Source organism: Trematomus bernacchii, unplaced genomic scaffold (assembly GCF_902827165.1).
Source record: "Trematomus bernacchii unplaced genomic scaffold, fTreBer1.1, whole genome shotgun sequence".
Taxonomy (NCBI): domain Eukaryota; kingdom Metazoa; phylum Chordata; class Actinopteri; order Perciformes; family Nototheniidae; genus Trematomus; species Trematomus bernacchii.
The window spans coordinates 9,074,477-9,218,655 of record NW_022988050.1 but is presented as its reverse complement, the minus strand read 5'-3'; the positions used below and the strand labels follow the sequence as shown (position 1 = coordinate 9,218,655).

General features: G+C 40.7%; 4 protein-coding genes and 2 long non-coding RNA genes across 6 annotated transcripts in view; 5 read left to right on the top strand and 1 right to left on the bottom strand.

Annotated features, from left to right (window-relative positions):
• Positions 1-1,153, top strand: part of oat (ornithine aminotransferase) — a 9,667-nt gene extending 8,514 nt beyond the window's left edge. Inside the window, exon 10 of the mRNA XM_034119279.1 lies at positions 294-1,153. Within this exon, the coding sequence (XP_033975170.1) occupies positions 294-454 (161 nt within the window). The 3' untranslated portion in view covers positions 455-1,153. The remainder of the gene's footprint in view (positions 1-293) is intronic.
• Positions 1,154-39,384: 38,231 nt separating this feature from the next.
• Positions 39,385-41,579, top strand: LOC117473898. The gene is made up of 5 exons (XR_004555066.1): positions 39,385-39,796; positions 40,457-40,526; positions 40,619-40,727; positions 40,915-41,003; positions 41,439-41,579. It is a non-coding gene; the product is annotated as an uncharacterized LOC117473898 (long non-coding RNA).
• Positions 41,575-42,452, top strand: LOC117473899. Its single transcript, XR_004555067.1, has 2 exons — positions 41,575-41,632; positions 42,233-42,452. It is a non-coding gene; the product is annotated as an uncharacterized LOC117473899 (long non-coding RNA).
• Positions 42,453-47,947: 5,495 nt separating this feature from the next.
• On the top strand, positions 47,948-79,568 carry LOC117473958 (carbohydrate sulfotransferase 15-like). The gene is made up of 8 exons (XM_034119929.1): positions 47,948-48,131; positions 65,223-65,825; positions 67,471-67,810; positions 71,182-71,325; positions 74,631-74,787; positions 75,803-75,959; positions 78,246-78,393; positions 79,074-79,568. Exons 2-8 carry the CDS (start codon positions 65,394-65,396, stop codon positions 79,271-79,273), a joined length of 1,578 nt encoding a protein of 525 aa, XP_033975820.1. The 5' UTR covers positions 47,948-48,131; positions 65,223-65,393; the 3' UTR covers positions 79,274-79,568.
• Positions 79,569-99,265: 19,697 nt separating this feature from the next.
• Positions 99,266-122,149, top strand: cpxm2 (carboxypeptidase X (M14 family), member 2). The gene is made up of 14 exons (XM_034119969.1): positions 99,266-99,941; positions 102,283-102,384; positions 106,453-106,562; positions 108,181-108,320; positions 111,535-111,619; positions 112,923-113,073; positions 114,037-114,125; positions 116,129-116,252; positions 116,449-116,645; positions 117,365-117,544; positions 118,352-118,649; positions 118,945-119,084; positions 119,551-119,650; positions 121,402-122,149. Exons 1-14 carry the CDS (start codon positions 99,665-99,667, stop codon positions 121,659-121,661), a joined length of 2,253 nt encoding a protein of 750 aa, XP_033975860.1. The 5' UTR covers positions 99,266-99,664; the 3' UTR covers positions 121,662-122,149.
• A 7,964-nt stretch (positions 122,150-130,113) lies between these two features.
• On the bottom strand, positions 130,114-134,513 carry LOC117474053 (G-protein coupled receptor 26-like). Its single transcript, XM_034120060.1, has 3 exons — positions 133,772-134,513; positions 133,078-133,191; positions 130,114-130,342 (listed from the first exon to the last, which is right to left on the bottom strand). The coding sequence occupies exons 1-3, from the start codon at positions 134,437-134,439 to the stop codon at positions 130,114-130,116; spliced, it is 1,011 nt and encodes a 336-aa protein (XP_033975951.1). The 5' UTR covers positions 134,440-134,513.
• Between the last annotated feature and the right edge of the window lie 9,666 nt (positions 134,514-144,179).

The following is a 144,179-nucleotide window of genomic DNA, read 5'->3' as shown; positions in this document are numbered from 1 at the left end:
AAAGGAAGGCTTGTTTGATTTGAATTAGTGACTTGGATAACATTTCCTTGGAGTCTGGACTATACTGGGGCTATTTGCTATCCATCTTTAGGTTGGACTGTTTTAAAAATACAAATTTGAAAGTGAGATTCCCAACATATTTAAAAGTGAATTTTACTTTGGGGTAGATTTCTCCTTATTTACGGCACCTTCACACTTGCCATTCCTACAATGTCCTTTGTAAGACAATTGAAGTGTAAACAATGATTTGCAGCTCGCTTTATCTGATTTCCATATTTGAACACTTCCCACAGACTATAACGCCTGGGAGGTGTGCTTACGCCTTCGTGACAACGGACTGCTGGCCAAGCCCACACACGGTGACATCATCCGCCTGGCACCCCCCCTCGTCATTAAAGAGGACGAGATGCACGAATGTATCGACATCATCCAGAGAACCATCTTGTCCTTCTGAACCACAACCGTCATTTCCACAATGCACAGGCCACCTTCATGACGATAATCCTGTCAAATTGTTGCTTAACATTCAGTAGTTTCTTTTCATTTCAAATGTAGGGGGTCCTTTAAAGTATATTACTGTAGAAATACAGTAGAATGAGACTGTGTAGAGTGCTTCTATGAGGCTACATTTTTATACAGAAAAACTGCTGTCAAGAAAAGGTTCTGTAAGGCTGTCTTAGGTAAGATGGCAACACCAAAACCTTTTCATTTGAAAAAAAGAATCGTTGCCAGTGCAGTAGAAAGCTGGGAAGATTTATTGGAATTTTGAGATGTACACTTTTCTTTATTTCGGTTAAGTCTGACTGTTGTGCAGGACTTGAAAGAAGTTGTGAAAGAAGTTGCATATTGGGCCAGCTATACTCTCAACACCAGGGTTTCCGCACATTTAAATTCTTGAAATGCATGGAATATTTCCAGATTCCGAATCTTTAAAAGATAGGTCAGAATTATAGTGCAATTACAGTAAGTTTTATTCTTGGAAAATCTTTCATGACGTTTTAATCCACAATCCCATGTATCTGTACGTTGTTAACAATTAACCTTTGGATGAATGTTTAATCTGTTACAAAACAATGTAAATGTTTGTCTGGCAAATTGCCTCAAGTTTTTTTTGCATAATCCACTGAGCCTCAAATAAATTATTGCAGTTATATTCCCTGTCCTGCTTTTTGTGTAAAATAATTCAGAGGCCTGTTTCAGGAAGAACGTTCAGAGTTTCCAGTTAGCTAAAAATCAGCACATTGACTCAGAAAAGGGATCGAGATCAAAGCTGAAGCAGCTCTTTTCACACCCAACTGTACACATATTTGAAGGGATTTTAAAGTCATTTAACCACAATAACGGGTTGACATTATTCACCCAACACAGCAAAGCATACAGATCATTTCAAATGTCAAGGTAAAAACAGGCATATTGTGAAATGACTCTAGAAGTAACACTAGATGGTGCTGTGCCTTTACTGAATGAAAATAAGTTCTCAAATGAAGTGAACACCCTTATATGGCAGGTGTTGAACACAAAGCTTAAAATAACAGGAAATGCACAGATAGTCAAGACTTACTCACAAGTCCCAGAATAACACGGTTGAACCCTAAAAGCCACAACCTGGATGTTCAGTCCTTCAGCCTGTCACCCAATCCTTCAGACCAGCGCTACACGAGGACCTCCACTGACAGAGATTTGACATATTTGACACTTTTTGTTCCTTGAAGATGAGCTGGATGTTGCGGCAACAACCTCTGGCCGGCTCCAGAGACAGTTGAAGGCTCTCCCCCCCCCCCCCCCCCCCCCGAGTGCTGACCTTCAGGCAGCATAAATCCTGCTGCTCACACCACATCACTTATCATTTCACAACAACAATAATATAAACAGCAGCAGTAGTGGAATTACTAATGCAATACGGATCTGACGGGTGTTATCTGAGGAAGATTTAATCTCCAATATATATATATATGCTGGTGCGAATACAATGACCTTTATGTAGGTTGAATGGAGAGCGGCAGATAAACAACTTTGTACTTGCTTTCCGTTCTCTGTTTATTCAGAACCAGGTGGGTTGGCAGATACGCGACAGACGGCCCATATTTCATTTTTAAACAGATGTACATACATGGAAACATATTGCATGCTGTTGTGGAGCAATGAAATCCACTCTAATTAGCTTAATGCTTTGCCCTTTTAATGGCGTACTTCTTAGCAAACTCCTCTTGAAAGGCTTTCCATTGAGTGCAAATATTTTTAATTTGATTTATCCGGGGAAGGGTGGAATGTTTACACTTACTTGCTTTTTCTCCGGTCTTTTAAACCACATCTCATGGTCTTTTCTCATCTGTTATCATGTCACTGAAGTTTTTGGAACAAACTACTGCTGATAATCGTTTGAAGCGATTGATGGCTCATTAAACAGCAATCTGCACTCAATTTTCCCCTTTAAGAACTGTACTGAAGTTTTAAGAAACATATCATCAGAGGTGGGAAGTAGTGGAGTACAAATACTTCGTTACTGTACTTAAGTACATTTTTCTTACTCCACTACTTATTTTTCTGACGACTTTTTACTTTTACTTCTTACATTTTGAACACAAATACCTGTACTTTCTACTTCTTACATTTTCAAAACAGGCTGGTTACTTTAGATTTAATGTGTGTTTGGTGGCGTGATCATTATTATTTAGAGTCATTGCGTGCCTATTGATTTGAACACGATCCGTGTATCCATCATTTCCTGGTCTTCTCTAAAGAAGATGGACCAATGAAAACTTTGTCATGTTGCCGTTGTTCAGCATCGAAACATTCATTAGTTAACAATGACATTATTGTTCTAATAATATAAAGGGAGGTCAGTTACTCTTTAAAACAGATGGTAGTTATGGGTACTTTTTACTTAAGTACTTTTACTTGAGTAAAGAAGTTTAGTCAGTACTTCTACTTTTACCAGAGTATTTTTAAACACGAGTATCTGTACTTCTACTTGAGTAAAGGATGTGTGTACTTTTTCCATCTCTGCATATCATTAAGAATAAATATAATTTCCACCACCGGTTACAAGCTTTACTCATCTCTAACTTCCAGGCCAGCGACTAAAGATCAGAGTGTTGTTTCATCAGCTGCACTGTCAAAACAGCCCTTGTCTTTCAGGGCGAGAGTGCACCCAGCCTAGCATCCAGGACAGGTTATTATTTCATACGAAGTGCAGCTGAGAGACGAGTGTGGCCCAGAGCTTGCTTGTGAAATATGAGTGGAATCCAGCCTGGCAGGCGATGTGAGGGTTATCACCGGGTGACACCCAGCCATGCTCTTGGGCCCCTGTGCACGCTTTGATCCTGCACTCCGCTTAGACCTGCATCCCACTCAGCCCCGATAGGAAGGCATGGCGTATTCCACAAATGAGCTCCAGTTTTGGCAGAGGAGTGACAGGCCACAGGCTCTGAGAGGATCTTGGAACACCGAGGTCCAGCCTTTGACAGCCTCAGCCAAAACCTGAAGATGCTCCTTTTTAAGCCGCTTGATTTTTTGCCACACACACTCGGTGCCAACAGTCCGCCCGGTCCATTCAAGCGTGTGGTGCAAGGCTGGCTTCAAACACTGATGTGTGTTCCACCACAATACTCCAGACCAAGAAGGTCAAGAGGGGCTCATCCAGAGTGGATGGCTGCTCTCAATTCAGCTCTTTGTTCCTAGCCTCTTTTTTTCCCTGTCTCTCCGACCGACTTTCCTATAATTTGTTATCTCTCCCTGTGTGCCTTCTCTCCTTCTGCCCCTTTGTCTCTCTCTCAGCCAGCCCATTTGTATTCGTACCTTACATAATGGAGAAATCAGATGGTGGTACTTAGCAAGGATATAATCAAAGTATGGCAACTGAAATGCAATTCAGGTAAAGTTGCCGTTAAGAAGAGGATACAAAATGATACAACTCTGTACCTATTATAAATGAGGAGAATAAGGTGCCAGGTTGAGAATTATGACTGATGCACTGCTGGAATAGTATATGCTATTTGTTTTTTTTCCTTTTCAACCACAGATAAATCACAGGAACACATTGGACTCGCCTGCCAGAGCTCATATTAATGGGTCTTTTGCATTGGGTTTATGACATCTGAGTGCACTGATAGAATACATGTGCATCTTAAAGGGCAAATGACACATCATTTAAGAGTAATGTGCACTGACCGTTTTTCTGTCCACACCAGAGGGGATATATATATATTGATTAGGAGCAAGGTCCTCTGAATGATGTTATCCTCGCTGCAGATCTGAAGCACATTGTGACTTCCAGAACAATCCTTTCAGTTGTCATACTCTCAGCTGATTTATTCCTTGGTTGTGGACACTTCTGCAGTCCTTATGAATCTTTAAGAAGGCCAATATGACAGGTTTTAGAAGTTCTTGGCTCAACATCTTGTTTTTGTTTTGATCTTTACATGATTAAAGACAGTTTTCACATCACAGGGGACAAATACCTCAAATAAGGCAAACAATATATGCATAATACATCCAGCAAATGTGCAAGAATTTATACATATTTTTGTCAAATACTATGTAGAACCACATAGAGGAAATCTATATTTTGTACACTACAAAACGTATGAAAGATTAATATAAATAAGTGAATTATATAAATCAGTACACAAATGATTTGTGTTGGATACTTATGGCACAAATAAGATATAATCGTACAGGTTATTAAACAAAATTCTAAATCCAATGCAACTTCACATGTCACAGAAGGTTTGTTAAATCAAGTTACATACCAATTTTCAGCGTTTTGCTTAGAATCTGTATTGCTACATCTGAAACTACATTGAAAAAAATGAGATCATTCAAGTTTTAGGTTAGCGAATGCACATATCATTGACACAAAAGCCAATAAGAAACTGAGTGCTATCAAGCTGTAGAGATTTAGCAGGAAACCGCATACATTACAGTGAAGAGCCTCTGATCAATTACATTTCTGCGTGCATCTCTGACCCCTGTGGAGCTGAATGCAAAATGCCTCACAGTAACCGTACTTAATTCAAGAGGAGAGTTATTCATCTACCTGTTGTTCATGTCTCTGGGCATCCTCTCTATACTTTCCATCAGAAAATAAACTTGATTAAAAATTCATTTAATTTCTTTATCCACAGCCTGGAACATTGCAGTCTGGGTTTTTGATTGGAAAGATGTAATTAGAGTCAATGGACTGCCACCGGATGAGCTTCTCTTCACCATAATGAATGGGGAAAGATCACAGCAGAGGTAAGAGACGACTGCAACCAAAACCCTGGGCGGTGACTCTGTTGCCTGAGTGTGATTTATTCAACAGATTTTTAAATTCATGTGAGCCAGCTCCATCTGCATTTCAGAAATGCCTGCAAGAAATCAAAGATAGTGGAGATGCCAGGAGAGATACCAGCAGTGAGTGAATGTCAGCGCCTCAAAGCCATCAGTTGTATCGTGATAGTATCAGAATCACACTTTTTAGTAGCCAGCATTTACTTTAACCACAGATTTAAAGCTGATCCAATTTGGTCCAGAGTGAAATATCTCAACTTTAATATGATAATAAGTATTGGTTGATTTGCCATGACATTTAGCACAGACAGTTCTGGTCTTTAGAGATTGAACCCTTCTTATTTGGTCATGCCTCATCTCATGTATCTAGTGTAACACTTCAAAATGTACTGCATGGATTGGCACAATATTTGGTAGAAACATTTATGTGCATCTCAACATTAGTTTAACTAACGTTGAATTTGGTTTGGTCTAATTTTCATCAACTGCCACTATTTAAAGGACTTACACATGCTGGATTAAGCGGGATATATTGCAGAAATGTAATATAATATTCAAAACTAGCTTTTCATTAGTGTATGACCACCTGAAAGTGAAAATTGTTGCATTTTTGTTAGCTTATAATGAGCCCTTCATATCTACATGGGAAGTGGGTTCTCTACCGCCATTTTTCTGCAGTAGCTCACAATGGACAAACCAAACTCTCGCTATAAAAAGGGCCTATCACTTTCTTTTATCTTACTTAAAGGTTACAATAGTTCTCCAAAATGCTTGCTATTTAGTTGGTTTTCTGCAGCCTCACTGCTAGATGCCACCTAATCCTACACGCTGGACAACAAAAACATCCACAACAGTCAACATCTGCCCAATTCATTAGTTTAGTGCTAGTGTAACAGAAAGGTATTTTGCTCACTTACTTACTTTAATAATATCATTGTGTGATTCTTACTTGCTAATGTTTATTTCTATTTACTGGCTTTCACGTTTTTGCTAATCTTGGGAAATGTCCTTATTAAGAAGATTTGTCCGGATCTTGTTCAATACACTTTATGTGCACCAACAATATGACTTTCAACTTCTGTTGAACTGAGAACATCCTGATACTGCCTCCCTAACTCCCTTAACTTCCAGAATGCTCCATTCATTATCAACAAGCTTGACCCCCCCCCCCCCCCCTTTCTCCTCTATCTGTGTTTAAACATGCAACCCAAACTCTACTCTACGTCTTTCACTCTGCAGACAGTATGCTCTCTGTATGAATGACTGAACCTTTCTTGCAAGAAATAAAATACGACAAAGACAGCTGAATGGTTTGATTCTTTATCCATATTTGATGAATACAAATGCCACAACACTAGCAAATACAGTACAAGCATTCTTAAGATGGTAAACATTATACTTAGTAAATATAAGGTTTAGTTTGAACATATAGATGCCTTTTTGTTGTAATGGATAGAGCAGAATAGCTGATTCCCCTCCTGAAAACAAGAGAAAGTTTCAACCTTTCTGAGTTTTATGAGGATTTTAAATATTTAGTGCACTGCAGATTCTGCAAAATGTCTGCCATTGAACTTTGGTGTTAAATGTGAGAGTACTGGAGGCTAGCTGGCGCCATGTGTCCACTTTCTTCTAAACAGAGGCTTTGCTTTTGGTGTGTTGCAAACAGTGACAGCACTATTTTTGAAGTACATAAAAAAAACGTTCTCTTTTGATCAGATGTTTGTTTGAGCACTGGGCATTTTTGTTAGTCTGTGTATCTAAATCTGAAGTGATTATTATTTTAGGTGAAGTATGATTCATCCAAATCTGTCTTTGTATCAGTCCCAGTTGGTGCAACCATTCTTAATGAAATGAATTTCCATTGATCTCAGCCAGTTACAAGTGTTTCAACTATTCCAGTAAGATGTACACGCTCACATGTGGCAACCGTGACATTGAGACCACATTAAAGGAGGACTTGTGGTTTTAAAATACGCCTATGGGTATTTGGATGATACGTAAGCCGCAGACAACACCAGTCACAGTTGCTTTGCATTTTTGCCGCCCTCTTGTCTCTACTGGTCAACCAAAGAGGCAGTTTGCTAACCCGGTGGTGGCCGTACACATACTGATGCTCCGTAAAGAATCGACTTTACGCTACAGACTGACCACAACCGCTGCAGACAAAGCTTCAGTGTTTACAGAGTTCATGTCTGAGGCTAGGGAAGAGGAGGAAGCAGCAGGAAGGAGGAGGAGGACAAGAGGGGGAGTGATTCTTGGTCTCAGCTTCCACTGCTGAAGGGAGAGAAAAAAATGACCAGAGGAAATGGGACCATAATGGTGCCCACAGGAATTCAAGGCTCAGACCTAAAAACATGGATCGGTCACTCTGCAAGTCCTAGGAGAGGAATCCGACAGAGTTAACAGCACAAAGGAGACACTTTATGACACCTGGGGGAAGGGGAGGAAGAGAAAATAAGTGGGTATATGTGAAGGATAAATTGCCCCTGTATTGTGCGTGTCCTTTCAACAATGGGATGGGATGTACTGGGCTGTGCGTAGCTCCCAGGTGGTGAATGCTAAGACAAATGTGTTTGTGTATCAGGAAGCAGAGGCAGAGGGACTCTTCCCGGGAAGACTGGCAGGCTAAAGTATCACGCGGAGTTTTGCGATGACAAGGAGACTACGAGATTGGGTTGGGCGAGCTGCCACAGAAGCTCTCAGTGTCATAAAGCATAAATCATGACACTAAGCATCGCTGTGGCACTCTCCGTCTGATGCAGCACTACTTCTCTGTGAAGTGGCGGAGCTGGGCAAACATGAAGTGTCACTTTTCAACTTCAGCCGTTTCTGTCAACGTCTTTCACGGTGGAAGCCATCAAAGACACATAAAAGAGTTGCGATAATGCTCGGTGCCAGTGTTCAATATGTTAATGATAGGTGCAACACACTGTAAAAAAGGCTGCCCTTGGCCCAAGGGCATGGAGGCACTGAGGTGAAATGAATCAGCAATGTTGTTCTTGTTCCTTGTCTGAGCTAATGAATTACTAATGAGGGATGTCAAATTTAATTTTTCACAGCAAATCATCTATCATAAGTGCAGAGTGTTCCCTGTCTGGTGTTTTGGTTAGAGACAGTAAATAAACTGAGGTGGATGCTCAATTATTTTCACAGCTTCAGGCCATTCAGTCATTTTCAGCCATGTGGGGTTTGTGACCAGTAACAAAAACCAGTAGAAAGGTAATATATAGGCCCACTGTAATGAACACCGCCTAACTTAAAGGGTCTCATTTTTGTTGAGACAAGTTGTTTGTGTTCAGATTGTGTGCCACGTATAGACTGACTGGTAATATACACTGGAAGTCTATCATCAGGTTTTATTTTTTTATAAATATGATACATCAAAACAAATGTAACATAGTTCACAAAGCAGTCTTGTTTAATTGAAATGTATTTTTTAGTAGCCCAGGCTGCATAATAACAGCAGTGGACTATTTTATTGTACTCCTGCGCCAGTTTAACACGGTATTACTGACTATTATGTATCCATTAAAATGAAGTATACAGTTATCATTTGGCAGAGTATATTTGTGTCTAGATTTCTATGTGTCGAATGTAAAATGAGCAGTGACAGTGAAGCTCTAATTAAAAGCTACATGTCATTTTCTCAAAAGCAATCCCTCCTGACACATGGTATGAAGGAAGGAAAATGATTACAAGAGGGATGGGCATGCGAATGACAGCCGAGTCTCCTCCTGAGTTTGTCAAGTCATGACAAAGTGTGTGACATTCCTTATACAGACGAGTGAATGTGTGGGGCTCCATTTGAAGGCTGCAACCACAGAGGAAGTTGCCAGTGATTGTTAGACTGCAGCACAGTCACATCATATTTATATTCACATTTATATTCACTGCTCCTTCCCCGTATTTAAATCAAATCCCTCACAGGGAGACACTGATGAATACAATCACTCGCAAAATTCTGTCGCTACGGCTTCCTTTGACTTTTAACTTTCAATTCTGACTCATGCACCTCCAGAATTCAAAGACGTTCTGCTGAGCTTTGATCCTTAAGTGTCCTGCGCAATCCTGCTGATCCTGCACGTTCAAAACCTCATGGTATGTTAGCGGCACACTAGCTTTCCACTGGGAACATTTAAAGTAGTCCCTCATACTTCCCCCACCACAGCTTCATGCCCGGGGGCTACCAGCACACCGGCTCTGACAGCCCACCGCTAAGACCGGTTGATGCTACAGGACTACAACACAATATCCGCCTGACTTTACAGAAGCCTGGTGAGGGATTACCTACAATGAAGTGTGTTGACTCTTCTAGGTTCGTAAAAATCCTCCCATTTTCATAAGAAATTACCATCTACGGTGGATTGTTTCGCAATATGCATTTGTTTGATCGAAAAAAGACAAATGGGAGGCAAACAAAGCTAAACGTGACTGAAAATGAAATATTTCTAATTTGAAAAGCATTTCAATGAGTTTGTACTTGCATTTCAAAGAGTGTATTTCTATACTTGGCCAATCACGATTTAAATATTTAAATACAAATGTTGTTGAAAAAATGTGACCTATGTTAAACCAAATTGAATCCACTTTTAATTTAGCAGTATAGGCATTTTTTTTTACCCAAACCATGACCAGGCTTTCTCTCTCAGACTCCCTTAATGTTTCTCCACTTGCACTAGTTAGAACATGTCTGGCTTGAAATCACTGACCTTTATGTAAACTGCAATTTAATAGGGTGATAAGGTCTACTTCGCTCTATTTTCAAAGTATACATCCATCTTCCTAAAGGTGTTGACACTGCAATAACCCTGGCTTTCAGCAGGCTCCTCACAATGCTTGCTTGCTTACCAGTAAAACACCAAACAAGCAAACCCTTGACATTTTCGCAGACCGCTTCATGAAATCCATAAATTGTTTGTATTTATGATTGGGCTGCCTGGCGCTCATAATTGGAGTTGTGAAAGGTTTGCAACACTTTGACCTGCTGACCAAAGTAAAAGACATACAGTAGGTTCAGTTATTCATGGGAAGAAGTCACGCCAACTTCGATTCATTCGGATTGGTTCTCTCCGCGTGCGCTGGAACTTGTGTAAGTCTCAATAAAAAATGTCAGTCCAAAAACATAAAACCTTGACAGTACAAGGACATTTCTGTTTGTTTTAGTAGTAATCTTGAGGCAGACATAGCCAGCCAATGAAAGCGTTGTTTGTTCAAACACCTAAAGCTCCATGAATCAATAGTTTCTATATTAACAATTGATTGAATGTCTACATCTAAATGACCTGATTTGTTTACTCTACGAGAACTTGTTGGAGGTTGTGTTCAGACTGAACACGAAGTGATTTTGAGAGGTTTCTTGACGCATTGTAAATAGAACAATGCAGGAGAATGCAACAGGCAAAAATGACAATGTTTTTCTGAAGAAGTGGTACTAGGAGAGGGGCCGTTTCTCAATCGCGAGGATATTGGCTTCCAAGCCAATATTTCAAGGATGCTACGTCATCGAGTGCCGCCGAAGGACTGTTCCAATCTCCAGCATACTTGGAATTCCACCGAGGCTGCGTCCTTAAAATCCCCACAATGCTTTGCGCATTGACCAATTTCCCCAAATCTGTGGCGGAAGATGTAAGGCGGGGCCTCTCATATGACGCACACCTGCACACTTGCTAGCCTGTTCCACTCTTTGTTTTCCGAATGCCAAGAAGTATTCTTGCCTTGCTTCTGAAGCAAGATGCTCGGCTCCAAGCCAGCATCCTCGCGATTGAGAAACGGTCAGGGTCTAAGAGAGGGTTTTGTTGGGAATAAAAAAAAATGTTTGAATAAATCTGAGGTTGAAGTCAGAGTGGTCCAAATCCCACCGAAATGTGTGGCCACAATTGCTAGAAATACATCGCCAGCAAACCCATTGTTTTCCCGTGGCACTGTCCCCCTTGTGTGCGCTCCTTTCTTCTGATGCATTTCCGTAGAATTTCTATATAAATAATAAATAAATGTTTTAGTTCAAGTGCTGCCGGTCAATATCATACTTCCAATGCAATCACTACTACTACTACTACCAACCACTACCTTCATGTTATGATGCTGGTAGATGTGCTAGGAACAGAGGGAAAATATGAAATGCAGATAAAAAGGGTGATATGAACAAGATTTAATTACAAAAACTATAAAATTCAAGGGCAATTGGACACGTTGCATTGTTTGATTGAAGTGGCCACACCCATAGCAACGGGTCTCGGTGTAATCTGTACCTATACCACATACTTACTTTACACACTGGGGCTACAGCTAATGCCTGCACAGTCAGCTTATTTGTTGTTTGTGGTGATCCATTTGGCAGTCCAGTGATCACATTGGCCTATATAAACCAAGGCTAAATGTCACAGGAAATCAACTCAAGCCAACTTTCAGATCACGCCAGAGAAATAGGCAATCAGACACCTCAAAGACAGAATGCTTCACTGTTGCATAATGGTCATCCACCTCGCTGCATTGTGGTCAGTCACCTCTCTGACACACAGTTCAGCGGTTTGTCTGGGCGGACAGGGAGGCTCTGTAATGTTTCATAATCAAGCCGACCCGTCCGAGCGTGGAGAGCAGCTGGACGGAGCTGATATTAGTATGCCCCTGGTGTGGCTTGGTGACAGAAGCTGGAGCTTTCTCCCTCTCCCCTTCTCTTTCCCTCTTATTGCACGGTGTCAGATGGAGAATTTTATGTGACAGAGCAGGGGGAATGAAATGAGCTGGCACTCTCCAGAAATGTTAGATTGGCTTTGTAGCTTCTACTGTTCTGCAATAACTGATGGTCAAAGCGCACATCAGTCTAAGCAGAGGAATACTCGCTCAGACCGCTTGTTTGCAGATGCAAATGTAATCTGATTTAGTGGGAAGACGCACACTAAATTGGACCACAGGTTGACTGTTAAAGATTGATGGATATATCACACACAACGCGTTTTGGATTTTAAATCTAGTACCAGTGACAGTTCTGGAAAAACAAGTAGGCTGCTGGTGTGGAGCCTTGCTGTAATCTGACAGAGCGTGATAACATCATGTTTGGCATTTAGATAGCTGTACCTGGAACAGCTCTCTCTCCTCTCCAGCCATGACAGATGCAGCAATTAGTGGTAGTGATGACTGCCAACTGCTGACATGGCTTTGTATCGCCCAGCCCATCTCCTCCCACTGTGCACCTGAATCATTAGCTTATCTCTGTACCTGGTGTCCAACAGGAAACATCCAATCACAGAGGCAGCCTGGGTCCAACAGGGAACAGCCAATCACAGAGGCAGCCTGGGCTCAGACAGGGGTTCTCAAGCAGTATCGATATTTTCTTTATTCAAGGCTAGTATTTTTCTTCTACTTGCACACAGCCATAAGAAAACCTTATACCCATTGGCTGTCCATTAAAACGCTAAAACAGGACTTTTCAAACAAAGATCAATACAAATGTTTTACTGCCATTCTATGTTCATTTACAATGTATTAAACTGCAGCTAACCAGAATAAGGTTTCATGGTACAGTATCAATGAACTGTCACCTTTTAGACCACAGAGAATAAAATACTTTCTGTTCATTGCCTCTTCATCAACGATTATTTTGTACATAACTCAAACTTCCACTATTACTTATTGTGGTTTTATTGGTTTGAGTTTACTATTACAGACTATACCTATTACTTAAATGTTTAAGCATCTCAGTTGCAAATGAAAAAGCACACGTTGATGGTTTTTGTGTGATTTAAAGGCTGCCACCCCGTTTTCTTCTAGAAAAGTCAAAGAACAAAGTAAAACCTAATGGAAAAAATCACACCCCTCTGCAAACAAATGTGTTGTTGTTCTAAATGGATTTTGGTTGAACTTGCAACAAATATTTTGAGCCAATGACATCCCAATTTTGCCATTTGTTACTTGCCTTTTTAAAATGACCTGTGGAAATACCATTTCTATTTGCGTACCAAATGTATAAGAACTTAAATACAACAGCTACATGGTGGAGAAATGTTAAATTACAATGCTTAAACACTTTAATGCCTAAAAACTCTGTGTTTCTTTTCTGACATGCTGCAATGCTAATTGGGATTTGGGGATGAATCCCATAAATCTGTTTTTTAAAGGCTCTTTTTTTTTGTTTGTGTAAAGAAACTTTTAAATTCACTTACACAACAAACACACAAGTACTATATTTAGAATCATCCTGCAGTAAAAAGTCCAAAAAAAGATCATAAAGAAATGTTCCTGAATGAACAAAGCCCATTTCACAACATGTCATAACAATTAAATTGCACTTTATTGCTGTGAATATCATGGTGAATACACAGGGAAACCAAACAGCCTCGATTTAAGAACAAACTTACTATTGTGTCTCACAAAGCTCACTTTCAGGGCGGCAGACTGAATCTGAACTCAATCCAAGAGCTGGGGAAAAAAAAACCACAGGACTAAAATGGCCCTACAGTCGAAAACCTATCCCCCCCCCCCGCTTCTCTTCTTGCCCATCCATTAATAGTGAATTCATTGGTTGCCAAGTCTGGGCCTAAACCCCAGATAGATAACAGGTAATGTTATCCGCCTTGACATTTCCCCAGCAAAATGTAATCTCTGGAATTTAAGTTACATTTCTTCAAACATTGAGACTTTTCACCAACCGTCCTGTTTTTCTCCTCTTTTGTATCGATTTTGTACAGAGACAAGAGTGGAAGAGGCGGGGATGGAGGAGGTAGACACACCATTATAGAAGCCTGGCTTTCTGAATCATGTTTTCACCGTGTTAGGCCGGGATTTCTCGTGGCAGAACGTAAATGGACTGCATTTGCAGTAGCTTTCCACCTCATCTCTACATTACATTTTTCAGTGTTGTTGTGTTATTGTGAGAGAGATGCTGAGTGATAGAAAAAAGACAGGGTCAGTTCCACTTCACTGTCTGCCATGATGAGCTGCAAAAATGGACAGCAATGACAAGAACCTGTCATTCACTCTTTTTTCAAAGACACACTCAACAAGAAAGAGGCAAATAACATCCTTCAAACCTGCCCTTGTAAATATTGAGATTTGTAACAAACAAAGCAAATGCTGCTATTTAGTTTTGTTCCAAGCTGTGAAGAAATACTGTTAAAGACCCTTTTCTGACCAAAAAGAGCACAGGAGAAGAAATACAGTGTCCACGAGTACAAAAGAAAGTGTCAAAGTCCTTGGAGGAAGAGAAAAAAGAGCGCTGCGGAGCCTGTGCGGGCAGTATTAGTGCTACATCCATCCCGGGTAAGGGGGGTGGAGCGTGGAGGACCCGGGCTCTTTGTTAGGATGTGAAAGATGGACAATGCCTCTACTGTGAGCTGGGAGCAGGAGCCGTGTCTCTGCTGGTTCCATAAGACTGCCAAAGCTGGTCACAATTATGCATTTCTTTTGTTATATAGACTTTCGTTTTTCTATACTCTTCCACCGTCTTTCTTCCTTACTCTGTCCAGCCATTCAGTCTCTCTGCCCTTTTTAAATCCTAATGATGATTTCACCAGCATATCAGAAAACGATCCTAAATTACCACCCTGTTAACCATCTGCAAACATCTAAATACCCCAATATTGTTTTTTAGGTTGAGTAAGACACTGTGCTTAAAGAGTTGGTGGTATGATCGTAAATGTAAAACTGGACTTGGATGCAAGCCAAACTTCTTTAAAATAAGAACTCTAGGCCGGACTGACCAAAGGGTTTGACTTGCAATTTGCTAACAAAGGACTTAAGACTTGACTTTGATGGAATTTGACGACCGTTTTTCAAATGGTTCGATACTTGACGTGGACTTATCTTGAATCCATGATAATTTACTTGAAATTCTCCCTTTTGACTTGAATCAATCTTCTCTTGAGACATGACGTCGGCATACCCCCAACAATAAAACAGTTGACCCAAGACTAAAAAATGGTCTTGAATTACTTAAGGTTGGACTGGGACATTATACGACATGAGACTTGGCTTGGATTAATCTTGAATGCAGAGGTCCTTGATTTTAACCATGAACTATTATCCTGTGCAGAATAATGAGATTTAGCCAGGCTTAGTCTGAAAACCGGATTTGGACTTTGCTGTAAAGAGTTTACATTTGACTTTGACTGGTCTTGATTGACTTGAAACTCAATTTATGAATAGTTTGGCTGGAGCTTGCCTTGATTGCTGACTTGTCTCAAGAAACTTGAACTTGTGTCCAATGAACTGGCACTTGAATAATTGTCATAGACTAGAGAATTAACTGGGGCTTGTCCTAAATAACTTGTGACTTGGTGTTGTCACATATTATTCAACACTTGATCTGGACCTGTCTTAAACTGTGAGGTTTGGCTTGGTCTTGTCTCCAAACTTAACTTGGACATGAATCATCAAAAATTTGATTTGAAATCTAAACATTTTAGAGATTTGACTTGTTACGCTCTAATTACCTAAGACATGACTGGCCATAACAGACCAGACATTAAAATTGTCTCGAAATAACAAGACCAGTCTTTTTGTGAGCTTTTCCTTGGCATTGTTTTTAACTTGACTTGGATTTGAGTGAATTGATGTATTGTGTAGCCTACATGTTCACGGTAGTCTGCATGTTGATTTATTTACTTCACACACAGCCACATCTCTCCGCTAACAGGAAGGGAAACTGAGAAAACATGTACAGTGTATAAAACGAGGTAGTGGTGCTTGTACTTTCAGATGCGCTTGATGTGCCAATAAATAAAGGATACATAATATGCTTCACATAAATGTTGACGCAGCCAGGTGTGGAATATGGGAGCTATTAAACGTAAAGAGGGTATTTTTTACTGCACAACGCCAGGACGACTGCTGAGGAGAGCGCGTGGCGGCTTCATTTTACTTTAAGAAACTTTTAGGAACGACCCTTGAGTCTCATAGTCAGTACACTATAAAATCTGAATAGCTCTCCAAAAGAGGTAGCTTGGGAAGAAGTATGAAAATAGATTTATGAAAAGAACGAGTGTATACGAGTGTGTGTGTGTGTGTGTTTGTATATGTATGAGAGAGAGTATAATGAGAGCAGTGAGATCAATGACTTGTCTTTCTCTCTTGCAATCTAAAAACTATGGTACATTAAATCAAGATAGGTGGAGGAAATGCCATTGTAATATGCAGCATATTGATTTAATTGTGCTGTACTTAGACTGAGTGGCTGTTTGTTTCAAATAAACTGGAAAAACAAAAACAAATCTGCCAAAGAGAGACAATTTCAACAGAAAATACAGTTGTTTTCTTTGTGAATCTGCTTTCTCATTGCTTACGTAGCACCATTTGGATTGAGCTGCAGGCAAATAGTTTGTTCTGATGAGAACATGGACAGAAGATTTATTATGAGCATGAACTGCAGCTAAATTCCTTCATTTCGGAGTCTGTCAAATATGCTAAGAGACTATTGACCAGTGACCCATACAGATGCGTCATGCAAGACATTTGCTCAAAGAGAGTTTGTGCAACTTGTTTTTTCCTAAAAGGAATCCGTGTTGCCTCCCAGACGCCTCAGGACATGAATATTGCATTTAGTACAACCCCAAACACTGACATTATTTATTGAGGCAATCATCATCAGCCATAAAGTGAACCCTGTCTGCCTGTGGGGAGCAGCTGACCTCCAACAGTCTTCTTTGTGTCTCAAACTGAAGCTCTTTGTGGGTTAATACAGCAGTCATTCAATCATCACATTAGTATGTATTCATACAGTTGTTACAGACACCACAGGAGGTGCATTTACATACATTCCTGCAGTGTTTAATGATCTGCAAGATGTACATTCTTTCCATCATCCCCAGCTACGTTGTTATGTCCTGTTTTTTTTTCAATTTTGCGCTGTTTGATGAAGATTTCTCCACTTCCCACACCCCCACGCTGTCTGTCCCTTCATTGTGTGGTTGATGAGGCTGTCAAAATGTCTGGCCAAGAGATGAGATGAGACAAGGGCGGTGACTCGCCTCAGTCAGGCTCACCTGCCGCCGCTGGCAAAGTCAGGATGAGTGTGTGTGTGTGTGTGTGTGTGTGTGTGTGTGTGTGTGTGTGTGTGTGTGTGTGTGTGTGTGTGTGTGTGTGTGTGTGTGTGTGTGTGTGTGTGTGTGTGTGTGTGTGTGTGTGTGTGTGTGTGTGTGTGTGTGTGTGTGAATCGTGTGTGTGTGTGAATCTGTATGATGGAAACCTCAGATACTTGCTTTTATCTAAACCCTCAAAATGACTGTGGAGAGCAATTACCTGGGCTTCAGCCATAGCCAAATGATTTGCTGTCAGTGGTACTTAAAATGCAGTCAGTGAGTGAGTATATGGACATTCAAACAATTTCTGGATTTTAAGTCAAACAATAAAATGAAGGTAAAATGTCAATTTGTCAGCTGTACTGTATATTTAAGGTGTTTATAGTCACATCAATATTGAGGGAAAACAGGGTAGTAAATCTAACCCATGTTTCAATTAGCTATCCAAAAATGTATTATTATATTTAAAGAGCAAGGAAGACAAGAATGAGGAAGAAAGAGGAAAACAGAGGAAGACAAAGTAGAACAAAAAAGACGAGAATAACGGCACAAACATTACAATATTTTTGGCCAATTTCAGCTACTGAAAATATGGTATCAGTGTACTACATATGCATGGCAACAAGAAATTGCAATACAGAAACAACAAACAATAATTTATAATCAGTACTGACGCAACACTGAACACTGGTAAGTTTGTTCTAAAATTGGTTTCTCTAACTTCTGATTCATAATATATAAGCAGCAGATCAACAACATACTTTTCATGACCAATTATAATGAAGTGTTTATCAATGAACAGCACTGAAAACAATTATAAATATAATATGACCTGAGTATTGGCATTATCTGTTAATACTCCACGCAGCATTTCAATATGAAATCAATTGAATTCCAATATCAGCCTTAGAAACCAAGAGTATCAAAAGTATCAAAAGAAGAATACAAGATCAGATCAGATCTGTGGGCCCAAGCTGAGGTCATTGATTTATTTCAAATCTAATATGCTGGAGTACAGAGACAAAACAAAGGAAAATGTGTTTCTGTCCAAAATTCTTACGGACCGCACTGTATGTGTAAAGTAGGTCAGGAGCAATGAAAAGAGGATCCGGGGAGGTTGGTACGAACGGTCATGAATAGAAGAGAGTTCAGCTCGGTATGAGTCATCATGGGTGGTGAGGTGGTTGGGAGACAGCCTTCCTGTGTCAATAATGAGGGAGGGTCTCTGAAGAGGGCAGCCATCAGCAGGCAAACTGAATTATCAGCACCACAAATTAAACGGAAAAATGTAAATACGCTCTCTCAGCTTTAGAGACGTAGGAGTGAATCTGAGGTAAAGACCAATTCCAGTTCATTTCCACGACTTGAAAGCGACAGACACAGACACAGACACAGACACACACACACACACACACACACACACACACACACACAGACACAGACACAGACACAGACACAGACACACACACACACACACACACACACACACACACACACACACACACACACACACACACACACACACACACACACACACACACACACACACACACACACACACACACACACACACACACACATCTGGCTGAAAGCACCTGCCTGACTCCAGGTCATTATGGTGCCACAGCAGCTTCCACTTTGAGTTGCCCGCCGGGGTCGAACGCCTTTCCCTAATGAGCATCTGCACCACTGTCAGCGCCACTGAACATGTTTGATGGCAAACATTGTAATGCACTATTCTGTTCAAGTCAGAAACAACAAACGGTGTGTAGAAGAAGAAGAAGAAGAAAAAGAAGGAGAAAAAAAGTCCGGGACACGCAATCAGGCCCTGCAAATCCAGAGCATGAATAAAACATAGGCGGAACAGGAACATTGTGAAGTCTCTCCATGGACTTTTTACTGTACACAGAGAAACTCCAGCAGCCAGTAGGTGATGATGCACAATGGAACACTTAATGAACATTTTGGCTCTGCAGGTTTCTGTTATTCATGCAGACCCGGGGCTACAGTTGCACATAAAGTTTGGAGACTTTACTCTAAATATACTGAGGTTTTCTGACTGCACTGTCTGAGCTTAGCCTCCTGCGGGTGTTCTTCAAAGGTCCTGAAAATCTTTTTTCTCAATCTGTTTCTTGGGATCCATGAAACCAATATTTTTTGCCAAGGTTAGAACAGTTTGGGGTTATTTCTCACGAGAGAGATTTGTAGGTTTGTATTGTTGTCGGTGCTTTTCTCAATGATTTGACACTATTGCGTGACAAACTACTACAAATAATACCTAAGGATATTGTTTTTCTCCAAATTTGTATCATTGCCTGGATATGTCATGTCATTAAATACTTAAGATGTTACGAAGGGGCTCGAAAGCTTTATTAGACTGGTCTGTACTCTCCAAAAAAAAGAGACTTATTTTCTTTCGCAATAAAATGCATGAATCGACTAACGAATAGGGATGCTCCGATCGATCGGCCGCCGATCGTTATCGGCCGATATTCACTCTTGGCCGATCGTTCGGTGCTCTCTATAAAGGCCGATCAGGAGAGCCGATCACATGATGTAAAATACATGACACTTTTCTCTGTGCGCGGCAAAACAAGCTCGCCAAAATGGCTTCACCGGTCTGGCAGTATTTTAAGTTGTCCGAAAAAGACAATAAAATAGCGGTATGCAACGTGTGTGAAGCAGAAATCCTGCAGCTCCGCCCGCTGTGACGGACCGGTGAGTGGAGCAAAACACACACTAATGGCGCTTTTCCACTGCAGGACCTAGCACGGCTTAGTACGGTATGGTTAGGCCTTGGTAGGCCAGGCTCACTTTATGCTGCGTTTTTACTAACCGGTATCAGTATGTTGTTACTTTGGCATCATTTTGAAACGTGTATTACAATTAAATCACGGTAAAATATGTTCATTTTGTAGTTGTAGCCCCCTTGCCAGCGATTCTCTCTGACCATTCAGCAGTCGAGAGTGTTTACGTCACTAGTTTAGCATATTCAGCCCGGTTGATGGCCCGGTAAGAACCTCGTTTTTGGAGGGCCAGAAAAAAGGTGAAAAAGTAGCCGGAACTACTTGCTAGTGGAAAAGCAAAAAAAAGCGGGCATGGTTTGGCCCGGCCCACTTAAACCGTGCTACGTGCTGCAATGGAAAAGCGCCATAAGAGTTAGACCTAACACACTTAGCTATTTTATCTACCTCTGGAACTAGCTAAACTAGTTATAAATATGTTTATTCTTCACTGTCGGGTCACTCATTACTGGATCAGTGAGCTGCATGAGACGATACTGACGGGCTGTCAGGGGAGGGAGAGAGGAAAAGAGAGCGCTTCTGCTCATTTCTCCCGTGTTATTATCCAAAGTTAATGTAAACTTGAATAATGTACTTAATTTGAATGTAATAATTATGTTGGTTGTTGTTTGTGGAAGCGCATCATGTATTGAAAAATGAATCTGAACTTTACGATCCGTTACGATTATAAACTGAGCCCCATTAACTGAGTTTTAAACATCACTTTAAATGGAAGATCCCCATAGCCCCCACCCTCCCGATCGGATCGGCGATCGGTATCGGCCAATACTGATTCCGGCGATCGGCCCCAAAATTCCCGATCGGAGCATCCCTTACAAAGAAAGAAAAGGAGAAGAAAAGTGTGAAAAAAATAAAGGAACTGCAGGGCGACTAAATATTCAAGCATCTTCACGAAAAGAGAACTGAATTAAAACAGTTTCTTCAGCCAATTTATTTCCTAAAAATGCTAATACTTCTCCAACTCTCTCTCTCGGCATGTCATTATGCTGCCCAGACTATATGGAATTTCAACCAAAATGCTAATGCAAAAAAAGCTAACTCAGAATTCTGTGTGCAACCATATGTGTTATTTAAAAGTCCTCTAGCATAACAAACCAGGACCCATGATGAAATATGAAAGTGTAACGGTATGGCTGCCCTCCTCTACCTCTGTGAAGGTGCCATTATTCTATCTGCAATTTTTCTTCCAGCCCCGTGAAATCTGGGAGAAGTTTGCTTTTCCACTCAGCTCGCCTGCACCTTGGTGACAGGCCTACCCAGAGTTTACATCCATGAGGGGCCCCAGGTTTTCATATTACAACATCAGAAATTCCTGCGGCCTTGTTGCACAGTGCTCCGACTGTTCATAGCTCCTGCCAAGCCCATAGTAACAGACGAGCCTATATTTAGCCGTGTTTACGGGCTGTTGGAAAACGCTTAAAATAGTTAGGAGGGAGACACGTCTATAATGCTGGCCCACAGGGGTCCATCAGGCTGCGGAATATCAAAACTGCACAAACACAGCTCTTGTTGGGCTACGACTGAATCTTGGCACTTCAACATGGGTAGGATTGTTTACCTAAGTGTGTGTGGCAATTGTAAAGAACCCTAAAAATTAAACATCATTTAATCATTTCTCCCTAAAGGTTGTCAAATAGGATTTTTTTTTCTGCTTTGCTAGTGGATACAGGAACTCTTTAGTCCCGAGCTATGGGCTCAACTTGAGCCAAAAACGCTGTGGATTTTTAATGCCCCCCACCCTCCCTCTTATCTAACAGGTTCAGATCTCTAACCTTCTCCATAGGGAGCCTGTAGTTTAGAAAAAAGTCTGGTATAGGGCCAACTCAGTACAGGAAACAATGACTGAAAAGTCCACAACATCAGAGATTTAACCCCTAGCCACCTTATTGTCGAAGGTTCACAAGCAGAGGAACATGAACACTACAGACCAGCCTGCACACACACAACAACATTTCAACCATCTTTCTACATTTGACATGAGACTGAACAGCACGTACAATCAAAGGCTCAAATAAAATGACAATAACATGAAAGACACATGGGCTGCACCTTTAACTATACGTTACTGGTGATTTTTTCACATTTGCAATCCCTTTCAGAAGTAACCCTCTTTTAAATCTTGGCATCCAAGCGAAACACAACATGCCATTGTCTCCATCACTATCCCGGGCGTTTCTAAGTATATGTTTATAGCCCGTTGTGAGGTTATCCATCTAATGAATCCTTACGTGTAATGTTGTGCAAACAAAAACCCTACGGAGAAGACGTTGGAACTTGAGCGAGAGATAAGAACCAGAGCACACCACAAAGGCAATTGCTGTTTTAAGCATAGAAGGAATCAGAATTGCTGGAAGCTGAGATAATGATGTGGCATCAGCAGATAAACTGGTGGTGTGATCCAATAACAGAAATTCCCAGTATCGTAAACATCGGAGCGTATCAACACTATATTTAGACTGAATTCCGTAGAGCCTGTTTGGATTATGCCGTCTCTTTGTATTATGGATACATATCACGGCCAGATTTTCCACTACTGGACAGAGAAATGTAATCAATCCATCCATGTGGTGGCAATTGTCTTGACAATCCACTCCAGTCCACTGATCCGCTCCTAAATAAAAAGTCTATCCAGCAGAGTAGATCAGAGTAGATCCAGCACCTGCTTCATACTCTCAGCATTAACCTTAAACCAGCTGCAGAACCCTCAACTGGTAAACGTTAAAATTCAGTCTGAAATTGTTTTTCCACCAACCATAAGGAGGAGGTAATTCAGATATTGGGAGCAGAGAGGGCGAATCGTTTTTGGGGGCTCAGAGTGGCATGGTGGTCCGGGCTCCGTGACCCCTGTGTGTGAGGGTGTGAGGGGACTTTTCAGACAGCGACTAATATCTAGCCAGCTGGAACAAGCTCCCAGAATGTTCTTGGCTTGTTCACTGTGCCGCTGACAGTGAAGCCAGCGCTCTGATTGCCTCCGCCCCCATCCTTCTTTTCTTACATCGCTTTGGACCTGAATATCTGCCCCTGTGAAGCGCCGAGATGCTGATTATGCTGAGCAACGCCTGCTGGGAGAGCACCAATTACCCTGATGTGCCTTTTCATGTTTGCACATTGTTGAGCCGCACATCGGCCGCGGTCCCAGGTGTACACACCGGCACAGGGAAAGAGAGCAGTGACAGCAGAGGTGACTTTCAGCAGGGATCATTGTCACAGGAAAGATCATGAACATGAATAAATATACCAGAGAATAACCCATGTAAAAAACAACTGTAACACTTTCATTGAGTTAAGGTGATAAAAAAAGGGAAAAGCAAAACCCTTTTTTTAAGGGGCTTTCTGCAAACGAATGATAATTAAGTGGATATCTTTTGTTTTATAGCTTGATTTTCAAATACATACAACTTGTTGTCATCACAATTTCCTACAAGATGACATCTTGTCATCCAACCGACATCAAGCTCGGTTGGATGCTACTGAATCGGAAGCTGTTGGTACCTGTGCATGTGGATAGTATGTCAATTGTAATCCCTGTAATGCTACTGTATGATGTCCTTTTGTTGTTCTGTTTATGTTTTTAATGTTTCATGTGGAACCTACTTGAGCAGGTCTCCCTTGAAAAAGAGATCAATGATCTCAATGGGATACAACCTGGATAAATAAAGGTTTGAAATGAAAATGAAATGAAATCTTCAAAATGCTTGTTCATCCCACAAACAGGCCACAATAAAAAGTGGTACTCCATAGATTTAAAATTGTACAATAGTAGCATTTGAAAATCATTGGATATCTTGACTTTAATTTATGCTAGTTTGGTTTAATCTGTAAAAACGCTGAATCCAATATATCCCATAATGCAACTCAATAGTAGCTTCCTTGCATCTTTTTTGGGACTGATCACTCATGTTGCTGGACATTTGCATATACGCACAAAAAATAACAATATACATAAAACTTCATAAGAACCATTGAAGGAGGATATAGTGATACATAATCAGGGCTTTTAACTTGATTTGCTCCCTCCATAACAATGTATTGCCTTTTTATTTACAACACAATTTCCACAGATTAAGAAGTACTACCAATGATGACTAAACTTTGATTAACCATCTAATCATTTTATTACTTTAATGTCGTCCATTAAGTCGTTGGGTTAAAATCTTTCCTCAATAGGAGTTTCTTCTTCTCACATTAGCATCAAACCTACATAGAAATTCCTGACTCATTCGCAAAGTGCTTATGGTTTGATGCAAATGACCTCAATAAATAGATGACCCTGTGTCAACTCTATACCAGCGCGCAGACTTTTCTAGATCCCTCATGCTTTTAATAACCTCACTGGTACCGAGCTGATGCAGCTTCTCACATTGCCCACAACAGAAAGAGGAAACATGCAAATGGAGGTTAAACTGCACCATTTAAATTCAGAGTTGGTAAGCTGTAATTTTTTGCAGCTGTATGCTAAGCTGCTGGATATCTCCATTCCATTTTGTGCATTAAATCGTTTAGTATTCATTTCAGAGAGAAAGCAGTAAAATGTAATGCTTTTATGCAGCTTTATATAATGAATACCTCATTACAAGTTGCTGTTAAATGCTGATGTGTACATTAGACTGAATGAGAAACTGTTTGTCACACATTTATCCGTGTAAATGTTTTTTAATACCATAAGCTTAAGCTGAGTCACAGTACGCATTTGTGCAGCTACTGGGGTAATCATATTTCCCTTAGAAACAACAAAAGCAGCACATTTACTGTATTTTAAAAGGATTTTCTAAAACAAGTCCAATAAAGTGATGTAATCCTGTTCATATCTGATACCATCTCTGTCGAGAAATCCTCTCAAAAAGTGATTTGCTATTGTTTCAACAAGTCACAATTTCAATCAAATAGGCAGGTGTTCAGTGGGGGGAGAAGATCCACAGTGCCCGGTTTACTTTGGGTTATAAAGACAATGATTTGCTTCTAGGCTTGCTTGAAAAGAAAAATCAATTTAATTTTTAAGGTAGCCGGAGGAGCCATAGCAGCCGTGGTGCTTCCCAGAGGGATCCAGCCCATAATGCCTCTATCTAACCTCCTGGGCTGAAAAACAATCATGTGTGAGGTGGAGGTCTCTCCGAGTGTCTGCCTCCAATAATAGAACGTGCCTGTGTCTGCTGTAGGCGTGTGAGGGGCGGCCATGTTGGAAGGGCTTTACAGGAGCACCTTTTGTCATCTTCAGTACAAAAATGAAATGCTCAAATGGAGCCCCGAGCTCAGGCGGAGTTACAGTCTGAGGCTATGAAAAGGATATGTCAGCTGTTAAAAACAATATTAAATTAGAAGATGTATGTAGAACAAAGACAGAAAATGACACGTTTTACAAGTTTTGAATGTTTTTAAGTGTTGATTCAAATACGCACAATGTTATTGCTTTCCAACTTTGCAGGCAAATGTTCTCAGTGGAGAAGCTCTAAAAACGAACCCACTTTACCTGTCTAGCTGTTGAAATAAGTTGAGCATTATTAGCCTGAGGAGGTGGAGGAGACCAAAACAGAGCTACAAGAAGATCTGCTTGGTATTTTAATGGGTGAGGCGTAACATTGCCACTATCTGGACTTGAACTGTGGACGTGGACGTTTTGTATATCATATAATCTCTATCAAGGTATGCTCCAAACATATTTCCATAAGCCTTTATCACAGTTTCTCTTTTTCAGTAAGGCAACATTTTCCCTACAGCCAAGCTAAACTGTATTGTTCAATACAAATAACATGTGTATTAAGACAGGTCAAATGGAAATGTTTGTTCTTCAGTCTTCTGCACCAGCAAAGCGTGCTGTCTAGGTATAAATGTAAACCTTTTTTCTTTGTTCTTGAGGCATGTATAAGAATGTAATGCAACATGTCTAACCAGGTTCCCAAAAAACAGTGCTGAGGGGCATCTTGTGTTCATTGAAGCTGAGAGCCAACATCTAAAGAATAAGAAATAAGGGCTTGGGCTATTGACCGAAACTCTCTGTGGCTTTAAATAAAAAACACAATGAGAACATTTCAGCGGCATCATTAATCAAAGAAATTGGTTTGATTAAGGATTTCAGGTGAGGAGTGCAACGTTGATAGATGATAGCTTTTTAAAGGTCCAAGATGAGCATTCCCAAGTGTGATATTTAGCTATAAATGGAACCCAAGGGATTAACCGCAATTAGGAATGCATCCTCATGAATATTCATGAGCAGAAGTTGCAAGTGTAACACAATCTGGCTCTTTATCAGCTCTATGCAGATACTTACCTGAGGCTTTATGAAAGCTTCTTTTGATCCTCTTTGGTATCTCTTTAGTCAATTTTCTCAAACTTTTACTTTGATAAAGATTCCTTTGGCTGATTATTTCATATGGATCAAGTGAAGACGAAGTCAAGTAAACAAACTTGAACATCCTTTAGATGCTTGCACACCTCACGAGCAATCCTTAGGGGACTTATTAAAGCATGCACTTCTTTCAAAGCATGTAGAAATGTAACAATTAAGATATATTGGCAAGGAGATAATGATATTTTCAAGAGATGCACCAATCACCTTTTTGTACTAATACCGATAGCCAATGGTTGGTGAGAAATATCGGCAAATGATTCTTTGTTGTTTGTTGTTTATTCAATTTCCTCTCTATAACCACATTTCTCAGGATTACATTTTAACACGTCATTAAAGTGTTGATGAAGTGTGAAATAAGCTTGATTGCATGATAATGTGAACTAATGTCATCTCTTTTTGCGTTAGCTGTTAGCAGTAATTGCTAACTAGAAAGCATTAATGCCATCTCCAGATTACATAATGTTGGCCAACAATGGTTGATGCCAGATCAATCATCGGCGTCCCTAAACTCTGCCACCATAACATTTTAAATCCTGTGTATGTGACAGCTGACAACTCCTCAGTACATATTTCTAAAACTATGCTGAAGTTTTCCATCCCCACCAGTGCTTGAGTCTTTTGATCCAACAATGTGTCTCCTCCTTTACTGCTTCATAGGCACATCCAACTATTTTGTTTTTCGAAATTTCAGAGGTGCACAGCTGCCGTTACAGCTGCAAAACACAACACTGACCTTTAAAAGCAGGAAACTCTGCTTGGATGTTCGGAGACATTCTGTACCCACTGCTAAAAAAAAAACTGGCGACCTAAGAGGGCATCAGAGCTGACCAGAAAGCCGTTTCCACTGCAGTGTGGCCTTCATACTTTCCACATTAAAAAAACTTTTGTTCAAATACACATCTTCTTATAGTATAAATCGCACTGCCAGGCAAGAAAGTCTCTCACAGGTTTCTATGTGGTCCTATACGCTTGAGATCATATTTCCATTAACACACCATAACGGGCCAATGCAGCACAGCTGAAAATGCTCATCGATCCCACACTCTGATGTTCTCCATCAAGGAATGAAAGCCATCAAACTGTGTGTAATGACTTGCCTCACCAACAGCTTATACATTTATAAAAAGAAAGCAACTTTCCTGAAAACCAATACCCTCTGTTTGAAGTGTCAAATCCAGGTGGTAAAAATAAAAGTTTCAGTCTTGTAAAGTACTTGCTGTTTTGTTCAAGGGTCCTCTCACTGCTGTTTCTTTTAAAATGCAGTTCTTTTATCAAAATGTAAAGCATTTTGAGCTGCATTTCCAGTGTGAAAGTTGCAGTTTACATTTTTAACATTTGACATGCTGTGATACAATCTTTTGGTTATTTAAACAGTTGCAAGTGATGTTATTTCAAGTAGCTTGCATTGTAATAATCACTGATCCTTGAAGAAGGTATTAGCCAACATTTCAGGAATGTCGGGAATAAAAATGATCCTATGACATATCCACTGTATTGGGTAAGAGTCACAAAGCTAAGAGAAGAAAAAGTCTGCAGAAGTTTTCTTTCTCTCAACTAGTTTGACATTTAATAAGTGCTCTGTGTCGACAAACAATCAGAGTAATAGTTATTTAATGCACAAATAACATGGAGTACCATTGCGCGTCATGCTAATATTACAATTATAATTAAATAAACCAATTAAAAACCTTTACCTTTTAGTCAGTTTGCTTGCATTTTGCCTTTGCAACCCGTTAAGAATGTATGCTTGGACAGCTTAACTAATTAAAGCATTATTTATTTTACATTTACCTTTTAAGGTTTCCCTGGATGCAGAATGGCACATGCTTGTACTATATCTCTGTTACTTCTTCTAAACAAAATGTAGGATATTACTCCTGCAGACTGTGTGATGTGACTGCGTATCTGCTTATCTTTTACAACTGCAGTTTTGGTTGCAGGTTAATTTACAGCGTCCCCTCTGTACTTGTAAACAAAAATGAATTACTCCCCAGCAGCAGCCATAAGCGTCAGGATAGAAATCTCAGACAGATAGACCGTTGAGCACACGGCGGAAATGAAATCGAAACCCATGTTAAGTTATAAACAGCAGAAAACAAAGAGGGTAGCGGCGCAGGACAAGTAACAGATATGGTTTTGGTTTATAGTGCAATTCATCAGATTTAATTCAAGTAATATCGGTAGAAGAATAATGACCCCGCTTCGAACCACCGAATTGCTGACAAACAGCTTTAATGTGCATGGAAAATGTGAGGCAGTTGTGGGGAGTTTAGGCCAGCTTTGTGGGACACAGAGCTGAGCCCACTTTGAACTTTATGCCCCAGTTTCTCACAGTCAGACACAGCAGGCATCATCCCACTGTTCCCCCATGAAAGCTGCTCGGACCGGCCATTATCCAGCAATAAAGCCTTTGGCTACACTGTATGGTGGCCAAAACCCCGGGGGATGAGATAAGACGTGAGGGAGGATTTGGCTCTTAAAGCTGTAAATCTTTTTTACATGCCCTCCTCCCAGCTCATGTTGGAGGCTGTTGCTGTCTGCGCTAATTGGTTGAAAGGACTCAAAGCTATGAAAAGAAAATGAGCGGCAAAATCCGTTTGGCCTCGCCTACAAGAGTTTGAAAAATGACAAAAGGATGAAACAAAGACGGATAAATAAAAGGGGAAGATCAATAACCGGGATGTAACAATATATGAGAAAACAAAGTTTTGGTATGCATTTCATCTCTGTAAACAGTTATGAAAGCAGAATCTGAAGGAAACATCACAACATTATCAGAAGTGTTTCAGGCTACACTGGAACCCCAACAAAATGGTCTCCCAGCGAGCGGGGAACGTTCTCACAACTTTGGCTAACGTTACCTATTGGTTCTAATAAGGTTTTAAAGAAACGTTTTAATCTGATGTTCAAAGAACCTTTTTAGGATGATTATTTTTTCAAATAATGTTCCTATAAGGTTAACTAAGACATAACGTTTTAACTGCAACATTCAGAGGATGTTTTGAGGATGTTATTAAGGCCTGAGATGACAGAAAGTTTTTTATAAAACGTTCCTTTAATGTGATATGTTAACAAAGGTGGAACGTTTTGCCTGCAACATTCTAAGGATGTGTTTTGGACGTTGTTGGGTAACACATTAAAGATGTTCTTTATAAAACGTTCCCTCAATGTTACATGATAACAAATGAAGAACATTCTGCAAGCAACATTCTGAAAATGTTTTCAGGATGTTATTGAGGCCTGAGATGACAGAAAGGGTTTTTATAAAACGTTCCCTCAATGTTACATGATAACAAATGAAGAACATTCTCCAAGAAACATTCTGAAAATGTTTTTAGGATGTTATTCTTTTTTTATAAAACGTTCCTGTTATGGCAAATATTAACAGTGTCATGGTCAACGTCAGATTTATTTCTAGAGCGCTTTAAAAAGCAAACTTGTTGCATTTGTTTGAAAAGGATGTTTTAAAAAAAATCTGATGTCACCATATTTTCCTTTTGAAAAAAACAAACAAGCACGTAATTCATGATAAGCTGTAAGCAGATATTGCATGTTTGCAGTGGCATGTGTGAGTTCCCAGCTAGAAATGTTTGTTACCATTCGTTGTTCTAGGAATGTTTTCAGCGGGACGTTTTATTTTGGTTCCCAGAATGTTCTTCTGAAAGGTAGGATAACGTTCTTTAAAAACATTCTGGAAATGTTTGGTGATAACGTTCTTAAGATGTTTTTGATAACCTTCTTAAGATGTTTTTGATAACCTTCTTAAGATGTTTTTGATAACATTGTTAGAACATTATGCCCTACTGTTCTCAAAACGTTTTCAGCGGGACGTTTTATTTTGGTTCCCAGAATGTTCTTCTGAAAGGTAGGATAACGTTCTCTAAAAACATTCTTAACATTTTTGGTGATAACTTTCTTAAGATATGAGCGCATTGAGACAATGAATAGGACGTATAAAAACGAATTTGCATGCCAATATTCACTCACATGCACTTATAATCACACTAAGGTATGTAGGCCCACAGTATTCATAATATCATATGTGTAAAATATCCGAAAATAATCACACTTTTTTCTGAATATAAAAGATGTGTCTCGTATGTAGGTTCTAACTGTTAGATAAGCTATCTGGCCGTGTGTGGTTTGTGAGGGCTGCGTATAAACAGTGTCCGCTGTTTATGCATATTGGATAAAAATCGTTATTGCACCCTTTAGATTTGAGACCGACAGACATATAGAGGAACGGACCAACTGTCACTGCCCGTCCCTTGTATGTGTTTGTTTCTACTGAGTGGCCGTTTCTCAATCGCGAGGATGCTGGCTTGGTAGCACAGCCGAGCCGAGCATCTTGCTTCAGAAGCAAGGCAAGAATACTTCCTGGCATTCGGAAAACAAAGAGTGGAACAGGCTAGCAAGTGTGCAGGTGTGCGTCATATGAGAGGCCCCGCCTTACATCTTCCGCCACAGATTTGGGGAAATTGGTCCATGCGCAAAGCATTGTGAGGATTTTAAGGACGCGAAGTCTACCCATGTGCAGCCTCGAAATTTCCCCCAAACCAAGGACGCGGCCTCGGTGGAATTCCAAGTATGCTGGAGATTGGAATAGTCCTTCGGCGGCACTCGATGACGTAGCATCCTTGAAATATTGGCTTGGAAGCCAATATCCTCGCGATTGAGAAACGGCCTGTGTCTCTTTCTCTGCCTGCTGGTCTGCTCGACACGGCTGGGAGCAATCTCCAATCAACCACACCTGCAACCTGCTCATCAGCCACACTATGAAAGCCTGCAGCCTGCACTCATTCCCTGCCGGATTGTTGCCATGAACGGTTTGTTGCGTGCCGCTCTAGCTTTTTACCAGCATATTCTTTGACAACTTTGCCTGCTTTTGCCTCACACCCTTGCCTTTGATGTCTCTCCCAGGAGGAATCCAAGGCCTTCCACACTCCCAAGACCAGCCAGGCCTCTCCACCCTTGAACAACTGTTTCCCACTGCTGCCATAACCAACCTCCACTCCCAGCTCCCCTTTTCTAATAAACAAATGTTACTTTCACCAGCTGATTCCGAGTCATCCTTTTACATGTGTTAATAGTCAAATTCCAATAGTTAAGTAAACTATCAAAATCATCCTAATGACCACAGTGGTCAGTCCACTTACCCAGGAATTTTGAGTTGAACAATTACATGAATATTATGTCTTTGTTCTAATAATGTAAATTGTTACCACAGAACATTTGCATAATGTTTTAAACATAAAGCATGTTATCCTTCTCTAAAATAATAACATTCTGGCAACATAAACAAATCTAACTTGCAGCTGAAAACATTTTAAGAACAGTAGGGCATAATGTTCTAACAATGTTATCAAAAACACTTTAAGAATGTTTTTAGAGAACATTATCCTACCTTTCAGAAGAACATTCTGGGAACCAAAATAAAAGCTTCTGCTGAAAACGTTTTAAGAATAGTAGGGCATAATGTTCTAACAATGTTATCAAAAACATTTTAAGAAGGTTATCACCAAACATTTTAAGAATGTTTTTAGAGAACGTTATCCTACCTTTCAGAAGAACATTCTGGGAACCAAAATAAAAGCTTCTGCTGAAAACGTTTTAAGAATAGTAGGGCATAATGTTCTAACAATGTTATCAAAAACATTTTAAGAAGGTTATCACCAAACATTTTAAGAATGTTTTTAGAGAACGTTATCCTACCTTTCAGAAGAACATTCTGGGAACCAAACAAAAACTTCCCGCTGAAAACGTTTTAAGAATAGGAGGGCATAATGTTCTAACAATGTTATCACTAAACATTCTCAGAATGTTTTTAGAACCAAACATTTCTAGCTGGGCTGTGCCTTCAAGAGCTAAATCGTCATCAGACTGATAGCGGATTGGTTGTGAGATTGCGATGCATTGTTGACCTGAAAGCTGGATCACAATAGTGAAGTAATGCCTTAACTGTTTGGGAGAATGCTTATTTGCTTTCTTTCAGAGATTGAGATTGATACCACCCTCATATCTGTGCTAAAAATGAAGCTAGAAACAGGAGTGGAGGTGTTAGCTTAGCATGGAGACTGGGAGCTAGCCCAACTCTCTGGCCTATCTGTGAAATGGATCCAGCAGTTAGCACAATATAAGGGAGTGTTGAGGAAACATTTACCAAGGCGTCGGCCTTTTACTCTAACCAGTTTATCCCTTTCTCCCGCCGTCACTGTTTCAGGCATGTGACCTTGGCTGCCACATCTCTCTTTGAGAATAGTTTTGTCTAGAACAAGATAAATACTTGGGATTGCATGAGAGAGCTTCCGAATTGAAGCTGTATCAATTATTCAGGCATAACTTACAATATATCTTCAGTGTCTGACATCAGTTCGAGCTCTACAGTGTTCCGAGTTCTTGCTACAGAAAGTTCCTTAATTCTGAAAAATGTAAAATGTTTTGACTCTCTGTTCACACTGCATACATAAATACATGTATGTAAATGTTAATTATGTTTTGTACATTAAGAATTACTTGTGTGTGTAAGAGATATTTTTTGTCAATTGTGTAAATACCAAAAATAAGTATAGGGATATCATGGAAAAACCTTGAATCAGAGCAGGAAGTGTGCGAGACCCTGTGTTTTGGAAACAGCAGCTTGGGGAGGAGTAATGACCTTGGACATGTGCCCATGTCTGTTCCAGTCAGCAGACTGTGCGCTGCTGCAACACCTGAATGAGTGTGAAACAGCAAGCCATCATAATAATGCTCAGCAGAGACGAGGTGTGTGTGTGTGTGTTCAGTATGGGAACATTTATCTGAGGGTTGCAGCCAGTTCTATATTAATATACATCTTATCTCTGCAATACACGCTCTGATTTGAAATTAGCCAAAACGTCAGAATCAAATGTGACAAGTCGTTTGTGATGATGAGAAGCCCAAGTAACCCCCTGCGGCAGTTTCTAATTCGAACTGGTTTTTAATTATCATCCCCGGGGGAGGCACATCTGTCAACGGTCATTGTCCCTGACGTGATTTTGCATTTCGACCCAAAAAAAGGGATCTAAATGGACATGATGTATTAATGTGCAACATATACTTGGCAATGTCTTTTTTCTGGTCCTGAAATGATGAGGACAATTAAGGTTTTCGCAAATAACAAGACAACCTTATTGATTAACCATTTAAAAGATTAACTGAGTAAAAAGTACTATAATGGATTTTTATCATGTAAGTATTTCCAAATATCCCTGAACTTTGATCAAATGTCATATTTTTTTAGATGTATTCTTAGGCTCTGGGCATTTGTGACATTAATTTTTCACTATTTCGTCCTAAATTGTTAATCAAATGGTAGCAAAATTACCTGGAACATTATTGACAAAAATCATTGGACCTACTCTTGTTAACTCATCTTCGGTAGACTCTTGCCTAACCAATTTTTTCCAGTTTACAGGTTCAAGTGAGCACAATACGTATTTTTGCCAATATTTTGTTATGAAAACTCTGTGTCCACTGCACATTTCTTTCCCCTTGTTTTTTTCTCAACACTTGCCTGGTCCCCCCCTCCCTCCTGCTTCATATATTCTCCCAGTTGTGAGTGAATGGGACTCAGTGTTATTGGAGGATGTGAAGTCACCCCCTTGGCAGAGAAACACAGGTTGGCACCTGGACGGGGCAGCTGTCTCTCGCTCTTTGACAGACAGATTGCAGCTTGGGAACCCGGACAAGCAGCCACACAGTCGGGCGGACAGCTACCTGGATACCCGCCATTCAATTAATCTCAACCACCATCAGCCTCACAGCCATTTTGCCTCAGCCTCTGCTCCGGTGCACATTCACTCACCTGTGTTCCCACTGCAGACCAGTGGAGTGGAGCCCAGTAACACAATACCCAACTTTTCCATTTCGACAAGCAAGGAGAAGCATAGACACTTCCAAATAGTTCCACAATTCAGCAGGAATTCTGAGTTAAACACAGAGCTGTGTGTCCTTCTAATTCAATAGATCAACATTTGACAGGCCTCATAACTTAAGTCCAGCTAAATGTATTTCTAATGTAATTTGATCACTTGATCTGTTGCACAGAGGTTGATTTTGGCCCTTGTATGATTATGAATGGCTGCATTTACTGTCTGTTTATAGTCTGAAGTTACAGTGCACGGCTCCATGAATGCATTACTGTCTGTCACCCTGCTGACCAAAGTCATTTCTCATTTGTCATGGCATATTTGATTCAAATACCAAATGTAAAGGTTATGTGTTCTTGGTTTCAGAGAGCTGCAATGATTCATCGATTAGTTGTCAACTGTCAAATAAATCGCCAACAATTTTGATAATTCATGTATTTGTTTGAGCAATTTCTTGGGAAAAAGTCAAAATGATTCCAGCTTTTTAAAATGTAAATATTTTACTTTTATTACTACTTTTAGTTGGAAAAAACCTTTAAAATGTCCACTCAATTTATGACATAAACACTCAATAAATTCATTAAATAGTAATAAAACTGAACACTACTTAAAAGCTAAAATGTTTTTTATCAGCTCATATATTGAAACTATCATTGGATATATATTTTATTTTGTAGTTAATTAACTTCTTTACTTTATTACACTATTAACACCTTAGGCAATTTAATGCCTTCAGGAACATGCGTTCAGTTGACTTATTATCTAGAGATTTAATGGCTCACTGTGCTCTAAGTCAACACAGACCTGTAGTGGAAGTTAACCCAGAACAATGGTAATTGCTCCATGGTTAAATGTGGAGGCCGAGCAGTCATCATGCTGCTGTAAAACCCACAATGCTTTGTGCAAATCTTCTGCGTTAAACCAATTATCTACGTTTGATCTGTGACCAGAAGACTGAGGAGGTCTTGTGCCTGTGAAATCCGCTTTAATCACACTTATTTGCATGGAAATGGATATTGATTGGCGGAAATAGCCACACAGTTAAGCCACTGCTTTGCTGCTGAAAACATTCCTCATTTACTCCTTATTCTGTTCTGTCAGGGAACACAACTATCGCAAGATGAAAACGCAACTTTGAAGCTAAAACTGTACCAGAAAAGTGTGCATGAATCCCACCAGCAGGAAAGGAGGATACAGTACAAAGGTGAGGATATCAAAACCGGATGCACCATCAATCGGTTTGATATGAAGCAGAGGAAATGTGAACCCCCGTGGAGCGCACCCTGAAACACAGAGCACAACATTTGAAGTGAGCTGAATGAAAAAATAACGTGCATCCACGCTCTGGCACACAGCAACGCAGTGCAGAATTCACAACTCGGCTTCACTTCAAAAGCATCGATGTGGTCTCCCTCACTTCAAATATAAACATCACCAAAAATATATTCCTCAAGCTGCATCTGTGGCGACTCGACCAACAGCACAGCCCGACAAACGAGCAAAGAAATACTTGCTGAAAATAATACAGAATTGACAGACAGGTTTTCATTACTCTGTAATAATTACTTCATTATAACCCTCTAAGAGTCCACAGTTTAGTTACATGACCGTGCCATATAAAAATCTCATTTAATCACCACAGAACGCAAACAGGAGCAAATAATACGCACTTCTGTTTACCTCCAGCTATCTTTCAGTTGGCGTTTGGGTCTCGTTGCAATTTGAATTCCTTTAGCGGCTCATTAAAACGTTCAGTCCCAAACCAATGAGGTTAGTTTCCTGGCGTTTGGCATGTTTAACATTTTCCTCAGGAAGACACTGGGATTTTCTTGTCCACTTAAATAGTGTTTTTCTCATTATATGGCTTATCTTAGCCTGGTTTAAAGGTTTAAGGAAATGTGAACATTTCCTGTGAAAACATGTTTCTCTAATATATTCTGGGAATAACCAAACATTGCCAATTACATTATCCTGTCAATGCCAACTATTGTAGGATATGACAATAACAGATATATATGAAAACATGTGACACTTACAGAAAATAAATGTATTTGTAACCAAGGTAACAGCTAAGCGGCAATGAAAATGCAGCTGGAGCCTCTTCAATAATATGTGTGAAGTAAGACATGATCATTAACAAGTTAAACATCCATTCAAACTCTCATACTGAGTACAGGCTGTACTATCTGTACATTGGGAACTCAAATGTTCCTTTTCCCGAAATGCTTTCAGCAAACACAATTACAGTCTTTAAAGAGAGTGATCTTCAAGGCTTAAACGCTGACAATTAGAGTGTGTCTATTCACTGAGGTTCTAAAGCTAGTAAAATGCATTAGTCTGTATAGATACATTATTGAGTGGGGGGCCTTGGGTTTCTGTGCAATGCTTTAACAAAGCCTCTTCACTTCTTCATTATAAAGCACAATAAAAGCTGAAGATGTATACAGTAGGGGTGAAGGTGTGTACGAGACATTGAAAGAGGATGCACTTACTTGCTCTTGCGATTAATATTGCAACTATGCGATTTATTATTTAGTGCAAAAAAAGTCATACAATCGTAATGTCCCTCACGGTTTCTTCTCGAATTCTTCAAATGTTTCAACCCCAAAGATATCTAATTTACAACTCACATTTGAGGTGGTATAACCAACACATAGTTAGCATTTGTGTTTGATAAAGTTCATATTCTAAGAATTCCAATTCCCTTGTTGACATTTAGCTGAGCAAATGATGAAAATTAGGTTTACATCTTGAATATAAACTAGTAATCAATTTGAACTGTTTGTTAATATTCTGTCATCTCGGGCTGTATCTAAGGATTATGTTTTACTTTCAATAAATCTGCCAATTATTTTCTTGATTAATGTTGCATAATGAAATCTTTCAAAGAAAGTGTTTCGCAATTTACGAGGCAATGCCTTTAATATTGTTGTTTTGTCCAACGTTTGGAAAAGCAGAATCCAAAGAAAAAAGTTGAAGAATTGCTAGAAAATGTTTAAAGAAATGACTGAAAATCTAATACATGAATCCACCAGTTGTCTTTGAACCTGTGTTTTTCTTTCAGCCTGCATGCATGCATTATTTGTAAATGTCCTGTTGTTACATTATATTGTGTTGCACCCTTAAGGAGATATACATGTATGTGAAACTGTCATATGTGTACTGCTATGGGAAAATGGGGGGTGACCCTGCCTAGCACACTGATGTATAGCATCCTGTCCAGGATCGTGCTCTATTGGCTTTCTCCAGAGACAGAACCTCTTCCAGAAAAAAAGCTTTTCCATAAGAAGCAGCTACAAACACAAGCAGGCCCTCATAAATCAAAAGTGTATTTCAAGGGGGAAAAAAACTCTCCAGTTTCCCCTCCGATGACTCTTTGAGCTCAGTTTACTCGACGTGTGACGCGGTTTATTCATTCTATTGAGTATTGCAACAGAAACTTTCAATTTTTCCATTCATCCACTGATGTGAAAAAGAGCAGAGAGGAATGACAAAGACGATGAAGTGTGGCAGCTTCGATCGAAAGTCCCTGTTTGTTGAAATGCTGAGGCAGCACTGTTCTCTGTGGAGCCAGGTGCTGATGTCTCCCTCTGACTGTTGAGTAACATATGTTCAAGAGATTACAGCAGATTAACACTTATAATAATGTTTCCCCTTTTGATCTGGGCTCAGGACACAGATCAGCTTCTGTCATCTGAAGAAGGAGAAACCTCTTGCAGTCAAAGAAAAACTGTCACTGATGGAGGTAAATTTAGCCTGCTCTATATCAAGCCATAGGGGGATTTAGCATTATTTATTTACATGATGTTAGTCCATATCAAACCACACTTGAAAAAATGATGAGTTGCTAACGTCATGCGTCTTCCACTCGAGCTGAAAATGTCATAAAGTGAAAACTTCTAAACCCTGGCTTTGTGGATTTTTGGATCAAATGAAACCAATAGGGTTGAGAAAATTAAATAACTCATGTTAAAACACTTAAAAAGCATCCTGTTAGTTATAGTATGTTTAACAAATTGCATGGAAAAACAAAACCTACATAATTCGTTTTGCTACATATATTTGAGAAGAAATATAATTGCTGTATGTTCATTAACACATGCTAAGCATATTCCTGTAGAACCTGATATATATTTGTACTGTGATAAAGTCATAGAGATAGGGTGGGGGTGCATGTTGTGCATGACTGAGTCTCACATTTGTTTAGGTTGAGCCAACAAAATAACTTTTGGTTAAATGAGTGCTCCATTGATTTTGCATTGCTCCCATATAACATTGTTAGACTCACATTGGACAGCTTCATTAAAACAATCGAAATTGATACAGAAAAAATAAGCAGAACAAGAGAGATTGTATTTTGTATGCCATGGCAGAAGTCTTCATAGTCAAGGCTATATTACAAACAATGCAACTTGAACGCCAACAGTTAGATTAGGGATTTGTGGGTGCTATGCCAGTTGATGTAACCTAGGTGAAAGATGAAAGGTAAAAAGTCCTGCGACAGTCCAGGGTTGCGGTCGAATAGTCCATTTAGCTTAGGAACCTTCCTAACGGAGTGAAATGACCCGGAAGTCCCTCAGTGGCAGCCATGATAAGTGCCGTTCGAATTCTCTAAATGAAAGGAAAGGAGGTTTCAAACTTCCTTTATAACCTCCTTTAGCTTAGGAACCACTGGACCTCCCTAACCGAAAGGAGAGGAGAAAATGCTGCCCCACAATGCCTTGCGGCCGCGGCATTTGCCGTCACACAACATTCGGCCGTTCACGGAAACAACCGATTATGAACGAGAAATTATATCATGAAAGTTACGGTGCTTATTAAGCATTTTAAAACGTATGTGGTAAGTTGCCAAAGTGCTTTGTTTTGAACGTTCATCAGTATTATAATCAAAAAGAGAAATATCCCTGCTGAAAAAACCAGCATAGACCAGCTTAAGATGGTTGCTGGTGTTAGCTGGTGTTAGCTGGTGTTAGCTGGTGTTAGCTGGTGTTAGCTGGTGTTAGCTGGTGTTAGCTGGTGTTAGCTGGTGTTAGCTGGTGTTAGCTGGTGTTAGGCTGGTGTTAGGCTGGTGTTAGGCTGGTTTAGTTGGTTTACCAGGCTGGACAAGCTGGCCAGGCTGTTCTTGCTGGTTCAAGACCAGCCTGGTCAGCTAAACCAGCATAGCCCAGCATGGATGTCATGCTGGTCTATGCTGGTTTTAGCTGGTCTATGCTGGTGAAGCTGGTGAAGCTGGTCTATCAGCAGTCTTGCTAGCAAAACTGAAATAGACACAGACAGACAGAGAGGGCGGGACACGGGGGAACGGCGACACGGCAGTGGTTGAAACAAAGCGGTATGTTTTGACTGGCACTAACGGTCGAGGAGTGAAGATCAGTTGAACGTTTCTGTGACTCCGCCCAGCGGCTGCTCTTCTGAGAGGCACCGCTCTGACAGCTCTGTCTACTGGGAAACGCGCTAAAAGTCCTTCTGGAGGTAAGCAACACTACACAATTTCACCAAGTCTGAGAGTAAAAGCTTTCTCGAAGGTTCGTTTTGCTTTCTTACAACGTTACGTTAATGTTAACTTAACCTTACGTTTGCTAGGAGGCTAGCTGTCTTAGCTAACAATAGTTAGCAGCTAACGTTTCCTGCAGTTTGTGTTTCCCCTGAAAAACGTGATGCAGCTATAAGTTGTAAGTTAACTTAACGTTATCTTACAAGTTGAGAGGGTTACGTTTTGTTTAAAATCGTCAATGTAATGCCATTAGAGGTGTTGTGTTGAACATGAAGTTAGCTAACTGTAGCTCTCCACCAAAGGTTAGCATGTTAAGCTGTACTTTCTGTGGCAGCTAGCTTAATACAAAGAGGGTTTTTGTGCTTCATTGTAAACTTTTCTTACAAATGTGTGTTAATCTACCTGAAATTGTGGGGACAGTTTTTTTCTACTCAATGATACAGACCATTGTTGAGGAGATGCAAAACATACATATACTTTGAGTAATGTTACTTTGCTGCTAAAAGATGAAACATTATCAGATAAGGACATCACCAAAGTGTGTGAGTCTGTCTGTTCTTTGCATGTCGTACACACTGCTCTGGTATGAATTAAAAATATAATTGTAAAATGTAAATCTCGCTCTTGTCATCGTTCAGGCTTTGCATTTGAACCCCTATGACTGGTTGCGGACTTGAAGGGAACGCCTTCCTGACATCCAGGAAAAAGGTGAGATTCTAATCTAATCTAATCTATTTCAATGCCAAAAGCAAGTTATTGTTTTTAACTTTTTTTTAATATGATTTTTTGGGGAATTTCAGTTTTATTGGATAGTAGAGATCTACTGGAAACAGTGGAGAGGGAGGAGATGATATGCAGCAAAAGGCGGAGCCGGATGGTTGCTGCTCCGTGTGGAACGTGTTCTATCAGGTAAAGCACTTTGGTACCCAGTTATTTATGGTATTGAGTTTGAATGTAGCCTTTGGAAGGTATTTTCCAACAGTGCATTGTAAAGACTGAAAAAACAGGCTCAGGTTAAAGCTTGACTTGATTTGGTCTTTTACTTAAGAGGATGTTTGTCCTCCTGTCTTCTCTTATTTCCTTATCTTTCTTTCAGGTGTAACATCTACCAATGGTTGTACATGACACCACCTCTTTGCTGTCCTACTAGTCAACCCTCCTGATCAGAGCCTTTCCTAAATAGTGGTAAGTTGTTTAACAGTTCAGTGTATGTTAATTTAGCAACTTAATGCTTTACTGCTGTTGAATAAACCCTATATATATACATCCATCAGCAATCAATAAAACAAATCATCCAACACAAAATAGAAGAAATCTGGACCTATTCTATTTCTTTTTATACCACAGCATCTATTGGGACTGCTCATTGATGTCATCAAGAGCCATTGAGTCTAGCTTTTGTAGTCGGCCTCTCAGAATGTTTATCATTTCTTTGTCTCTTAACATTCCTATAATCATTTGTTTTTTTATTGTTGATATTGTTTTGTTCTTTATTTTTGTTGTGAGAATCACTTTGCAATTGTGTAAGTGCTATATAAATAGTTATACTAATATAATTGTTGTTACCATCATTACTATTATTAAAAATGTCTTCTTTGTTTTCTTTATTCATCGCTGCAGAAAGGTTCAAAAAGTTCCCTGTACATGGAACCATGCCTGTCCTCTGTTCCACATCTCTTCAGTCCGTTCTGGACCCTATGACTCTGTTCCACATGTCTTCAGTCAGTTCTGGACCCTATGACTCTGTTCCACATGTCTTCAGTCCATTCTGGACCCCATGACTCGGACACTAGTTCTACCAAGGCTCATTAGAGGTAAGCAGTGGTAGGAGAGTGGAGTTATCTTTGTATTTAGGCTGCAAGTCGACAAGAATAGATTACAAATCGCTTAAAAAATTGTTCAGACAAGAGGCACCATGTGTTACGCAGGTGCACATCCACTGGAGGAAGATTCTGAAAGTAAAATATACACTTCTCACTAGAAATGTAATCATAAAGCATTATTATGGCCAAAGTATCCTACAATTCAGGATTTTCCCCTGAAAAAAGTGTTGGATTCAAGATTCAAAGCTTTTATTCTCATATGCTCAGCAGCTACAGTGTAGAAATGTCAATGCAATTCTTCTGACCTGAGCTCCTCCAACAATGCAACATATACAATAAAATACAAAAATACAAAATAAAAAGTAGTGCAAAAAGTTTATATACATGTAATATAATAGAATATGATATTTACAAGAACAGAATATTAAATAAAAAATTAAATACGGTGTATTGCGTGGACAATAGACCCAATCACAGTGAATGTTCAAAACTAAACTTGATACATTTTTTTTTTTCATCTCACAGTGCACATATTTAAGTAATCATAACACAAAGCTAAAATGTAATCTGTTTTTCCTTTCTCTTTTCAAGAGTGCTTCAGAGGATGGCTGAATTCACAAAACGTGGAGAAGACCGAGAAGGAGAAGTTGGCCGGTTACTACATTTCACAAAAAATACAGGACCTTGTGAAAAACGGAAAGAAACAGTTGAAGGAAATTGCTTAAAGATATGAAGTAATGGGTGTTTTGAAAATGTTTTCAAATGTGTGTTAATGTTCATTGTGTGTTATAAATTATTTTCCTGCTTCTAATCATTTGATGTATGAGTATTTATTTACAGACATTCTATACATTCTGGTACCTTTCTGGTAAGGTAGGTGCTCTGATCTGAAATGATAGATGTTCATTGAGCTACTGCAATTGGGTGAGAGTGTTTCATCATCATATATGACCAGCTTAACCATCAAGTAATCCCAGTTAAAGTTCTACTCAAGATCATACCAGTCGGACCAGCTAATGGTGACCAGCTAGACCACTGTGACCACCAGCTTTTACCAGCTATCCTGACCAGCTAATGGTGACCAGCTAGACCACTGTGACCACCAGCTTTTACCAGCTAAACCAGCTATCCCGACCAGCTAATGGTGACCAGCTACTAGACCACTGTGACCACCAGCTTTTACCAGCTAGACCAGCTATCCCGACCAGCTAATGGTGACCAGCTAGACCACTGTGACCAAACCAGCTATCCTGACCAGCTAGACCACTGTGACCACCAGCTTTTACCAGCTAAACCAGCTATCCCGACCAGCTAATGGTGACCAGCTAGACCACTGTGACCAAACCAGCTATCCTGACCAGCTAAAGTGTCCAAAACCCCTCTCAACCAGCAAACTAATCCAGCCTAATATTGACTGGTTGGTCAGGCTGGTTTACCAGCCTGACCAGCCAGACCAGCCTTGTTGGTCTAAGCTGGTTTTTTCAGCAGGGATGAACGTTAGTTTTTACTGAAATGATCAAATAAAGTCAACATTTCAGTCTTTACTGAGCTGTGTGGGGTTTGTTCAACTTTTAAAAGATGTTTGAATGGTGATATACACAGTGATAGATGTTAAGGACTAACGTTTATAATAAATACATTTGTATTGCTTTTAAGATCTTTTCATACAATCATACGTATTGGGATCATTTGTATTAATGTGGACCGGAGGGAGAGGGTGACGAGCATAAGTTTCACTTTCCTTTTTTATTTCAATTCCAACTTTGGTCATGAAGAATATGTTTCTCTGTTGTCCCCGTTCATAAAGCATAAAACAACAGCATCAGAGCACGGTGCAGAGTCTCTAGATGAGTTTACAGTAGTCCCTCGTTCTTATTAAACATCCATGTTGTAGTCCGCTGTATAGAAAACTGTAGTTTCCATAGTTTCCCCACAGCAGCAGGCGCACATTTATGACGTCCGCTGGCGCATCATAAACACGTTGGATAGTGAAAGTGCAGTCGGATTCTCTAAAGTACCGCAGTCTCTTCTCCTAAATCCTTTTGAATTCTCCTATCCACTATACCTTAACCCCGTGACGTTTCACTCAGAGGTCAAGGGATAAACGATAGGGTTAGAATTTAGGAGCTGATCTTTGGACTATTCGACCGCAACCCAAGCCTCCAGCAGCTTAACTTAGGGCTGGTTGAAGGCAAGCCTGAGCCAGCCCTAACTATAAGCTTTGTCAAAAAGGGAAAGAATTAGGTCTGCTCAGAAATGTGGCGAGAGTGTCTGCCTCCCAAACACAAACTGGGAGCAGTGAGTTTGGAGAAACAAACAGGAGTAACAGCACAGCAGCAAAATATTTATTAGCCACCTAAAACAAAAGCCCAGCGCATTGGCACTACATTTTCTCCACCAAAGTACTTCTGTATTCCTACACTTAGGCACTGTATTACACTGACGATCTTATGTTCAGAATCAGGATCAGAATCAGAATCAGATACAGGTTTATTACCAGGTTTACACTTTTGAGGAATTTGACTAGGTGTCGTGGTGCATACATAAAGGTAAAACAACAATTAAAACACAGATAGAGAACTAGAAACAATATAAAAAATAATAAAAAATATAGTAAAATATAAATATAAAAGTATTTACATTGCAATGGAATAGAATATGGAATACAAATAGAAATCGGCAATGTTGGGTTATGGAAATGAATTTTGAAATCAGACTGAAATCGATACAACACATATAATGTACACTTCATCGGATAACAGCAATGGCTCTGGCTAAGGTGGGCTGGCTTTTAAGCTGGACCAGCTTTTCTCATGTAGCCGCTCCTCTGAGTTCATATGTTAGCAGTTAACGAAGAATAAATAATTGTATCTATCTGAAATTGTGTTGCACCATCTTTTTTCGGCCCTTATATTGGTGCCGAATAGCTTTTCCAAATATGATTAGGGTCAGGCTGTAATCAGCGCTCAGCCTTGACATTCTCAACACGGAATGAAAGAGATGAGTAATACTCTGGCTGGAAAGAACCACATGGCAGCAGCTGCTCCTGGGAGTTAAACCAGACAGCAACAAACACACAGAGGACAACATGAAGACATCTCATCCCTTTTTCATGACCAAAACTATCGGAAACATACTGCATTCAATGGAATATGTGAATCATTCAAACATGAGGTCAGCGCTAACTCTTCCCTTAGAAATCCACACTGTGATTTTATCTGACATATTTTCCACCCCCTTCACTAACAAGCATGTGTAAAATAAATGGTTTCTAATCTCATTTGACTGTCCTGCTGAGTTCTTTGCAAAATTGTAAACACTTTCCATTATGGAGACACAACACACTCAAAGAGACAAGCTGCCAGTGTTGTGCAGTTCATTTCCCAACTAAGGAGCCATGGAGAGTCTCACTCTGCTAAGACACTGTGGGCTAGAGTTTCTTTCTCGTAATTTAAAATCAGGATGGATGCCTCATGCTTCCTCATCTCAATTCAGGTCGGATAGAAACTGAAATATCACAAATCCAGGCATAGCTGTTTCTCTCATGGGCACAAATGAGTTTATTACAGGGAATCAGACCGTCACTACAAAGTCTTGACTCAACTACAAAGTAAAAGCTTTTCAATTTGATCATTTGTGGCCTCTTTTTCAAAAGACATATGAAACCTGACAAAACCAAACTTCCTAGATTATTCTGTGGTTCTTTGATCAAATTTGGACGCTCGAAAACCCAGTAGATCGGTGGAAAACTGCCACACTATGAATTGGATTTGCTGGTCACCAAACTGTGCACTAAATTGCTAGTTACAATAATGCATAAGGGAATTAAATACGTCATGCTTACTGCCAAATGTTAGCACTTTGATCTGCCGATTTTGAGAAAGAAATATTAGAATGTGTGCAATGATTCAAGCAACTGAATGTCACGTCCAAACTGAATTAGCTGAGGTTATGGTGCTAATATTGTGTAATTATTTGTTGTGGAATCGGCTTGTAGGTGAAAAAAGGCCTCAGGAGCAAGCACACATTCACACTCACATATTTCAAATGTTGGTTGAGACAAAACACACAAGAACAGGGACTTTTTCTTGCATTTGTTTCCTTTCCAGTCATTTCCAACGGGCTTTAATAGGCTAGCCGTTGCTGAGAGGCATGTCTGACTGCAGCCGTGGGGGACAGTGCAGGAATTGTGACTCATAGAAGAGAAAATCATTGTGCTTCATCACCATCATCATAAGTGTGGTGTTTACCATCAGAAGCTTCAAAGATAAATACTTACAAACCAATTTAAGCTTGAGATCATCTTCCAGTGGGATATACAGCAGGCAGTCAAAAATAAAAACTCATTTTGAGAGGAGATGAAATTCTATTCTATAACCTCCCCTTGGGGAATTTGTTTATTGCAATAAAGGGAAGGGCATATCCTGGCAATAATAAATGTTGGAGGCTTTGAATGATATCACCTGAAGGCTTAATGGTAGCCATGATGTTTGTGATGATGATTCTTATGATGATGATGATGATTGACTCAGTGCCAGCAGTAACCGACCCGTGGCGGTGGTCCTGAAACATGATAGGTGAACAAATATTTCCCCAGCTGAGCGTGCTCTTAGGATCCACCTCGCGCAGAGAGAGTTTGCGGCCACATGTGTCATCGCCGTGGTCAAACGGCTGAATCTATCCGGATGCGTCATGATGAATCATCACCCCCCACATCTCTGGTCCAAATGCACCCATGTCCCTGTTGGACTCCATCATGCAAGAGCCTGCCAGCTGCAGATAAACACACACATTCTCATATGAATGTGAAATGATTGGCCTTTGTTTTTCCAGGTAATTGCACTGCTTTCTGTTATATTTCTTTGTCTCGGGGGCAGAAACCTTGTTATTTTTTTTTATTCGTTAAAATTGAGCTCTAGCAGTCATACTGTAGACCGTACTCACCACAGAGCTTAAGTAGAGCAAAGGAAACCTAACAAACATAAAGACATAATGTGGCCTCCTATAAATCTTTCTTTCTTAATGGTCTGAATAACCAACCAGTGAGCAGCAGCTGTCTTGGTGGCCGCGGCCCCCTCCCCCAACACACTCTATTAGGAGCCAGCACCACAACAATACATAGATGGTCCAAAAGAAACAATTAGGTTTATGGTGCTTTTGTATTTATTTAGTGACTACACAGATCTGTTGTCTGTTGATTGCAGATCTGAATGAGCTTAAAGGGCCAGTTCCCAATTATTAAAAAAGCCATATTTACCCTATTTCTGTATTATCCACGTCCATCCACCACCATTTCTGCCTCGACAAAATTATATCAATGTAAAATGTGTGGCAAATCCTTCAAAGAGATCAAAAACAACGTAAAACACACTATTATGTTTGCCTTTTCATTGGATTTATTGACAATAAGAAAATCATAGAGGTTAATAAAGTAAAATATAGAACTTTCATCAAAATCGAATCGTAACCCTTCTCTCAAGAAACAATGGTAACGCTGAATAAGCCACCGTAAAAACTGGGTATTAAAATGACCTTTTAATATATGTATATCATGTCATGCCTTTCTCTAGTTCTCTATGTTTTATTTGTGAGGTTATGTGAGTTGGTATCAATATAGTATACAATCTGGCTCCAAACATAAAGTGTGTATATGGAAAGGAAGTAGTAAAATCAATTATGATTTGATCAAGTAGCCTACTTTCAGCCAGGACTACATAATGATGGGACACTGTTTGTGGTTGTTTATGTTGATTTACTTATCTATTTTTAATTAGTGATATGACATGCAACAAAGCTCCATGGCAGGAATCCAACCGGGAATACTGCAGATACTACAACAAACCACCATAAGCCACTGGGAAGTCTTTCAAGTTTTTTTTCATGCAACCTTTAAATACTGAGAATGAGCACCGTTTGAGCTCATGCATAGGAAATGCCAATTAAATTAATAATATTGGGGTGAAATCTGAATGGGGAAAGAAAACCAGAACTTTGAGTAAGTAAAACAAATGTGCTTTTTGAAATTCAGGTGAAGTGACCCTTTAAATGTGTTATTTATGGTGTTTATTCCAATTCAATTCTAGTAGAGGTGTATTTCCTGCTTGTAAATACATTATAGTCTGATGTTGCTCTTTAGTAAGAGACCCCTGCTCCCTCCCCCTTTTGCTGCCCCTCACCTCCCCACCGTTAGAGAGACAGAGACAGAGAGAGGGAGACTGAGAGAGAGAGAGACAGATAGAGAGAGAGAGGCTGACTCCCACCGTCCATATCGGGAGCTTGAGAGAGAAGCAGAAGAGAAAGAGAGGCTGTCACAGCGCGCAGAGTCTACAACTTGTTCACATGTAACCGCCAGCGGAGGGGAAGAAAAATAATAATTACACGGATTTACAAAATGCCATTAATCCCGTGACCGGTGACCGGAATGGAAATATACGAGCCGGCAATGAGAAGTTGTTTGATCCGGGTGGTCGCGTAAAGAAGAAAACTAATGGTAGGGTTTTATTTATTTCACACAGTATCATTCCTCCACGATGTTTAGCCATGTGTGTTTTGCATCTCATCAATGCATCTGCAGTTCTTGTTATTGTCTCCATCAGTTCCGAGGAAGTCCGTGCCCTCGGTGTACAGACTGTGTGTGCAGAAATGGAAAAGTTTTTGGGGGATTTGACTGTGGGTGCCCTGTAAAGACTGAGACATCGCCAATATAACGGGCTCCTTTCAGCGGACAGGCGCCCGCTGGCCGTAGAGAATGAATGGGTCACTATGTATTCTAATCTGACTCGGGAGTGGACTCGGTTTAAAGTGGAAGAAGGAGCTGCTGCTTGAGTTAACAGCATGTCCAGAAAGATAATTAGGCAGATTTATCAATTACTATCGGAAACATCAAATCACAGTCACGAACTGTTGCAAAGGGAGTGCTTTTATTCTACAAAAAACACATATTTTCTCACATCTTCTATCAGGAATAGTGAGGCTTCCATTCATGAGATGCGTTGTTACCGGGAGAGCCAAAACAAAAGGATCTCCCGCTGACCAATGGGAGCAGGGGAAGCCTCAGGAGGGACGGAGTGGTCCTCTCTTCCCTTTGTCCTGTACCTGAGACACCCAGCAGACCACAGACTGCCCGCAGGCAAATGTGGGATGGCTTGGGAACGCTGGCCAGATGGATCACCGTGCGTAAAAGAGACAAATTGTTCCCCTTTAAAAAAAAAAACAGTTTCAGGTGCCTGAAGCAGATTAATCTTATAGTTCTCTTTCAGATCTGTGTTCAGGATCTGAGGAGCCATCCCCTGCTCATTAAGCTTCCCTCAGCTCACACCACAACACCCTTAATTGACATTTATAAATAGTTAACAGATCTCTGCCAGACTCATTTAAATGCATCTTAGGACATGCTGGGAACATCTATACAGCACGTGGTTATAATGTGGATTCATGAGGGCTGATGAGTTTGGGTTAATGGGTAAGACATGCCCTCGGGGTGCATCACATCACCTTACTTAACCTCTTCCTTCTTCCCCTCATTACTTCCAAGTTGAAGGAGTTAATGTGCAGAGTAACACAGAGCGTGTTAATTACTGTACTTGAGCCTTTTGCACGTAAAGCTGCTTGCCAGGACATAACGGTTGTATACAGAAAGTGTTCAGACTAAACTAAACTAAATCAAAGGCTAATGGGATGACAATTAGGTGACAAGAGGCAGTGATGCTGAGGGGGTAAATAGATTATTCCAATGAGAGAAATTTGATCAACTATTAAAGTGTCTGAGTCGTTTATTAAGGACATTTCTATTATTTGGGTCTGAAATTGTCACAATGTAAATCACTGTAAACTGAATATTTTAACTTTAAATTAGACACACAATCAGATCATTTCGAGGTTTGACATTTAATGGGCATTATTTGTTTACCTTTTTTTAACTTTTTACAGACTAAACTAATCATTTAATATGACATTACTTGCAGCCCTAAATAGCACTTCACTCTTTAAAGCACACATGTCATAATGATGCATACTAAACCTACTATGTGAACATGTGATACACAGTGTGTGTGTAACAGTTTGCTTACAAGTTGACAGAGTCTGAGTGGGAAGCTGCGATGTAGGCGTCGTAAATGTCGTGGGGGATTCTCTTTCTCGCTGCGATATATTATTACACCGTGAGTGGGATGGATGATTAGAATGATTTAAATGCCAGCACTGGGTGTACACTGGAGTGTGCGTGGCCTCCAGCAGGCACTCTGTTTTGTTTGAGCTCATTGCATCTCTCCCCCCGCAGATTTCCGTCTGTTTAGTGACTGAATTACTCCGTCCAAGATAAGTTGAGCTGCGTTATCTCCAGCTGATCGTTCTTGATTTAGATGCAGCGTTAACTTCCGTGTCTGTATCGGGGCTGATGAAGTATTCATTCAAAAGGAACTTAAAGTAAATAAACAATGAATCACGCTGCCATCAATGACAAATCTGCATGTGAAGCAGGGCTTTGTGTAACATGATAAAGAGCATGCAAGAAGAGACAGAATGAATATTTATGTCATAACTCTTCTATTAAATATGAAAAAGCAAGATGTTACAGCCTTTCAAACAGACTTTTAATACATGTCAAGGATGAATTTGGCATCTTTGGTTTTCATTAGAAATACCAGTGATTCTTCTTTCAGAAACAGACCAGCTGTACACTCTTAATTATGGCAACACAGACAAAGAGGGAATGCCTTTGTTATTGAAATCCTTATTGGATATTTCCCAAAGGGAAGTCAATTCAATTGAAAGGGCTGAGGGAATCTCACAGAATTCAATCAGAAAGCACTTCATCATGCGCACTGAGAAGAATGTGGCGGAAAACATGCACAGAGCTGTTGCCCTTTTCAGATGTACAGAGGTCATTAGACACTGACAGTGATAATGCATCCTGTTTGGACCAATCTAGAAGCGCAGACTGCATTAGTTTCAGTCCAGAAGATAAAACAAGTGATACTTCAAAGCTGTAATTTGTTTGTGTGTGTGTGTGTGTGGGGTGCTTCCAGGAATTGGCTGGCATTAGTTGACTGCCTCATGTTGTTACAGTATTGTGCCTTTGTGTAATTTGCTCAACATGCGCAGTGAATTTTTGTGCAGCGGAGCGGCTTTTATTAGCTGAGACATGTGGGGTCCAATTGACGACTTTCATGTGAATTGTTCTGCCATCATGCATTTAACGTCGCACAGATTTAACACGCTGGTGCTCTTGTTTGTTTGCACAGATTTCATTTTCAAAAAAGTGGAGCGCTCTCTTTAACACTACTAATAAATCGGAGAAAATATGCATATTTGGAAATAGATGCATATTTTGTCAAAGCCCCGGCTGTGTTATGATTCATAAAAAGACACTAGAACTCAGAACACTTTGCTGCCTGACATCCTGCCAACGTTCTCTTGCTCCAATTTGTCTTTTGTGAGGCTTTTGTGGGACATTTTGCACCAGACAGGGCAACCGGCCGTCCTAAAGCCTCACTGTCTCACGTCTGAACAGCCCTTCAGATGCCCTGCGCTCACACGTTTTCCCAGTGACTCACGCATTCTGGCCCTGCTCTTATAACTCAGACACCTTTTTTTCTCCCCTTCTGTCGGATACATGCAGCCTGAGAGCCTGAAACAGCACTCTGTGTTTCTCAAATGAAGCATTTGACCTCTCTTTTAGGGGTTATTACAGTCACTGCTGCGGGAAGGTTAGTGTCAAGTGTTCATCGGTGTGCAACACTAACACACAACAGGGTCAGCTGACTGCCCTTCAGACAGTATGCAATGGTCTTATGGATTGAAGCTTTTGCTTGACCAGAGTTGGCCTTTTCTCATTAAAAAAAGAACATAAATAACCAAATAAGACCATTTATTATTTTCAATAATGTGCTTAGTGGATCAGAAAGTAATTGTAAAATGTTTCTGATAACCAATGAACTTTTTCAACCAAAATGGCAAACCATTTATTGGATTGATTGTGATAAAAAATTGTTTAACTTTATGTATCATTATAAATTGAATAATTGGTCGAGCAAAACAATCATTCAAAGAGGTCACCTTGGGCTTTGGGAAATTGTGGACCATTTTTCATTATTTCTTGAAATTCAACAGACTAAATGATTAAATAAAAAATAAAACGAAAACTTCTCTTCAGCAACGTTGGTTCGTCCCCCAATTATAAGAGCTATAGCATTACATAGTTAACAAACTGAACACAGCACATCCTGAACATATAATGGATGCATACATATTTCTCATCAGTATGCAGATTGAGTTTTTGCATCAACATAAACAAACCACCGACTGTCAGATGCTGTTTTGTGTCTCTATTTAAAGTCCAGTCCTGCTGTTCAGCGGCTGATCAAAACATGTCAGCTTTTAAGATTCCGTCTCTGGCTCCACTCCTGTCACCAGTAACCCCTTTGTTGCATAAATGTTTCATAGACAGACTGCTGTGTTTGTGAGCTGGCAGCCAAATGACAGCGGGCTCCAGTTTTATTCTGAATGATCTGTACTGGGAGACAGTATCTGACTGAGCTCAAGTGCAGGAGTTGGACTTTGAAAAGAATGGTGCATGCAGGAGCCCAGTGATGGATGGATCCTCCAATGAAGTTATGTTATGTATTCCTGATGAGAGTAGTGGATCAGCGGCAGGATTTATGTGGCTGTAGAGCAACGACCACTCCAGAAGATGCCGTCTGATTGAAGCAGCGGTCCGAGGCTATTTGTCACCGTGATGGATGAGCTTCCGGTGATTAAGCCAACATGCTGACGGACATTAATCTGTGAACGTCTTGCGTGGAAGTTTTTTTTTCTCGGGTGTTATTGGCTCTAGTAAACACGGATGAAGCCTGGCAGGATCTTGCATGCTTACATCTTGTCATAGCCTGTAAGGGTTACACTTTTTAAGTGTAATTTTCACTGGTCTTACTGTCATTAACTACAGTACTTGAGACTTTTACAAGTCAGAATATATATATCCCTTTAAAAAATTTCCCACATTAACATGTAACCGCACACCCTTTATGGACACGTTGGTTTTTCAGATGCAAACTTGCTATATTTCCGCCCCCATAGTGATATATGACCTGTAATTTGTATTAAGATAATTGGATATAGTGTTGGAAGCAGATCTCCGTTCATTCCTATAAAAATTGCTCAGTGGCCCATGAAGCCAACATGGCCTGAAAGAAAAACCTTTGCCGATCTTCTGCATCCATGGGCCCCATATGTAAAAGTGTTATGTTGCTTTTCGTTAAAACCCTGCATACCGTCACGTACTGTAGCACTCGACTGTCTCTTGGCTATTAGCGCTACTCACAACTCTTAGGGTCCTGATGATTTGAATGAGGGCTATTCAAGTGGTTATACTGGCAATATATCAGCTGATGTTAACTCTGATTTACGGACATGTCTTTCCTAATGTAAATCAACAGTAAAAAACTATTTCTGGGCTAAAAAGCTTCACGTGTAGACAGAACTTTTACATTTTCCAAAAAAACATTTACTTCAACGCCTATGCACTTCCTGGGGACTCAGCTCTATGTAAGTCAGAGTTAAAAAGGAAGTGAGATCATTATCACTGTACAGTATATGAAGCTATACTAGCAACACATGAGGTGAGAACTCAACATGTTTTCAAAAAGCAGGAGGTTGTTCACATGCGTGTGACTTGTTATTGACATATCTGTAGGACACCTTTCTGCAGTTAGGCTTGGAGGTGCTGAGAAGGTATGTCTGACGTCCCAGAGTTGCTGTGTGCCGCTGCCAGGTTCTGGGGTCATTGCTTGTATTAATGACGCATGGGAAAATAAACTGGCTTTTATTTCCCTCACCATCTGTACCCGGGCCAGTTGTGCTGTATGGATGGAGTCTGGCGCCTGACAACTGCCCCCTTTTGTTGCTACTTTGATTTATGAGACAGTGTGGGGTGAGTGGATACAATTACTTATGCAGAGAAAACACACATTTTTACAATTATGTAAATATTCCTGCATTTTAAATACAAATAAGGTCTTCATTTTAATCATTAAAACTGATAAATAATGACGTAGAATATTAGTTAAGATTTATTCCTATGGACATTCCGTACATGTTTTAGAAAAATATCGGCATTTATTTTATTTTTTTAAGGAGCAGGCTGTGACTGGCTGTAAAGGTAAACACTGTGCTTGAGGTGAAGGGAAATTAAAGTACTTTCAAAACCTTGGCACCCAAGCACTGCAATTTGTGTCAAAGCGTATACTCCTCCTCAGAGTTATAACTCTAAATCCTAATGTGTCAGCCTTTGAAAACCCCTAGTTAAAGCAGATTTACACCTGGGTTGGATGTCCCCATATGCCCAAAAGGCTTTTTCTGCTAGACGGTCGGCCATAAAAAGTGAAATGTTCACATCACGTCTCCAACAGCGAACATCAGTTTCTTTCAACCATAATGTTTATTTGTCCTTAACCTTAACCAAGTAGTTTTAGAAGTGGCAGCTCAGAAAAGGCTCTTATAATTAGGTTACTGTCCTCCTGAGTTACATGCATACATCCAGAATACTGATTTGTTTCCTTATTTCCAGAGAGAAATTAAATTGAAAAACAATAATTCTGGTGTAACACACATTACTTCTAAAATCTATATGCACACTGCCACTACATCATGATGCTTTCAGGTACTGCCATGGAATCCCTTAGGTTAGCAAAAAGAGCAAGCATTAGTGTGTGTTCCTGTGTGTGTGTAGACAGTATCTGTCTTCCAGATGTCACTCTAATGGGCCTCCACACAGACCTGTGGGGATCTGAACAACAGTGCAGAGGAGAGATGTGCTAATTCTCCAATTACCTCCGGCTACTTCCTTTAAATGAGCAACCGTGAAACCTTACAATGCCACAGTCATTTCTCGCTAACACTTACTGTGTTTTTTTTAAAGACCTATAAACCACTTAGATTGTTCCTCATGATTACATCTCATCACTGAACTGCAGACAGGTTCAATTTCTACACAATCCTCCAAGTAATGTAAAAGAACGTATATGGTGATTGTAAGCACAGTTGCCTCCAGGGCTAATTCAACCACAGCAAGATGCAGCTCTTAACTATCTCAGACTGGTAAACAACAAAAAACTTGCATGTACTTGTCACCTAGCTGCATGTCAGTCTGAGTTCAAAGGTCAACATCGAGTTCCGTTTACCAGACAGCCTCAAAATGTCCAGCTGAGGCGTCAGACGCACCTGCGGGGCTGTTGGTATTTTTCAGGCTCTTTGGGAGCGAGGAGACACACTCCGACCTGGCCTCGGGTCACAAGGAATTTGTACAAATGTTATTTTCATCCCTGCAGCTATCACTTTGTGGGATTATCCCTGCCAAGTGAATTTGGAGCTGGAGTTTCATATCTGTGCAGGCAGCCACTGCCAGAATGAACCTTTGGCGACATCTTTACACTTTGCAAGATGGATGTGCTGTTGTAGTTAGAACGTTTCTCCCTCTCTCTCCATTTATCACAACGTGGCCAAGCAGGTAGATTAAAATGCTTCTTTTTTGCTGCAATTTACTTCCAGAGCATACTAAACAGCACAGATGTATTATTGTGATTTATGCTAAACCTCACAGTCAAATGACTGTGCAACTGATGCTTCCGCGAGAGAGAGGTGGAACATATTGGCAACCTTAAGAAATGAAAGACGCGGCGCAATTAATCCTCCGTATTAAAAAGGAGCGCTCTTTATGCTCACCCTTAATTTGGAGAATTAACCTGCCTGCCCGTCTGTTAAGCCTGGAGAATGTGTCCAAGCCTTCATTATTGTAGAGTCACATGTATAATGTAGCAGGGAGAAGATAAAGTTGAAAATCCGCAAGCCAAGTTAATATTATGGATCCACTGGGATGCCCTTGAGTAGCCTTCGTAAAACTGTTTCCATCAGGCCAACCCGAGGCAGCAGCAGAGCAGCAGTAAGCCAGCAGACTCCGTAATAGCCCACGTTTTGTTAATTCACACGTTTTTCTTGGCAGTCATAGGCTAACAGTCAATCCGCGCACACATCCCTATCTGGCAGGAGGCTCAGCGCAGTTAGAGATGAAACTGACTGTTAACTAGGTGTGAAACGCTACTGCACAGGATTACTATAAGTCTCCTGCAGAATTAAAAAAGAAACAGGAAGGTGCATGGCCTGAAAACATCACAGGCCTGTGGTGCTTTTCATCATCACATGTAGTCAAAGATAGAAATAGTCTTTAATAACTTGGCTGACTTTTTTTTTTAGTTACTGGGCGTCAACAGCTGATGCATCTGCAGAAAAAAGCATTCATTTTTCCACTTGTGCCGGGTAACTCTTGGAATCCTCACAAATGCAGGATTTTACGAAGACTGTGGTTGGAATTTTGGGAGAAACTCAAGTTTTCCTCCAGCTTTACTTATAAGTAAACACGTTTTTTTTAAGGAGTTTGAGAAAAAGTAGATGAGCAGCTCATCAAAAGGAAAGTTCTAGCCATCTTTCATTTAATAAATGAGCTCCTTTTAGTTGCCTTTCGTGGCCTCTGTGAGTTCAGTTTATATTAGTCCAGGGTACCATCACCATCATCATCTTCTAAATGCTAGGCAACTACTTAAATGATATGCGCGTACTGAGAACAATGAATAGATAGATAAAACATCCCAAGTGTCCCTTTCATTACGATTTATGAAAGGTGCATTAGTCAAGGATAAATGAAAGTCTTAACACTTCTAGACATTACGAATTCATTGCACAACCCAAGTGTTGTACCCATGCGTTATGACAAACTGAACACTGCATGGTTTTCAAGCTTTGTTAGTACTAAAACAGTTGTTTCTTATTAAAACTTTTGTTTACAACCTAAGGGCTTTCAGAAAAATCCAAATGGTTTCAAAAATGGAAACAGAATCGCAGGAACCTAAATATGCTCAACAAAATCATGTTTATCTTTTCCAGGATAGGTCCCACCAGTATTTGTATTCCTCAAACTCTTATGTTCACAACTTCTGTTAGGAACACACATTCTCAACACTTAAACCCAAGTCTCCAATTATTCAACTTTCTGGCTCTCATGATAGTCCCATTGAGTTTACAAAAATACCCTCTGCTTTTATATGTTCGCACAGATGTGCAATGAAGGCACATTTCAGCAGTGGTTTACCAACTTAAAGTGCAGTCTGATTCCAGAGCAGAGAATAGTGTTTACAGATGTGTCCTCATGTCAATTGTGTCAATGTGCAACAACAAGTGGATGGAAAAGTACCCTGTAACTGCAATATTGTTTTAATTGTAAATATAGCTTTTAAAGTCCCACCCGCAACATTTTTTCTTCCTTTAATACAAGTTGTTATGTTAAATGTCCTTTAAGCCGATTTGGATTGGAGCCATTAATGCTGCACTGTGGGTTCTGAGGCATTCCACAAGAAACAGTAAACATTCCCATTGGATTAATTACCAACTGCTTTTCCCCCCGGCTCAGTCTGCTTCTTGTCAAAAAGGAAGATTAACAGTAGATTGAACTTTAGTCCACATGTAGAGAGACTGCCAGTCGGGTCTCAGACAGAGGAAGTGAGCGGGAGCAGGTGTTGGTGGAGTGATAAACAAGTGAGAAGGTGGTCGTCTAACGGAACAAGTCAGGTTAGGTAAAGGGTCAAATGTTACCATCTAAAAGTGTGTTCTTGCTTATATTCATAAGTAAAATAACAGGTGTTAATGTGATCCCCAGATAGATACTTCCACATTTTAGTTGGACTGTCTGTGGGAAGCCAGGTTCTTTAAACACCACCTAGGAAAAAGGTTGTTGTGCTGAGTTGCTAGAATTAGTCAATTTAAATGTTTCATGCTGCATGCGCCACCCACATTTAAACAAGACTGAAGCTTAAGGGAATGAGGAACCCATTTCACAAATCTCCAAAACATTAAGGCCTCCTACGCAGTACTGAGTATCCATGAATCAAAGGGATTTCCTAACTTTTCGTTCACTTTGCTCACGTCTTACTTACTTGTCAATGAGTTGTCTCTGTCAGTAAGCATTCTGTGTCTCCTATGTCTATTATTTCAACATGCATCTCAAAATCTGTCATCAAGACAGCTTTATAGTTTAAGAACAATGTCACGGATCAAGAGGAAAAACATCTGACCATTGACACAGAAAGATAAAAGCAGAAACAAAAGATAAAGTGGAGAAACTGATTTTATAGTGACTAATAAAATCACTGTTAGAAAGATCGTATCCAAAAATACATTAGCAGGAAGAATACTAAAATACACACAAGGCTGTCTTCCGAATTATTGGAATTCATCAGGGTATACATTTTCTAAAGTTATATAATAAGTTACAGACACATCCGAGTTCATCCTGATACATTATTCATCGGGAGCTGCTGTGCGAACACATGTTTTGCATATGCCCCTCAAACTTGAAGCTCCTTCTCATTCAAAAGAGAAATCCTTGATTGTTATTGTGTTAGAGATGCAGCTCTTCAAATAAAATTACAATTTTTTATTCCAAATTTCATGTAAACTGCTCCCTTCCTAGATTAGACAAATGAACTCCCACCTTTCTTTTCATCTCTACATTATCATTTTCAGTCTGGATTTAGCCTCAGTGTAAGCGTTCTGCGTAGAGACCAGAGCACCCCATGCTCCTCATAACATATCCATTACCGCAATCAATAATTTAAATAGCAGCCATTGTTTTTTTTTTACGCTTTTTAATGACACCATCATAAGCACTTATCCACCTCAGAAGGAGCCCAGGCTGAAGGAGGCTGCCAGTGAAATTAAAATAATGAATAAAAGATAAGCTGGAAGAAAGTGCTGAACTGGGACTCTGAGTGAGATCCCAGCAGAGCAGCAGTTATGAATCCAGGGCAGAGGGCACATTGCTCGCCACTCTCAAAAAGTGTTGATAATTTGACCCGGCGGCTCCTCGGTCAGGTCACGGTCAGGTCCTCTGGTCTCCTGGGGGGGGGGGGGGGGGCTGCTGCCTGACTTCCTGCAAATTAGATTCTGATCTTTGGTCAACAGTATGTGTGATCTGGGGGAATGTGATGGCCGACTTCTCCCTGGGTAATATGATGAATGGAGCCACTCTGAGCCACGGTGAATACTGATCTTTTCCTTCATTGCCTGTGTTACATGGTTGTGATTTATATGATTAGATTGGGCTACATACCCCGGGGGACGCTAAAGAAGGAAGTGTCGTATTAGACAGGTCATAGGGCTCCTGCTCGCTCCATCATCAATGGGCTTAATGGTTCTGTAGAGATGTAGCTCCATGCATGCAATCATATTTCCAGATGCTCTCTTGTACTCCCGAGCCTTTGTAAGGAGTCATTTCATGCTTCAGCGGCTCGCTTTGGTTCCCGCTTCATTTACCGTCTCCACTGATGCCTTTTCCAATTTATTTCATTTATCTAAATAAATGCTCCATAGTTAAGGCTCATCATTTTCATTTGTGTCATGTATTTATTGCGACACTTTTCATTTTGAAGATTAAAATAGGATCCAAAAAAATTAATAGTATAAAGATTTGGGTAAAAAATGCAACACACTTGAGTTTAACCCTTTCTTTCCCTTCCCGGATGAGAAGCTCCCATTTTATGATTTCCCACAATTATGTTATGCCTCCGAGGCATTAAAGACTGTCCTTTTTCTACCCTTCTATTTTTGTAAACATGATATCTAAGGAACGCCCGGTGGGAATTTATTCACTCGATCACAATAAGATTAGCATTTGGTGGTCAAATGTCACTGTGACATCACAAAGCGTGTTTTTGGCCATAGTAGTAGGAAAACATGAAGGAGTCCCAAGATTTTGGACCGACAAACTGCAACTTCACTGGTTGGCAGATTATACAACGAGGCCGTAATTCTGTCTTTCTTTATTTAATCATTTTGAGAGACGTCCTCATCACAAGAAGACCACATTTACTGTAAACTGCAGTGAGCAATATATTTATGCAGCAGGAAACAACGTTTGTATGTGGGGTAACATCTAGTAAGTGTTATTATCTTAGGAGTGGCAAAGTGACAAACTCACTTCCAATTCAACATGTTACCCAACTTTACTTTGTCCAGATTGTCTAATTGTACCATAAACAGATTGCTCACAGAGAATAGGCTAAATATTTAAACGGGTTGTCGTTGTATCTAAAATCAGCAAGGATGTTAAGGATTTTTTGTCTTTATATTTGTTTAAAATCAATCTGCTCCACAAAAAATAATCATGACTTGTTGCTGGAATTAAGTGAATACAACGTGACACCTATCCACAGTTTAAGGTGAGATATCCTGTCCCTTTAAGATCCCCCTGGCAAATTAAAACTGCCTTGATACTGGAGGAGGCAGACCTCAGTGTCATCAGCAGCTATTTATCACCAGCCCACTTTAACCAATCACAAGGTTGCTTCAGTGTCACATGTCAGGCTCTGTCTCATAGTTGTACTACCCCTGCAGTGGCCTCACGCTGAACTTTAATTATTGTGAGTGGCCTGGTGGAAAAACATCTTTCCCCAGCTGACACAGCGATGACACCCTCTTTGTTCCTTCTTCCGACTGCTTCCATCACGCTCTTGCCCGACAGTGCTTCCTGTGTTTTTCGTGGACGTTAACCAAAACCCACTTCCCTTCTCTGAGAATTGTTAAGAGGTCATGGCAGTGAGGGGATTTGAAGACTGTTTCTCACAAGAGCCCACGCGTTAAATTAATGTTTACAGCCCTGCGGCCAGTATTGGCTTTAACAGTCATCTCATCATCTATTTGTGTAGAGAAAGCCATAACGGGAAACTGCCCGAGCCTGAAGGCATGTACTGATATTCTGCTTACATTCTGAAGTCATTAGAAGTTTACTCCTCAGTGTTCTTGCTTATTTGCTTAGGAGGATCTGTTACTGGTCCTAGATGGGAAATGGCTTTGCAGAAGAGCTTGTTCCAGAATGACCAACAGCTTTTTCCAGTATGACAGTGAATGGTTGAAATCTGTATATTAGAGTAGGTCGAGAGTCCTCCTGGGCAGCTGCACACGAGGACTCTGTGGACAGAATGTGCTATTCTATCCTCAAGGTCTCCCAAGTCTCTTCATCACGGGGTTTTCAATCGTCATTGTGTCCTCATGTTTCATATTCCTCCACACCTTGAATGTAGCAAAACAAAGCGCTTGCTGGCTTTATCTCTTTTCTCTAGCTCGGTGGTTGTGAAGGCAAGCTGGCAGCAGATTATTCTTGATGCTGTGCACATTCCTCTGGTAATAATCGGTTTTCTCCAGCCGTCACACAGTGTCTATAGGAAAATTCCACCTTTCTGTCTTTGTCTTTAGGGAGGAAGAAACACTGCAACACACCTGCACAATGAATTGCGGATAATCACCTGTTTACATTGCCTTCTCTTGTTTATCAGTCAGTACTCCATGACATAATCTGCTTGGCACACTGTTTGTAGTGTCTGTAATGCATACTGACAATGACATCTTGATTGGCTTCATAATCCTATCTCTGATTTAACTTGCGATAGTAAATTAGGTATCCGGAGATTAATTAGTCTTTGGGGATTTAAGCATTTTTCCCGTGGACTCCTCTTTGCAATACGGATCAGGTTCACTTTTACTTATCGACTCACTATGAAAACCTCATGTCGTTTTCTCACTGCGACCCAGTCTCCAACACAACCTCTAATCTTCCTGTTGCTCTGGCAGATAAGTCAAGTTTAAGCTGTCATGCTCTGTAAACAACACTGAATAATAAAATGAACTCTTCCACACAAGACGAACTTCCTCTTCGGGTGCTCTGAGGACTGACTCATACAACTGAGGAAAATTGTCTTTCAGAGTATCTTCAAGAGTTCCCTGCACCAAAGAGAAAACAAGCCGGAAACATCTCATTTCCACTGTAAATGGGTTAGTGATATATATACCCAATAGAAAAAACAACATCTTTTAATCTTCTCCAGGAGTTGAAAATAAAGACAATAACAAAGGGGCGTCTATGGGGATGTCTTGGATACTTGAACAATATTCTGTTATGTGGAGCACTGAGTTCTGCCTAGCCATAGAATTAGCTGGTACTTCGAATTAGACTAAAAAGGGCATGTCAGCAGACCATGCAATTAAATTATTCTATTTGAGATTCAAGAAATTGAGGAAGTAAGGCAGCGTGCTCTCGACTGAACAGGCAAACTCCTATTGATAGGTAAAATCATTAGCCTTTGCTGTGGTTTCAGGGATGAATACGTAAAGCGTTGAAAAGGGTTTTTGTCATTCTTTTTGTGTGAACAGTACGACCACAACTCATGGTCAGCATAGGACAAATTCAAAGATATTCCTACCCTGCAAATGAAACCTTGTCTGGTTTGTTTCCAGTCACCACTCTTCATAATCAATGAAAAAAAAGCAATTTTTCACTTGAGAACAAGCTGTAAAATAAGCCGTTTGAAATGTGATTTGCTACAACTTTTTTAGTGGTTGACAACAAAAGATTCCCAGTGGTGCTTTTATAATGTACAAAAAAAGATAATGCATCCATTTACACGGCATCTTTTCACACAAATAATCAATCATAACACATTGACAGTGATAAACACAAAGAAAGGAATTGTTCAGCAAAGAATAAAGAAGGTACACAAGGGAACAGCAATTAGTTGCCACTGTGTGAGATTGGTTGGTTTTTCTAGAGCAGAGACGGACAGCTATGAGCGGAGACGGCAGACTTTAAACAAGTCTGCCTGATTGCCTGTTTCACTGATCCGCCTCTGAATGACGGGGTAGACGGCGTGGACAGGGCTCCCTCTGATGAGTTATTAGGGCCGTAGCAATTCCATTTGTACCACACAGGGAGGGAACTATCAACACAGCATGCAGGCCATTACCACTGTTGCCAATGTCTTTAAAGTTAATTACAATCATTATGATTTTCAGTTATCTGTGTGGTTAATGGGTTTGATCTCTCCAGTCAGATGACTCTTACACTTGGAACTTTCTGACTCCCTAAGTGAGTGATATTTCCTTTCTTTGTAGCAGTTTGTAATAAAGCTTATCTTCTAAAAAGGTTTATAATTCTGCCCAACAGCTTTGTGCTGATAAAGATATTAATAGATGTTGTATAGTGTAGCTAAAATGCTTTTCACGCCAATGGCCCGATCTAAAAAGTATAACATTAGCAATTACATTTTTTGATGATTCAATATTAAAATATTAGTAACTGAATAACTATGTATATTGTTATTGGCCAATATTTTTTTGTTCAGCCTCAAGAACTAGTTACGATCGTTCAAAGGCACTTAATTTTGTTGGCGGTGCCAAGAAAAATGTGGTAAAATCCATCTTTTTAACTATTTTTTGCAGACAAAGTAAAGATGCAACCTTGTGTCTTCTTTGTCCATTGCCCTCCAGCCATTTGTATGCTCTAGTTAAGCCGTTTCATCATGTTTGATTGACAGGGGCAATGTATTTGCTTTATGAATAGAGGAGATCTGTCAAGCTGCCAGTCGCCCACTGCTACAGTTATCCGACTGATTTGATTTAGATGCCAGTTCCCTTGAGAGAGACATTCTCTCGTCAATGACACAGTCTTTTCTTCCTCTTTTTTGTCCCTACATGTCTCTAGTTTGAACCCTCAGGGCCGTTCTAACTTCCCTGTATTTCAAATAGCCTTGTGTTCGAGCTCCTCATTGTGTTCAGCCTTGATGAAGGACACAAACACTCAATAAGTGCTAATGGCACGAAGACTACAGATGAGCTCATCAATGGCAAACAGTGGGCTTGATACTAAAGTGAAATCCTGAAAATGTCATCCTACATTTAGCGCTTTAATTTAACAGTGTTGTGTCAATCTCTCTCTTAGGAAATCTGACCTGTTGCAATTACATTTCTTTTAAACGCAAACCTCTTAGTGTCTAGAAAGGTTTCATCCCTTTGGAAAATAGATATTGTAACCCAAAACCCTTTGCTTTCGACAAATATACATGTTTTTTAGCTAGTGCTACATATAATCCTGCTCACAGCAGATTAATATCTCAATGTAGTTTCATTTTCTTGCTTTGAACAATTTTTGTACAGCACTGACAACTTCTTGAGGGCTTGAAATCAGTCTTTTCAGAGTGAGGCTAGTTATTTCTCCACCTGTCTCCCAGAGAGACAGTTTCTGTACGGTGGCACTGAGGGCCCAGCTGGGGGTAAATGACATCGCTTGAGCAGGTATGCAGACAGGCGCTCTCCAGCCGTCCTCTTATCAGCCCTGCCGCAAGCTCAGTGAATACAGAGTCGTGCGAAGGGGGCTAGGCCATAGGAGGTGGTAGGGGGGCAGACAATATCAGCCGCCGTGAGGAGGAGCGATGACTCACTTCCATAGGGCCCTTATCTTATGATGTATGCAAGCAGGAAGCAGGTGTACCATACGTCAACCTCGAGTCTGTATCCATGCAGTTTCTAGGCTTCTGCCGTATATTCTCAAGCATCACACACATCCTTTGAAAATTGTCCTAGACCCTGGGCTCTGTTGGCTTTTTGTCATTATGCTGTAGTGCGTGTGCCGCCATCATGTTGGCTCAGCTCCAGACACAAAGAAAGCCTCAAGGATAAAACTACACGTTGCTGCAGCAGGAGCATTATCATTAAAGATCCCCAATTCCTTTGCCCTTTAGACATTGGCCCTCCTTGTATCTGGGAGCGACTCTTGATCCATGTGACTTCACACGGAGGAATACCATTTTCTGATAATATAATAATCCCCTTCTCCGGTCCAGCCCAGGTATCTCTCATGTCGGTGTCTCTCCCCAGGAGAGTCTGACACGTAGCCTGGTAGTTTCTGGGCTGAATGCGTCCCTCGTCCTTATCACTGCCTCCATATTGTGACTCTAATGCACAGGGAGGGGGGGAGGATGGACTGTGAAGATGGGAAGGGTGTTGCTGTGCAGTCTGATTAAAACAGGAAGTGTAAGTCAGTGAAATTCGTTTATCCATGCAAAATGTGATTGTTTCCATTAGTCACAATCAAAGTGATGTTAGATTTTCCAAACCATATTGACATTTGACTTGTTACTCACTTCCCAGTGGCATTTCATCTAGCCTAAGTCATCAATATTCAGAGCAGACAGATTTCTGCCACCATTTTTCTCTGCTGTCAATTTATTTTATTTTGTTCAGCCCGAGGTTATATTGCTCAAACTGCAGAAGCACAGAGGTTTAAAGGAAATTGCCTTCAGCTATATAATCGTTTGTCTGCTTTCACAAAGCAGCATTATGTTGTAATTGGGATTTTCTGAGACAGAGGGATGTTATGACATGTACTTGAGGTATGAAATGTACAGTACATTGAAACAAAAATGGAAAAAATTGCTAAATGTGCCTGGCCTTGGTTGCAAAAGAAATTGCAAAATTACCCAATGAAACAGATACACAAATGTCAGCATTTGAACAGGATGTGACTATGAGTCTATACTTTGTCACAGTATAAATGAACGTGACGCCACTTTTAGTTGTTGTGAATGTGAAACTGGGAACTTCACAGAAAAGCGTAGGCGGAAACGGAGGGTTATCTCAAATCATTTTGTGGGTTCAAAAGTTGCTTCATAGTTAGTCAATGCAGTTGACTGTGTTTTTTCTTTCATAGGCAGGCGTCAGTGGATGAGGTGGGCTGTTCTCCACAACCCATCATGGATATCAACCGTCAGCCATTCCCCCAGCTCAAAACCTCCTGTCCTGCTGGCTCCTGCTCCATAACTCCCCCCGGTGTGTGAGCTGTGACACCTGGGACTCGCAGGCTGTTGACAGCACGACGCAGATGGACTACAAATACAGCCTGCTGGGCTCCGCAGTGGACGAGTACCGCAAGAGGCCGCTGCTCCTGCAGGTGGACGACACGCCCATGAACCTGTTTGCGGTCCTGGAGGTGAAACGGGAGCTGCCGAGGCGTTGGAGCACCTTGAGCTGCTTCCGTAAGATCCGGCTTTACAGTTTCCTGTTCGGCCTGGCCATCATGTTCCTCATCATGGCTTCGTACATCCTGACGGGGGACAAGAAGGGTCTCCTCCTCACCCCTTCCCCCTACCACTTCAACAGCCTGGTCAGCCCGGGACCTTTTGCCTTCAACCTCTCCTCAGTCAAGGACTACGCACATATCAAACTGGTGGTGAAGTCCATCACGTCCAAGGTGGAGTTTCGCAGCAGTCGGCAGCCCCCAGAGCTCAAGGCACTGGTTAACAGCGAGCCACATGTGAGTATAACATATATCTGTCCTAAAGTAATCAATGGGATAATAAGGACACAAATTGTATCAATATCGATTTTTTTTTATCAGATTCAAATGTCGTAATGAATACCTCAGTGTTTTATAGTGTAAATGTTATCTCTATAATTTAATCATATTACAAAAACGGTCCAGAGTGATATTGATCTGTCTTTTAATTGACAATCACGGATGTGTCTTGAAGCGTAATTAATGCTAAGGGAAGAGGTGATTCAAATCAGTATTCCTACACCGTCTACACCGGGTTCAATACAGCTACACTGTTGCAATTCCCCACTGGTTGCAGTTTCTAATTGAATTTATTAAGAGATAAAACTGTTCTGAAACACTTCATGTCCCACCAGATAATTGCATATGTCTGTACACATTTTTTTCACAAGGGATTTAAAGCTTAAAGTCGTCCAACAGCCTTCCGACACATTTGCCCCGTGGCTTTCTCGCTGTGTCCGTCTCACCTCACAGCCTGGTTCAATTAATTGTTAATCCTAATGATAATGGCTAGGGCTATTTGCAACATAACTAATTTCTTATTGAACCAGCTAATGAATAGGAGAGTGTGGCCGCGGGGGAATCAATACAACATCTGTGGATGGATCCGGCATTTATTGTCCTTAGGGTGTCTCACAGGCAGAGAACAAGTCATAGTAACATTTTCCTTTGTTGCGTTTGATCACTTAAAAACACTTGAATTGAAAGTGTGATCAAGAAGAGACGGTAGGCTGCATTGTGCACAGCTTTTACTTTTTATTTTGTAAAAATGTGCTTGAATGTGCCCATTGGATTTTAAATCAAACAATAAAACTATTAAGTTGAAGTGTTCAGGGTGACCACATCCATACTTGGTAAAGAACTAAAAGCTCTTTTTAGCACAGGACAATGATTCAAGTTTCTTATGGCCACACAGTGGAATGTTCCTGACTGGCCAAGTCAGTGGTCTGACCTCAATTCAACTGATCATGTTTCAACTGCTGAGGACCAGACTAAGAGCAAAACAAGGAAAAAGTGAAGTTGGCGTCAGTACATGCCAGGCAGAGCATCATCAGTAAAGATAGCTGTCTGTTAGCATATTGCCTTTAAACAGCCGTTTGACTTTAAGTTAACTTTCAATCCCATGTTGTCTCCTGATGGAAGGTGTGTAAACTTGGCTACAACTTCCACATTGTTCTTAAGTGAACGATCTCAGATAAAATATGTGAACTTTCTCCAAAGTTCAGAGCCAACACAACAACAAAAAGGGACGGTTTCTAAATAATGTCTGACTGTAGGATGTGCACTGTGTCAAATTGTCCATACATATAAAGCTAATGTACTGTCCCTATAGAGAGTGTATACTCCTGCATAAACTTGTCATGAGAATGCGGTTGGATCCCACAAAGACAATGTTTGCTAACACCTACCAAAACAGTTGTACCAGAACGTTTTGTAAGTTGTTGAAACAAACCTCTTCCTTTAATGTGTCTGTAAAATGCCCAGAAGGTATTTATCCTTCGTTACGCAGCCTTAGCAATGTTTATTTCAAGGGTTTAAAGGCTTTGTTTGAACTTTTTTGGGAATCACTTAGGAAGTACAGTGAGTCAGAAGATTAACCAGGCTGCTTTATTTGCCTTTACAGATGTTCTCTGTTATCCCCCACAAATTCCTGCCTGGTGTCAAGAACCCCTGCTGGTATGAGGAATACACTGGGAATATCACCTCGGACCCATACAGGACAAACTTATATGCACACTATTCGAGGCGCTTTCGTACAGTTTTTCAGCACTTGAGGAACACTTTCCGAGATCACGTGTTTCATCACGATGGGAAACCCTACCGCATGCGGTGCCTTCCTTATTTCTATATCATCGGCCAACCAAAGTGTGGCACAACGGACCTGTACGACAGGCTGAGGCTGCACCCCGACGTCAAGTTCACCACCTTCAAGGAGCCACACTGGTGGACCCGCAAGAGGTTTGGTGAGTAGCAACAACTGTATTTTTGCTGTGGCTGTGAGGCCTGCAGGCCGGTGCACGATAATGAGAGCCTGAGAGCATTTGAAGCGTGAAATGGGAATTGTCTCTACAGTATTTTGGCAGAGCCATACATCGGTGACAAAGGAAGGAGTCTCAGCCATGAGCAAAATTAAATTGACAACCTACTATCATTGTATCGTTAAGATCCTGTGTTGTGATGAAATTCCTTAACTTTATTACACATTTAAATCGTTAATTTGGGGGGAAGGTTATTTGCAAATTGACTGACAACTTAACACTGTTTAGCCCAATATTTCTACATAAAATGTGCTAGAAATTGCAGCTGCAATTATCATAATAACGTCATAATGTGAAACCTATCTGGATGCGATACCTGCATGATCTGACAATAATTAAGTATCTCTAATGTACTCTCCCAAGTATCTCGCAACATAATTAACAATGAATATTCAAGATACATTTTGTGCTCGGCGTGAGAAAATCTTAAACTGTTTATTTTGTAACAGAGTTGTAAGCTCCACATGTACAGCTCTAATTGTGTATTTAATTTCTTTATTGCCTCCTACATTCAACATTTTTAATGCTAATCGTATTTCTGCTTACACCTACTGTGTGGTTTGTACACAATCACTATCATTTCACATCCTACAACTGCAACTTCCCCATCTTGATATGCGAGCTCATGCAGTGGCTGTGCTCATTAACCGCTCAACTAGGACGATACGCACAATAATCTAGACTAACTGCTTCCTCATCACTATCATCATCGTGTGCGTAGATTTGTCTCTGTGGTAGAAATGCCTACAAAAGAACACGACGAAAACACAGCATGTGAAGCCTCCTCGCACACTTTGAACCCACACGTGTGGGTGCACCGTTTCCTGCACTTGTTCCTCATGACACACTTTTCCACCATGAACGTCTTTCTAGTTCTTGCTTTATGGCTGCTCCATTTCTACACACTGTGGATTTTGTGCTTCTATTTAAAAGTTAAGTGTATTTTATTCAACAGCAATCATTTGATTTTATAGAGGGAGCTGTGGCATGTTTTACTAGCTCCTAGAGGCATAATTAATTCTATGCCGTTTGAGGAAATATTTGAGGAAATGCATTATCACATATTCAGTTTCAGTTTTTTCTAGACACATTCACAAACTACTGCCATAACCTTGTTTACGCAGTTTTTTCATGGAGTTTGAACAGGTGGTAATGTGTCATTTTCTCAAACAAAGAGATCAACCGTCAAACTGTGCGTCGTGAGGTACTGTAAAAGCTGCCTCGCTGTAGACATTTGGTAGTATGGCATCTTCTAAATGCGTTGATGCCATCGTGTGTTTGCTTCACCATGTGCGTCTGTGATGTTGAAAGAACCACCACACCACCACAGATGGGTTTAAAAGCCATGAGGGATCTGGAGTAGGACTATGCGGGTAAACTAAAAACCCTATTAAAACAAGTCCAACCCCCTTATTTAACTTGCAGATGCTTTGTTGAACTGCTCCTTTGGTTTGGTAGGGTGACTGTTTTTGCTTCCAAATGAAGGCAAATCCTTATTCTTAATAAATACTATGCTTTTTGTTTTCTTTTATAACTGCCATTAAGACCCATGAATAATGGAGGATCTTCAACAGCTCAAGAAGCAGGCGTCAGGAGTGTGAGTCAGTGTGTGTGTACGTGTGTGTGACACCCATGTGTGTCTACATTTGTGAAGAGCAGCAGTTAAACTGTAGTGCACAAAACTGTTCAAAGTCAGCTCTGATTACGGAATCAGTACTTTAGAAGTTAAAGGAAGCGCACGTACAGGATTTAGATTATCTCATGATTCCGCATTATCACATCAGTGCAGCATGAGAACTCCATTTTTGAATGCTACATTTTCACTGTGGAGGACTGCTCAGCAATGACTGATACATACATATTTGTTTGCCTGTAGCTATACGACTAAAAATTACTTAATGATTTTATTAATTTCACCTAAGGGGTTTTGGCATATTACTTGTGAGGGAACTACGTACAGTATTGGCCAAATTTCATCCAAATTCTTTCCGCAAATATCAAAAAGAGGCTTAAATGTTGCAGTCAAAATGGTGCTTTTGAAGTTTAGCCAGTTGCTGACTATGCCCTTAATCCCTCTGAGGCTCACACAACCTAAACGGGAGGATTGATCAGCGTGCATGCAAGACTTAATTTGATGTGTTGTGTTCAGTTTGAGTTGATAATTATTTGTAGCTTGTAAAGCGGCTGGATGTGGATGAGTTGTTTGCCTTAATTTGTCTGCCTTGTGTTTTTGTGGAGTTTGGGGCAGCAAATGCAGCTGTATCCTAAGGACATAGGTCCCACTCAGCTACCCCCCCCCCACCTCCCCCCTACTCCTCATCCCTTCATCTTTGCTGCCACTCTCCCTGTCCCTTGTAGTGTTTCACTTAAAGCTATGCACTGGTAATCAGCACTTTTCTCTTAAGGCATCATTTGAGAACATTCTGAATTCAAATGGTCTTGTTTTGTATTTATTTATTTCGTTCCCCTCAAGGCTCTGCTCGTTCGAGGCAGTGAAAAGGTGATTTGATGCGATGCGCGTCACATAACTTTCCGAGAGGAGAAGTTTGAATCTTAAGCAGATGTGCCAGGAGTACACAGTGCCCATCAAGAAACACAGGCTGTTTAGAAATCATGTGCCACTTCATTCACATCAAAAAGCTAAAAGGGATGAAAACAAAGTCCTGAGGCGACACGCACACAAGCACCATCACACGTCGTGTGTTTACAAGTGTAAACCCTTCTGAAATTATAATGACGCATGCTGCGTGTTTAGAGAGTTTACTAGAGTTTTCCAATCATGTTTTCTTGGTAACTAAAGAACTGTAAAACCAGCAAATCACACTTGAAAGACACAGAGGCCTGAGCATCCTTAATATTCTCATGTCTCATAGATACTCCAAAGTCCCTGTATCCCAACAATCTCTTAGTAAGTATACTGAAAACCCACAATGGCTCAGATGGGAAACATATTTACTAAACCTGCATGTGAAGCATTAAGATGACATTGGTCCTTAACTGGAAACAGGGAAAAATAAGCGGGGTCAGCATTTCCTTCTAAATTTGGATTGGATTTAAACTTGGAATGTATAAGGCCACACAGAAGCCTATTGACCTCCTTTAGTGTAATCATGGAAACACATGGAGAGAAGAGGGCAAGCCAAAACAAATAAAACCTAAATGGACACACAGAGATGACTCAGATTCTCAACCAAACAGAAATTCCTGATAACTTGCCAACCAATCTTAACATGCACTAAAAATGTAATTATACCCCACAAAGTGTATTTACCATGCCTGTCTTCTTCCTCCATCAGGTATCATCCGTCTGAGCGAGGGCTTTCATGACCGGTACCCAGTGGAGGACTATCTGGACTTGTTTGATCAGGCTGCAAACCAAATCCAGGGCAACCTCACAGCAAATGCCATTGGAAGCCCCAGCCAACCTAACATCATCATAGGTAAGACACATGACTTTACATTGGTCGGTCAATACTATGAGGTTCAATGTAGTAAAAGGTATTACAATAATTTGCAGTCAATTCCATTCAATCTGGATTGTTCCTTACCAATGGATTTTTTTTGAACTAATTCACTTGTTTTCTTTGAGCATCAAATGGATGAACATTTCTTTCCATATGGTAATTAGTGGCAAGTGCAGAGTATAAACACAATCATAAATGCAACTGAAAACAAGGCCCATGTGCAAAGCTCAAACCCACATGATGTGTATTCTGGAAAATATTTTGTTGATGTTTTATTTGGATTGAACATTAGTGGTAAAGTGCCAGAGTCACTGGTGACAAAAAGGGTTGAGTCACTATCTGTGGCGTCTTTATAGAGACTTAACATACACAAGCTATCCACTTTATTAAGTACTGCCCTTGATATAAATGGGATGGAAAGTATCAACGTTTTAATCCAACTTTCAAACGCTGACACTCCAGAGATTTATTATAAAAGGTACTCCAATGTCCTGGGCCCAGAGTAAGAATCTGAATCAGGGCACATTTTAATGGATTGATGCACTAAAATAAAGCCAATCTAATTTGTGATGTCTTCTCATTTACATAAACATTATCATAAACATTCACTCAAGTCATATAAAAATAGTAACTTGAAAAGTATGGTGTGTCAGATTTAGTAGGCCACTTCGGCTGATAGCTAATATTGGGCCAAAAACATTGACGGTACACCAGTTTTCAAGTGTTTATGTGGGACCCTGAATAAAGGCAAACCAAATTTTACAAACTAACCACTGACTTTTGTTCAACTCTTATCTGACCCCACACCCGCTTCTTCTTTTTTTCTAGAACTCAAAACATATTTGAAAAAAACAGCAACTGTAACCTAGACACTCAGTATCAAAATCAGCTTTTTACAATAAGCAAGAGAGGCAATGCATCATGTGAGACTAGCAACCTTTGAGTGGCAAACTATTCTAGGAAGTTGCTCTAATGTCTCTTCCATTAAAGCACCTCTGCTCTATTTCAGAATGATTATCTAAAGAATAACACATTTAAGTAAAGGAACCAGTAACAAGTGAAAACAGTCTACCATCTTTCTAATCAGATCTCCAGGCAGTTTCAGTTCCATAAACATTTCCTGTTCAGTGTAATCTGTGCCTTCCTGTCAGAGTGTCACATCATGTCAGGACGGCCTAAGCTGCCCTCCCTGTTCTGCATCATATTAGCTACTCAGGTATCAGCGCGTTGACCTGTGTGAGGAAGTTGGACTGACATAACTCTGTGCCCTCGTCCGGCTGCAGCCCATAGCGTTTGGCTCGGGGAAAGCTGGCACTTGCCTGGAACATCAAATGTAATCTCCCCTGCAATATCACAAAGCTGCTGTTAAAGCAGCAGGTAGCGGGGCGGAGGCCCAGAGCTGCTCCGTAGCAGCCACTTTCACTCCGGCGAGTGATGGTGATTTTTTTAAGAGAGCTGGTGACTCAGCCATAGAGAGAGGCTCTAACAGCTTAATGATACTGGACTTCCTTCTGCTTCACTTAGCTACTTCATTGAAGTGCTGTATAAAAAAGGAATCATTGTTTTTTGTGTGTCAGGGCAGCAATAATATCCGTGGAGGGGTGCAGAAGTCTTACAATCTACCATCCTCTATCTGCATATCCTGCTCCCAGCGCCATCCATCTGCCTCTGTCTTTTCCCATCATGCAAACACAACCTGAAATAACTGCTCAGCTGTAAAGAAAAACTGATTCAAGTTTGTAACAATAGCCTTTTCAGACCAGCCTGAGTTGCTGCATTGAGCGCAGCTTAGCATGCCGCCCTGCTTTGTTTCCCTCTTTAAATAAATAATCTATTTAAAAAGGGGGGGGGGGGGGGGGGGAGTGTGCCAGAGCCACGCTCAGTATTCAGATCATGCTCTGGGACAGCCCAGCAAGGTGCAGGCCTGTGGCCAGGATCTTCGGACTCTCTTCAACAGGAGGCCGACACCAGAGGCATGCTGGTCAGGATCCTCTCCCTGTGGAGCCAAATAAGCCCTGTTAATGGACACCGAGACCTTTAAATATACTTGATCACAGCTTGCATCAGTTCAAGCATAACAGCATTAGCAGCGATCCTGTTTCACTCTAACCGTCATCATAGAAAATAGGCCCTGGCTATCATCCCTTCCTCTGAGGAAGCGAGGCAGATAAGGCCTGTGTTGAGTTCCCTCCAAATACATCACAGCTTCACTCCCCAGATAAGAGGATAATGAAGGAACAGACAGCCTAATGAATCCTGGATATCATTTCTTAGCTCAGCCTGATAAAATTCCTGCTCTCAAAATGTTTGAGAAACGACGTCCTCTGACTTGTTATGAGCACCAGGACTGATTGCAGTCCTTCCGCTACTCTACTCTCAGTTCCAGAAGTCATTGCTCTCCCTTTTTTTTGCACTTTCTTGTTATTGACTTGTTGCATGAGTGTTAGGATCATGCTGTGTCCTCCTCGAGTAATACCTTATGTACTTGCCCAATTTCCCTCACGTTTAAGGTATTCACCCTTCAATCAAGGGTGCAAAGAAAGGATGCTGTTGTGAATGTGAATGCCTGCAAGTTTCAATCATCAATGGCAAGAATCATCCAAAATGGCCCTGTGAATTCTTTGGCAATGCGACAAAAAAGTGTACAAACTAAATTGCAAGTGTCTTTTAAAAGCAGGAAACATAACTTTCAAATGCATGAGTGCATGAAGAGTGCATAAAGAGTGCATTTGTAAATTGGTTTTAACTAGAGCTGCCACTTCATCTTCGTTGTCAAAATCCCATTGCCCATTATTTTCCTGATTGATCTATAAATCAGCTAATTTAGTCTAAAAAAGGTCATACAAATTGTTTAAATTGTCCATTACATTTTCCCAGAGCCTATGATGATGTAAGATGTTGTGCTTTTCTGGATATTAAGTCCATAACTCAAAGATATTCACATTCACATTGTATATAAGAAAAGAAAAGAAAGAAGCAAAGAAACTTTGAGAAGCTGGAACTATGAATAATTTTTCATTTTTGGCTTCAGAAAAGACTTGGTTTTCAAAGTAGTTGCTAAAAGAGTGAACTAATAAATGAATTAAAGAAAGTGCTGCTTTCGAAAGTCTGAAACAATGGGTCCTGCATATTCAACTACACATATCAAATGTAACTCCAAATGGAGATAAAACTATAAACATGTATATCTGTGCATGTATGTGTTCTTTGTCTCTGCACAAATAGATGTGTTCAATCTGTGCGCATGTTTTCATTTGAACCACTGTGGGTGTATTTTGCAGGAGAAGCCAGCGCGTCCACCATGTGGGATAACAACGCCTGGATGTATTTCTATGACAACACCACAAAGGGGGAGCCTCCCTTCCTTATCCAGGACTTCGTCCACGCCCTGCAGCCCGACGCCCGCTTCATCATCATGCTCAGGGACCCGGTGGAAAGGTAGAAGTAATCCCTGTTTTCACTGCAGATCTGCTCTGCAATGCCAGCTACGATACCACTCTGACAAGCCTGCCTTTGTGCCTCCATCATACACTGCTACACAGACAGATACTTTCCCTGTATAGGAAACAAAGGAGCTGCTGTCACAGAAGATTTGTTGCCTTTTAATCAGCTTGTCACAGGCATTTCATTACGATGTCTTAATCAGATATGTGGCGGTTTTTCATGCTGAATGCCTGCAAGACATTTTGTTTAAACAAGGATTACCTTATGCTGTTAAAATTGATTTTTACTTCATAGAATCTCTGGACAAGTTCCTTTTCTTTGTTCTCCCATTTCTCCTATTGAAATGCCCCATTAAAATGCATTATTTATATTACTCCATCCGTATTCTCATTAAACCACTCTTAAGTTTAGTATTCATAATGATTATGCATACTGCCATAAAAGTGATTCCCAGGATCAATAGCTTCCTCCATATCATGCAATTTGTATGCTCCAAAGTTCCCGGGCTCTCAGATCCCCTATTCCCTTTTAGTTGCCCATCATTGATATCTTTGGCTGGAGATAAATGCACTCCATTAAAAACTGTCATGCTGGATTTGATGACCACCCTTTTTGAATGTTGTTCATTGAATAAACTGACTCAATAGAGAATACCCATCCTGCATCAACTCAATGGCAATCAATTACAACGCAAAACACGTATGATTCTGTGATAGCTATCCTTTCCAGCCAAAGTCATCCAAGTCATGAAGTTCCAGTGACAGCCTTTGGCAATTGTTTACTTAACTTTGTACAACTGGAAACATTATCTTAATTGTAAACAGCACAATCCTGTATAGTTTTCCTGTAGACTGCAGTGATGTGTAGCTGCAGGAACATTTCATTTAAGGTAAAAACCTGCTTCATTTAAAATATGTGTATCTTTAAATACTTCAAAGCATCAAATGTCTATGCAAAATTGAAATTGTACTATTCAAATGTGTTCACGTACGTCTCTTTTGTCTCGCAGGCTCTACTCTGACTACCTTTACTTTGGTATTGCCAACAAGTCTGCAGAGGATTTCCACGAGAAGGTGTCGGAGTCGCTGCAGTTATTCGAGGGGTGCCTTCTGGAGTACACAATGCGCTCCTGTGTCTACAACACTACTGTCAACAATGCCATGCCAGTGAGTGTCCCCTCCCTCCCGCCATTGTCCTGCAGAAAACCACACTTTAGCGACCGGCGTTTCTTCTGGTGGGAAGAAAGAAATAGAATAAAGGAGTGAAAAGGACAGATGGAGTGAAATGCACACTTCATTAGCAAATGCTAAAGCTCGCAGGCCGGACTTTTTGAAAGGGATTGGCAACACAGAGCCGGGCAGAGCTGAGCTTTGTGCTAGAAAATCAAGTTAGTGTGAACTTCTTTCTGACAAAAAAGACCAAGGCCGTTTCTCAATCGCGAGGATATTGGCTTCCAAGCCAATATTTCAAGGATGCTACGTCATCGAGTGCCGCCGAAGGACTGTTCCAATCTCCAGCATACTTGGAATTCCACCGAGGCCGCGTCCTTGGTTTGGGGGAAATTTCGAGGCTGCACATGGGTAGACTTCGCGTCCTTAAAATCCCCACAATGCTTTGCGCATGGACCAATTTCCCCAAATCTGTGGCGGAAGATGTAAGGCGGGGCCTCTCATATGACGCACACCTGCACACTTGCTGTTCCACTCTTCGTTTTCCGAATGCCAGGAAGTATTCTTGCCTTGCTTCTGAAGCAAGATGCTCGGCTCGGCTGCGCTACCAAGCCAGCATCCTCGCGATTGAGAAACGGCCCAAGTATCAGCCAGTGCAGGGTCCCAGTGTTCGGCCCCTGGCCAACTTTTCCCAGAGTGCCTTGAGTCAGACTGGCTGAGAGAGGGAGGAGGAGACCGTCTTTCTTTTGGTTCCCCCTTCAGGCTGCCTCATACTCAGAGGTCCTCCCCTCCTGACAAGCTTTACGACCCACAGGGAGCCCGCTATGTGCCGCTGGCCTAATTGTCCATCCGCTAATATCTCCTCAGAGTTATTAAACCATGAAAAGCTTTACAGCTGTCCATACAGAGGTCTCATGCCTGTGGATCCTCGATAAAAGTGGTTAAGCTCAGATTAAAGTCCGGGCAGAAAAGAGGAATAAACTCCAGCATGAGAACACAATTGGCCGTCACTGTTGTACCAAATTGATTAAACAAAGGAAGAGTTGCTGGCCTGTAATCATTTGTTCTGAATGCCTTTTCAGTTTTGCAAAAGAGGCAAAAAGAAGACAAAACGATTCCTTTCCCAGTTACAAGGAATTTAGTTAATGCCTACTGTTTTGCAATGAACTGTCACAAGGGAATAAAACAATCAATTTCATCAACAATTACCCTACCTGCAAAACACTCTGCTGAAGTCTCACAGACAAATTATTTTTTGGAGTTGAAAATACATTTAAGATGTCAACAAAATGTACCCATCACAATCAATGGGATGTACAACAACATCATGCAGTGTTATAAAGTGAGTATCTGCTCTACTGGCAAGTGGTGATTTCTGAGGCCCCATTTATACGGGAACGCAAACGAAACGCAAACTAACCGAATTCGATATCAAAAAAGTATTTAGTTCACATGGATACGGCTCAATAAACGTGTCCCTTCACACGAGACCGCTCGACCCGCTGGAGACGCTGTAGTACATATGCCGGGCCTGTAAGTGGCGCTGTACTTCCGCCACAAAATACACCAAAAGCAGCGAAGAAGACCCCCGAGCATGGTTGCCATGGTTGCCTGGTTGCCCTTCTGTTTATTCTCCGCAGTGGATTTAGCAACATGTAGTTCATCTATTTCTCCACGTCCACTTGTTGCTGATGGTTGTGGTAGAGGAGCTGTAGATGTTGCACTAACATCTGTAGCATGGTCAGTAGCAGTAGCAGTAGCTACTGACAGCAGAGGTGGGGAGAGGCGGGGCTATGGCTTCATCGTTATCAGGAAAATTATCATATAGGACGTACACACTGAGCCGTTTGACCCCCCCAGAGCATTCCGTCCGCAGATCTATCCACCTTGGGACCCGTTATCGTTTTAGGGGTCCGTTTCCGCGGTTCCGTTACGGCCTCGTGTGAACGAACCGGCTATACGAAAGAGAAAAGTAGCGGATACAACCCGTTTCGTTCCCGTGTAAACAGCACCTGATTCTCTTCATCTATCTCCAATCCCTCAACCACTCACACCACATGATAGCAGCACATGTCCTCATGCCCACATGGTGCCTTTAGCAGCCGTACGCGAGGAGGAGATGAAAGAGAACGATAGTGGAATTCCCTCCCTCCTCCCTCCTACTGTTCATCTCCTCAAAGCAGTTTAACCATGCATAAACCCCCGAGTGTTTCCGCTGAGGAGGACGTTTCTTGGACAGAGCTTAGTTATCTCACATTGATTGTTTCTGTGTTGTGTCCTTAGGTCAGATTGCAGGTTGGCCTGTACATTGTGTACCTGATGGACTGGCTGACCGTCTTCAACAGGGAACAGATTCTGGTCCTGAGGTTGGAAGACCACGCCTCCAACAGGAAATACACAATGCACAAAGTCTTTGACTTCCTAAAGCTGGGTGAGTAAGAACCGCACCCGAACATGTGATCGTGGTCTACTATCCTCCCTCTGGGGACTCTGATCACTACAATGTAAAACAGATCACGAAAGACAAGTGCGGATAACGTTAAATGCATGTGTTCCAGCCATGAATGTCTGTATGTAGAGTTAAAAGTACTCAAGGGAAGTAATTAGGGTTCTCTGCAAATGTACTATATGTTAACATTGAGCAGTGCATGTACTGCATTATAACATTATGTTGATTCAAAGCAGTTAAGTCTTGTATAGCCTGTAGCTTAGAAACAAAATTACATTCCCCTCAGATACAGCTCTGGATTTTCTTAAACCTTCTTTCAGTATCAAAGACTCCAACCTTTCCTTGGGGTATACAGTAGATTGCAGTTAGTAAACTACAAGTGCGACAGTCAAATACAGTTGTGCCCTGTAGTTAAGAAGCCCCCTCGTCTCACTGCATCCCACAGTAATTGCCCCAAAGCTCAGACTTTAAAGAGCTGCCAACATCAGCCCAGATGTGATTACCTCCCAGAGCTTCAAATCTCTTGCTCAGGAACACCGATGGTACACAGTGACATAAAAGAGTCCTTTAACAAGTTTTGTTCCATTTCTTCAGAGCCGCGGTAAAATCAGAAGTGGTCCAAAGGGAAGGGATGTTGACCAAAGTGTTTGTGTGTTTTACAGGGCCGCTGACAAAAGAAATAGAGTCCGAGATCACAAGAAGTCCGGCGTCAAACACCAGGAGGCCGGCTGACAAAAACCTGGGACCCATGCTGCCCATCACTAAAGAGATCCTGCGGGCTTTCTACACGCCGTTCAACGGGAAATTGGCCAAAGTGCTGCGCAATGACTCCTTCCTTTGGGAGAACAACTCTAAACTCTGACGACCCCACCCCCCATTTTACTTCAGTAGAAGAAACCACTGATTTGTCAGCCAGCCCCTTCGTTTGAGCTTCATCTCTCTCAAGTGCCCATGAAAATCAATGTTTTTTTATTTAAATTATTTTCTAAGTTATCAAAGCAGAGATGAATCAAAGATAGAAAAAAGCACAAGAGAGTGTGTGGATTTTGTGTGTGTGAGAGTGAGAAAGAGTGAGTGAATAAAAGAGAGTAAGAGATGGCAGATCTTGATGGTTTTTCCTTCAGATGTACAAATTAAATAGTGAATTCAAAGCTATGCTCTCCTAGTCCTGTGTTGTCTTTCAAAAGTTTGGTTTTATTAATTAAAGAATGGCCCGTTAACAGAACTTAAAGGATGAGACATTCTTTTCATCGTCTTTGTACGACATAGCTGGAATATATCCGATCAAATAAAAGACGTTCAGTATGCCTTGATCATAATTCATCATCTTTTAAGTGTATTTATAGTACGGGAACGAGCTGGACGAAGGTGTCTTTACTCAGAGCACAAGTTTAGTGAAACAACATCACCCTCTAGTGGAATTCACGCGTCAATGCAACTTTAAAAGTGTCATCAATTTCTACCGCTGTTAATACCAATTGTAGAAGAGCAAAGGATAAAACTAAAACATTACATTTAATAAATGACACATTCAAATGCAAACTGCGGACACTGGTGCTGTGTTTGCACATTAATTAAAGTGGACCTATCATGCTATATTTGAATAATATAGTGTAGGACCATACCTATATAAGGCATATTTATATATATTTATATTTTTTAGCTCTGTTTTTGCAAGGGCAGATTCTGTGAGAACAGCACCATCTACAGGCCTGGCATATGTACTACAGCGTCTCCAGCGCTTTCGAACGGCAATGGCCGTGGCTGTCTCCTCCTGATTGGTGGAGTTGGCCCAATAGCCGTAGCGCCACTGTCCTGACATCAGGACAGTGTTCAAATCTGGATCAGTTTTGATCAGATCCGTTGCAGCCCCTTTTTTAGAGATTTGGGTATGGAGGAAAATAGAGAGGGTTGTGTTTTCTGACACTTGGTGAGTTCCCTGGAACACCGGGGACACATATTCATGTATAAAAGACGTACAAAAGTGCATTTTGCATGATAGGTCCCCTTTAAGTTCAAAGCTACTCTAACTGATGAAGAGTATTTTCATTAAGTTTAGTGAGTAAGGTAGTTGAAAGGCAGCATTGTAATAACTGATCAAACCTTCAAAAATAATTTACCCTTCTTCTGTAAAACAGGTATGGAAAACACTGAATCATTAGCAAGCCGAACTGAAATGTTTGTGATTGGATTGAGGCCATTAAGTCTTAAAATTAACTTGGCAATTTAGGACTTTTGAGCTAAATAGACAGAAACCAATGGGTGAAAAATAAAAGGATTAAGTGAAAATAAATGTCATGTGTTTAAAAACAATGTCAAGCACCGCTGATTATTTAAATGAAAGAGATACTATTGAAATAAATAAAATGGAAATATTAAAATTGGAACATGCAATGTCTATCCACCAGAGGGCAGACTTTGCTAAATAATATATAGTTTGGACTTTGCATTGCAACATTATACAAAATAACTTTTTCCTAAAATCAACAACATCTGGATGATTAAGTTTGATGTAAACACAAAAAAAATGGCTCAATTTTAAAACGAGCAAAAGCATAGAGAACGCTTTCTCTAAAATGATTTAACAACATGACCTCTTGTTCTTTTTGTTGCTTTTCTCAAAAATAGGGAATGGAGCTCTCTCATACAATTATATAATGCAGCGCTGACTACTTCATCCCTAGTGAATTCAAAACAATGTGACTAGGAAAAGTGACTACAAATTATTTGCATATTGTCTGCAGTTGCATCTGGCTGGCTGAAGAGGTTCTGCTTCAATGAAAGCCTCCAACCAACTTCAATTTCCTTGGAATTCACAAACATTATCCAAGCGTCTTTCATCCCTGTCAGTGCTGTATCAGAATACAGTGACTGACAGGAAACTGGACAACTACTGTTGCTGAGAGAACTCCAGGGAATTGTCGATGCACAATTTAGCCTAAGATCCCACTCTCTGTCTTAGCAATGTCTCTGTGTTGAATATTGACTTCAGTACTCCAAAAGTACAAATGACAGAGAGATCTGTTAGATACCATAATCACTCAGTCAACCAACTCAAGTGGAACAGATTTATAATGAGATTCAGAGGTGATGACGTTTGTCATTTTGGTTTAGAATCTCATCACAACCCACAAGAACATCATAGGAGTAGTGATACTGAACCAAGGGAACATCACACCAGAGCCTTCATGTGGATGCTGTGGTAGAGGGGAAGCTTATCAAAGCAAATATGAAGAGCAAAAGGTGAAGCAGGTGCAGCAACAGCATGGTTTGAAAAAGCCTGAGCAAATGGTACCCCAAACTATGAGAGAAATATGCTACACCTTCAGCCTCAAGAGGCTAAACACCTCCAACTATTGTTAACTATCGAGTGATTTGAGATGGATGAATATAAACCCATCTGACATGTTGCAACATGAAGTAAGATGTGACATCTGCAGAAGGTACTATCAACCTCTTCTTGTATGATTTCAAAATCAGATGTAGCCTACCTCATGGAAATGTGCTTAAATCAGTATTGAATGCATAGTGTAGCAGCAGGGTAAACCATAAGACAGCAGCTCAGCAGATTGAATTAGGATGTCAACAGTGAGGCAAATTGTCAGTAGTGGGTGGTAATAATATGACCCATCAGTCTGTGTGATGAAAAGCCACGTTGAGTTTCCCAGTCAATAATAATCATCACATAAATAGATTTTGTGCAAGACAGCGTCAATGTTTACATCTCTATTGAACAGCATGGAAAATTCACAATGCACGTTTCACAAAACTGCAACAAAAAAAACAAAAAAACAGCAAGCATTGAGATGCGTGGGGCAACAGTGTTTAAATAGCAGCCTTGCTAACTCTTATGGCTAACCAAGCACATCAACACCAACTGCACACAACCAAGACTCACTTAACTACAAAAATGCATAGCAGCAACTTACCCTGCCGAAGTGAAGAAGTCATACCCGGTGTTGTGTCGAAGCAGCAATACGAGGAGAAGGAGATAATACATTCAGGCACAAGTTTATGTAGGGTTTGATGAATAGCTAGCTTAATCTCTGATAGCACCAACACCTGACAAGGTAAATTACTCATTGCCTGAATGAAGGCAGCAAACCATTATTCCTTCATCAAATGAAATGTTATTGTTGATAAAAATGTTAGCTGTGTATAAAACGTTATGTGAGCATAGCAGCTAGCTTTTATTGTTAGCATATGAGCTGTTGCCTTTAGTATGATAACTAAAGTACGGTTGTCCCCGGTATTTTAAAAATGGAGCTCAGGCGGTTCTTTAAAAAGGTTCGCTTGATTTCTGCCGCAACAAGTGGCGTTTGTCATGTTTACGTGCAGCTGCAAGTATCCTCCTAACTTCTGTTACTTTAATGTATGAATTGTTGTTAGACTGTATAAAGGGCAGAAGTGTTATCCTCTAACTAATTCTGTATTCATACACTCATTTTTGTTTAGGTAGGCCATGGGTTATTGGGCCCAGGGCATAGACTTTATGGTCTATGGTCCAGACGTATTGGCTGGCTATCATAACATGTAAACGATTTTACTGTAGGCCTAAAGTACGGTGGCCCGGAAGTGCAAGACACCACAGCATTTCACAAAACACCACAGCATTTCAGAAAACACAACAGCATTTCAGAAAACGCTACAGCATTTCAGAAAACGCAACAGCATTTCAGAAAACGCAACAGCATTTCAGAAAACGCTACACCATTTCAGAAAAAACCACAGCATTTCACAAAACGCCGCAGCATTTCAGAAAACGCCGCAGCATTTCACAAAACACAACAGCATTTCACAAAACACAACAGCATTTCACAAAACACAACAGCATTTCACAAAACACAACAGCATTTCACAAAACGCCGCAGCATTTCACAAAACGCCGCAGCATTTCAGAAAACACAACAGCATTTCAGAAAACACAACAGCATTTCAGAAAACACCACAGCATTTCACATTGGACGGAAAGGGTATTCCTTTAGGGAGAACACTTATTGTTTGTGATTGGACAGAGCCAGCCAGAGAAGCACTGCTGTGATTGGTTGTTTTTGCTGCCAGTCAAGAAATGACGCTTCGTGATTGGTCAGCACCCGACAGCGCAACATGTCCCAACACATCAACCGTTAGCTGTTAGCACACACTCAGAGCTCACAGCTCCTCATATCTGTTCAGAAACTGGACAAAAGTTAAACAAGTACAAACCACAGACTGTCTATGTCATGGCGAATACAGTCGCTGCTTTATTTATGTCTGTATGACGCTGTTGTGAGTGTGGACGGAGCAGCTACAGGTTAGTTTAGCCTGATCGATCCGCCCCCTCTCCAGCACGTCTTGTTTGAATGACAGGAGTAAACACTGACAGCTGCGGTGAAACTCGACAACAAAATGAACATATTGACCATGATTTAATTGTAATACACGTTTTAAAGTGATGCCGAAGTAACTACATACTGATACCGGTTAGTAAAAACCATGAATTAATGCTTTGACAAGTCTGCAGACAAGACGGCAGGCGAAAAGCTTTTAAAATGCGTGTTTTCTGAATGGAATCGGATCCATCAGGCTAAACTAACCTGTAGCTGCTCCGTCCACACTCACAACAACGTCATACAGACATAAATAAAGCAGCGACTGTATTCGCCATGACATATACAGTCTATGGTTTGTACTTGTTTAACTTTTGTCTCGTTTCTGAACAGATATGAGGAGCTGTGAGCTCTGAGTGTGTGCTAACAGCTAACGGCTGATGTGTTGGGACATGTTGCGCTGTCGGGTGCTGACCGATCACGAAGCGTCATTTCTTGACTGGCAGCAAAAACAACCAATCACAGCAGTGCTTCTCTGGCTGGCTCTGTCCAATCACAAAAAAAAAGTGTTCTCCCTAAAGGAATACCCTTTCCGTCCAATGTGAAATGCTGTGGTGTTTTCTGAAATGCTGTTGTGTTTTCTGAAATGCTGTTGTGTTTTGTGAAATGCTGTTGTGTTTTGTGAAATGCTGCGGCGTTTTGTGAAATGTTGCGGCGTTTTGTGAAATGCTGTTGTGTTTTGTGAAATGCTGTTGTGTTTTGTGAAATGCTGTGGCGTTTTGTGAAATGCTCAGTGGCGACTGGTCATTAGGGGCAGGTGGGGCACAGCCCCACCTAGTGTCAGCAGAAAGTATTACAAATAATGATTACAAAAATGCAAAAAAATAAATAAAAAAATATATAAAATATATTTTAAGATCATGTTTAATCATCTGATTCGTCTGTACATTGCTGTTTTAGTCTGTGTTCTTCTAATTAGTGTGTCTACAGTCACAGTGTGTGCCTATTGAGCTGTTTAGAGCCATGTGGGACAAAACCTGATTATGCCCCTTCCTCTCGCTGTGAAGTGAACGTGACTGTAAAAACTACACTGCGCATGCTCAGAGTATTTTGTAATGTAATGTGTGTGGCAAAAAAATAATGACCAGAGGGGCACGGAGCTACCATCCCCACCATACGTCATCTCAAATCATTCAGAGCTGATTGGCTGTAAGTACGTGTGCCGCGAAAAGTGTGCTGTGTGAAGAGGAGACGAGAGAGCTGCAGTGGCGCGTCCTAAAACCAGGAAGTAAGCACAAAAAAGCAATGAGATTTCTCCAGAGGATTTTAGAAAATAGCTCGAAATAAGATCTGTGGGAAACGTACCTGTTAGATAAATGCACGTTTTGATTAGCCGGATAACATCCACATGTCTACCCTACTTTTATAATTTTTTTATCATAAATCTATGGATTAGATTTATGATAGACTTTTGAAACTACAAGAAGATAAGGAGGACTTTTACAAAAAAGTAATAGAAATGTTTGTCCAGAAGGATAGGAAAATGGACTTCATCTTCAAGTCAAGGTAAGACCGCCATTTTATTGAAAATGGGATCTTACTAAGAGAGAACAATTCAATATTTAAATGATAAAATTACATTTTTTGGGTATCCTTTTGTTGAACTGTCTGTTTAAAATTAATCGAAGCATCAGACAAAAAAAGCTTTTGAAAATAATATTATATTTTGGTTTAGGTCAAAATATAATATTTGTAAACCTGAAGAGTCAGTGCCAGTGCCTCACCAGCCATGAACCTCACTGCACGTCACTGCAGAAGCTTATATATAGACATCTAAGTTTTTTGTGCCCCACCACTTTTGTACATATAAAAACGCCACTGGAAATGCTGTTGTGTTTTGTGAAATGCTGTTGTGTTCTATTTCATACTTACTGACCGCCAGAGGCGGTGCTTTAGCACTGGATATCTTCTGTCTCGCGCATGCGTAGGTCGAATATTTATATCAACAAAGTCACGTGTGACCTCGTATGACCCCGGATGGCATAAGTTCCGGTGTTGTCAACGAGTTCAGTTCTTTTTCATCTTCTCGCTGCGCAGGTTACTACTTTATGAGTAGAAGCCAAGCTAGCTTATTGAAAATTCTAGCTCATCGCCTGTAGCCTTGCGATCGTCTCGATCGGAGCTGCGGGCTAGAAACGCTCGCCCTCCAAAGGCTGCGACGAGCTGTCCGCCCTCCCAAGGGAGGGGACCGCGGTGTTCACCGCTCGGACCCCAGGAGCTCCGGACCGGTAAAGAGCGGACGCTCCTGCACGTCAGCCGTTGAGATCGCTACCATTTATCACTGATTGTGCTATCTATTCTCAAGCTAATGAGACAATTGTGTACAAGTTAGCCTCGCTAATTTGTTACTGCGCTAGTGAAGGGAGCGTCTCCGCCCCCCTCTCACCGCATACATTGTTTCCTTACCTGTTCTATCGTCCAGTTAAGCTGAGTGTTTTCGTTCAAGCTAACTGTTACGGCACTAGTGAAGGGAGCGTCTCCGCCCCCCTCTCACCGCATACATTGTTTCCTTACCTGTTATATCGTCCAGTCAGCTGAGTGTTTTCGTTCAAAGCTAACTGTTACGGCGCTAGTGAAGGGAGCGTCTCCGCCCCCTCTCACGCATACATTGTTTCCTTACCTGTTCTATCGTCCAGTTAAGCTGAGTGTTTTCGTTCAAGCTAACTGTTACGGCGCTAGTGAAGAGAGTGTCTTCGCTCCCCTCTCACAGCTCACAATTAGTTCCTGTTCTATCATCCAGTTTGCTGAGTGCTCTCGCTCAAAGCTAACTTGCTACAGTGCTAGTGAGGAGAGTGTCTTCGCTCCCCTCTCACGGCGCACAATTGGTTATTTTATTTAATCGTTTAATTGACAGGGACAATGCACTGTAATGAACACTTAAAACATTTAAATGTGTCAAGCGTAACAGTGCCAGATTTAGCTTTGAGCTATTTTCCATTCCCTCACATAAAACATTTAAGGAAATTACTTTTTACAAACATGGTAAAAAGAACAAAATACATGATATGCAAAGAGTGGCAACGACATATAAAGTGTTCCATCCTCCAGTTAGCTGAGTGCTCTCGCTCAAAGCTAACTTGCTACAGCGCTAGTGAAGAGAGTGTCTTCACTCCCCTCTCACAGCTCACAATTAGTTTCTGTTCTATCTTCCAGTTAGCTGAGTGCTCTCGCTCAAAGCTAACTTGCTACAGTGCTAGTGAAGAGAGTGTCTTCGCTCCCCTTTTCACTGCACACAGTTGGTTCCTGTTCCATCCTCCAGTTAGCTGAGTGCTCTCGCTCAAAGTTAACTTGCTACAGCGCTAGTGAAGAGAGTGAATCCGCTCCCCTCTCCCTGCACACAGTTGGTTTAATGCCCGTTCCATCCTTCAGTTAGCAGAGTGCTCTCGCTTAGGCTAACTCGCTACGGCACTAGTGGAGAGAGTATTCCTGCTCTCCTCTCACGGCATAAACCCATTAACTGACTTCATTTTTTCTCACCCCAGTTAGCAGAGTGCTCACGCTCAAGCTAACTACTATTGTGCTCACTCCCCTCCACTGCATATTTGTTTCCTGGCCCAGTTATTTACACTCAGCTGAGTGCTCTAGCTATCGCTAGGTCTAACGGCTCTAACACCTGTATGGCTCCTCTTTAACCAGAGGATGGCCATGACCTTTGCCCCTCTTGTCTTGGCCTCGAGCATCTGAGGGAGGGCCTTTCGGAGGACCCGTGCATGAATTGCACCATCATGCCTCGTGCGGTAAGAGCTGCTAGACTAGCCGAGGTTGAACTACTGACTGAGGGTGGCCTTCCCCCTGCACAGTCGACTCCAGCCCAACCTACCCATCCTAGGCGTTGGGCCGCAGAGGCTGCGGGTGCACCGCCCAAGAAGAGGACTAAGCCTGATAGGCTGTCCTCCAGGGTGGACCTACTCACTACTGAGCTAGCCCAGGTGAAGTCACTCCCCTTGGCTCTCCATTCTGGTGCCCGTACAGAGCACGCCGCTGCACCCGATCCACTCTCGTCCAGACTTGTCGCCAGGTTTGGCCGGCACAGTCACCCTTATCAGGGACATGTAGGAGCCGGGGGAGCTGTTCGGTTCAGCTGCCGTACAGGTGCTCGAACGCCAGGCAACAGTTCTCAGCTCTTCGCAGAGACATGCCCTCCCCCCGGTAGGCCTAGAGGTTCCGCGTCTGCCTTCCGAGGCCGCTCCCATCCACCGGCTCACCCCGGTGCCCGTCATGGGCCTTAGCGCCCCACGAGGGGGCCGGCCCGCTACGGTCCTGTTAACTCGCCCCCAAGGCAGCCTCGGGATCCGGCCCCCCAGAGCCAGAGGCCGGGGGGAAAGGTACTGAGGGTCTGGGGCCGGCTGTTGGTTATTTCTCCCAGCAGCAGCTCAACTACTGGGTAGCTCAAGCTTCAGACCCCTGGGTGGTTTCCACCTTAACCCAAGGGTACAAGCTTCAGTTCCGACGCTGGCCCCCAGTCTACAGCCGGGTCAAGATGACCACCATAAGCGACCCGGCAAAAGAAATCGCCCTAAACCAGGAGCTGTCAGTCCTCCTTGCCAAGGGTGCAATCAAGCCTGTGGACCCTATCTCACAGCCCGGGGGCTTCTACTCAACCTACTTCCTGGTAAGGAAGAAAGGCGGTGGACTTCGCCCAATCCTCGATCTGAGGGGACTCAATAAGTTCCTAAAGATTTTACCTTTCCATATGCTGAGCACAGCGGACGTTCTTCGTACCGTGGCCAGGGGGGAATGGTTCACGTCCGTCGACTTGAAGGACGCTTATTTTCATGTGCCTATTGTGCAGTTTCTTCGCTTTGCCCTCAGAGGTCGTCATTTCTAGTTCAGGGTGCTCCCATTCGGACTCTCCCTCTCCTTAGACGACTGGTTAATCTGTGCACCATCCCGGTTACAGAGGACCCAGGACACGGCTCTCCTTCTCTCTCATGTCGCCCGGCTAGGCCTCAGGGTGAACATGGAGAAGAGTTGTCTGAACCCCTCTCAGAGCCTAACCTTCATTGGGGTGGCTCTGGACACAGTCACTCAACCAGCAAAAGCAGTGTTCTTGCCCCCACTCCTGGTGGACGTGATGCTTTATTCTAGCAGCAGCCGACTGGATAAGCTGTCCTGCTAAAACTTCTTTTTTTTCCAGCTAGGTGAAGGCAGTGCTCTCGCTCCCGCTCCCTCTGCTGGTAACATGGGTGTAGTTACATCCCTTTTGTGTTCGGCGAGTAGGAGCGTTGCTCTACTCTTTCCGTTCAGCAGGTAGCTGGTGAAGGCTGTGTTCTCGCCTACGCTGCATCTGGCATTCGTTATTAACTCAACCAGTGAGGGCGGTGTTCTCGCCCCCGCTCCTGGTAGACGCGCTGCTTCATTCTAGCAGCAGCTGCCTGGCTAAACTGCCCTGTTAAATGTCCTTATCTAATCCACCTAGGTGAAGGCAGTGCTCTCGCTCCCGCTCTCTCTGCTGGTAACGTGGGTGTAGGACATTTACATCCCTCTCTGTGTTCGGCGAGTAGGAGCATTGCTCTACTCTTTACGTTCAGCAGGTAGCTAGTGGAGGCTGTGTTCTTGCACCCGCTCCCGGTTACGCTGCATCTGGAATTCGTTATCAACTCAACCAGTGAAGGCAGTGTTCTCGCCCCCGCTCCTGGTAGGCGTGTTGCTTGATTCTAGCAGGAGCCGCCTGGCTAGGCTGTCCTGTTAAACGTCCTTGTTTAACCCAGCTAGGTGCGGGCCTGTCCATCTGCTGCACAGACTCTGCTGTGGGACGCCTTGGCGTCTCCCCAACAAGAAGGACCTCTTGTCTCAATTGGAGGGTCGGATGTGGCACCCCGACCCCTGCCACCTCCAGCTGTGGGTCTGGCCACTGGAGGGCCCGACCCACTGCTGAGCGACTGCATAGAGTCTGTCAGGAAGACTATTCTCAAATGCTAGGGCACAATCTACTCGTAGGCAGTACGAAAACAGGTGGAAACTGTTTTTTCTTTTGACTGGTGCCAAGGGCGAAATGAGGACCCAGTATATTGCTTGGTACCTACGACCCTTGAGTTCCTGCAGTCCCTCCTGGATGACGGCCGGTGTCCCGTTACCGTCAGGGTGTATGTGGCTGCTATATCAGCTCAACACGCAGGGGCTGACAACAGCACAGTGGGGAGCCATAGGCTGGTATCCCTCTTTTTAAGGGGGAGCTCTGACGCTTCGCCCCCCGAATATCCCAAGGGCCCCTACATGGGACCTGCCCTTGGTGCTGGATGCCCTATGCTCGCCTCCTGTTGAGCCTTTGTTACAGGCAGAACTGAGGTGGCTCTCAGTCAAGACTGCTTTCCTTCTTGCCATCACCTCAGCAAAGCGTGTAAGCGAGCTTCAGGCCTTGTCCGTGAACAGCTCGTGTCTGAGGTGGAACTCAGATGGCTCAGGCGTCACCTTATGGCCGAACACAGCGTTCCTCCCTAAGGTGCTGGCACGCTCTCATCTTAATCAGCCTATCCAGCTGGCACAGTTTGACCCCCCATCAGGAGAGGGGGAAGAGAGGTCGAGACTCCTATGCCCGGTGCGGGCCCTTAGAGCTTATGTCCAGACTACCGCAGGCATGCGTCAGTCTGAACAGCTCTTTTTGTGTTACGGTGGTCCTAGAAGGGGCTGTGCGCTCTCAAAACAGCGCTTGTCCCACTGGATCGTGGACGTCATTGCCTAGGCATACAGGGCGAATGACCGTCCCTTGCCACCCGAGTAAAGTGCCACTCTACCAGGAGTGTCTCCACGTCATGGGCGACCTTGAAAGGTGTGCCCCTGGAGGACATATGTGCTGCGGCCACATGGGCATCTCCGAGCACATTCGCCAGATACTACAGGGTGAATGTTGCCGCCCCTCACCCGCTGGGTGTGGTCCTCCTGCAGAGTCCGTCTAGGCCATCCTTATAGGTGAGTATTCAGACTTCCTCGTGACTCTGTTGGTATAGGTCATCCAGTGCTAAAGCACCGCCTCTGGCGGTCAGTAAGTATGAAATAGAACGATAGTTACGTATGTAACTACGGTTCTATGAATACTGGATGACCGCCAGAGTTCTTGGTCACTCGGAATTTCGTGTTTCCGCGAGAAGATTCCATAGGACTGAGCCCGTTGACAGCACCGGAACTTATACCTTCCGGGGTCATACGAGGTCACACGTGACTTTGTTGATATAAATATTCGACCTACGCATGCGCGAGACAGAAGATATCCAGTGCTAAAGCACCGCCTCTGGCGGTCATCCAGTATTCATAGAACCGTAGTTACATACGTAACTATCGTTTTCTGAAATGCTGCGGCGTTTTGTGAAATGCTGCGGCGTTTTGTGAAATGCTGTTGTGTTTTGTGAAATGCTGTTGTGTTTTGTGAAATGCTGTTGTGTTTTGTGAAATGCTGTAGTGTTTTCTGAAATGCTGTAGTGTTTTCTGAAATGCTGTTGTGTTTTGTGAAATGCTGTGGTGTCTTGCACTTCCGGGCCACCGTACTAAAGCCTATATTTAAAAAAAAATATGAATCCCATGAAAAAAATTATAACCAAACAAAATAAATTCCTCCTACACACAAATAAGCAAAATGCATGTTTGTTTTAAGAAAAGACTAAGCCTTTGTGTTAAATTAAACAGTATATTCGTGACCTGTTTTTACAGATTTACTCAAGATGTCCTCGGCTCTGCCATCCTTGTTGCTGTAAGGATCCTCATTGCTTTCAAAGAAGACGTCTAGATGCCTACAGCATGACAATGAGGTTTGTGGGATTCACAACAGGATGTTGGATGTGGCGAGGAAAAACTTTGTCCCCAGGTCTATTTCTCTTTTGTCAGTTTGGATAAGCTCTGAAGCAGGGCTTTAGCAGAGAGGCCCCTCTCTGTAATGTCTTTCCCACCACTTTCCTTTCAGTCCTAATCATCTCTTGACTTCACTCCTCTTCCTTCCTATCGTACTTCAGGGGCTTATTAATGTGAGGGATGTTTGTCACAAGTCTCTGAGTTAAGTCCAAAGTTTATGCCCTTTGACCATGACAGCCAGGGTAGAACATGTCACGATCACCACATCTCCTGCTCGTAACTCTCCGATGATCCTTTTAGACAAGCTGAGTTCAAATAAAAAATATTTTGAAACACAGCTCTGTGTCTCACTGTTGTCAATGATTAATGGACAGGGTCTTGAGATAACACAAAAGAAAGATTTGGGTAAACAAGTTTAGGCAACAAACATTTGCTATCCATCATGTCGACCAAGTGCTCTGATAGCCTGCCAGTGTTTGAAGAGGCTGTGTGAGGCCCAGTCGTGGCATCGATGATGGAGTTAGCAAAGAATGCAAGAAACCAACAGATCTTTATAAATAATTGGTGAGATTTGTTCGAGAAAATCAATAATATAGCACTTATTTTTACAAAAGTAAACGGAGGCTGTACACTGAAGAGGCCTGTTCACATATATTGCATAACATTTGTGGGGTATTAAGGGTTCAGCCCAAAACATCTGTTTGTGATATACAGTGCAATGCGGTTTTATCTCTATTGGATGCATATTTTGGATATGAAATGGTCCCTGGCCTAGCTCACTGATAGCCATGCTCCTTTCTTCACACAGTCTACAAAGCTAAGCTATTCTGATGGCATCTGCAAACAGCTAGTTACCTCCAGATATTGTCCAGTGTCTTAAAGCGCAATTACTTTTTTATTTCTGCATGTTTGCATCCTGTTTGTTTGTACTAATTGTTCTGTTTAGTGTTAGCAAGTCTGTTTACGGCTGAATATATCAATGCAGCAATGTTCTTTATCAGAACTATTAACAATGGAGGATCGGCTAAACCAGATGTTTGTTTGTTGTTTGTTTTTTCTGTCCTACAAGGCCCTCTTGTGTCCTTGCAGTTTCGTCATAGTTCAACAAGGTTTGTTGCTTGGCATTAACTCAAACCCCTGAGTCAGGCCAAGCATTTCAGAACCAGAACAAAACAGGCATCAATTGTGTGTCAACAATGTCCTGGGTAATTAATTCTACAATAATGCTTTGAGACACAACATTTTACAGCAAACTTCAATAAAGGACACACAACAGCTAAATCACATTTTATTACATTTGATGGCACTCATGCAAATTCCTACTTCTATCATGATGCTGTTGTAATTTAGAACTGTCACTCTTATTAGATGTGAACATCTGGCCTGTTTCGGTCACAGCCAGCTGGAAACTGTCCTAGTCTCGGTGAATGTGGACAAAGGATTAGAAACACAGGTGTTCAGGAAGTGAGCGTTTTCACCAAGGAAACTGAGGGCGGCCGTGCTGAAACGCACAGGGAGCCAGGCCACCGAACAGTAAAAGTAAAACTGACATCTTTACACAGAGCAGCTTGAGGACAAAGTGTATAATGATTAGATAAAGAGCATTTTCATCGCCGAAGAGTCTTGAAAGGAGGGACATTCCTACAACCTCACCAAACAGCAATAAATTGTCCAAAATGATAGGACTATGACAAATGTAATAGTTTCTGCAGGGATCTTAAAACATTGCATAAAGTAGAAAACCAGAAAAGTACGATATAACCAGTGAAAATCGCAGATGTCAAAAGCATTTTTTAAATAGTGTTAACAGCTTACTCTGTATGTTCACAAGTTATTCTTCACACCAGTGAAAACATTTGCTTCTGAAATCACGTCAGTTCTTTACTTGGCCCATAAGGGGCAGCGGAAACAAGCTGTAAACACAACACTGACATACTGTTTTATCACCTTTAAATTCACATGCATGGCAAACTGGTTAGCAACATGTAGCTTATATACTCATTACTCTTCCAACAACTATTGAAAATTAGCATATATTTGGAGTTGTGCTTCTGACCATCGGGAGAATGCAAACCCAAAATGATCTCTGCTTTAATATATAGATTTTTGGAGAATAACTAATGATCCAGTCCTGTAAGGGCAACTGGCTTCCAAATTCATCTGTGCTCATGCTATTTTCCAGAGCCATAGCGTGTATATGTAGTCACTGTCTGAATATCAATGCACTCATAAGTTCCACTTCACGTTATTCAACATCTTCTCTGTTAATATCATACACTCATTCACTTGCAGTACACATTATTCTCTATGTCTCTTTTGTAGAAATGGTTCCATAACTGTATTTTTTTACAAAATATCAAGTTTGATTTGCTTTGATTCTGTGTGCAGTCATTACAAAACCTCACTGTGCTGTACTAATCAGGATCAGGTATACTGTACAATGTCTATAAATAGAACTGTTAACGTAACCTGATCAAATTAACTGATTCAAAACATCTGACATTGTTGGAGTATTACACACCATGAAAGCAATATCACTACCTGAAAGTTTAAACTTTTGATAATTAGACCAATAAAAAATGGCTTGTGTATTTGGCTTGAGCGTTAAAGCAGGTTGGGTTTTTTTGAGTTTCCAGAAGAAAACCAGGAGAGCATAAGCTAACACAGACTTCAACACTCAAAGCATACTGCTCTGCGTGTGTGCCGGTCCAGCAGATTGACCATCGCCCCGTTTCACACAGTTTCCATGGACACAGGGGAAGTATTTCTGAGAACAACAACAGCCTATTATCTTCCTCTGTGTTCAGAAATGGCCAAAGATACACTTGAACCAAGTTTGGACATACATACAGCAAATACTTCCCTAATGTGTTTCAAAATCCATAGCATTGCAAATATGTGAAGAACACTGCAACCAGCCTTAATTTACTTGTTTCTTGTACCTTTTATATCAAATTAAATAGCACAAACATGAATCCAAGAATTGACTGTACCAACAACAAATAATAAAACAACAAAAATTTCCCCAATAGAGTGTTCAAAATAAACAATGGGCGATGAACCAATATGCCTAGTCAATATTTGTGTCAAATCACCCAACCCTACTGCCTGTTTGCATATCAATAATGACAAGTGATGAGATTCATCCATCATGAAATGCACATGATTTGAGGTAGTATATCCAAGGATTTTATAGGACTCTTTTTGGATCCATAAATGTGTTGAATTACATTTTGGTGGACATGTAAGTAAATAACTTGAAAGACAATGCACGTTTGTCCCTCGAGGTGTACTTGTTTGCCTCAGTCACTCTCAGAAGTTATTAGAAATATTGGCCACGAGCCAGTTTGACACACACAAGTACATTAATCAGCCTTAATTTACTTGTTTCTTGTCAATTTCATATCAAATTAAATAGCACACATGAATCCAATAATTGACTGTACCAACAATAAATAATACAACAACAGAAAATGTCTCCAAAAGAGTGTTCAAAATAAACAATGGGCGATGAACCAATAGGCCTATACTATAGTCAATATTTGTGTCAAATCACCCAACCCTACTGCCTGTTTGCATATCAATAATGAACAATTATGAGATTCATCCATCATGAAATGCACATGATTTAAAGTAGTATATCCAAGGATGGTATATGACAGTTTTCAGATCCATAAATGTGTTGAATTACATTTTGGTGGACATGTAAGTACATAACTTTAAAAGACAATGCATGTTTGTCCCTGTCAAGATGTGTACTTGTTTACCTAAGTCACTCATAGAAATTATTCGAAATATTGGCCACGAGCCAGTTTGACAGACACAAGGTTGTGTTTGATGGATGATCGCAAAACAAGGTTTGCATGCATGCAGTTGTGTCTGTGTGAGTACAGGATGTTTAAAATGTATTAAACACACACAATCAGATTATTTCCTTATACAAACATGTAGATCCCTTAAATTGTAAGCCACTGTTGGTCCATTATTGAGTTGTATTCATGTTATATTTAAAAAGCTTTGTTTCAATAATGTGTGGTACTCTATTAGCTTTGTATTTCTCACGTTGAGACCCAATTGTCACCAAGTACACATTGATTGTCAGGGAACACTTGGCCTTGACATGTCCTGCTCCACATTACAGTACCATTGTTCATTATTCTCTACTCCCTTAGCTTCTCCATCTCAAACCAGTCTCCCTTTTCCATCAATTACAAGGTGCCAAAGCAGCAGCAGGGAGGAGGGCTATTTGCCACTGAGCCTCTAACCTGTCACTCTGAGCGCTGACGTCCTATAAATGAGAATTAAGCCAGGGATTTTCTCCCTATAGGAGATTATGGAGAACGGCAGGAGCCATCACTCTATACTACCTTGGGTGTTCTTCTCTCAGAAAGACAGCTATTGTCACAACATCCCTGCCTCAAGCTGCTCTGCTCCACAGCCTGATAAGCGGCTGTTTGATGTGCTTACTTCAGACTATAGCAGGTGTTTTCATTCAGACATTTTGGCTGTTTCAGACGGCAGTTTAAGTAAAACATTTCATGCTTTAATAAATGTTGACCGTGTAAAACTACAGTTCATATATCCTGTAAACGCCATGTGTATAGTGGTAGAGAGCATGCAACCATTGGATGATAAATTAAGTCCATATTTAGGGTTTTTCTTTAAGCAATTTCAATTGAATTTTGAAATGATTCACTCAAAATGTCAAAAGATAGATACACTAATACATAATACAAAACAAATTGGTACATAAAGGGCAAACTACTTCATGTGTTGCCATAGAAAACCATCCAAAATAGAACTGAATTAAGTGGTTTTTGTTTCCTTATCTCTTGTTTGAAACGGTCAAATTTGTAATTTTGAAAACCAATTAAAACAACAAAAGTTCTACCAGAAGGTCCCTCCCAAAAGATTTCAGGAATCTTAAAAATCCCCTCTAAAATGCATTAATAACAAGTGTAAACTTGCTAGTTGGATTCTGGTTGCTGCAGTATTTCTTACTGAACGCAGGAAAGAAATACAGGGCTAAGGGCAGAATAAACCGAATAACAGTCCAAACACGAGGTAATTAAAGCTTGGCTGTATATGTGCTAGATTTTGTAAGTGCTGAGGCATAATTGGACAACAGAATGTACAGTATGTGAAAATGAGAGTTTAAAACCCTGAGGCTGTATTCATGAAGCTTCCTTCTACAAAGAGTCGTTCCTAGTGATGAAGAAAATTCTCAGAATCCTGACATGTGCTTAAAAAAAATTCCCCTTGAGTAGATCTTGTGTTGAATGTTATTAACAAAGCATCTTGGCCCTTATGAGAGGTGCTAAGGTGAAATGATTAGGAGTGCTGCATCCCCTGCAACCCTTGTGGTCTGCCCCACTAAACCACTGACACACAGTGAGGTTACCGTCTTGAAATGGTGGCAAACACTGAACAGACAGACAGACTGGTTTAGACATCCTTAACCATGCCATAATGTAATTGCTCGTGAAATGTAGACCTGCCTCCAGAGGCATCAGGGCTACAATGTGGTCATGCATTAGGGGAAACTTGACACCTGACACATGAGTTGTAGTTGTTTTTACGGTGTGCAGGGAAGAAAGGATATTTCACCCAGACTCTTTAGGACGGGTTCAGTCTAGATGAGGAGTGGGCGAACATCGAATGCCTGCCGAGCTGGCAAAAGACTCTGCCAGCCACGCTGCCTCGAGCTGTCCACCCACTCCACAGATCCTGATCCTCAGTGATGTGCCTGCAGCCTCTGCCTCCTTTAGCCACCATTCAGAAGCTCTTAGTCTCAGGTGTAAAGTCTGATTTCCATACAACATATTCAAACCTTTCTGTGTGCACTGTCAATCCCTATCAGTTATTATGTAACGAGCCAGTGCATTTAAATTGGGTAGCGTCCAGGCGGGGCAACCAGAGTGTTACGCGATTATTATCTTTGCCTTAATTAGCCTTGCCTTAGGTTGACAACATGTCCAAAGCTGCACTTAGTTGTGCAAATGTTCAGTTGAATCCCACTACTCCTTAAGACTTAATTTAAGCCTTAGGCTTTCAAAGTCTCTGCTTATAATTAACTCCAAGTGTTTGATATAACTTTTTTTTTTTTATTTAACCTTTATTTAACCAGATAAAAACATTGAGATAAAATCTCATTTTCAATGCTGACCTGGCCAAGAAGGCAGCAACGTTACACATAACACATAACACAAACATATAAAATACAGAGAACATAACTAAGAAAACAAAAGACGAAAAAGCAGTCACTACATTGTGCACATTAGGACAGTAAAAAAAGTACACTACTTGTTACTGCAAGAGCAGCTGGTGGTGAGGACTTCAGACAACTTCAATTTAAAACATGATATAGAGACAAGTGCCCTCAGTTTAAGGCGTGATTGAAGGTCATTCCAAGACCAAGGACCATAATAAAAAAGACTCCTTTTTCCAGCCTCAGTCCGTACAGTAGGAACCTGGAACCGTATCCAGGTACTGGATCTGAGGTTGTAAGAGTCACAAACTGGAGCAAATCTGGCACAGATGTACAGTGGAAGCAGACCTAAAATGGCTTTATACATGAATAAAAACCAGTGCTGCATCCTACGCATAGTAAGTGAGGACCATCCAGTTAGGCTATACAGTGTGCAATGATGAGTCCTATAGGGTGCATTTGATATATAACGCAGTGCAGCATGGTAGAGTGGGTCAAGTTTGGCCAAAACAGTGGGACAGGCAAATCTATAAATGGTATCACCGTAGTCCAGCTGGGACAGGAATAAGCCAGAGACCAACCTTTTACAGGATGAAATTGAGAAACAACATTTAAATCTGAAAAGGAAGCCAAGAGTGAATTTCAATTTCTTTGTTAAAACTTCAATATGGTGTTTAAAGTTCAGATTACTGTCTGTAACTAGTTGGATCCGTATGATCAAACCTATTTCTTACTCAAGGTTAGAAATCTATAGGACAAATATGGTTTTAATCAAGACTACTGGCTTTGTTATTGTCTTCTTGTGAGTCTAAATTAGCTGCTGCAGTCATGTTTGTGTGTGTGTGTGTGGGAGAGAGAGAGAGAGAGAAAAGGAGAGAAAGAGCGTCATGATGGAAAGACAACGTTGATGTGATGAGGTGTGACATGCGGGGCATTACTCCATCCCTTTGTTGGAACGTGCCCGGACGCTCCACAGAGAGTTTGTTCGACTCATTTTCAGCAGCCTGTTAATGTGTAAATTACTGCAGAGTCCAAACAGGCCCTGGCAAAAACTAGAAAACCCTCTGCAAATGAGGACGCTTGAAGAAGAGCAACAAGTTATTTACTCTCCCCAGAAAAGGGATATCATTTACTGTAGTGTTAGAGGACATTCAAAACCCAAAGAGCACTTTGTACTAAACCTTAACATCTGTGTGATTTTATTTTCAGGGCAGATGACTGCTACTGTTTTTTTGGGAACTCATATTTCTTTGCCAGTTTGGACTTCAAACACACGTCTGCGTGGATCAGGGAACTCGCCTCTGCTTCTCTTTTGGACAAAAAACGTTGCAAAACTGGTTAAGAGCAGTTTAAGTCGATTCCCCCGCAGGAGAGAAGAAACTTACCTCATCGTAAAGCCTGCCCCAGACAGAGTGGGAGGAGATGGAGATGAAAGCAGATCCCAAATGTGTCAATGTATGATCCCCAGAGTGATTTCCATCCCTTTTCACTCCTGCCCACACTAATAAAATGACTCAGCAATGTGTCAGCAGCCTGGACTAGTTTTAATCTATAATAGAAAGAGTTTTTTTCTTTTTTGAGTCACCTGCCAGCATCTAAAGGAGAGAACTTCACTGTCTGTCTCCCTGCCTCTTCCCTCTCCTCTCCCTCATCTCCTGCTCTCTGTGTTTCTCCCTCCCTCACTGCATTTTACCCAGACTGCGGCGTCAATGGACCCTCTGGCTCCGCTCCTTTCGTCAGTGACTTGGAACGCTTTGAGAACTTTGTGAACTGTCTGCGTTGGAGTGGAAAGGGAGAGGAAGGGGAGAAGTTGATGGGACGCAGCCCTGCAGCAGCAGCAGGCTCCTCGGGAGACGACATCAGGACTCACAGCTGGAGATAATCCCCCCGGGTCATGACAAGACAGCGCATCACCCTCCTCACCCCCCTGGCTCTGCTGGGACTCCTCGCAGGGCTGGTAGACCTTAGCCATGGCTCTGCTCGTGAGGATGAGGATTACTACATGCAGGAGCTGCTGACAAGAGAGCATATCAACCAGTTCCAGGAGAAGCCTGTGGCCTCAATACCTGATAGGCATGAGCCGCCCAGCCCAAAACCTGCAAAGAAAGTGGCCAAAGGAAAAGCAGACAGCAGCAGGCAGACGGATAAAACCACAGCTAATTCAAAAGCAGGTAAAAGCATTGCCATCTCTTGAGAAAATGTTTTTATTCTCCAAAAGTCCTTCCTCTTTACAAAGTTCTGCTCAAACTTTTCAATAACCAGATGAGTATGTGTTGCCACTAGATGACAGTGTATGGCTGATTATTTGAGCTGTTCCCGTCAAGATTTAAGAAATGTTCCCATAAAATAAACTGTCTACAATCTTACATCCTGATCATCAGGCACTGAAAATAATGGATTGTGCATTGGCATCACTGTCACATACTTTACTTTGAGAGATTAACTCATATGTTGCTGCCCCAAAAAGTATTGACTGTCTAGCCTTGGAGCCTCTTTCCTGATTTAGCCAAAGAGCTGAAACAAATGTAATGGAAATTAAATTCATTTCAGATATGTGATCTTTTACAACAAAAGCTACGTGCTAGCTAAAGAGCTTACCCCCTTTTGTTAACTATTTGTACTTTAATTAGCAAATGCGTATGGGTGTGGGTGCATGGGTATTATGTGAAGTGTAATTATTGGTATTTCCATATTGCAGTGGTTTTCTGAAACTAAAAACTGTATAATTGAAGTATACTGTACAGTTAAACGCCCAACGAGGGAGTTGAATAGCTATACACATCAGTTTAATGCTCTGTTGGCATTGTCACTATCAAACTAAACACACTTACACTTATAATTGTATGCATAGTAATAAGGATATATTTGGATCTAAACCTTTAAACAACATTTCACCAAAATATTACCTTCTTTTTGTATCCGCTTGTACTTTAAAATGAAATGTCAGTGTTGGAAGTCGTAGGTTAGTATTTCGAAAGATACTTTTCCTCAAAGAAAACTAATGCGACCCAGACCTCAGAGGAGCAGCTAAATTCAAATCACCTGGTGATGGGTGTGCAGAGAGAAAAAAAAAATAATAACAGTGACCTCCTCTGGTAGTCTTCTTCTCCCTGTACGCATAGATCAGAGCCATGTTTCTGTGTGGGATTAGCAGCCTCACCCATGGCAGAGGTCAGGACTGTGTTACATGAAGGGGCCAGAACACATGTGAAATCCACGTTTTTTCAAGAGCAGCGAGACACAGCAGAGCTCTGCTCTTATCGTCCACATATACGTGCAGCTCAGAGCTCTCTGTAAGGGACCCTCAGCACATGCAGTTGCAGGTTTGTAGGTATGTTTGAGATCCTGCCAGCTGATTGGAGGACAGTAAAAGGCATGAGGGCTTTCGGTTGGTTGGTGGTAGATAATTCAGAGCAGCTGTGTCGACCGTGACCTCATATTCCAGGAATCTGGATTCACGTGTCTCAGCAGAGATACCTGCTGCAGGTGAGGCTAAAGGAATTTGATTAGAGTCAAATATGTTAAAAACCACTGCTTCCATTTGATAAGATGTGTTTGTTTGATCTCTATCACACTGCACATGGAGATACAGACATGAAAGCATAAAAGTGTGTGTTTAATGGTCCTATAGGCCAAAATACAGTGTCTAATTTGAGAGTTTTTTCTCACTTCACTACAAAACCTTAATTTCAGTGTTAAGCTCAAACTAATTTTCAATATTAATTAAATCCGAAAGTGAGATATAATTCACTGCAATGTTTTTTTTTAAAACAATGGTAACAACCATATTTCAAAGCTCTGACACTTTTGATATTTGAGTGATTTTTTTCTGCTTAAAGTGGTTTGAATTAAGAAGAAGAGGATATCTGCTTGTTATTTTTATTGTGTTATCATTATCTGTTTTTCACGTCTAAATCATATTTCCCTCTACTTTATATCCCTTACGCTAAACCACATAGCCTGGAGCATTGTTGCAGACTTAATCTGTCCCTAGAATGAGACGAGGATAAAGACTTTCAGATGTGAGAAGGATTGTTATTACGTGCTGTCTATCCTGACCTGACTGTCAGTCAAATAAAAAGCACAGGCCTGACTTCAATGCACCCTGCCCCCATCCTGCCTCCTGTACAGGGGGCTTCCATGACTGATTTGAACCTTAAGCGAGTCATCTTATACAAGGTATCAATCTATACAAATCATAAATGAGCATTGTCTTAGCCAAGGTGAGTTGGAGACATACTGTCGTTGAAGGAAAGGAGCACAGCAGTTAAACGTTTTCAAACTCTGCGCCCGGAGATTGTCTCTTGGTTCAGACCCCAGATCCTGAATCTCTCCACATGTGTGGGACTGAATCCAGCCAAAGTTAGTTCTTTCCTGTGTCAACACTTCTCTCTTTGTGAACAACAATGAATCAGCACTTTTTTAAAGGTGATTTGACCTGTCAAATGTGCTTCTTTAAAATGGAAAACAGTTTGATTTATGTTCCTGCATTAATGTTATTTCCTTTCTTAGTGAAAACAGCCAACAAGAAGGCTGAGAAGACCAAGAAGGGCGCCTTGAGAACCCCAAACAGCATATCTGAAGGAGAAGGACAATATAACTCAATAAAAGAGGGTGAGTGAACAACCGGTGACACTCACACTTGTTGGAAATTCATGATCTCATAAAAATTAATCCTCCCTCAGACACGCTTGGACCATTTCTCAGATTTCACGGGAGCCGTTAGGATGGGAAAAAAAGAAACAAACTCTCAGAGATGACAACTATTTTGGAAAGGGCCGTGAGCATATTTTCCCTGAGAGGAAAGGTCTGGCAATATAAGCTGATGCTCTCTAAAGTGGAGTTAAGCTACAGAGGCGCTGATGTCTTCTTTGCCTATGAAGCATTGTGTTTGGTTTCCATGGATCACAATGTGTTTTCTAAACTGAAACCAGGATGCCCCTGTAGCCTTCATGTCATGTCAGATGACAGATTAAACCCGCTTCACTGAGAGCGTGATTTAGAGCAGCGCACATGTGCTTTGACCTCAGACTTTCCACTTTCAACGTGGTGATATTGCCCTTGTTAAAATGTATTTACCCACTGTCAGACGTTTATAACATAACGGTAAGCTACATTTAATCATTCGGGGAGGTTAGGAGATGTTGTGGAGGCCAACTGTGAATTGATGTGTTTATGTCGAAGCTCTTGTAGGGAACCTACTGAGACAGACAGAGAGGCTGCCTGTTTTAATTTGGCACTTGAGAATGGTAGCAGAAAGTTGGATATTCCTTCATGTTAGAAAATGGGAGCTTCTTGCCAACACGCCTGGCACGAAGGAGCCCAAACAGTCAAGGTCTGGAAGGCTCAGGGTCCCGAAATCATGTTTTCATGGATGAAACTCTGACTCAACATCAATCTGTTTTCCAAGTTTGTTTCAGCATCTACTGGTAGTAGCTGACTTATGTCAAATGTAAAAAAAACATCCATCCATCATCCATCCATAACTGCATTACTCAGCTTTAGAATGAGTTTAGCGGCCAAATGCTTGAGTATGCGAGCATTGTTGGAGATGTAGCAGACCCTCAGTGCCTGCCACATCAACACATACCAAAACAATAGGGAAATCATTACACGAGGATCTAAGACTGGGGAGGATTAGAAAGGTTTGTTGAAGCAGATGTTTCACAGCTCATTCATTGTTCCTATTGGATGTAACAGAAATGTGTTGAAACAAGATGTTTCCGCTCTGATATCAGTTTGACACGCACACAGTCAAGCTGCAGAGAGAGAGTTTGAGCTAAAAAGAAAAAACAAGTACAATTGAAATGCAGAACTCGTCATCAATACAACACGCTGTACGAAGAAACTTAATATATAGTTTAACGTATGACCAGTAGCTTATCCTTAGCTAATTTTAGCTAATGTAATGTTTAGCTAACTATCATACACCCACATTTGTAATACTCTACCACCTTATGTAAAGTAAGATTATTTTGTATTATGCAAAGCCTCAGCAGTAACATGGCAAGTGGCCTAGATAGGAACACATGAGGCCCTGGCTGACTGCTATTACTTTTCTATTACACATTATTGTTAAGACCAGCTGCTCTGATCATGTGTGAGTCCTATTGCAAAGGATTGCATTCAGATGGTTGAAAAAGATGTAGGGCTTAACAACATGGCAGGCACCAGCATTTTTAAATGTTGTCCTGTAAGCCTTGCCTCTGAGGGCCGGGTGTTCCTATTTTGTGCAAAAAGGATTTTAAATATAGGAAAACAGGGATACAAGAAGATTGTGTGTGTGCTTTATAGATACTATACAGGGCACACTGTAATGTATATTCTTTATTGCTATATAGCGCTACTGTGAATACTGCCCTAACTGGCTTGTTAATCAACTTAATGCTTCACTTTTAGTGCAGGATTTCATTTCCTCTCAAGTTATGTTTTCTGCTTTATGCACCAAACATAAATTGTCTCATGCATGTGTGGATTTTGGATGCTGATCTTTTTTCTGGCTGCTCTAAAAATCCCGGTGCATGTGATTGAATGTCTTCAGAGTCTCAGACATATCAGGCGGCTGGAACAAATACCATCCAAGCCATCTTCCGCTATGGATAAAATATATACTTTGCCCAAGATCATATATGCAGAAATCCTGTAAATGCAAAGTACAGATTTACAGTACTTTAAACAAATATGTCTTTGTCTTCGTTGTGTGTGTTAGACTTTTGGGTGTTAATTCTCGGAAGGCAGTCCTGGCTGTATGACAGCAGCATGTGCAGCATGTGCTTCATGAACAAACACAGACCAGTGCCCAATCGGAAATTCTTGCTCTGAAAGTAAAATGCCATCCAGAAAGTCTGCAAACAGAATGATCTAACCCAAAGAGCCGTGGAGCTGCTAGGATTTCACATATGAACCTTGATTTGACTGTTTGGCTCTTACTTGTCGACATCTACTGTTGTGTAAAGGATCAGCCAATCTCACACAAAGAGCTCTATTTAGTGAACACCAACTCTCCTTCTGCATTCACTTAAAGACAGGCATCTGTTCAAATGAACTGCAAACTCCCTCCAGCAGCAAATGAAAACATTCTTAAGTGATTTGCAGTTCTCTCTTTTTCTTAAGACTGTTTTTTATCTAAAATAAAGGCAGAGGGCTTTGAAGGCGCCTGCCAAACCTTTTCTGTGGCATTAGTGGGTGTTACTGGATAATTGCCATACTCAAGGAATAATTAAAAGATGATAAGTCAAATCGATGACAGCTAATTGGGGTCTTCTGCACTGCTAGTAAAGAATTGAATTCTGGGACTCCTGTATTGAATATGTCCCTTTGTTTGGGCTTGGAGGATGCCTGCACTGTAAAGTATCTTAATCTACAGAAATCAAAATGGAAACATGGAAAGTGGGAGCAAAGTATGAGAAAGAAACCCAAATAACCCTAATGAGGTCTTAGTGATGGCATCAGTGTCATTTTAGCTTGGGCTTGGAGACTTCAAAAAACAGAATAGAGCAAAGAGTTTGAACATAATGTTAATCAGACAGGGGGGCATTATCATTTTTAGATATATCCGAAAATGTAGGAACCAGAGATTTTGAATCTTTACTCACACTATGAACTAAAAGTAATATCCAAGCCTCTGCTGCTTTAATCTTTTTTTAAATGTATTTATCCGGTTCACAACTTTACGGAAGAGCAGTTTTAGAATTGCTTATGTGCTCTAAGGGAATTATGCGGTGCAAATGCTTTCGAGCAATCATACAACCATTATGTTTTTAGCTGTCTGTCAGTTTAAAGAAAACTCTCAGTCTAGCATGCATACCAGTTTTGCAAAGTACAGTCTGCATGCATTGCGTAAATGTATAAGAGACGTTTCAGTAATCTTAGAAACCTTCTATTGAAATATCTCCCTTTGATCAAATTATATATCTTTTTCCGATGGCTTTAAACAAGCTTGACAGGTTTGCAACTGTATAGCTTCCCACTGTTCTCCATTCAATAATATTGCTTTAGTTATACAATGTAATCATGCATTCAGGGTGCAGTTAAATGGCTGTGATAGGCGCACATTGCAAAACTACAAAAAGGAAGCGTTCATAGTGTACAGTCATTAATCATCCATGAAAAGTGGCACATTTTAAAATTCATAGCAGTTTAGACTTCAAAGCCTCCATCACGCTGGTTAGGTTCCCCTTTTACTGTTTGATTTCCAAAGTTTTGAGATAATAACTTGTTTACGGACAGAAGTATAAAATGTTTGAACTTCTGTTTGATTGTTTTATTCAAAGCTTGAAGTTTGGATACTGTATGTCTAGGATCAAATAAGCTGCAAAGTTTGAGAACAATTAATTAAGATGCATAGAGTTTCAATCTTGAGCTGTTGTTGTGTTTAGTTCGGAGGCAGAATGAAGAAACATCAGCATGAATAACAGTCATAACAATCACATCCTGCTTTAATTTTGGCATTTCACCTCATCAATAAAATATTATTAATAAAACTGTTCATTGTTTATGTGTTGACTTCGTTGCATTTGTCAACAGAGTACCTATATGTTATATCTGTTTGCTTCATACATTTGAGCATAATGTAAAAAGTCTAAATTGCTCATTATTTAGTCAACAGAAGTTCAGGAGCAACCATTCTGTAGCAATCCCACACATACCATCACAGGCTAATTTGTCTTTCTCGTTACCCAGAATGCCCTCCCATGGGACTGGAGACATTGAAGATCGATGATTTCCAGCTCCATGCTTCAACCACGAAACGCTACGGCCTCGGTGCACACAGAGGTCGTCTCAACATTCAGGTGGGACAGGAATGTAAAGTGTTGTTAGCTTGGACAAGCTTGCCAAAAATGTTTCCGTTGCATTACACCCTGGGCAACCTCACCTTTTCCTTGGCAGTTTCAATGGAAGCATCGTTTCCCCCACACAAAGCAGCAATACAAATTAAATATGATCTCGAGATAGCATCTTTGAATTTTGGCTTTCGTTAATATTAAAGCTCCATGATAAGATGTCGGCTGCCATCACTGACTTTTCAGCTCACAGGTAATTTAGTATTTCGATTCAAAAGGGAAATGAAAAGTGTTGCTGTCAAAATAGGGGCACATCCCCAAACCTTTGGGCATTGGGGGGGAAGAGGTATTTCCTGTGAGTGCAAGCTGTGCTTTGAGGGTATTAGCATGTGTACGGTATCATTCTGCAGGCTGCACTCTCAATCTTACAATTAATGAAACACACACACACGAGCTTAATCCCCAAAGAAAGGCAGTATGTTTCATGAAACCAACAATACAAAGGATGTGTTATTTGGTCTGTGTGTGTGTGTGTTGGTGTGTGTAAGGGATCTTCCTCTCAGGGGATCAGAGAGGGGCAGAGATAGTGTCCAGAACAATTATCTGTAAATCAGGAGAAACAACATAGAAAGCAGATGTTGCCTGGGGCCAGTGAGCTTGGTTAGTTTCCACTTCAGATTCGAGACACCAACACTTCTGTGATTCGTTTAACTTTCTTATAGAGGATTCATACTGGATCACTGGACCACCTCTAAACATGTCATTTTAGTAGAACGGTTTATTTCAAGTAAATGGCTCATGAAATGTGTTTATAACAGATTCCACAACTAATCCAACAGTAAACCTAGACATGCATATTTGCTTAAGGAATGTAATGCAAGTCAGCTATACTTACCTTTTACAATCTACTGTAAACATGCTTAGACTCACTTTAAGATTCGGGAGATGAATGTGTGTATGTTTGGGAAACCATAGTTACCTTCTTCCTGAAATCTTTTAAGGAACCTAATATGACTCGAAACTTTAATAAAGAACTTTAATGAGATGTAAAGAATGTATAAATGATTGAAGTTGAGCATCATTCACAAAACCTATACATATACAGACATGTGTCAGATTATAATAAAGTATTATAATTCAATTCCAAATGAGTCCTCATGTTGCATAATTAATTACACTAAAACAGTTGAATGCTGAGAAATGAATAAAAGAGAAGCTCAGTCAGTCATCCCTGTCTCACAGATGCGTCTTGCTTTCATTCCTGAAACGCAACCTCACTGGTTTTGTTTCTGCCTTCGTTCAGTCCATATAGTTTCGTACATTCTAGTTTGATTGATGGATCCTGTACGTGTTTTATAACATGTACAGTCCATGTTAGAAGACGACTGTATTTACTGTAGATTAGCTATCTCATATGGACAGAATGTTAACATTTGGAGGATCAAATTTCCCCATGCATGATTCATCCCCAATACAGTTAACTTTAATAGAAATGTAACAAAACAAGCAAAGAGTTGGCCAGCATTTCCAGTGTCAGTGTGTGTAGCCGTACATGGACTGTGTGTTTGTGTTTCCACATGGACATATGGACTAAAATTCTGCTCCACATGGCTGTTTCTGAGTGCAGGCTGGCATCTACGAAGATGACCTATATGACGGGGCCTGGTGCGCCGGGAGAGATGACCCGCTGCAGTGGTTCGAGGTGGACGCCCGGAGACTGACCAAGTTCACGGGGGTCATCACACAAGGCAGAAGCTCCCTCTGGTCGTGAGTAGGAATCCCACAGCCGTGCATGGATAGTTGTAGATGGATGAGGATGGGGATTCTCTTGTGCAAGCTAATTTTGAAGGATACAGTAATTGCGATCATTGATTGATTTTGTGCCATTTCCATAAGTTGTCTTAAATCCCTGTGATGTCTGTTTGAAGGTTGTTTAATGTGAAGAAGCTCACAGTGACAATGCAAACATCATTTAGCATTAGTGTTTACCATGTCATCATTTTATTTTGGGAGGGTAACGGTTAGTGATTATCACCAAATACATAGTACAGTTTAGACTATTGGGACATATATTTTGGTCCCAAATTACATGACAAACCCTCATATAGTTGTAAAAACATTTCACTCAAAAGCACAAATGTCAACCTCACTTTGGTGCTAGAAACGTGGCCATCACCCAAGTCATTATGGTTCATTTTCTGGTCACCACTAGTGTCTGTACAACATTTCATACCAACCCATACAATAGTTTTTAAGATAAAGCTGTTTGGAAGCAAAGTAATGCACAAACAACAACAAACAACATTGCTAACCACACTGAAAAAAACAACTGTATTAGGTTAGTTGAAAGCAAAAATATCAAGTTAATATTATTGCTTTCAACTAACCTAATACAGTTATGTGAAATGTATTGACATAACACATTTAATTAAAGTCAACATTTTGGTTTTTCAGTGCATAGAGCCATGTTGCTAACATTGCTAAATTCAATAAAAAAACAGCCAAGTATCTAATTGCATATGGCATGATTTTCTAAATAGCTATGGGAAATGAAAATTGAATGTAAGCAGACAGCAACATTGCTCCAGAACTTTAAATGAGTTGGATTTTCCTGTAAATCCGACTGGAACATTTGACTGACTCCACTAATATAAACAAAACAAGCTTTCCAATCCACATGGCTCTGAACCGTCACTGCTGTTTGCCCTTTTCACAAGTCTTTTCTGATCCCCTCACTGTGGGATTAAGGATTTATGAGTATGATTGATTGGAGTACAGACCCTTAAAAGGTCACTTCACTATCAAAATAACACAGAAAAGATTTGACTGCACAGTAAGCTTGTTCATCACACTCCGATGACAGAAATAATAAAGGGATGTAACAAGAAGGGATTATATTATTCACATTTCCACTTTCATTATATTTACAGTAGGTCTTTACTGTAAGATTGGATAAATCTGCTGTGCACGGCTATTGTCTGTGAAGCTAGTTAAGCTATAAATTATATTACTGGTTTCCATGGTAATTTATGTACCTATCATCTAAATACAAAGGGAAGGGTAAAGTCTCACCTCCCACTGACTTAGTGGAGGAGTCTGCGAGATCTTTTTTAAGCATGCGTTTAGTATCTGACATCACTATTGCTTTTATAATTGTGCCAGTGCAGTGTCTATTATTTTAGTACAGTTTTTTAAGGTAAAGTTAAAAATCACTCGGTGAAATGTTACTCGTTACTAGTTTTAGTAAATCAAGCACAGAGGTAATATTTATTTAATTTATGCCGGAATTAATCTGAATTTACCAGGGTCATTTTTTCACTAGGAAAAACCATAAATGCTCCTGTTCACATTTTCCTCTACCCTCTACTCTGACTTTGCTCTGTAATAATGCGATTCTGACAACTTTTGGCCTTTGCACTTCCTAATTGGAAAGGGTGGGCACAGATTTCTGGAAACTGCTGTGTAGTTAGAGAGCATGGGGACTTACTTTATCAGGCTGTGTTTGTAATTTTCCTTCAAGGCAAGCACGATCTGAGGGTGCAGAAGACACCGATGGCTGAGACAGAATTTCTCCCGCAATTAGCTCTGTAGGGCATGTTACTGTCGACAGTGCCAACTCAGGGGTTTCTGTCTATAACAGAGCTTTAATTAGCAGAACTGGGAATTCTTACCAGGCCTGACCAGCTCAGCACTGATGTCTTTATCCAGAAGCATGGGAGTCCCTGTCATCCCACATCCTGCTCACAGAGCTCTGATGGGACAGTAAATCACCAGTGAAGTGTGTTTGCAATACAAAACATTGTATTATTTTGATGTTCCACCTCTCTGTGCTCTACCTAAGATACTTTCAAACAACGAAACCCCTGAAGTCTTAGCTTCGCAACTCCTGTACACTTTTCAAGTTCTTTTTATGTTCCAGACAGCTATTCATTTATCTCTTATTATGGATATATTTCAGTAGGAGTTTGAAACTTGATGGATCTTTTAAATCCACCAGCTAAGTCTTTGTATATTATGGCGTAGCTATATTATCGTTGCCAGGTTCATAACCAGGACATTTTGAAATTCTAATTTAAGAAGACTTTTTTTTTAACAAAAGGTTTGTTATATTTGGTTTGTTAGGATGCCGATTTAATGCATTATCTGTAAATGACTGCAACATTCACAATGGTGTTTTTTAGGTTTAGGAGGCCGAGATCTATGGGCCCAGAGATCACCTCCGTGACAGGTTCTGAGAACCCTCACATAACCATGAAAACGCTAGTGAAATGTGCTTTATTCAATATCTTACCCGAAAATGTTGCGTATTTAAGCCAGGTTTTCCCAATTGGCACTGTTTTCCCTTATACAATCATGTACAATTTACAAAATGCAATGAAAATGTTATTTTCACTGTTTGAATTGCATAAATGAAGTTCAAATTTGAAGAGTATGCCAATAGGTTTTGTATTGTACATGCCTGAGAAGTATGTAAAACACCCTTTTCTTTAACATTTACTGCACTGTTTAAATGTCAGAACACATGCTATGCTAGTTAGCATTCACAATAACATCACCCACATATATGATTCTGTGTATTGTTAGCCTGGTTGTCGACACCTAAATTCCCACCAGCATTTACATGTCTTTAGCGGTTTAAATTAATATTTGAATGAATGAAGTCAATCAAAACTCAGTCTGATTATGGTGGCAAAGTTTCCTTGTATTCAGAACCCAAACTCACCCTAGGTCAAATGAAAATCAGATGCTTGGCAAACGTAACTTTTGCTCCTCTTCCAAAATTAAAGCAGCGACAGGCTCAAGTGACACTACTAATACGAATTCTCTGACCTCCTCTCCCATTGTCCTGTTTCGAAACAGACTTCATCCCTGTGAGCATTCAGCGTGTCTGGCCGTGTACCGAGAGACTTTCTCACAGTCACCTCATTTGCATTAAATTCACACTGAGAGGATTTGTATGTTTTCTTCCTCACGCTAACAGGAGCGATTGGGTGACCTCATACAAGGTCATGGTGAGCAATGACAGTCACACCTGGATAACACTGAAGAACGGCTCAGAGGACATGGTGAGTAACAATCATGGCAATTAGAAACTAGTATCCATATATCTAAGAAGTAGGCATTTAATATCAGGCTTTTGAACTCATTATTACCCCTTCATATAGTATTTCCCATGTTGGCTGGAACATCATAAAAAAAGTTATTCTTGCCTAAGAGCAATTTCAGAGAAACATTTAGATCTCTGCTTGTCTCCGGGCTTAATGAGCTGGAAGGCAGTAGTAAATACTGATGATCCTCAAGCAGATGGGAACTTCATCCTGGCTCATCATCAGAGATACATCTATGCACTTGATGTAATTGAATAGCAACCAAACCCAAAATGATACAAAGCAATCTAAAGCAGCAGCTGAGGCATTTGACCAGTAAAAGAATAACCATATGATCCATAAACATGCAGATCAGATGATGCTTTTGAAGAAAATCATATCCTTGTCTCTCTCTACTGCTTTTTACATCCCAGCTAATGAAATGTTGCTGTAACTGTACACAACAGCTGATGTCACAGATGTGGGAGGTTATGCCCCACAGTAATTTACTCTACAAGTAACAAGCTCCCACTCACTCTCACCTTTAAAGCCAAATGCCAAACCGCACTGTTTGTCTTGCAAAATGCCAAAAGGTGCAGAGAAGAACCATAATGTTTTAAATGTATAATAAGCTCCCAGTTGTATCACATCCTACAGGCGCATCTGTCTGTGTTTGATAAAGGGTTATGTGGACCCACACAGCATTATAGTGTGCATGTTCTAACTGAATTAGTTATATTTATATTTTACATCTGCTGTATGTAGTCCTGTCGTTTACACATCGTGACTAATGTTATTAATCTGTTAGGCTACACTTTTAATCTCATATGGGACAATGGATGACACTTTAACATTTGCGTAATTGACAGGTGTTGATTAAAAGGCAATACACTAATAAACTACAAAGACACTCAGAAGCCTGTGACATAAGATTTTCAACTGCATAATTACTCTGTAGCTATGTCAGATTGACAATAAAGAACCTTGAACCTTGAACCTTGAACCTTGATATAATGCAGAGCTACACCAAGGCTGTGTCCATAAGTGTAAAAAAGTGTTCGCCCCTTTAATTGGATACTTTCCTAAATGTAATGGATTCTTCCTCGGCACATGAAACACCTTTCCACCAAGTTTTTCTGTATTCCTGCTGGCAACAAGATAAACGAACAAACCAACTAACAAACCAAAAACAATACCTTCTTGGTGTAATAATAAAATAGCTAAAATAAAGTAATGTTCACTTCTTTAATTACTATCTTGATGAATGTGTTTGCCTCAGTAGATCTTCACTGGCAACAGGGAAAAGGAAATCCCAGTCCGGAACATCTTCCCAGTCCCAGTGCTCGCCAGATACATCCGAGTCAACCCTCGCTCCTGGTTTCGCAACGGAAACATCTGTATGAGAGTGGAGATCCTTGGCTGTCCTATGCCAGGTGACGGGTTTGTATAGACAAAGACACATGAATTATTCCTGACATACAAGGGTTAAAACATCAGAAGAATCTATGATATGGGTCTGGTCATGAAGGGAGGCAATCATGCTCTCAGAAAGACATAAATGATGTCAACATAGACGGAAGGCATCACTGTTTGAAAAAAAAAGAAAATCTGACCAACCACTGCTTTGGTTGTGGTTTTGTTTGGAAAAGGCATATCCTGCACTTGGATTGGGTTAGAGAAAGATTGTTTGGTTAAAATACATACTTTTAAATATCTAAGGTAGAGGACCTTGATCATCAAGCGCACAATGGGGCACCTGGTTACAGTTAGCCAAACACAGCAGTCATGGGTTATGGCAGGATGTTGCCTGTTGATAGGAAATGGAAAAAGGTCCAATTTAAAGTGTCTTAAAGTCTGTACACCCATGCGTCATGTTACCAATTTAAAAACTCAAATATTTGTTTAATCCTAGAGCCTCACTAGGGAAATGTAGGGTTTTTTCTGTTTCAATCATCTTGGCTTTGTTAAAGCATATGGCATACATTTTGGCAAGGATATATGAATAATAACAGACACACCGACCTTTAAGGACAACATGGAAACAACTTAAAACCACATATTTGGATTCCATGGTCCGGAGAGCATAAAAAAAAACATGCATTCTAATCTAAAAGGCTTTATATCTAGAGATCTGGCTTCCAAGTTTTAAGCTATTTTTCAACAGAAGCCCTTTTCTCATGTTTGCCCTATGTTACACACCCATGCTTTTTATCTAGTTTCCAGCACACATATCGGAGTCTTCGAATGCCAAATATAAAATGAACATAAGTGGAGGATAGAGAGCAGGTGCTCAGTGTTTATAGTCTCTACGTACCTTACATGACTGATCATTCCTTTCCTCTGTACATAAAAATAACTTATCCGCCCGCTTTTATATGTTTTCTTCTTCCCCACAGATCCAAATAATTATTACCACAGACGCAATGAAGTCATAACAACGGACGACTTGGACTTCAGACACCACAGCTACAAAGAAATGAGGCAGGTGAGTCACAGAAAACAAAAGATATCAACCGCCTGCTTATTCAAAGACACCAGAGCATGAAGCAATAAAACATCTTGTGTGAGTGCGAGCCAACACCAGACAACTTGTGTCCTTTGCAAGAACAAAGTGAAGTGAGCGCTGCCAGCCACATGAAAATGCATTAAGCACCCCCTGGGTTGTGTCATTACTTATTCATATAGTTGTCATGAACAGTAGCCTGTGTGTACCGAGAAGGAGGACGGCTGTATTTGCCACTTGCTACACCGTGACTGAGTGGATGTGAAGGTACAAGTGCTGTGAATTACAATCGTATATAATGTAGCAGCTCCCCTGTGGACTACATGTGTCCTAAACTGCTGTTATTATTCACAATAAGACTCCAATTAATGCTCAGAAGGTCTGACTCATTGTTAAGCTTTTGTTCCCATGTGTGACAGAATGGATTTAATGTACCGTTTGTTTATCTCTCTGTCCTTTTGAGGTTAATATACACGTCAGACAGGGTGTCCGGCCTCAATAGACCTTCAAAAAGAAAAAAATGACTATTTTTAAACTAAAGCCTTTTCACTCTTGACATTTATTTTCTTCATGCAGGTACCTGTACCCTATATTCCCCTGCTCAACAGCAGTTTAAATAGCTCTGCTCGAACCTCAAGGTGGAAATAGCCCAGTGTGGCTCCTCAAATAAAGTGCATGCCCCATGAGAGGAGTGAAAAGACATCTTTTATATTGCTCAAGGACTGCCCTTTTCTTAGAACACCCCTGCTGGTAATGTCGTAGCCACTGGATGACTGATACTATCAGAGCGTGGACAGTTTAAAGACATTATAAAATAGGTGGGAAAAATGTACTTTTCCACATTCTTTGAATACGAAGATGATATATATAGTTTGCGATTACCCTGGTACAATAAACTTTTCTTAAATAATATCATTGGTTTATGTAAAAAGTCACTGCAAGCTAATTAGAACACATTCTATATCGTTCAGTTAGTCTGTTTCTGTAGGAAAAAAAAAAATTCTACTAAGTGCTGAAAATACTGAAGGTAGCGATTATCAAGAAGCAGGATGTTATACATTGATCCTGGTAAACACAATCCAGGTATATTTACCAGGGGAATCCTCTGCTTTTTTAAATTGGCAGCGAGAATGTCATTGCCAACTTGTAATCCTCTGTTAACAAAACCAGATGTTTGTTTAATGATTTATTTGGTTAGAAAAGTCAAGATTCTGCCCCGATTTAATTAAAACCCCATCACTCCTGACTGTGTAATGACTTCTGCCGCAGCTGGAAGCACGGCTAAACACAGATTTCTGCACAGCTTGTTAGTCTCCTTCCAGCTGCACTTCCTCTTTGTGTCTCTCATGCCCACATGGGTAAATGATAGTGGGTGCTATTTTAATCAGCTCCTCCACAAGCCTGTCTTTGTAATTACCTTGACTGCTTTTCCACACAGCCCACCCCCTCTTCATCGGTTAGAGTGTTATTAAATAAGATCTGTGACACAGCACTGTGATATTGGTTTGGAAATTTCAATAACATGAGATTAATATTTATAATTTTGTGCTACAAACTACTACAAAATACAAATACTTGAAAATAAGGTTTTAAGTTTACATTTTTGCACTTTAAAGCGTAATATTCATCACTAAATAAGCAGCAGCCCGAAAAAAAAAAATCTGAAATATTATTACTCAGAGTTTGATTGACAGGAACAGAAAGGCCCACCAACTGTGGTGCAATTAAGCCCCGCCCATTCTCACTTAATTGACTTGCTTGGACCTGCCTCCTTGTCTCTTACGGATGCTAGCAAACTTTTGTGTCAGAATCTTTTGGGTAATATTAATTTACTCATGATTGTCCATAAGTAAGGTGCCTGTTTGAAAGGATTAGCAGCAAAATGTTCTTCAAGCCCATGAAAACGAATGAAATATTCCTTGCTTGATGTCCATTAGTTAATGCAAACACTTGATTGCTGATGCTTCATTATTTTCCTCCCACAGCTTATGAAGGTCGTCAATGAAATGTGCCCTAATATCACCCGGATCTATAACATAGGAAAGAGCCACAGTGGCCTCAAGCTGTACGCCATAGAGATTTCTGACAACCCAGGAGAGCATGAAGTTGGTGAGTATAGTGTGCTTTAATTAGGCAGGACTTGATTTAATATAAAATACTAACAACATCAGAAACATCTAAATGCGTTCCTCGGAGTGTTTTCCTCAATGTCGTGTACGTGCCGTTGCAGTGATTGCATATTTAATCTCCTTCTTTCTCCATCCCCTCCCCCAAATCGCTCCTCTCGTTTGAACCTGTTGACCAGGTGAACCAGAGTTTCGTTACACTGCAGGTTCCCATGGCAACGAGGTGCTGGGACGTGAGCTGCTCCTCCTTCTGATGCAGTTCATGTGTCTGGAGTATCTGTCCGGCAACCAGCGCATACGTCATCTGGTGGAGGAGACCAGAATCCATCTGCTGCCATCCGTCAACCCCGATGGGTACGAGAAAGCCTTTGAAGTGGTAGGTCTGCAGGGCGGCCATTAGTGACCTCATATTAGGGAACAGCACCGTATCTGTTGGCAAGTCTTCTCCCGATTAGAGCACATGTGGTGCGTGCTGGGAAACTGGTTTAAATGATCTGGTGGAAAATATGAACTGCCCTGATGACAAATATGTTGAGTGCCTGTGATGCATTAATATAACAATAAAATACATGTTGTTAGTCTGGTTTTTAAATGATCTTGCAGGACTACCAGATAAAAGGGCCAAGATTTATGAACAAGTAAAGATCAAAAGCAAGCCAGACACTGTTTGGTTGCTTTATAGTCAATGGCTTCATGTCATTCAGTGATTTGTAGATGCACTCTACGTAACACATTGTCCTTCAAAAGTAAATGTTGTGTTGGCTTGAATTTTTATTTGCGCCATACAAAAAGACACCCGACAGGCCGGGTTTTTTGTATTTCAACTTATAAAACCTCACCAGAAAGAAAACATTTTTGCGTTAAGTCCTACTTAGGTTGTGGGTTTATGAGGTTGTGGTGCACTTTAGCCTATTGTGACCGAAATAACTTTTTTTAAAGTTCTTACTCTGGCAAACCATTATTTCCTCTTGTTTTGAAGTTGTACAAACAGGAGAGACATCATTTATACCAGACTTCTAATTATAATAACCAGATGTTTGGCTTGGTTCAGTTCTTCTTAAATGTACATCACAATTGTCTTTTTCTTTTGCCCAGGGTTCAGAGCTCAGCGGGTGGTCTCTGGGTCGATGGAGCAGTGATGGAATAGACATTCACCATAACTTCCCAGATCTCAACTCCATTCTGTGGGAAGCCGAGGTTAAGAAGTGGATCCCTCGCAAAATGTTCAACCACCATGTGCCCATCCCAGAGTGGTACCTGTCCAAAAACGCATCAGTGAGTCTGATAGTTATATTCCATTTCAAACGTATACAATGTGTATATTTCAGCAACATTATGGGAAAGTCATACAATTATAAGAGTATGGCTTATGGAAATGCCACATTTTTGCCCAAATCTGCAGGCTTCATCATCTGAGAGATGTCTAGCATGACCTTGTTTTGTGTCATATGTGTTATCAAAATATAACTCTTAAAAGTGCTTAATCTTTAATAATGTAATTGCCATTTAGTTTCTAGTGCTTTTTACTTACTTATGTCCTTATCCTGTACTCCTAACTTCTAAAAAAGGTTATAAAGCATCCTCACGAGAATACCACCGCTGTCTATTTAGGGAGAAGCGGATGCATTTGTGACGAAGAGGCGGTGAGCTGAAATAGACCCGACGATCTATTAAAAGCTCATCCTCACTTGTGTTTTGACGTTAGCGAGAGCCGCGAGTGAGTCACACAAAGCCTCCAGAATAGCTGCTGCAGCTGCAGAGCTGGGATCCCCATCTGTGCTCAGGAAGCTGTGAAAACTCACCGCGCTCGCTTCACCAGCGCTTTGAGATAGAAGGGCCGCTTTAATTATGAGTCCAAAGAGCAGTGGCATTCCCTTGAATCAATACAAGCCATTGGATGCAGGCTGGTTTGCTGCCTCTTAAAAAAATATGGTTGACTTTTCAGAATAAATCTTAGTGAAATTAGTCTACAGCGTGTGAACAGCAATGTCTTTCAGTGTGAGGGAGTTCATTTAGCAATCACAATACTGACATGATTGCTGGAATTACATTATCCTCCCCTCTCTTGTGTCCCTGATGTAGGTTGCCGTGGAGACAAGGGCTCTGATCGCATGGATGGAGAAGTTGCCCTTTGTGCTTGGAGGCAACATCCAGGGAGGGGAGCTGGTGGTGACCTTCCCTTACGACAAAACTCGCTCCCTGGGGGTGGGCAGGGAGCAGACCCCCACCCCAGATGACCACAGCTTCCGCTGGCTGGCCTTCTCCTACGCCTCCACCCACCGCCTCATGACGGCAGCCAACCAAAGGGTTTGCCACACAGAGGATTTTGCCAAGGAGGACGGCACCATCAACGGAGCGTTGTGGCACACCGCGGCTGGCAGTTAGTGTCCCTAGCTGTCGGGGTCTTTTTCTCTGATCCTTACTTTGTGTTATTCAGGTTTTCTGTGCTCAGCTCTGATCCTTTGAGCTGTAGCTTTGTTTAGCACACATCTGCATATTCAGAACAGAGCTGTTTTTAACTGGAAGCATCATGTAAGAATTCAAAGGCAGACAAACAAAGGAAACCTTGAAAATTAATTTCACTCTTAATTAAAACAACTTTTATCCAATAACCACACAAATGTTGGTCTGTAGTTCTGTCTGCATGGCCTACAGATGTTTCTCTTTCTTGGCAGGTATGAATGACTTCAGCTATTTGCACACAAACTGCTTTGAGTTGTCGATGTATGTGGGTTGTGACAAATTCCCTCATGAGAGCGAGCTGCCTGAGGAGTGGGAGAACAATCGAGAGTCTCTTCTTGTCTTCATGGAGCAGGTACAGAGGCAAAGCAGCCCCCGCAACTCACACAAACACAAGAAAAGCAACACAAACATACGCTTTTTAATAATTTTGAGTTATTCTAGGAGTATGATAGCGCTTTCAGTTTGCTCCTGTTATTCTTCTCAGTACAATTTTTAGAAAAAGGTTCTGTATAAATACTCTACAAGCTAATTTCGTACTTTCAGCCACTTTGAGAAGACATGCAGGCCTGTTATGTTTTATTCTCTCAGAGGATCGGGCCCATGCTGGGACTTTAATTTAAATATTGAAACAAGATGTGGAATAAATGTTTTTTTAAACACGCTAACTGTTCTGCAAATTGAACATCATCCAGTATACACCATACACATCACCACTGCATGTTACATGCATCATTTAAAAATATGAAGTAGACTGTGATGGGGTCAACTTGGGGGCAGAATTTACACATGGTTGCATGAGTCGTGCTTTTCATGTGCAGGCGCATCGTGGGATCAAAGGCGTGGTGAGGGATCTGCAAGGTCGCGGAATAGCAAATGCCACCATCTCTGTGGAGGGCATCAGCCACGATATTCGCACAGGTATCACATTTCACCTAATTCAGTAGGATTTAAGCATATAACGATTCATTTTTCGTTATATGCTTGAATCCCTAACCAAAAACAATATCTGTTTTGTGGATATTTCTTTTCCTTCATCTCTAAAATGTTATGTGTGTAAGCTTAGAGTTTGCAGCAGAGGCTCATCACTTTATTCCTCAGGAGTGAGTCACTCTGACATTGCGTTCATATTCCAGGTCAACATAGAATAAACAGCACAAACAAAAGCAGCTGGAGCCGGTTAAAGCCTGACTCACGTCCCAGTCATAGCTCGTGTTGTCGTGGCCTCCTGCTCCGAATTTTACTATTGATTAGGAGTCCTCAAGGCAATCTCTGCTGATGCCTAAAAAATGCAGCATCCAGAGCCAAAGTAGTTCTGTACTTAGAGCGTGAAATCGAATGGCCACAATGACATTAGCCTTTATTATTCCTGGAACTCAAAACAAGCCACTGTTTCCTCTTTAAAAAAAAAACTCTCAGTTGCCGTCAGGAAATATTTTAGGCTATTTTTTTTCAAACAAAAAGGTTCCTCTTCAGCTGCTTTGAATGTTCTTTGGGATCCTCAAAAAAAGACATTTGCAAAGCAGTTGTTCTCCCATCTGGATGAATCGATTGAATTGAACAGACTGCCTGGATGCTGATGTCTGAAAGATGTTTAGCCAGGCTGAGATATTCATTAGCTCATTAGCATTTCATATAGAAGCATTCTGGGAAACAATTAGATTCCCTTATGCCATGTGAATGTAAGCAATGTGAGCGCAGATGTTCTCTTGTAACTATTTGAATGGGCAGCAGAGACAGACCTGCCGTCATATTTCATCCTTCTCAATGTCTGTTCAGATGTGTTAGCGTGTTCGTATGACCTGAAGGAAGTGACACTGTCGTTGTGTGTAAAAGGCTGAAAATACAAGCGAGCCCATATTCCCATGTCACATAAAGACAGTGTTCAGCAGAGAGAGAAAACCAGAATATCCAACATTACAAAGCAGAGCTATTTTTAATACAGAACGACGGCTTCTCACAAGCAGAACACAGAGAACTCTCTAATTTTTATTTTTGGCTTCATATGAATGCTTGCTTTTTCAGCTGCTTAGCAGGCTCTTTATATTCTGCTTTCTAGGACAAGATTTGCATTTTGCTGCTATTGCACAAATAATGTGTTAAACTAATATCCTTGTTGTGATTCAACTCTTATTCAATGATTACATGGTCCCTCAGGTAAACGCTTAATGAAACTACAATAATATAATTGTTGTTCACCTGAGAGAAAAGTGATTATTGCTTATGTTGGGCCGACACATAACTGCCCATGCGATAATCTTTATTATGAAGCATTATCAAGCATTTACATTTTAAAGGGTAACATTACATTACATGTCACTTGTTAGACGCTTTTATCCAAAGCGACTTACCTTGGTTGCTTATTGGCTAATGGTTACACAAGCCAAAACACCGTTATGACATCATAAAGTAGCCTAAATCTGATCAGCTCATTTTCAGACAGGTTTTTATATAAATGTATCAGGACAAAAAGTGAGCGAATCTTTTTCCTGAAACTTTCAGAATCTCTTTACACAGAGGGGACACATGTTTAAAAGACATGAAAAAGTGGATTTTGCATAATAGGTGACCTTTAAATTCAGTGTGGCAAACTAGATGTTAGTTTGAGCATGCAATACCCCGACACAGCAGTGCAAGAGTGCGGAAATAATAATTTGTCTGTGTGTTCACAGCTTCTGATGGCGATTACTGGCGTTTGCTGAACCCCGGGGAGTACAGGGTCTCAGCCAGGGCCGAGGGCTACAGCCTCACCAGCAAGAAGTGTGAGGTGGGCTACGAGATGGGCGCCACCACCTGCAACTTCTTCATTGGCCGCACAAATCTGTCACGGATCAAAGAAATAATGGAAAGATTCAACAAGCAGCCAATCAGAGTGCCCGTCAGGCAGCTCCAAACTCGCAGGTCCAGAGAGAGCCGCATGGAAACACAATGACTGTTTGAGGAAGAATTAAAAACAACATCTGCTCCGATCAGACTGGGGTCAACTTCAAGGGTTGGACCTCTTTCATATACCGCTGAAATGCTGTCAGTGGAGTTAGGGTTGAAGAATAACAATGTGGATTAATTTAAACAGGATGCTTCATTTTTCCTTTTTTGGGGGCTTTCAATTTATTATAATACTATAAATATCACCTTGACCATCATGAAATCAACCATAAATGACAGTATATTAGCACATTAGAAGGTATTTTTAACCACTGTAAGGAATGGCCGTGACTGTCATTATGTACATACTTATTAACTTATGTAACACAGTTATGTAAACTATTACGAAAAGCTTTAATTACCTGCACCTTTTTGTCCTCTAAAAGGAACTTTGTGGACTCAGTGACCTGTTGTGTGTCATTGATTCGTTTTTTCATACACTTTGCTTTTGGCAAGTTATTAAATAAAGACCATGTTGGCACAAATGGAAATTGCTCATCTGCAAGTGTGTGGATTTCATTCATGGTAGGCACTCATCAAATGATCAGCTTAATGCAGTTCAGAAGGGTTGGTTACGCTTTATTTAATGGTTCTATAATTTGAAAGAAATTAATTTAAAATGTAGGGAAAAAGTTTAATGAAAAAAACTGTAATTTGCAAAGAATTACAGTCAAAACAGTGTTAAATGTGTGTGTTGTGCCTTTATTGTTTAGAAATATGTAAAATAATAGAGGTGAAAAAAGTTCAGAGTAATGTTTCCGAACACAATAAAAGAGAAAATGTACTGCTAGTGATAAATAAATAAATCTCTGATTAAGAAAAGTAGTAATACAGTGGTTTAGTACAGAAGTACATTTTAAAAGGTAACAATGTTAAACATATGAACATTATAATTTCCAAAAATATTGTATAACATTTAAATTGAACAAAGAGTATACAATTTAAAAAATGAAATATAATATATTCAAGCCAACACTTGTACATGAACGGTAATAGGTCTGGAGCCTTTGTGCAAAAATAACCATGTTATTAAAAAGTTATAGCATTTGCAGTAGAGAGTAATTATCAAAATGAAATCTGATTTAACAGCCACTTCTGCTTGATTGAACATCCCTAATGGAAAATAAACGTAATTTCATCCCAAGGTATAATCACTGTGAAGTTCAAGCATCCCCTCATTCGATTTCTGCAGTAGTGAGACTGTATCTTGGGAGTTTTTGAGGTGGAAAGGCTCTAATTACCAGAGCTCTGTCGGGGCGTTTACGGATCACTGGCCTATTCCGACAACAACACCAGCCTTCCTTTTCTCTGGACAGTATGCAATTATAGGAAGACATCAACCTATTATGTTCTCCTAGAAAGGTTATTGAACACACACCTGTCACCACGTCACATCCCAGGAGAGTGTAGGACATATCCCAGAGTGTAAATGTTACTTTTGACAGCTCTATACCAAAATCAGTTACTTTTATTGTAGAAATGTATATGTGATGATGAGGTGTCACATAAATAAGGGTTTAATGCATATTAAACAATTAAGAGTTCATATTTCGTCAGGCTAAACTTCACTGACTCATTAGCTGCCCAATAGCTAATATTAATCACTATATGTATCTTAATCCCATCAATTTGTATCTGTTATATAATGTCAATTTCTGGATTTTCTTTTTGATATTCTGTCTCCCATTAGTAAAATAAAACTACCATTACAATTATAGACTGTTAATTTCTTAGTTAGTGGGTAAACTTACAAAATCGGCAAGGGATCAAATACTTATTTCCTCACCTGTACAGTATATACAATGGAAGATAATCACATAAATGGTCAAGTTAAATCGCTGTGATAAAGTAAAAGGAGTGGGAGTTCCCAGGAAAGCAATGGGCATCAGCATCTCTGTTTGGCCTGAAGTCTCCACTCTTTACATGCTGCATAAATGTTGACTTGAATTCCAGGTGGGCGAGGAGAACCGCAGATTCAAATCAAAAACAGAGCCAGGTCAACCATCTCTAGAAAGCTGTAGAGCTAAAAGGGGAAGCACAATAGATACAAACAACTAGGAGACTGCTGTTTATTTCCTGTGACAAATAGAGCTTACCTAACCTATGTTGATACATCACATCATTATATTTACCTACCTTCATCACGTCAATTAATTTATTTTATTTTCAAACCTAACCATGATCTTTGCATTGTTCCCATAGACTTTGGACACTTTTTAATATAACTGGTAAAGAGAAGAGATCTGTTCAACAATGGCTAAATTATCATATGTGAGAGGTTTTCCAATTCAAAAAGTGTCCGAAACAGAAAGTTAGAAAACCCAAATACACCAGATTATACTTTAAGGACTCATTTTTTATGACCTAATAACTATTAATTTACCAAAAAAACAGGAATGACCATTACAAAAAGAGTGATGGTCATTTATAATCTTCTTGTAAGACCAATTGAGTTCCCATATGGACAGCAGACAATCCCAGGAGAGTGAAGGTGGGTGTGTATGGTGGCGGGGGGGGGGGGGTTGTACAATGTGCAAGGTGTGCAGTGTAGCCGCTGTGGCCTGCAGCTGTGATAACGTGCAGATGTGTGGGAAGACCCAGGCACCAGCTGACCTCGCCAGAAGTTGAAAGGCCAATGCTTCTTCAGAAGTCAGTCCAGCCTTTGAAGTGTTAAGAGTGCCGGCCTGGATATCACAGGAGCGAGTGGCCATGCAGCGTTGGTAAACCGGCTCTTAACCTCTCTCCCCCCCCCCCCACCCTACTCGGGAGCCTCTCACACAGATTAGACTCTCTGCTGGCTTCATGGATCAAAGACGACAACCAGACCAGCAAAAAAAGAGGGATGGTGATTGAACATTTAGTTAATTATTGATTCATTTTCCAAAGTCTGGACACGTAATACTTTGTTAAGTTTTGCACAATTGGAATAGTATGCTTATTTTTCTTCAATATCTGCCTGCTATGTGAATCTCAAAGTCAAAGTCAACTTTATTGTCAATCTTTCAGTTTGTGTGTACAGACAGAGAGATCGAAATATCGTTTCCCACAATCCCGAATACAAAAACATATATATATAAAAATATGTATGCAAATATGTATATACCTATACACAATCAAAGACACATTTATACATATGCACACATTAAGACCTAAATAAAAGCACAGCAATCAATATATACAAAAATAACAGCGTTCAATATCTGTTTGTTTGATAAAACAGATTCATTAATGATACAACTCTACAACAGAGCCTCTGTAATGATGAGCCACAGCTTGTGCTAGTATGAGTGTATAAACCGGTCCTTTTTAAACTGTAGCAGCCCCAGCACAGCTGTTACAGGTTTAGCGTTTAACAAGCAAACCAACTCCACCCAGCAGCAGGCTGATCAAACAAGAGCTCTGGGTTTCTATTGAATTGTGATATACTGACAGGTTTGGTACTTATCTTCATCTAAGAATAAATTACAAATCCTAACTTCAAATTGTAGTATCACTCACAGCAGATCTCGCCAATATGTGGCAAGCAAGAAAACAGACATGGATATCACTTACATACATCGGCTTCATGCTTATCCAGGTACATTAAAGGCCTTACACACTCACACAGCTGTTTTAATTTTGCAAAGCTACTTAGCTCTCTGCTCAAAGCACACGTGTTTTGAGTTTTTATAATTCCGCTCAACCGGATAGAGCAATTTGTTTTATTTTGACGCTATCAAACTCCCATTGAACCTTCCTTTTTAATGGCATGTCATTTAAACAAACAAACAAGACAACCACAATGTCAAAAACAGTTGACACTAATAACATGAGTGATTCATTGATCATTTAATTTAAATATTGCCTATCTAGTTATTACAGTAGGCCACATTCCTGAGCCAGTGCTACACTAGGATGCCCTCTCGGAAAGATTCAAGATTCAAGGCTTTTATTGTCATGTGTAATGCAACCTTTATTGAAGGAACAGTTCAACCAACATCCAAAATACATATCCTGCACCAACCTCCTCTTATGTTTTATTAGCATATGTTGTTTATTTCGATGTCACAGCTATTACAAATCAAAAGTGACAGATCCTCAATGGAAGGCTACAGTAATGACACTCTGGAGCAGAAGCTACACATAACTCATTACTGCACAGTGTAGTCAAACTGAAAGCATATGGTGACACATGGGAGAATACCATGGGATAATGGGCACCACATGTTCTTTGTTTATTGATATGCAAATCACATAGTTATGCGGGATCCTACAATTTTCACAAATGTACCTACATGTCATTCAGATGTGGTGGAAAAAGCCAAGGTGAGGTGGGATGGGCTTTTTGGTATTTGGATGAAAAGCAGTATTCATAGTCTGTATTTGTTATATGTTATATTTCTGGTTTTCCAAGTATCGATATAGATATCTTTATAAAGAATAAATCTATGATAATGCAATTCATGTAAAATACTAAGTTACTGTGCTGTGACCTGGGCCAAAGCTAACTGGGATTTTATCAATAATGTAATTTAAGTTACTGAAACAAATATTTTGACTAAAACAAATACTAAGAAATAAGATAAAAACAGAGTTTGGCTGCATAATTAATGTATTTATTACCCCAAACTTATTTTAATGTTCAGTATCCTGGGCCAAAGTAACTAAAAAAGTAACCCAAATAAAATTAGTCTAGAACCGCCACTGCTTTATACAGATTTTAGACAAGAACAGAGACTTTCAGAGATTTGCAGTGAACATCTTTTAACATTTCCTGAACCCAGTTGAAAGTGTTTTGTAGATAAAAACCACAAACATTCCTGTGTTGTTCAAATCGAGGTGTCCACTTTTCACTCTGAGTTCTGCTTTATTTCTCACTCGGATGGGGGGGGGGGGGGGGGGGGGGGGGGGGGGGGGCGGCAGTGAGCTGACTGAGTGGGTTGATGCCGATGATCAAGTCGTGTTTTACGGTCAGCGCCACCCACCAGAAGATAATCACTGGATCCTGAGGTGTGAATCAGTGTTCAGAATCACAGACGAGGCTATCTCTGCCTGCCGCTGATGTTGTTTCATTACCACTCGCGCTCTGGTGTGAACAGAAAACTCGCTTCCCTCTGGCTCAGACTGATTGCAGGTGGAAACAGTCTGAATGGCTGCAGATACAAAAGGTCAAAATCACGTCATGTCAAACCCTCCTGTTGTGTCTCAAAGACGTGATTGTGGCACTGATCTATCCCTGGGTCATTTTTGTGATGTGGGCAAAACTTTTTCTCTTAACACCAAATATCAAGTGTTGTGTGTGTGAAGCCACAGCTTGATAAAGGTTCTACTTTAAAAAGCCACACTGTTGTATTTTGGTGACATATTATTTCATTACAGCAAATATAACCAGTTATTTTTCTTTTTGAAAAACACTGGTTTGTTTGAGGAAAGGAATAAAGGCAAATTGTTAAATAAGTGAAACCATCATTATATTTCCAATGCTTTTAAGCCAATGGCACATTTAGAGACTCATCAGGCTTAGTTATAAGTCTATATTATGTCATCTAAATCTTAAAATTGTGCATCCCGAAAACAGAAAAATATTGCCACAAGTTTCAGGTTTTGTTCAAATATGCCGGTGAAGAAAAAGGATAATAGATGAAAGGTTGGAGCAGTGGTTCTGTGTGTCCTATTTGTATACAAAAGAACAGCTTTCAATAGAATAGAGTATATAGAGAAATAGAGAAGTTGCACAACAGCACAAAACCACTTTGGTAGAGTTCACTTTAATAATCATGGTCAACATCTGAAACAGTCATCCTCCTCATGTTAGCCAAAATTACAATTACAATCTCCATCAAAAACCAAATATCTTCATCCTATCAGTAAAACATCATCATCAACAGTTGTTCTAGCCATCTGCAGCAGCATCGTGCCAGTGGTTTAATAAATTAGTAAGTAAATAACAAAACACTTGAGGCCACCCTAACAAAATGAGGTATATTACAGTCAATGCATTGTCACCTATCAATAACGGTTTTAACTTAATTTGCAGGTGAAGCAGCACATTCTTAAACACTCAACAAATAGAGTGTTGTCATAAATTACATGTACGTATATCAAAAAGACACAAAAATACTCTTCAAGTTGTCATTTATCTAAATCTATCAACATATATAATACCTTGATTTTTCACCAATAACCATCATGTATGAGGAAAATAACTACTCTACATCAGTGCAAAACATTATCAGAAACCATGGAAAGCAGAGGGTAAAGAAATACAGATTTTTCATGAGCTGAAGTGAATAAGGCAATGATTTACTCTATCCATATTGTTCAAAATACCCATATGCCGTTGTGAATGGAAAGAACATATCATATATAACAGAGATTAAGGCATTGATTGTCTTGGAGTGTCAAACATAACTTTGCAATGCATCATATATCCAAGACAACTATTTCTCCTCTGTATTATCAAAAGTTTACGGAAGCCCTTAGAACCAAGTCCAAAAATAACTTTTAATGCGTTTTAGTCCGATCCTAATAGTTTTGTCTCCATATATATATCTCTACAGTATATTAGTTCCTTCATTTTTCTACTCTTGTGCTGAAGTCATAAACACAGGAGGATATTTAGATCTGCCTTCTTTTTCCTCACTTACCTTTTAGGGCTTCCGTAACAACCATGAACACAAAATAAAAGCAAACATGTATCAATAAGTAATTTCATAAATATATTTTTGTAATCTATCTTCTTTTATGTTTTCATAAAAATGTACTGCAGCTACTTATATTTGGCTCACTGGGCGTCATTGATCGTTTTGGCACTGTACTTACATACAGTAACTTACTGTTGTACCGACTGAACACCAAATCCATCAAAAACGTCTTCTTTATCCCTTTTTTTTATTAAACTAAGGCGTCGAGGACTTCCATCTACAGATGTCTACTCTACAAAAAGTTAAGCCCAGGGAAAAGCCCTCTGATACAGAGCTGCCTTTCTTCTGTTACAGAACAAAAATATAATAGGTACAACATTTATTGAGTCAGATAACACTTTGTCAGTCAAGAAGGCTCTTGGACTTAGGTCTTCAAGAAAGACCTGAAACTACAATACTTCACAAGCAATGGGACTAAATAAATAAACATCTTATGCGCCCAATTAATGTGAGAGTAAAAAGAGGGACACTGCAATCCTTAAAGTTGTTCCATCTCAATAAATAACATACATGTTGACTGCCAAGCAGAAAACAGATACTATTTTTTGCTTTTCATGAAAGACTGTCATTGTTATTAAACATCATGTTGTCATTAGTTATAGTCACTCTCCCAAGTGATGAAAATAAGGACATCAGATGCATTTCTCCTTCCTTTCAATCCAGCCCAAATGTGTGAGAAATCAAAAAGCATGTCGCACCCGGTCACTCTTTTCTGTGAGTACAAATCCGCCCGAGTACTGTCAATCACGCTTGGCTAAGTTCATCAACCTGAGGGACATGTCAGTCATGACAGCAAAGGCAGCCGGTTTGAAGGCTTATCTTTAAAACTCTGCTTAGCTGGGTCAATAAGTCTTTCTTAATGGTGCGCAAATACCACACATGAAACACAGACAAACACAAAGTCTCACATACAGTAGTCACATAGCTTTATCTTTCATTGGCCATTATGCTTCAAGGCAATGTAAACCTGAGCCGAGCTGTGCAGTCTGCTGTACCTTTTCATCTGTAATACAATTTGGGGACTGTTAGTTTTGGTTAGGCTAGTTTATAGTGCTACATACAGTGTGAACGCATCAACCTGTCACTCACTTGCAAACACTTTGCACATGACAAAATCGGCAAACAGCCATTTTCTATTCTTTCTTTTTTTTCATTTAAAAAATATAATGTAAACATTACCGAAGCCTTGACTGGCAAGCGAGAAAGAAAAAGATTCTGCTCCAGGAAAGTCTTTCTAGGGTTTTCTTTTCATCCGTGAAACAGGTGGGAAAAGGTGTCATTTTTTACATATGATGAAAAATGATCTAGGCGAGAACAAAAAATCACCTCTTCTTAAGACATAAACACAGGAGAGAAAACCCTTTAGATATAGACATTAGAAAATGGATCATTAGTATTTTTTCTCACTTGCCTCTCAGGGCTTCCGTAGAATGTATGTTAGACGACAATGTAAAACTAAATCCTTATGTCTTATATCAGACAAAGCTACCGTGTCAGAATAGGCTGAGGCTATGAACTGGCTGTTCATCTTGGGTGGATGTGAAATCTCCCGTTTCTCATTGTCCTCACAAGTTCACTGCACTGATCTGCTGTTCTGGAGTTTCAGTATGCAAGCACAGTGGTATTCCAGGGTGCCGGGGATTTGCCCTCGGTCTGTAGTCGCTTTCTTTTGGCTTGTCAGACCAAATTCAAGCAGACATGGACAGGGACAAGCACTATTTCTTCTGTTCTTAATCGGCGATAAATCAGCCTCATATTTCCCTGACAGTTGCCGGGTCACTCTGCAGTTGCTATGCTGTTGACTTGGTTCTCGTGTCCGCGCCCCGATGCGTTCAAAGAGCTCCGCTTCAGCAGCCTGTTGATGATGTCAGTGCACGTCTTCCTGTATTGGTGTCGGAGCAGTGAGTACACAAAGGGGTCGCAGGCTGCCTTGCTGTAAGCTAAGCACTTGGAGACAATTCCCCAGTGAGGGTTGATAGGCACCGCTGGAAATAACTCCACGATCCTGCAGGCAAGCACAAAGAGAGGGTGGTGAGAGAAGGGGAGCAAAGGTTGAAAATGCATGCATGCCCTGAGCTCATCATGAAGACATAGAAATACATTGTTGCACATAAGCAGGGTGTTTCTACTTGGCTCATGCGTTTGGATTTACAGCGTGAAGCTTATCATCTCACCACTCACATGCAGCCAGCAGCATATCTGTCAGGGCCACCGGAAGAATAAAACAGACCTGTCTAAGCAGTAATGAGTGTCTGGAAACAAGCCAATTAACTCTGATTGTTATTTAATACACTTTCAGACTGAGGGCTAAGCAGAAAACCATAAAGGACAGAGGACAGTGAGTTCTTTCAGCAGGGGTAAAAAAATACTATATTAAAATACCGTATATTAGATTTGAAGTGGCACATAATGACGTTTTCTGAAGTCTGCATCCTAACGTGATCTCAGTCATACCCATAAAGACAGAAAATTGGTGCTTTCACACTCATTTTTGTCAAGTATTAATACACCTTCCTGTACATGGTGTCATAAAAGGTGGTTAAAATATCACTGATCCTTTTCCGCTTACACTCTGTATGATTACTATACAATCAAGCTCTGTCAGCAGTGTAACACTGGCCTAGCATGGGCCAGTAGCCATCACTGGCATTTGCCCACACACTCCGCAGCAGCAGAGCGAACAGCAGGTTACAGTAAGTCAGCTGTGACGGCGCACAGCGGTGATTTTACTATACACATAATGACCCAGACAACAAATGAGTATGCAGTGGAGGGGCTTTTAGCATAATATGTTCAGATAGTAATTAGTAAACTGTCATATGCAGAATGAAAGTAGCACAGTGCTGCTATGGTCGTTCATTACTGACAGCCTACTGATACCAAAACCATGTGTCTGAGTAGAAGAACAACTTGCAAACACTTGCAACGGACCAATTTAAAAATGTATTTAAGACGTTAATGGGCTATAGAGAGGATATAGAGAGTAATATATATTCTGGATCATTTCATATCCAACCAGACATCATCTCTAGCTCCATCACCCCAATGCCCTATGAGTGAATTAAATAAATAAGATATAGTAGTACTAACTAATGGAATATTTTCTCTTTGTTTAAGTTAGTCCATCTAAATAAAAAAACTAATAATCCATATGATATACTCCACGCTACTCTACTCAGCTCTAAATAGTGTTTTAGTATCATAAAGTGAGTAGATAAACTATACTAAAACCAGACAGTATGAGGATGAATGATACAGTCTATTTTGAGCGCTGTACTCTCAGAAATGCTATTCCCAACAGAAATGGATGAGCTTCTCACAGCTGTGAAATAATTCATCTGCATGTTGGATCTTCAACTTGCATTTTACTTCAGAAGTTGTCATTTTTTGGATGTCTGAAGCTTCATGTATTGGGTCCGTATTGGTTACCTGTTTGTACAAAGTTAAGTTTTCTGCTAAAATGATATGCTATAATGATGAGTATTAGGTGAAAACTGAATAAAAATGAATTTGCATCTCCCCTTGCAAATTGTCAACTTATTGGCATTATAGTTACAGGAAATGAAACAATGCTTGTGACATAAGCTGTTAATCAATGTGTGACTTCAGAAGGCCACTGCCAATGAAACACAAAAAGTAGCCAGGACTTAAAAATACTTAAAGTGGACCTATCATGCTATATTTGAATAATATAGTACAGGACCATACCTATATAAGGCATATTTATACTTTTTTTTTTTCAAAATACCAAACAGATCATGCATTTTAGCCATGCCTCATTTTGCTCAATTTGACATTTTTTAGCTCTGTTTTTGCAAGGGCTGATTCAGTGAGAACAGCACCATCTACTGGCCTGGCATATGTACTACAGCGTCTCCAGCGCTTTCGAACGGCAATGGCCGTTGCTGTCTCCTCCTGATTGGTGGAGTTGGCCAGGGGCGGACTGGGACTACAAATCAGCCCGGGACTCTCGACCGGCCCACTTCGGTGCTAGTGCATTATCCGAGCGGCCAACTTCAGTACCGGCCCATCGGTCCCGATGGTCCTGACGTCAGGACAGTGTTCAAATCTGGATCAGTTTTTATCAGATCCGTTGCAGCCCCTTTTTTAGAGATTTGGGTATGGAGGAAAATAGAGAGGGTTGTGTTTTCTGACACTTGGTGAGTTCCCTGGAACACCGGGGACACATATTCATGTATAAAAGACGTACACAAGTGCATTTTGCATGATAGGTCCCCTTTAACTTTACCCTGATATTTTAAAGAAAGTAGTTTGTGTGTCTGTTAACTCAGGAGAACTGACACTTGAGAGTAACCAGAACATGTAAACTCCGGATTTTGTATAAATCCAAGTTATATTATATATATATATTTTACTGTATATGAAGCTTCACACTGAAGCTTCATGTGACAGCCTCTCTTTGTCGAGTGATTGATGGAAGTGGATTACTCCTAACTAAGTGATGCACCCGAGCAACTTGAGGAGAAAAGTGCTAATGCAGCAGCAACAGCAGAGCAGAGGCATATTACTTATCACAAGGTCAGCCAATCTCATCTTCCAACTCTGGCCGTTGTGGAGAGTAAGCAGAGAGGAGGTAGTGAGGAGGAGGAGGAGGGGGGGGGAGGATTTGACAGCAGAGGAGGGAGGTTTGGGGGATATACCAGCAGAACAAAAGAGGCTGCGTACGCCGCAGTGTGCCGGCATGGTTTCCCTCTCCCGCCTACACAGTTTCTTTCTCACCTTGTGATCACATAGGGAGCGAAGCAGATCATGAAGGTGCCGATGAAGGTGCTGATCTTCTTTGTTGCTCTCTGTCGTCTTCTCTTCTGCTCCTCCAGGCAACGCTGGCGAACACTATAAACACACAGAGAGTTCAGTGGATTAATGTCAGGTAGACACAGTGAGGGAAGACCACATACTTTCTCCAGAGATGCCATAAAAGACAGCTAGGAGTTTGTGCGCTTGTGTTTTATTTCTGTTGGGCAGGGGTTAAATATATAGGAGGCTGAGCTGTCTGTTGGACAGTATATAACCAAACACACACACACACACACACACACACACACACACACACACACACACTATATGTACACGTTATTTTATAGAGGCAGAGTAAAGCAATCACCCTGGATTGCCTTTAAGTGGATACAGATGTTGCATTGCCTCTGAATACTGAGGACACACTTCAGTGCAAGGATGGTAGTATTACCTAAACATTTAGGCTTTTAAATTAATTAAAGAAATAAGCATGTATCTTAATACACTCACTAATCCCAGGGACATCAGCCCACCTCCCCCCTTTTGATCAGATGGTTGATTTGCTTTTTTCTTTCTTTACTAAGCTCTCTTCTAACTGAATCAATAAAAGACAGATCTGTGTAAGGTGCATGTACAGGAACAACACAAACAGGAATAATACGTTAAAGGAGCTCACCTGGGGTGTATATCCACCAGCAGCACTAAAGTTTGCATTGTAATAACGTCGATCCTCTTACAGTGAAACCTTGCCACTTTGAGCACTTTGAGGTAAGTGACACACAGCACTATAAAAGACAGGAGGAAGGAAAAGGAGTGGAAAAAGACGGTGAAGATAACAAACGGTGTCCGGCTGCTCGCCCTCGGGTTGGACAACGTGCAGGACGCGTAAAGCCGGTGGTATCCCACCCAGGAGAGGCAGGTGGCCACCGTGGAGAAGGACATGGAGTGCACCCACGTGTACCCGAGGACCAAAGCTGCGTCTTTGTGGCGCATTTTGGAGTGGTACCTCAGGGGGAACACCACCGCGATCCACCTGTCGATGCTCAGAGCTGCCATGCTCAGCATCGAGTTGGTGGACAGGAATGTCTCCAGGAAGCCCACGATCTGGCAGAAGCCGTCCCCTCCCGGCTGAGTCTTACTGACGAGTCCCACCAAAGTGAGCGGCATGTTGGACACGGTCAGCAACAAGTTGCAGAAGGTGAGATTGAGGTTGAACAGACCGGGGACCTGCTTACGGATCTCCGGGTTGTACAGAAAGCAGACCAGCACCAGGACGTTGGACAGCAACGACACTATGATAATCACAACCACCAACACAGACAGAATCACCTCCGCAGTGTCCATCCTGTGGGCCCCGAAACTCACTTATCCTCACTTTTTCTGCGCATATCCAGTGTTGTTCTCCAGCTGAAAATGCAATTAATCACCCATAACCATGTCCATGCATCCCCAGATCTATCCACCGGTGCAGTTCCCCTTTCTCTCTCAACTACATTGTCTCTGTACACTGGCCATCAAAGACGACCAGGAGGATTCCGGCATCATAAGAAGTATGTTAGGGGAAACGAAGACGATATCTAATCTTTTTGTTCCCCTCTATAACCTACAGGAAAATAGCTCTCGTGCCAAAGCTGCTCTATTCTGGCTCTGCGTCTTGCAGTGGGGTTTTGTCGTCCTGTGATGCGCTCTCGAGGCATCACCCCTCCGCACACACTGCACAGTGTGTGGGCTACTTGATCTCTCCCGTCTCCTGTGAGGAACAGTAACATTAACAAGAGTGAAGTGGGGATATTTTCTGGGAAAATGGAAATTGCAGCGAGAGAGTTGACCTTATCCAAACTGAAAATAGTGATAACATAGTAAAACACAGACCTGATGTGTTTTGTCCCCATTATATATTTTTTAATGGGGACACTATTTTATTTTTAAAATAATTGATCATGACATTGACATTAAATTATGCGTCCATTGTCTGTCATTTGCATATCCAGGTAAAGAAAACTGTCTCACAGCATCCTAGAAGCTCATTTAAATATTGAAATCATCCCCCCCCCAAAAACAGGTTGAGGCAAAACAAATTGTCAAGAGATTATTTTTTCCACTCCTGCTCATTAATTCAAACCCTCATTTGAAATCAAATTGGTTTTATATAGACATATCTGTTCATGTTAAGGTGGTTTCACTGATTTAAACCATCATTGCATTCCAGCAGCATCTCTTCATTACATTACATTACATTGCATTTAGCTGACGCTTTTATCCAAAGCAACTTACAATAAGTGCATTCGACCAAGAAGATACAAACTTGAAGAAAACAGAATCATATAAGTAGCCTCCATCAGGTTTCATAGAGCCAAAACATTTCAAGTGCTACTCAGCTTTAGATAAGCCAGTCCTTTATTGGTATATAAGTGCTTTGTTAGTAATTGTGTATATGTGTAAGCTTTCTGCTGTCCTGATGTCAAGGGGGAGCTCATTCCACCATTTTGGAGCCAGGATAGCAAACCGACGTGTTTTTGCTGATGGGAACTTGGGTCCCCCTCGCAGTGCTGGTGCAGCGAGCCGTTTGGCCGATGCAGAGCGGAGTGCAAGTGCTGGTGTGTATGGTTTAACCATGTCCTGGATGTAGGAAGGGCCAGATCCATTCACAGCATGGTACGCTAGTACCAGTGTCTTGAAGTGGATTCTAGCAGTTGGAAGCCAGTGAAGGGAGCGGAGGAGCGGTGTGGTGTGGGAAAATTATTCACCTCATGCTTTACTCAAATATGTGTTCTAATTACATCTGCTTCATCATATTGATGAGGAGCACCATCTTCGTTGAGGCTGGATGACGCCCCCGCACTCTGCTGCCCCTCTGGACTTGAGCATGGAGAATCTTTCCTCTGAAGCGTGGGACTAAGTGTGCAGCAGCACGTGAGCAAGGCGCTGGAGCAGGGTGAGGTGGTGGTTGGGGCTACAATAAGGGGAGGGGAGGTGTCAGAGTGAGAGAGTGTGGGCGGAAAGAGTTTCTGTTACTGCAACACACATGCACACAGTATTTGACTGTGGGGATGTCATACTATGCAGGCAGCCGTGTGCGCTCCTTTTACTCCATGGTGGCAAAAGGTGAACTGATAGGAGAGAAAAAAGTGGGGGAAATTCTTCAGAAGGGAGGCTCATTAAAATGGCATCCAGTAATGGTGTCTGTGGGGGGCTGATGGTTGCTCCTGATGCAAAGAGAAGACACCTGGAGGAGAAGGACAAACAGCAAGCGTTATTAAACCAAAATGAAGCTCCATCATGTCCCAGAGTAAGGCTTTGGCTGTGATGGATGCATTTCCATTATTATACCTTCACATGTGAGGGGGGCACCCTTTGAGCGCTGTCATGCAACTGCTTGTGCAGCTCTCTCCTGTCAGTGGAGAGGCCTTATCAGCACAGAGACACCAGTTGATCTCAGGCACAAGAGCAGCTTTTCGTACTCATCCCTTTAATTATTCTTTTCATAATTAAATGCCAGCTCCACAGACAATAATGTCCCTGAAAAAAAAGCCATTCTAAAAATATAGCTTAGAGGGGATTTAGTGAAATGGATGAAGGTTTAATGTGTTCAAGTAGGAGGATTTTTCTTGTGATGGATTTTACTCTTCCACCTGGAAAATGTTTTCTTTAACAAATGCGTATTTTCAACAGCTGTGACCACGTTCAGGCATGCCTCCACATGTTCTTGCATTCAGACATGCACAACCTGACAATTATTTGACCTCTTTGTTGAATTTCTGTTTTCAAAGGGTCGGAAAATCTTAAATCCAACAAAGCAGGCTATCAAGCTGCTGGTGGCAGCTAAAAAGTAACTAATATTGAGTTTTTGGATCAGTGAAATCACAAGCCAACAAACATTAAGTATCATGCCACATTAAACAGACTAGCGTGGAACAAGCAACTCCTTTGTCTGTTGTTTGTTTTCACAGATTAATCATAGCCAACATAAACACAAAAAAATGACGAATGAGAAAAATGAATCAAGTCAATCCAGGTAAAACTCATAATTCTTTACTGACTTCATCAATCACTCATTGCAAACATTGATGAGTTTGTGCTCCTTGTATGAAAGTGTGGAAACAGGCTTCTACTTATTTTTTTTACTTTGGGGCCGTAACAGACAGCTGTTTTTGTTGTCTATTTCAATATGTTTATCGATTAAATGCTCATAAAATGTATGTACATTTTGAGAAATTACCATCGCAATATCTCATAATCTAACAAGGTGTCTACATATGTTTGCTTTGTTCAACCAATAGTCATAAACCCAAGCATATTACATTTAGATACATATTAAAACTGAAAATAAATTTGCTTCATAAAGGACAATTTGTTGATTATCAAAATGGTTGTAAAGTAAATCCTGGCCTTATCAGTTAGATTTTTGGCCACTTGGGTCTGCCTACATGTTAAAGTGAAAGACTTTCAGCATTTTCCTTCCTTATAATATGTAAAGAAGATGGATTTTTTTTGAATTTTTGGGGGAATCCTTTTCTGTTTACTGTGTTCGAGACAAGTCAAGACATCTCAGCTCAGCAGATCTGCCCTTTGAAGATAATACCTTCTGTCAGGAGACTTAACAAGTGCAGGACTTGACTGTGAGACACGGTAGTATGAGAGAAAGCCTGCAGCACTCCTCCCTTTAGCTGTGACTGTGTGGATTTGAATGTGCTGCCAGTTCCAATTTCCACACTTGACTTCCCTCGGATTGGCAGGTCGGAGTACATTTTAAACCTAGATGTATGCTTTAGCTTCTACATCTTCCTGTCTGACCTTTTGGATAAAGACGTGTCACTTGTATTTTGAACAACCTGCATTTATATTGAGTGGAGTGGAGCTTCAGAAAAAAGTTTGAGGAACTTGTTGTAAATAAATTACAAAACTAGAGAAACTTTTGATAAGAATGCATTCATACTGTATGAGCTCATTGCTTGCACAGCAGTCTTATGTCTCGTAAAGGTCTTAAGCAAAGACAGGAGGAAGACTCACTGAGAAGAAGCTTTAGACAAACAGTGAAATGCCAACCTAGTGAAGCGAAGAGGAGGTGTTGACACTGCTGATAATGCCAGCTTCCTGTTACCACAGTCATCACTACTTAAACCTATGTGATACTGAACAGAATCTGGTATGACAGCTTTCAGATTTGTAAAACAAATACATATAGAGAAGTTCAAAGCTGTTGGATCATTTTGTAAAGCTAGTGCAAGCAGCCGGCTAACTAAGCTATAGCACAAAAGAAGGATATCACTTTTGATGCTAAACGTACAATTTGTTCACTTGTGGAAAAGAACATTTATTCAGCTAGTTATGTACAATTTGAAAGTATTATTTACAATTCATGACACTTGAAATTGAAATGTTACTACACTACATTTTTGTAACAGCCATAGTGACATTGCAGATAAAGACATACTACGCATATTATCTTTAATTTTATAATGCAATGTTAATGATCCAAAGGTATTTCAGCTCTTCCTCGACTCGCTAAATTACATTTATTCAGTAATGATAATCCAGTAATTTGCTGAAATAAGGGCAAACCTCCATCAAAGCTGTTTTCATTACTGAAAAATAATGTGTGTATTCCCCCCCATGATTTGGATCTGCTCATTAATGTAAAGGGGGTTGCTCCTTGGCCCATACCTTCCACAAGGTTTAAAAAAGAATCACAAAATGAAAACATAACCTCCATGGTGGAGTAATGAAAGACTGAGTGCTGTATATGATTGTTATAAAAGCCTCTCTGATACGAGGCTGTTGCCCATGTCCTCCATCAGTATGCCTGGCTGCGCAGTGCACCACCAGAAACTCTTCTGAACACACTGAGGTGCCTTTACTTTCACACTAGCTGTGGTGATGTGGAGCAAAGCCAGCAGCAGCGCCTGAGCTCAGCGTCAGGTATTTATAATCAGAGGAACACTTTTCAAAACAGGCACTGGGCTATGAAGTACAAGCTTATTTTCATGATGGATCCAGGAGCGGTTTGGCAGTGTGTCAACTGGCTCCAGGCTGCAAATAGGCAACTATCTCAATAACAAAACAAAAGGCTTTAAGACATGATGTTAGTGTTTCACAGCCGGGCCTGACAAATTGGTTTGAGTCTTTTCGGTAGTATACTGTACGGACCATACCACATGTCAGATTTATCATATATAACTGTTGAAGCTTAGAGGAAAGAGCTGTATTTCTGACTAATGTAGAAAAAAAAGGGTCTCAGCAGAAGGTTTTCTGCCAGATTACAATATAAAAGATGGGTGTTTTTGTACATTCGGCCTTGAAACTATCAATCAAAGCCATATAGCAACTCAAAATGAGTCTCTCTGTCTTTCATCTGTTTACTTCACAGATGAGTTCACAGTGTCATTTACAGCTGTTCTCTGAGCCGCTGCTGCATCCCGCTGAAAGCAAACACACTCTGCGATGAATCGATCCTCTTGATTAGATAATATACATATTTAATATGTTTTTTAATGCAATTGACTTGATTAGATTTCCCTCAGTCTTTGAACTTTGTCTTAAATTGAACCCTAACAATAAACCTGCTCTGTTCTGGAGTGGTGTCATCTCTTCTACAGTAACTCTGGAATAAAGCAAATCAGTGTGTTTAATATTAAGCTATAAAAAAGTTTATCTTTGTCATCATAATTCTGAAGCAGTGACAGTTTTATGTTAAAAGCAAAGCACAGTTTACTGGCACACTTTGGTGCACTCAAAACAATTACAGTTTTCTTGGATGTGTAAGTTTGTGAACTTTGCAAACCCTATACATATTTTCTCTATGATTTTTTGGGAATGCCTGGACAATATAGCAGTGAGAAGCAACAGCATAGTATGTCACTGAGAAGTAAATCAATGTGCAGGTGAATGTGAGAATAAAAGCCATGTGCATTAAAGAGCAAAAGTGACTTGTCTGACCTCTCTGAGATAATAAATATGATAATAAAATGCTTTGTTGTTAGCTACGTGTGGCCCATACAAACATCTTAAATAACATTTATTTTTTAACATAAAAGAGTTATCGCCATCCATCCTTTATATTCATCTGAGCTCATCTACCTGCTGTCTGTCAGTGTCTTAAACCAGTCCTGCCTCATTATCCAATGCTTTGGGTTGAAAAGTCAATATTCAATTATCTTATTCACTGTAAGGATTAATTTGCTCTCCTAATTTCATTTCACAGTCATTTAATAAACCCTCAGAAAAATTCCATTAGTGTTCCCTTCACCTTCGAGAGAAACCTTGATTCGAAATGCTGATGTTTAATTATCCTTTTATTTCCGGCTTATCATAGCCAGCATGAATAGAACGCAACAAGGGGATGACCGCAGATTTGGTAATCAGTGATTTCATTTTATATCATCATAATTACATGAATATGAGAGTGTACTTATTTGTGTTTATCTCTGTTTGCATGGCATATGAGGCTGTGAAAACAGAAAGTTGATCAGATTGGGATAAACTCTACTATGACTATGAAAGAATGTGTTCGAGCCTTTTTATGGATACACAAACTAATTTGAGATTTACATCCAAATCTTGTTACAGGTCATATTTTATAGAAACCTGCTAAACAGCTTAGCCATCACTGTGGTACAGAGTTCAAAACAAAAGCAGCAGCTCTCCTGTGTTCCCATGACTGGGTTAATTCACACTGTGCATTCAAATAGCCAATACTACAAGGCTAATTAGTATGCCAGAGAAAGGTTTATTGTCACGATGACACCAGCTCAGTCATTACATCATGCACCCCTGCCATCTAGTGAAACACTGACGTATTGCATGAATGACAACTCAAGCACAACTGTCGCAAAATTAGACCAGTGGTTCCTCCTTGTGGCAAAGCATGGTCAATGCTTTTTTAAATCTACTTTCAAATGTTCCTGCTACAGTATTCATAGTCAATGTTTTGATAAGTGGCATTTGTAAATTGCATGCCGTGCTTGTCATGGATATAATAACTATTTAAACCCTTTGATTTTATGCAATACATAACTTTTATAACCTGACAAGCTGGGCAATGTATGAATATAATATTAATATGGTTATATGAGGTTAGATATCGTCTTAGATTTTTGATATACTGTAGGGTATTGTAATGTGTGTTTTATTTTCCTGGTTTTAAGAGCTGCATTTTGGTGAAGTGATGTCATTTTCTAATTTTCATTATTTGTCTTTACCCACTCATTATATTTTAATGATGATTATATATCCTAAATGCTATTGTTCAAATAGTCCATTTAAGCAGTCAAACCTAAAATATTGTGACAAATGTATCTTGATATTCTCCATATTTACCAGCCCTATGAATTTTTTTTTAAATTAGTATTCCACAAGACATAACACTTAGTAAGTTTTCTCAATATATGTGCACAAAGACTGTGAACAAGTTATTTTGGAAATAAAACTGCAGCTAATTATGCAAATGATGGAGAAGAGAACAATAGTCCAGATTTTACTGACAGAGTGAAGGTGGGCCCGCTGTGAGAGGCTATTTAAATGTCGTAGGTCAGAGTAAAAGGGCCCCAAGACAAAACTCCATTTAATCCCTGCAGTGTTTTGGGAGCCATCGCCCTGCTCCTGCAGCCTGGATGAAGCCACTTCACTCCTTGTTGAGATTACTAGCAGGCACACACGGGGGCCATTAATGTTGAAAAGCCACAGCCCCACCTCTCCCCCAGTGCTACCCCGGGAGCCACTAGCTCCATAATGGCTCCCACTCTCTGAATTAATGGCGCTCACAGGCCGTATGAAGAAAATGGGTTTTAATTATAGGCCCCGGTTATACCAGAGAGGAAAACTGAAAGAGGACGGCAGGCAAACCTTTTGTGCCTCTAGAGGCAGCGCAGCCAAATTAATTCCAGCTTTCATTTGGATCCCACTCTTAGAGAATGAAGTGTTTTACCGAGTGAATTGAAAAAGAAAATGATCGAACTCAGTAAATGTGTGCAAATTTGGCCCTCCAAAGTCTTGCCTATTATCAAAGTTAAGATAAGTTTTGAACCATCACACCCTGTTACACTGAAAAAACTGAAACATTAACTTTAATTAAATGTATTATAGTAAACAGATTCAACATAACTGTATTAGGTTAGTTGAAATCAACATTTCAGTTTTTTCAGTGTATGTTGTGACTCATGTCACAGATTAATGCAGGTTGTGAAGCAGTGAGGAATTATTATTTTTTGATACAATATTTGTTCCTTTTCAGTTTAGATGACACTTGTAAATTATATATGACTTTGTTTTATCTTTCATTGTATGATAGACATGTGTACTTTTGAGAAATCCAGACTTTTCTGCATTTGGTTCTGCAGCACCTTGTATTATATTTGCTTTGACTTGGTTTAACCCTTCCATTGCCTTGCAGCCACATGTCAGACAATACTGAGGGAGGAGTGCTGGGGCTCAGGATGTCGGTCTGCCAGCTCTGTAACAGTATCCGATGAGAGATGGACATGCAGAGTCAGCACACAGTAAATGTCCATAATCCACTGTCAGCAGCAAGCAGAGGATTTCCTAAACTTCCAAGCAGTGTCGAAAAAATCTCCCACTATGCTAATAAACACACCATAATTCAGAGAAAGTAGAGTTATCAGTGATTCGTTATTGAGTAAACTTGAGGGTCAGCAAGAAGAAAAAAACTTTACCTATTGTATTGTTTGTCAAGGTTTCTGATTTGAGGGTGGAGTCACAAATGTAATAGTATTTTATTATAAAGATTTTCATAATTATTATTAATATTTTATACTTTTGTATATTATTATTTCTTGTTTTGATGTATTATGTTTTATGTATTTGTATTATTGTACTGCTATTCATTGAGCTTTCTTCTTGTGTCCCTTTTATTGTAGTCATTATAATCATTATTATTGCTATGTTTTTCTAACTACATTTATTTGTACTATTTCCATTTATTTTTGGAATTTCTTGTTTTTCTTGTGTCCTTTGGAAATATTATTGTCTATATTAAATGTACCATCTTTTTTCTTTCTTTGAAAATGATGCTTCATATTAAAAAAACATTTTGAATAAAGATTTAAGGAGGTTCTTCTCCTGCATAAATCATCAACAACAGTTCCACATTGCAGCAGATATATTCGAGGTAAACGTCCCGCAGAGAAAGGGGAGACAGCCAGTCCATTGACCATCCCTTTCACCTGAAACCCAAGAAGCGCCTCTTAAAGAGAGTCACTTGCAATCAGAAAGCCTCCATTTAATTACAACACACAGGAAATTACCGAGTGAATGGGTCAGGCGCTGATAAGAGGCTGAGCCCTGGGCATGACAGCTCCTGAAACTCGAGGAGACCCAATCTCAAAGCAGACTTATCACAAAGGCCAAGTCTGGAAGCCTGACAATCTGATTGTACTGTCATCCAGATTCATAATTAATATATTTATCAAATTAATCGCTGAAAAGAGCCCTGGCCTCCTGAACAGTAGGCAGATTCATTTGCCACTGGCTCGGCTTACCGCTAATAACAGTGTTGTCAGGGAAATAGGCCCGGAGTGGGTCAATGCCCCAGCTCTCATGACAGACAAATTGCTCATCTGTGTAGAGATGATATGGGGATTTCAGAAAGAAAGAAAGAAAAAATGTCATTGTTTGGTGACAACCACAATTGCACCCTTGTTTCAGATTGTGAGTACCAAGTTGGAGGAACATGAAAGGGGCATTTACTGTTGGGGGAGAGCTGGAAATACCTGTTGTTGTACCTCTGGTTTTACAAATCACTCATCAAAGGGGCTGAACATATGTTGTTCAAGTGAAGAAGAATGTTTACAGTGTTTCCTCACCTAAATGAAAACGAACCTGGATTATATAACCCTGACTTCTAATAGCTTATATTTAACCAAATTGAACCGCACCAAGAATGCAAAATCTACCTTGAAGAAAACAGTTTTTTTTTTTTTATGTTGATCCATACAGACTAAGATTCAGATTCCCACAGTATTTAACGTGCAGGAGTTCTCCATATTACAGTTTAAAAGGGCCCTTAACAGAGTGTAGAATTAGAAAAAAGTAATCTGCTGTTCCATGGACAATCGCTTTAATGTTCAATA

Excerpts from the sequence above, each read along its gene's own strand:
- cpxm2 (XM_034119969.1), top strand. The coding sequence starts at position 99,665 with ATGACAAGACAGCGCATCACCCTCCTCACCCCCCTGGCTCTGCTGGGA. Across the intron at positions 114,126-116,128 it reads GCTACAAAGAAATGAGGCAG|CTTATGAAGGTCGTCAATGA; the intron begins GTGAGTCACAGA and ends TTCCTCCCACAG. Across the intron at positions 119,085-119,550 it reads TTCTTGTCTTCATGGAGCAG|GCGCATCGTGGGATCAAAGG; the intron begins GTACAGAGGCAA and ends TTTCATGTGCAG.
- LOC117474053 (XM_034120060.1), bottom strand. The coding sequence starts at position 134,439 with ATGGACACTGCGGAGGTGATTCTGTCTGTGTTGGTGGTTGTGATTATC. Across the intron at positions 133,192-133,771 it reads CTGGTGGATATACACCCCAG|TGTTCGCCAGCGTTGCCTGG; the intron begins GTGAGCTCCTTT and ends GTGTGTTTATAG. Across the intron at positions 130,343-133,077 it reads GCTCCCTATGTGATCACAAG|GATCGTGGAGTTATTTCCAG; the intron begins GTGAGAAAGAAA and ends GCTTGCCTGCAG.
- LOC117473958 (XM_034119929.1), top strand. The coding sequence starts at position 65,394 with ATGGACTACAAATACAGCCTGCTGGGCTCCGCAGTGGACGAGTACCGC. Across the intron at positions 75,960-78,245 it reads CTGTCAACAATGCCATGCCA|GTCAGATTGCAGGTTGGCCT; the intron begins GTGAGTGTCCCC and ends TTGTGTCCTTAG. Across the intron at positions 78,394-79,073 it reads CTTTGACTTCCTAAAGCTGG|GGCCGCTGACAAAAGAAATA; the intron begins GTGAGTAAGAAC and ends TGTGTTTTACAG.